Source organism: Aythya marila, assembly GCF_965140915.1.
Source record: "Aythya marila genome assembly, chromosome: 3".
In the NCBI taxonomy this organism is placed as follows: Eukaryota; Metazoa; Chordata; class Aves; order Anseriformes; family Anatidae; genus Aythya; species Aythya marila.
Window position 1 is genome coordinate 23,238,269 of NC_139044.1, and position 121,896 is coordinate 23,360,164.

The following is a 121,896-nucleotide window of genomic DNA, read 5'->3' on the forward strand; positions in this document are numbered from 1 at the left end:
TCTGAATTGAATGAATAGTGGGACAGGAGATGCTTCTATGTACTGAGGTGGACAAGCTGACAAGTCTGAAGTATTTTCTTCCCCAGACTCCACTTTGGAAAACTATGAGAATAAATGCTTTCAATCGAAAGCTTATATTTATTTTTGGGAATTGAACAAGAAACTATTCTAACACACTAAGTATGTTAAGAAGACAGATCTTTACAAATGTACTGTACAAAATTGCCTGATTTTGATGGCCCACACATTTATTTCTGCAAAGTTATGATAAAATTTCATATAGATTTCATTGTGTTCAAATGTTATGCTGGTGTATTCTTACAGTGAGGTTTATTAACCGAATACTGTAGCATGATGACTGGATCTAATAAATATTTACGTAAATGATATATTTGGGGGGGAGGGTAGAAGAATGGGTGTTTTCTGAATTGAAATGTTAAAATTGCCAATGTATACTAACACGGTCACTAGCAGATCTTAGATCTTTGTATTGATCTTGGTCATATGTCGTGTAACATTATCAGTGATGCAGTCTGTAGAACTGTTATTGGCTAAATAATTAAACTTCTCTATTTAAAACCTTAAAGTAACGCATAGATTTTTGCAGTTACCTAGCAATATTCAAGCAGATAGTTTTTCTTGTTATGCAAATACTGATATTAAATATCAGAAGCTTTTTTTCCAGTACTTGAACTATTTTATACTAGCAGGGGGAACCTTTTGCATCCTTGCCTTAGGCAAAGTATATCAGCAAGACAAATTCTAGAAACTGTTGCCTATTATGTTAATAGGAAAATGCAACCAAACACTCTCCAGAGTCGTCATTTTAGCAGCTTGCTAACTGCATTTTCAAATGTTACGTGTGGCAGATGGATGTCAGCCAACTGAAAAAAGGGATGAAAAACAGCTTAATAAATACTTAAATACTACTGACAAAAATAGATGAGTGCTCATGTGGCTTAGACTTGTTTCCCATTGTTGCCTCTGGTAGGGTGATGGAAACTTTAGCTGTCTTTTGCAAAGGCTTTTTGCTTGACAACCCAGTAGCTGAAATTGATACTTGCTTTGACTAGGCTTTGCATACCTAAAACCAGATGTTTTTTTAATGTAATTATGCTATTAAGCCATGAAATCAAAACAGAGCTGTACAAAGACTTGTCTGTGCTGGCATTTAAATATAATACAACAGCCCTCTTAAATAACTACCTGTTCTCACTTACATGAAAATAATTGAGCTACACAGAAGCGGTGGAATTCCTGTATTTTCCAAGGACTCAAACCAAAACTGAGGCCTGAATATTGCATGAGAACACCACCCATTCAGCTGATCATACAGTGCTGCATACTGTTGAAAAATTGAGTGCTGAATTGCTGGTGGTTACTCCAAATTCTAATATGTAGGCATGACTATGTATAATGTTTTTTCTTTTGGATTGTTTTTTGAAATACAGATAAATCTGGAGAGAATGCTAAGCTTTGTTCATAATTAAACGGTGATGCTGAGGATTTTAATTGGTATTCCAAATTATTGTCTTAATATATGCAATTAAATATTGCAATTAAATGTTAAGTATTTAAACAGTTGTAATTTAATAACCTAAAGCACTGTTCTACAGTATGTATGGTTGCTATACGGAAGTCACACATTAAGCTTTAAGCTGTTGACAGGTATAAAGGCTGCAGTTACATCAGTAATATTTGGCCATCTCTTACAAGTTGGTTTATCATGTAGAAGTCTGCTGTAAGCTAAGGTACAGAAAGGCTTGAGTGGTGTTTGCTTGTGCTTGTAGGATGAAACAGAAAGAGAGAACTGCAGGCAGACTTCGTGCACCAAGGGGCTGAGAGGCTTAAACAGGTTTTAGAGGGGACCACTGTTGACTAGTTATGGGGGGATTACAGTAGCAGTTTTTAAGGAAAAAATGCAAGGAAATGTCTAGTTTTCTAAATTTAGAAATTATTTCTGTAAAACCATAAAGAAATATTAATGCTACTTTCTCAAGGATGTGGGTTACTCGGCTTGTTCTCAAATATGTGCAGAAAAAATGCAGATGGTAATATGCAATTATAATGAACAAGAATATTGATAAAGCTATTGCTTAAAAACAAAAAAGCTTTTTGTAGGTTCTTTAGAAAAAGAAAGACACATGCTTCTTGACTTTATCCTGGACTTTTCATCTACTTCGGTACTGTGTAGGATACCAGAAATGCTGTGAACTCAAAGCTTTTTTTTCTCGCTTTTGCTCTTGCTGAGAGTATGGTATGCATGTGTGCATTGTACTGTAGTCACTGTTTCATAATAAAACTTTATCAATGGGCTAGCCCATCGTATTGCCAACTACTTGAAGGTGTCCATTGATGTGTGATGAAAAATCAGGTTAGTGTCTGCTGCTGCCCCCAAAGAGTGAGTGATTCTGTCTGCGTTTGAAGCACTGAATTTGGCAGCCCAGCATTACCACCAAATGCTTCTGTTTCCCAGCGGGCAATTTACACCAATTATGGGAGTGGATAGGTAACTTGTGCAGTAATATGTAACCTTTGCAGTAGAAGTGGAATGATTTAAAAAAAAAAAAAAAAAAAAAAAAGTTGGTTTCTCTTCCTCTATTGTTCTGTTGCTGCATTTTAGTCATCTTCAGCAACTGTTTCATTGTGCGAGCACAGTTTGATAAACAATATGGATATTTTCCTTTAGGGGGTTTAATTCTCAGCTTCTGAATATATAGCTTGTTCTATAAGCATATCCTGGATTGCAGGAAGATCCTTAAATTATCTGTAGAAGTGACAATTGGTCACAAAAGTTTGGGTTTAGAGATGCTTATACTTTGCTTTTTACCAAAGTCCTTAGCTAGCACTTTGAAGAGCATCGGATTTATTCTGGAAAATTAGGTGCTTTTGTGCTTGAGCCTGTGAAAATGGGAAATGGAACTGAAGTCAAACAAGTGCTTCTAAGAATGCTGTAACTTGTCAAAATAATTGTATTTTACCTAAGTTCCTTCCTGCAGCGTAAAAAAGTGGGTAGTATTACTGAATATTACTGTATATATTACTGTTTTGCTGTAATAAATGTGAAGGAACCTTGGTTTCTGCCTGACATGCTCAGAAAGACTTTGATGATTACTTATTACAATAGTTTGATTTTATAAGGGAATACATAATCTGGAAAGCATGTTAGCCCTCTTGCTATAGGCAGAACAAATCTCACTTCACTCCTATTAAGTGAGGATGATATCACAGTATTGTCCTCCAATGTATCTGTGCTTTTTTCCTTTTCCTTTCTTAGGGAACAATATAACACAGAAATAGCCATCTTTTAAATGATGCTTGATATCTAAAGTAGAACAAAGAATATATAGCAAATAGCTGACGTGTAGCTTTTATTTTCTATGTACATTATTCTCATCTAGAGACCAGATTCTGCAACAGTCCTACTTCTTCAAGAGACTGAGCATTAGTGGGGGACCCTAGGGAGTGGGATCATAGTTGAAGACAGCGTTATTCTTTGTACAATGCCCTGTGCTAGGGTACCTTTAAATGACTGAAACAAAGTTGTTTTGGTCAAGCATATCTAAGGAGCCTTCTTGTAAAGATCCTTTAAGAATCGTACCACTAACAACTTTTTTTTCCTTCTTTTTTTTTCTTTTTTATTTAAGAAATGTCTAGTCTGTGAAGGACCACGTCTACACTTTGCTTATGTTAATAGTGATTTGATTCCCAAGACATGGAGGTGTCTATTCTGAAAACTTGATACCATTTTAAAGGTGGATGCTGCATGACTCAAGGTACTGCAACTGTTTGTTTATAAAGATGTTTATCTTTTACACAGGCCTTGAAAGCTCAAAGACTGGTATTTAAATACAGGCAAGAGTTGAATTGTCTTTGTTGCTGGAGATGACATAAAAACATACCTTTCATCTGTTGCTACTTTTACAGTTAGTAGACTCCTCACACTGACTTCCAGATAAAGCTCCCTAGCTTTATATGGGGCTGAATTATCTCTTTTGAATTACCATGCATGGAAGTCAGATGGGCTTTTTAGTCTGTAGAGGTGTTTTTGAGATGAGAACGATACTATGGTGTTTTAGGAGCAGAATAGTTACTCAGCAGAATACAAAACATAGTTTCTCATTAGCCCCTGCAAATGTCTTGTAACACTAAAGGCTGTCAGGAGAATGTGGGCTTAAACTGGACCATGTAAAACGAAAGTCTTGAGGACTGACCCAATAAAAACACGGTCACAATGTGACAGCAGAGTTAATTGCCTTCATGTTAGTGCAGGCGCTATGATGATCATGGTTGAACTGGTGAATATATGTGTTTATTTCTTATGATGTGCCTAAATTAGTTACTGGTGTCTGTTCCTGGAGTCCCATAACTGAGAATATAATTATTTTTGGTCATTCTTTGGTAATTAGTGGCATGCCTGAGTGCTCATATTTGAAAAAATGGCCAGGCTTCTAGCAAAAGCCTTATGCTCAACCCACTAGTACCCCACATGAAGACAGTTCCTAGTTTTTGGACACTTTGATATTATAAAAAAAAGAGTACACTGTTTCTCTACTACTGTAATGATGGCTTTTATGAAATAGTGTTTTCTATTTAAATCAAGACCACTGTTATGGATATTTTTATTTGTTTTTGTAGCAAATTTTGATTGTATACTCACATTCGTCTGTCCCCTTTTTGTGGTGATTTAGTCGTTCTGTTAGAACTTAAACCGTTAATCATACTGAGAGGTCAGGGAGAGGTTTTTTATTTGTTTTGTTTCCTTTGAAGTTGTATTAGCACATTGGGTTCATTTTTTGTCTAGAAGTGATATCTTCATAAAAGGACTATAGATATATTTTAAGCAGGTTGCTGATGCATATATATACATGTATATCTCCATCTACAATATAGTTATTGTGTGGCTAAAAGATTAAAGGCTTGTCTCAGGGCACTGACAAATGAACACTGGCAAATTCTGAGCATGTCTTAAAGCTGCTAACTCCCAAGGACATCTGTTCCTTTAGGGAGTCAGCAGCTGAACTAATGCTTCAGACTGGTGAATGTGAAAGTCAATGTCTTTAAATTGCCATAAAAGATACCTTTTAAATTTGGAGTCAAGGGAGAAGCTGACCTTTCAGTTAGTGTCTGATTGTTGGAAGTTTGCTTTGTTTTGTAACAAATTTTCTATGGCACTGCTACCGGGTAGTTGAGGGCAGTAGCCAAAGAAATAAGAAAGATTCACCAGGGCTTACACCCATGGAAAAATCTGTGTGGTGGTCATGCAGGACCACTTAACATGACTGTTTTTAAATATGCTAATAACCAACCATGCTTTCAACGTGTTTCAGAGAGCTATTTTTCAAATAGCTTCCTAACCACTGCAGCAATATTCCATGTTCACCTAATAAATGTGCAAAGATGGGGATTCCATACCTGGCTAGGTCATAAGAACTGCTGGCTGCTGATTCCTGGCACCTCCATCACACTGGCTCTAGTGTGCCTCACAGCCTTAGCTGAACCATTTCAGTTTACCAATGCTTCAGAATATTTAATGGTCTGGAGACCTGCTGGGTTTGGCATTGTCCCTGATTTGTGTGCTGAGATGGCTTCACAGAAGGTTAGATGAGTGCTTGAGGTGGTAAAAGACAGGATGTGGGAGCTCCTTGAAGGGCTGAGAACAAAGGGAGTGAAAAGCCACCAGTTAGGATGGCTTAGAGAGCCTAAATAACTTGCATTTTGTGATTTCCTTAATTTGTTTGTAAAAACCTTATGCCTGTCCCATTAAATGCTCTATGATGTACATGCTGTGCAATATTTACCTAAAAAACTGGCTATGCCTGAATTTATTTCAGTATTCTTCTTGTTCATCTGGATGGTACTCAACAGTGTAGAACCAAAGATTGTAGATGATTTTCTCTCTCTAAAGGCTACAGCTCCCTGGTGGCCTCTCAAACAGAGTAACCAGAACTGAACACACAGTTAGGAGTATTTCACAGTTTTATAAAACTGCTGTAATTCTTGTAATGGTGGGCGGTGTTAAGAGGGATCAGCATGTTGAAAGGCATATATGACTGCAATAGCAACTGGCCAACATGCAATAGCTCCAAACCAGTAAATTCTTAAGGTGCTTGCAGAACATATTCAGATGGCCACTCATAGAAACACTTGCAAACACTGCAACACCTACTGGATATGATTTCAGTGATGGTGAAAGTGGGCCATTTTGATTTCATAATCAGAGAAACGTGTTTTCCTTCTTCATTCTTTTGACTTCTGTATTAAGCTTCCTTATTTTCTGACTCTTCATTCCTTTCTTCTTTTCCATTTATTTTAAACTTCTTTCTCTTTAGATCTTTAAGACGTATTCACCTGATTTTCTCTTTTTAGTTGACCATGGTGACTTCTCTTTGTAAGAGGAATGTTACACGTTTACTTCCTTCTGCTTGTGGATTTCATAGCAGATTTTTTCTCTCTCAGTAGAGGGAGATTCTGCATTGTCACACTTGTGAAGACTACATGTGTAGGTGTCAGACATTAATAATAAACTGCATGACCAAGCTCCTTATTCAGTAAAAGAAAATATTTTTCTGGGTATTAAATAGAGCACTTAGGCTCTAGCAAATGAGAAATTTCTTCAGCTCAAACCCTGTTCTGGCATATCTACCTAGATTATAGCAATTAATCTACTTTCCTGTAATGTAAATTGCATACTATTTTACATTATTTCATTTGGCAGATGACTGTCTCCCAGTCTGCAACTCATGGTGTTTAGATATTAGCAATTATCTGTAGTAAATTCTCATTAATGTCTTTTAAAACATAGTTCTGTATATTGTAAGATAAAAGCTGTTCTATAACCACATGCACAGTTTCCAGTTTCTCTGTGTTTATATCTTCCTTAGTCAAAGCTCTTTGCAGTTTCACTCCCACTACTGGTCCTGTAAGCTTCTACCATGGCCATACCCTTCCCCTAATTTTTGTTTGCTGTTAACAAACAGCAGCTCTTTAAAGGTGGTTATAATGCTCCTCTGCCTCAGCTGTAGTGTCTAAAGCAAAAATAATTTTAAGGAATGTTGGACCGGGGAGTTTGGTTTTAGTGATATATGCATCTCCATTTTCCTTTGATAGTCTGTGGAAGTTGTACAGATTTCACAGAAAACGGCCCAAACACTTCCAGTTAAGAGGAAAGCAGGTGAAGAGCTGGTGTAACCTTCCTCTGCCCTCTGTGTGACTGAGGGAACTTATTTGCTTGTTGCTGTTTACTACTGCTATGGCCACAGGGTCTGAGAGTCCTGCTCATCATCCAGAAGCACGGTGTGCAGAAAAGTGCAGAAAAACTAATAGTTAAGGAATTTGCGCTTGGCATCTCAAGGGAAGAAGCATGGAGCTGTTGGTGAGGATAGATGCCCTGGAAAGGGCAGAACTCGAGGCCAGCGTGTTTGGTATACATGAAGAAAACGATCCAGACAAGCCTTAACATTCAGAAGAGACCAGCCACAGACTGCTTTAAATTCCAAAAGTAACCCGCTTTAACAGCGATTACTATCGCTGTTCATGGCGAAAGAGCAGAAAAGCGCCACTAAATGCTCTCTGGGACAAGGGACGACTCCGAGCAGACCGGGATGGTTGGGCAGAAGAGGCTGAAAGCCGTGAGGGAGCGAGGCAGCCCCGCCAGGGGTCACAGGGCTGTTCCTCCTCCAGCCCCGCTGCGGCCGGGGAGGGCCCCGGCGCTGCCCGCCCCCGCGGCAGGGCTCCAGCTCCCGGCCCCGGCCGCCTCGCTCCGGGGGGAGCCTCAGGGCGAGCCCGGTGCCGGCTCCGGCCGCGGCAGGTAACGGGGCCGGGGGGGTGCGGGCAGCGGCCCCGGGCTGAGGAGAGGGGCTGAGGGAGCGGCCGGGGCTGAGGGAGCGGCCTCCCGCGGCGCCCCGAGCCCGGCCGGGAGCCTGAGGCGAGGTTCGGGTGCCCTGCCCCGGGGCTGGGTCGCGCTGGGCAGCGGGCTGCCCCCCCTAAACACCGGCGGGTGCCCTGCTGCCTACTGGTGGGACCGGCCGCGGTCATTACTGGAGGGTAAAGAACGGCAGCGGGCTGGGGGCAGGTCTCGGGGCTGGATCCGGGAAGGGGAAGTCCCTCCTGCGCTTCTCCATCAGAGTGGGAGCCACCATCCCAAGCAGCTCTGTGCCGCCAGCCCTGTTTGTCCCATTTAAGGCCCCCCATAAACTGAACTCTTTTTTTTTCTTTTTTATGTCCCAGCTTGAAACCTCTCTGACCGAGTCCCAGGCACGTAGTTCTGCTGCTGAAGAGGCGCCCGAGGGATGAGAAGACAACCTGCAAAACCCAACAGCTGCGTTTCGTTGCCCCGCTGAGCGATCTGCAGGAAAAGCAAGTGACACGCTCACAGTCCTGAGGTTTGGCTCGTCTTGTCACAATTCACTTGGAGTTTTGACTTTGCCCTGCAGATAAAACCATTCCTAATCAAGTGCGTTGCTTAACTTTCTGCTTTTCCAATCCTGTTGAAGTAGGCAGTTTCCCCTTACTTTCATAGTATGGCTATAGCTAAAATAAGAAAATTTACCTGGTTGCTGTAGATGAACCTGCAAGATAGGATTGATCCTAAAAGCCACTGTCTGAAATGTACATGTACGTCCAGAAATGTAAAGTTAATGTTTTGATTGACATTGTTCTTCTGAGATGTCACGCTTCTCATCTGAAATGGATAGTGCTCCTTTCTGAAGTAAGCTAAGACTGAGACTTGAGTGCACAAATTGCTCATGCGGTTTGAAAATCAATGGAAGAGCGGCACCAAAAGCAATTAGGCAGCTTAGAGAAAATCAATCCACGGTTGAAGTTGTCCAAAGACAAGGATTAGGTCATTGTCAGAACTGAAGTCTTTGTGGAGAAGGATCTGGCACGCTGTCAGGCTTATGACTGTTCGTTCGACATCTTTTCCCATCTGAATTCATATATAAAAAGTTGTAGGTACACATTTACATAAACTCTGCTTGTTCATTACTTCTCCTAGATTCTATTAGTTGGGTGTTCTTTTGTTTTGTTTTGTTGGTAAATGTAGGCAGTCGTGATGTTGAAATAACTCGTTCAAAATAGAGCACAGTTGGTAGTAACTTTTGTAGCTGTTTGTCTCTATGAATTGTCTAAGATAGGTTTTGGATTATCAGGTGTTTTAAAAACTTTTTTTTTAATCCTCTTGATACCCTTGATACTTCTTTCATGTAGTCATTATATATGGTAAAACCATGTTTTCAGCCTGTATGTGCAGGATTTCAGCAAAACTTTCAGACATATTCAATATTTTTAGACATAGAACCACACTGCTTTATTATGGTAAGCACTGTGAAATAAGTTCAGACTTCTTAATAGCATATGCATGGCCAAATTTGTTCTAATTAATTACAACACATGAATGAGAAGGTTTGGGATAATAACTTTTGAATGGTAATACTCCCAGAAAATCTTGTTTCTTCAGTGACAGTTTGTTAGGTAATTTGTAGGTGGAGAAGTAGCAAAGCATGATGGAAGATGAAGTATAGCTTATTGCTGTAGGCAAAATGAATTGATTATTGTGTATATTCCTGTGCTCACTTCTCGCATTATAGTTGCTGTATTCAAATTCCAGACAAGCAGAGGAACCTTTGTGGTAGTGTGCATTGCTTTGCTGAGCCTGCAAGAATACTTTGTTCACACAACACGTGATCCCAGAATAAGGGCAGTCTTCTTTAATGTGCAAGTTCCAAATGTGGCAAACAGAGCTCTAATTACTGCTTAAGTCCCTAAAGAAAAGTGACTTGGAAAATAGAGCATCTTTCTCTCTGAAGAGTTTTGGTCTGCTATGTAATTAAGGCTGAAAATACTTTTTTCCCCTTCTGAGAGCGACTACTGAAAAATTCCCAGATTCTTCCTCTGAACACATTATTTTTAATTAAAAGCATCATTGTATGTGCAAACGGAACAAAGATTTACTTCTAAAATGGCATTTGCTTTAATCTCTTGGCCACGTTCCACACATAGCAGGATGGCTAAGTAACATAAAGATATGTACTCTGGATTTTATGTTCTGTGGTTTTGTTTTTGCTTTTGTTTGTTTGCTTTTTTGGTTTTTAGAGTGGCATTATCAGCTTCTATTTATATTCGAGTACAGTATTATTGATTGAGTGCGTTCTGATTTGTAAGCCTGAGAATATTTTTGTGGGAATTGTGCTAGCCATGCTTCATTAGTTCCTGTTTTGAGTAGTGTGATGCCCTGTTCTAATATGTTCGTCAGAATGAGGAAATGAGCTGTGCTCATGTTTGTGGAGGGATCCTACTGGGGTAAAGAACAGGAGCTATGTTCTATGTTTCTTCTCTGAAAAGTGAGCTGTTCTCCAGCATTCCTCCAACATCTCAACATCTTGTTTGGTACATCTATTGGAAGTGATTAGTTGTAGCCCACTAGTAAAGGCTGAACAAACTTTTTTTTTTTTTTTACTCTCTCTCCAGCTCAAGCAGTTCTCCTTTTTCTTGCACCCAGCAGTAGATATTTTACTTTCTTTTTGTCTCTGCCTTAAAGATACTTAATTATTGCTTTATCAGTTTGTTCAGCCTCTCTGGCCACTACATCTGTACCGTGGATGTACTCCGCTGTCTAACAGATAGACAAGATCTTTCTATCAGGTGAAGTGACTAAGTATTATGAATCATAATTTGATTGAAGGACCTAGTTCTCTTGGCTGCTTCATCTTGAGTGTTAATTGCTCTAATCTGGTGGGTACAGGTAGTACGTTTCTAAATGAAGCCCTTCAATCCAAAGAGAAATTAAATATTTAGTTGTTATTAAGACAGAGAAGGAGTAGCAAGAATTGTTCTTGTTACATGTTTACACTGGCACATCCTTTTGGTGTTGCAGTATTTGACAGAAAATGATGACTACCATCTGTTCCGCTCCTCTTCTCATCATCTAAAGTCCCTTTTCTCTGTGAGAATGAAGTCTTTATAGAGAGATAAAAAGTTTCTGTCTCTTCCTGTTTGCATAATCACAGTTATTTAAGAAAAATACAATTTTTAAAAACTCTGATACACATTTTCCTTCATGCTGCACTTACTGCTTGGAGTTGTGATCTTAATTTAAACTTACTGTGTGACACCTCATCTCACTGTCTTTAGTGTTTCTGTTAGTCATTATTATATTTATATGTTTATAGTATTCATTATTACCATCTCTACACCTTATTTTAACTGAAGGATTATCATGTACTTTGTTCTTATGCATTTGGAGTACAGGACTTGATACTGTCTGCACTCTTTCCTCTGCAAGGCACCATGTACATGCCAATTCTGCGAATGTTAATAATTAAAGGTTTTAATAACAGTTTTCTAACAGTGTTAACTCAAATAGCATGTGAAGCTGCTAGCTAAGATCTCTGTGATTTCACCAAAGAATCTGAAGAGAATTAGTCTAACAGAAAATCCCCCTGTAAACATCATTGCCAAACTGCCGGCCAGGACAGGATGAATCTGAGTCTTATCTAGAGATCAGACCGAGCAAAACATTGGCAGTAATGCTGTCGCCAGGGAGGAAGGCAACATCTTACTGTTTAGTGCTAGAGAATTTGGTGAAGCTAAAAATAGAGCCTAAATTTACCTTAAGGTCTGAGGAACAATTACTTCAATCTCATTTTCTTACTTGTAATGTCAAACTTTTTTGGTTCACGTCCACATTTTTCCATTCCCCTCTGTAAAATACTGACATTGGCACAGAAAGAGGAGCTTACACTTGTTATTGCTAGAAACTGGTAGAAGACAAAATAGGAAAATGTCCAATTCATAATTTCTTTTTAGACATCAGAAATTGTTTTCAAATTCAACATTTCAAAGCAAATGTGGAAGTAAAGCTCAAGATGTTCTTTGGAGTCTATTTCATTGGACTGTGGAATTTAGTTGGCTGGATAGTGGCTGTGAACTGTTTTAAAAACTTGTTACTGGCATGTCATACTTACTTTTTTAACTGTGGCTTGTGATTTGGGAGAGTTGTCTCTAGTAGACCCAGCTTTCAGAGACATTCACCCCTAAGTTGTGTGCCAGGCTTCTGCCACTTCTTTGCAAATATTTTTTTTTCTTGTTGGAATTTGAAGATCATTAAAGAGGGTAAAGGCTTGACAGGATAAAGTCTTTGCATTAGATAACCTTAATGTTGTAGCTATCAAATGTTATTATGAAAGTTTAAACAGTTCTTTTTGCCCGTAATTATTGTAACTGAACGATGCTGATTTAAGAATCCTGTAGCAGCTTTTCAGTTTATAGAGTCCTAAACAAGAAATTATTGCAGATGCAAAGAAGCAGATCTCTTTTCCCCTAAATCATGCCCACCGTCCAGCCATTTGATCACAGTAACACGAGTCACAGAGAGCCTAGGGCAGATGCTGTCGCTGTGTCTTTATGCAGCCTGCAGGGTTTGTTTATTGTTTTTTTTTTTTGACTCTTTGAAGGAAGTGGGGGTCTGTTCAAATATCATAAAAACAAAGTAAGAAAGACTGAGATTACAAGACACGTTTTTAACCAGCATGTAACATCTTTTTTAAAGAAAGCTGGGCACGGATTTGAAAGAACAAGTAATGATGCTTAAATATGCATTCGTGTAAAGCATCTTCCTCTTAAAAATGTGGCATACAATATTTTAAATTATGATTGTGAGATGAACTTTGGCCAGCCAGGGGTTACTTAAATATGCCTTCTCTGGGTGTGGTGAATTGGTGAACTTAATCCTCTAATACTTTTCATTTATGCTAGCTAGGCTTGGGTCTCAGTTCTTACCAGATTTCAGTGTGGCACTGAAGAGAGAATATTGCTGGACTATCATAGTATTGGAGAATAGGTGGGAACGTTGTGTCAGGTACTCACATCCTCCTCCGGGAAAAGAATGCACCAGGGACTGCTGTGCCAGCTGACTGCTGATGGCGAGCAACCTAGAAAAAGATCGTAGAACAGGATAATAGCATCTCTTCCTGCGGTGTTGGAGATAGCGTAGTGTGCCACCTCCCTGTGACAATAAAAAATGTGAATGTTAAATTTCTTATCGAGACAAGTCAGAAACTCCCTTGGATTTGGGTTTCCTGTCTTTGATTTGCTTTCCTGTGTAGGATGCTGTATTTAATTCAGTGCCTACCTTTTTATTTTAATACATTGTTAATGCACCATTTTATACTCACCTGGGAGATACTATCAGTTCTATGCAAAGCAATTCCTGCATTGCTAGGCTATTTTGAAGCTTGTCACAATGTTCCATAAACTACATAAACAGGAGGCTTTTCTTATGCAAATGCCTTCACTTTGTGGTTTTCTGTTTGTTTCTGGTGTCATAAAATGACAAAAATGTGATGCCCAGAGATGGTAGGACACCAGATTGAGGGTGAAACCTCTGAACTGTGCCTTGTCTTAGCCTATTTTAGGCTGCCTGTGCTAAGGGACCCTGTTACAGCTGCTGTGGGTTTGTGAAGCCCTTCAGTGGGTTGTTCTGCCTGTCACATCTGTTGGGAAGACTCACCTGGAATTGCTGCTCTCCAGGCAGATAGATCTATCTGTAAACAACGATGCTCTGGCAGAAGGGTGCATTTTCAGTAAAAACCTAACGGGGTGGGGGATTATGTAACAGAACAAAAATAAACTGAAACATTTTTAAATTGAGTTATTTCTCTTGCAGGATAATTAACCTGTATCAGGATAATAAACCTCGTATCTGACAGCATTGGGGTATGCTGAGTGCTCTCAGATACCTTGTAATCTGCCAGTAAACCAACCTTAGCGAGAAAATGTTGTTAACATTGATCATGATAATCTCTGGCACATGTGTGAAAGCAGTGTGGTCTCTGTAGAGCTTTTGCTTCACCTGCTCTGCACTGATATGGTTTCGTATCACCACTTAGAGTTGTTCAAGCCATAGCAGCTGAGTTGCACAGTGCTTGAGTTTTTGAGTGCACGAGATTTCCAAAGGTTAAGTGGAAAGTCTTTCATTTCCTTATTTCTCCAGTAATGTATTTCCCATGGATTCTGCTGCTGAAAGGCAAAGACGAACAAGTACTCGTAGCATAAGATGGGGAATTTTACCACTGGGATATTTCATAGATGACTGCTCTAAAAAATAAATAGCACTGTTGTCTAGAACATCTGTTACTGGATCCTGATGAAGATAGGGCACGAGACAGGACATGGCTTTGATGTTAATGACTGCTCTGTTCCCGTGGAGCTATTTGGACTGCTGTTAATGTAACAGAGGGAAGTGGAGAAAAAAATAAAATAAAAAGCTGAAAAAGTGCCATCAACGTGGAGCAGTAAGATACAGTCAGTTTTGAGGTTTTCTTATGAACAGCAAGATACCTTTCTTCAAGGGTATCTGATTTTGGGATGACTTATTGGGATCCATCACATTTCAGCATTTTCCTTTTAAAACATGTTTTTAAAGTAGCAGAACAAAATCATTCTTCCTTGGGCTCTTTAGAAAAGAAAGTAGTTAAATGCTACCGAGGTATAAGGTATTTAAATGCTATCTACAAGCAATATCCACCCTGGGGAACAGCAGAGCCTTGGAGTCCAAGTTCTTGACCGTGGGTTGAAAGGAGATACTTCCTTCTAAGGTCAACATGCCACCGTGGTTGAATCATGAGATTTTAGAGAATAAATACACCAGCCCTTTGGTTACATCTCTGAAAACTGCAGGTATAAAAACTTGTACCTGTTTATCCTTCCACATTTGTGGTGCTGTATTGCTGTACCATGGAACAAGTGTAAGGGGCTGATAGCTTCCATCTCATAGCAGTTCTCAATCACGATTAGGGCAGGCAGTTCTGGTGCAGATGCCTCGCGAGGCTGCTTTATGCTGTTCAAACACCACACGGAAGTTGTAGAGAATTAGCTCAAGCAGCAAACTCGGGCTATCATGGAATGTGTTTGCTCTGAGCGGTCTCCTCAGCACAGGCTGGAGAGGCTGGTACCAGCGCGCGGTGGTACGGTAACTCACCGCTAGCAAAACAATCCCTGTGAGTGTGCTATGAAGTGGTTCAAGGTAAAATTCTGCTGATGCACTTTGCCCTTTTCTCCTCCTGCAATGTCCTGAGAAAAAAACACATCATAGTTGGAATTCTAGGCCCCTGTGTTCTTTGTAACTAGAAATTTTACAGGCATTTCCGAGTGAACTGAGAGATTGAACACAGAGAGCAACTTGGGATCTCTGTTACCAAAAGGAGTCCAACCAGCATCAGAGGTGGCTTCTTCCAAATCGAAACATCCCGTGCAAACTGATTGTCATTGACCCCAGTTCTCTGCAACAGGAGATGGAGTTGTTGTGAGACCTGAAACTGTTTTTGGCACTTACCACTGGACTGTCAGCAAACTCATCCGGCACTGCATCTGGAATTAATCACAGAAATAAGTATCTTTTCGTGCAGTGAGTTGTTTGCTTGCACATACCTGGGTGAATGCAAAATGTGCACATTTACACAGAATCCTTCCCACGTGTTCTGCTGCGAAAGATCTGATTTCCCTAGTCTCATTGAGAGCAGATGGGAAGAAATATTTTCATGGCTGGGGTACTCCAGTGACTTAGGACATAGAAGTTGCTAGCTAGAAAATGGGATGGGATTTTGTTCCTGGGCAAAGCAGTTCTGCATTAGGTGCTGCACCACTGTCATCTGTTGGTAGAAGCTATGGTGCTGATGATACCGGTGTACAGTTAACTCTGAGTGAGAGAAAATATGTGCTTTGAGGGAAGGGCAAGATGACCCAGGCCTTGGAGATGTCTGAAGGGTGATTAATTGAGGAACTGCTCGTCAGGAAGACCACCGTGTCGATGTTCTTGAGGGAAACGTTCTGACCTTGCCCTTGAATACGTCACCAATCAAATTAACGTGAGTAGTTGGCTGAGAAACAAAGAAGAGGAGTACTCTAACGTGAGCTGTGCTCATAATAGTAAAGATCACACCCCTGGGGTGGGAGACCCCAGCCCAAGAAGGGCCCCTTCCTCTCTGCAGGTGCGCAGAGTGCTTCAGTGTGCTAACTCTGTCACCAGTCAGAGGCTAGGGGGTTGTGCAAACGGGAAAGGTGTTGATAAAGGATAGTATAAAAGGGTGGTGTGGGAAATCCTTGTGTGTCCCAGCCTTGTGGGAAACTGTCTGGTACCCACACTGAAGCGATTCTGAAATAAACGGCATCTCGACCTAGCGTGTGGTTGGCTTGTTGTGCAGCAAGTAATAAAGCTGAACCTTTATCGGGCAACGCTGAAGTGGCGTGTGCCATGAGAAGGAGTCCTCTGATTTCTAGGTACCTCAGCCATCCTGCCAGAGTGGCTGGCACTGAAAGAAGCTCTCTTCTTGTGCTGTAGCTCTTTGTGGTAGGTCTTTGTAAATACACTGAAGTTGGCCAAATATTTGACTTTTTTTTTCCCCCTTCTGCGGTGTTTACATACCTATGCTGGCAAACCTTTGTAGTCTAGACATGACCAGAGTTGTGCTGTGATTTCAGGGAAATTGCTGTTCTCTGTGAAGATTTAGTAATAGAAATCCTGTCTGTTACATACTGTGATAGGTGTTATTTCTATGTAAAGTGCTTCGAGGTTTCTAAAAGTCCCTCCAGTTCTGCTCTGCAGTAAAATTTAATTGTGCTCTTTAATTCTGGGATAAGCTGGGCCTCAAGTATGGTGGAAGTGGGAAGAGATTGCTGTCTTGTACTCCAGTGAACACGATGGAGAAGTAGTGCTTTCTCAAATGACAGATATTGTGGAAGGACCACTGAAACAAATAAAAAGATCAAGTTTTTCCGGTCCCTGTCATTCCCTTTTCTCTGGTTTCTGAGGACTAAGGAATTTCAGGTCACTTTGCAGGACTAGCAATTGTACGTGTAAGCAATAAGTTCTTGTAGCTTGCTGTCCTATTTCCTCAGTGCCTGACTTTCCTACGAATGTTTTATTGGGTGCTTATTTTGATGGTTTTATCCAGCCACCTTATTTATTGCATATCAGCCTTCAGAAAATTAAACTTAAGAAGCTGACTAAAACAAGTCCGGCCACATAAAGGCACTTAAAAGACAGGTCAATTTTAATCCTGTTACAATCACGAGAACTCCTAGTAACTTTGGCTGCAGTTTTTATTTTGATCCAGGAATACATTTGGTCCCTTCTGATTGTAACAGAACAAACCCTCCCTTGGAAAAGAAGAGGTATTGTCGGTGTTTAATTGAGCATCCCTATAATCAAGTACCATTTGTATAGTACAGGACAAAAGTTATGTTTTACATTTAAGCTAGGTTCCCTTTGATCAGGAACAAAATGCTCCTTCTGGAAGAAACGAAGGTAAGGTGGCAAGAGAAAGTAGCCTTAAGTAGCCCTTAGGTGGGGTGTGACCATCTTGGATAAAAGGGGTTAGGGCACTTCTTCAGGGAAGACCACCAAGGACACCCCAACGAGAGGAAGGCATGTGCAGAAGGGCCTGGAAAGGAACCAAGAACGATGCCACACAATTACACGGCTCATGTAGATTAGAATGAATATGTATTAGATCAGTAGAATATGCATGAATTCAAGGTATAAATGTAACAAAAAAGCTGGCATTGGGTGTGCTTTATTTGCGGAAAATCCACTGGGCACCCAGGCCTGAATAAAAGCAGCATCTCTCCTGAGTGTGTGTGAGTTGGCTTATTGCACACTGGGTAAATAAAGGAGCTGCTTTTTTGGACAACGCGTTGACTCCGAACAATTTCAGAGCATCAAATTACTCTGCAGCAGCAAAACCAACAAAACCTCCCTGCTTTGGAGAAAATGTAGGCTGTTCAGTACCATGAACAATGCTTGCCGTACAGAAATTTCGAAGTACTTAATGTTTTATCAGTTTCTCGGTGTATGAGTGTTTGAAACATGGCATTCATTAAAGTTATGCCTTAAAAAGGTGACATCACTGTTTCCCAACCCTCTTTCCATACATTTTTCATACTTAAATGTGTGAGAAGGTATTGAAAACGTTACTCATTCTCTTGAGCAGAGAGAACTTCATTGCTTGGGGAGCAAGATGCAAGATGGCTGCCCTCATATTCCTCACGTCTTATTTTGTATACACATCTTGATTTTCATCCTCCAAATCTGTAATGAAAGATATGTAAGCCTTACAGAAGAGATGCTCTGTTTTGGAATTTGTGGGAAATCTAGACCTTGAGAGGGAGAGAAAGCTTTAACTTGAATTATGTCCACAGTTACCCCTTCTACTTTTGACGTTTAGCAGCAATCAATGGCCACTGTGTTAATATCCTGTTAAGTGTTAATATCCTGAGACTGACAGAACATCATGTAAACATGTAGATCAAATCCTATCATAAAAAGCAAGTAAACCCCTGTAGCCTTTACAAAGTACATCACGTGTCTCTGAACAATCTGACTGGTCTCACCAGAGTTCCGTTCTTCTCTTACAGGCATTATGCTGCTTGAGATACTCCTGATTCTGGGGACTATCATCTTCTACTTCTTACGTTCCAGGAAGAAAGAAGAGACATTATCCTTTAAGGAGGGGTGGTGGGGCAGGGGCCAAAAGCCTGACACTGAAGAAGATGCAACTATTTGGCCATTTAAGGTGGAAACTACAGCAAAAGATCTGAGTGTAAGCAAATCTCTGTACTGGGAAAAGCAGAGTAAGAAATGGCCAAATAAATGTTTACTTGTTTAGAAGTAATTATAGGACTGCTCATATTATTTGTTTGTAATGGATTTCTATTTCCTCAGCTCTGGAATTTTTAGGACTTTGTTCTCCTTAGTAATATTGGTGGACATTGATCTCCAATATGTTTTTCTCTCATACTGCATACATAAAGCTACATAACTTCTAACCTACGGATTTTTGTGAAACACAATCCTGTATTATGACAGCTATTAGTACATAATCCATCAGTAGCCAAACCTTTTTTTCTAAATAAATTCTTAAGTAAACTAGGAGATTTAAGTTATGATAGGACATAATTACAAAAACATTTTGAAAAGATGTTGAACATGGAAAAAACATGTATGTATAGATGTGTTAAAAGCTTCATTTAAAAATCCATGCTTTCTGTACAAGTTAAATGACCAAAATAAAAGTTAGTTTACATTCTGGTCTACGTATAGACAAGATATTTCTTGTCTAGATTGAGACTACCTGTTCAGTGTGAGGCAAGAGACAGTGTATACAACTAACTCATCTTAGCAAGTGAGAGTTGTCCTTATTATCACTGTACTAGAAAATGCTGTTCAAGTTTAAACCTCTTAGAGGTTTGAGCAGGGCTGGATTTGCAGACCTGTCTTTCACCCTCAACTATTCTGTGGTTCTGTTTCTAATAAGAAGGGGCTTTTGGCTCCTCTTCCCTGCTGAGTGATTTTGGACTGAATTTATAGTATTGTCAGCATTCCCCATGACCATGAAGCACAGTAGCAGGGTCACTTGAAAAGTTAGTATAGATTTGGAAACTTTTGCTCCAGTTGTTTCACCAACTTTGTGGCCCTGCGAAATCCCTCAGTGTTTCCTGGTGTGGACGCCCAGCACCTTGGTTTGGGAAGGAGAGCAAAAGATCTCAGCCAGATCCATGCATTGATCATGAGGCTGGGCTTAAAGGTAGCCCTGGGAGCAACATACCACGGAAAGGCAACAAGACTTAAATTGTGAAGTCACTTTGGTGCTTTTGGTAATCAGCTGGTGGGGAGAAAAAAGAAAAAAAAAGAGAAAGAAAAAAAAAAATAACAATGTTCTGTGGAGGTGAGTACCATAAGCAAACTTCTCCACAGCTCCCTGTTGTGCCTTGGGTGCTGTCCTCTGTGGTTATCAGCCTGGCAAATGGGTTAGCCAGTGCTGCTAAACAAAGGCAGTGGAAATACTAAGAACATCTGTAAGTGGAAGAGGAAGGAAGGGCATCTGGGGGAGAAAAAGAGTTGAAACAGCTGATGGAGCATCAGCAAATGGCACAGGTATCATTGGAGACATTATTTTCATTATTGCTCTTGTTTCAGTTGGGCGTAAGATAGCAGATGCAGTGCTTGTAATGTCTCTTCCTTTTTTTCTTTTCCCTGCAGGACTTGTATAGGAGGCTGGACGAGGCTCGATTCACTGAGCCACTGGAGGACAGTTGCTTCCATTATGGAACAAACTCAGTGTATCTCAGGAAAGTTGTCTCCTATTGGAAAAACCAGTTCAACTGGAAGAAACAAGTTGAAATTCTCAATAAGTACCCACAATTCAAAACTAAGATTCAAGGTGCGTGGCTTTTTCTCTTAGAAATAAACAGTAATACATAATCTTGTCTACAAGGCATCGCAGCCATAAGAATGCTCTTGGTCATGTTGCATGGGCCTTCCCTCCCTAGCTGGCATGACATGGATCCTTGCTACTGCTGCAGCAGTTGTGAGAAGCTGCCTCATTGCAACTGAAGCCTTTAGGACAAGGAATGACAGATATAATTCCCTTGTGCGTGGATGGGTTGTCAGTTGGTGTTAACAGGAGCCAAGCACAGGCATTCGGCAACAGATCTGGATCTTGAGATGTAGCCATGCTCCCTGCCTTGCATGCAGTCGCGCAAAAATACCCACAGATGCCTCCTCTTGATCCATGTAGTTCCCCAGCTGCTGCTGTCATGGTGATGCTGTCAGCCTGGCAGCTCTCATCAGCTGGGTGGCTGGCTGCTCAGATCATCCCTGACTGGGAGGGCCAGTGTGCTCTGCTGCACCGTTTCAAGCCCTCATAGAAGGCAGAATGCCTTTCCCTTAGGGTTGATGTGCTGCCCGGTCATCAGAGTACTATCTGAGACAAGAAAGGTAAAAAAAAGTCAACAATGCAGTGTGTTTGGATACAGGAAGAAAGATTTGAATGATAAGAATGATTACGGAAATGGGCCATGAAAAGACAAGATCGAGCATGTGGAATATCAGATTCTTAGCTTCTGTCATGGCTGGAAGGTTTTTTAAGAGAATGCAGAAATCCACAGAATTGTAAAGGATGAGGAAATCTCAGTCATTGGGAGAGTCTGGGATTGCTGATGAGGTGGAGTTGATGCAAGTAAAATGTGTTTAAATTCATCAAGAAATGGGACATTCAGGCCCCACTAAAAGCAAATTATCATTTCCTGGAAAGCAAAGCCCTGAACAGGTTTGAGGAAAAGTGGTTAACCCAGAGCTCCTAGTACAACATTGTGTGATCTCTCTTGCTAATATATTGTAAGGATCACAAAGGAAACAGGACTGCAATTTTTACCTTTCTACCTACCAATGATGAGACTGGTACAAGAACATTTTTTCTGTTTTAATTTATCAAAAATTATACTGAAAGATTTGGAAAAAGGTAGAAAAGAATCACAAAATTGAATTCTTTAGCTCTCCTCTAGCAATGTATTTCTCAAATCCTTGATTCAGCATGATTAGTTTGTCAAAAGTTAATATGTGTGACTAGTTTACAGACAGACAATACTTGCTAATGGCTTTTAAAATTCCTTTTGCTGTAACATTAGGATCAATGGCTGAAAACAGAAGCCAGATATGTTCAAATGGGAAGTCAGGCATGAGTGAAACAAGAAAATTGATTAATGCCCCCAAATAAACTGCTGCTGCTTATGGTGGGGGGCATCTCTGTCTCTTGATGCCTTAAAGTTGCAATTGTATGCCTTTCAGGAAGAAAAATCTGTGGCTGGCCGAAACCTAGGTGGTGCCACATAGGGATATTTCAGTACAATTATAAGGGCACTTGGTCTAAATGATGTAATTGTCTCTTCTGCCTTTCAGCTGTGTGAGTCACAGTGTTACTGTTTGAAGATTGCTTCACTTCTATGTCTTAATTTGCCAATTTATTTTAAAACAGAAATATACCGACCTCATTTAGGTGCTGTGATGCTTAATTGCCCATTATAAAGTTCCTGGATAAATGGATCCAAAGAAATGCAGGGTGCTTGCATGCTCACCAAAAAAAAAAAAAAAAACACAAAACAAAGAAGATGTTAAAAGATTTATTCAGAATCTGTTCTGTGATTAGTTTCAGTGTCATGGTAAGTTTGGGCATGTTAATTACTTGTTTTATTTTTTTTACAGGCATTGATATCCACTTTGTTCATGTAAAGCCTCCTTGTTTGCCTGAAGGCCAGTCTGCAAAGCCATTATTAATGGTTCATGGTTGGCCCGGTTCATTTTATGAGTTTTACAAAATTATTCCTCTCCTGACTGACCCTGCCAGCCATGGCCTCAGCGATGAACACATTTTTGAAGTCATTTGCCCTTCTATCCCTGGCTATGGTTTCTCAGAAGCTCCCCACAAAAAAGGTACGATATATGAGAAGAAACTGAGCTAACACAAGCCTAGTCTTACAATGAGGCAACCCCTACTTCTGTAACTTCTGTCTCTTGTTTTGCCAGTGTAGAAACAAAGACCCTGTGTGTCATGGGGAAAGAGAGAGTTGGATATGACTGCAAATGACATTAGTTTCAGGAGCAATGGCTAGATAATTTACAAAGGACTATGAAAAGTTATGAAGTTACAACTCCATGAATTAAAAAGTTTCTAGTTATCATTAAGATAAGGTTCTGTAGGCACAGAGACAAAATGGAAACACATTCCCTGGGCCATGCTTAGTGCCTCAGACGAGGCTCGGCTGGAGTATGACTGGTTTAGGAGGAGTCCAGCAACCCCTTAGCAGGCTAAATACATGGAGAACTAGTAGGGTCGGGAGAACACCAGGCTGTAAAGAAAGCTGGACTTCTCCTGGTTTCTGCCTGTTCTCTAAGCCTTACCTGGACAGCGTGACAAGGGCTTCTATGTAGACTGTCAGACAGGCAAGGAAAAATGGACTTGTGTTTTTTTAGGAATTGTTTTATGCCAGGGAGAATAAATGCTGCACATTCAGAAGAGCAGCTGGAATTAATGCAATAGTGTTTTTTTAAATTATTTTATTTTTTTAATGCAGGCTTTAATTCTGTAAGCGCTGCTTCGGTATTTTATGAATTGATGCTCAGACTGGGATTCAGTGAGTTCTACGCACAAGGTGGTGACTGGGGCTGGCTCATCTGCACCAATCTGGCCCAGATAGCTCCCAGGTGAGTATCCCTTTGATACAGTGCTGCATGATCGGCATGTAAAGCTGTATTATTCTTTAAATAGTTATTGCTTATGTACGTGATTGTTTCTAAGCAAGTCCTAAAAACAAGCACTGTGTAGTTTTTGTCATCAGTGCTCTATGTTAAGCAGTGATCCAGAACTGTATGCCTTGGTTTCTTCTGAAAAGATGAACAGTTGTGTGTTTTGTGATGACCCCAGGGGATTCTGTAATGGGATAAGTATTTATTTAAAAAAAAAGAGGGTCTGTATGTGTGTGCTCTGACTCCTGGCAGTTGCCACTTTGACTTGTTTTTTGTGAAAAGCCACGCTGTGAAGCACAATTAAGGTCATGAACAATAATGTAATTAGTGGATTGGAATTTAAGTATGTCTATTGTTGTACATTGTAAATATAATATAACATTTGTTAAAATAATAATATATGTAATACAGCATTTAGTATTTAAAGTGAACATTTTATAACATTTTGACACATTATAAACATAACAACTTTGAATCACGTTTTATTTTGGTAATTTGTGGGGCCTTTTTCTGTTTTTATTTTTAGCCATCTGAAAGGTCTTCATTTAAATCTAGCCTCTGTTACGAACATGGGATTCACCCACCTGCTCTCCATTCTGCTGGGCCGCTATCTTCCAGGGCTCTTCGGTTTCCAGGAAGAAGACGTTAGGCGGATGTTTCCCTTCTTGAAAAAGGGGCTCTACAGGATCTTGTCGGAATCTGGCTACGCTCACATACAGGCTACAAAGCCTGATACCGTTGGTATAGAAAACAAACAAAGCAAATAACAATTAAAAAAAATGTTTTTAGAGCTCAGAATACTTAATTTTTAGCTATAATGTCACAGAAACAAAATACGCTGCTTAAAATAGGCAGAAAATGAGTTTTTCGGGGAAATGGAAGTAAAAAGCTAGAAGAAATTGAAGTAGGAAGGTCAGAGGTTTTTAAAAGAGTCTCTTTTTCTGTATGAAGTTGTAAAAGGCAATAGATGGGTGTATAATATTAAACTCACTTTTGCATGCAAAAGGGGTGAATTATGAAAACTGAGCATTCTCTAAGTATCACTGACCACATTCTTAATTTTCATAAATAGTTTAATACTTTTCCACTTTGGCTGTCATTGGGGACTGTAATTCTATTGCAAATGCAGCTATGCTGACAACAAAAGATAGTTTCTCCATTGAGAATGGATCACGATCAAAATGATGTAAACTAAGAAGCTTTTAGCTGTTTTAGCACACAAGCTAATTTATTAATAGGCAGAAGTAATACCTGAAAAAGTCAAATTTAGTTCTTACTCACTGTTATGAATCACTTGCAGACTTTCAAGAAAATAAAATGCGTGTACCTATGAATTTTCTTTCTAGATGAGCTAATCACTCATATTGGTTAATCACTTTAAGTATCTAAGTATTAAACATTTCTGTTTTAAAAATAGTTTTTGCTACTGAATTGGAAATCTGAGTCAATAATACTGAATATATTTTGTTTTAGTGCAGCAGCAATTCACTCACTGTAGATTTTATTAAAAACAGCTATAGAAACTATTTCTTCATGTCCTTGCATACACTTAGCTACAGAAGCAGGCACATTCTTAAAGGATGTAGGCAAAATGATAGTGTTATGGATTTAAAATAATTTGGCTTGCTTTGAGTTGTGATTTCTAAAAATTGCTAGTATCCAATTCCTTTTTTTTTGCTTTAAGAAAAGATTGGAAAGCCGGTAGCTGGGAGGCTGCCAAGGTCTTCCTGAGCCTTCTGGTGGCACAGTTCTACCTTGCAAGAACAGGATTCAACACGGAGCTATCCTCAGCAATGAAGTCATTTCTGACTTTTGGTTGATCCTAATCTCTTGATTGTTTCAGAACTGGCTTTTGATCGAACCGGTTTACATGGATCTGATTTTATACTTATGAGGATATTTGCATGGAACTTGGGTTCATTTTCAGTTGATTGAAGAGGCTTGGCATTGCCTGTATTCTGTGCTGTTAGGGTTGATAGAAGTTTTTCCTACACGTAAACTGATGTACTCTTCTTTGTTCCCATCTAAGTGAAGTACGTGAGAACAGGCTATTGCTTGTCTGATTCTGCACATCTAGAAAGCATACTAGCTGTAACTTTTGGAACACTTGGCATCTGATATGTCTGTTACTTGTTTAATAACTAAAACTCAACTACATTTAAAGAGCAATTAGTGATAAAGTTTTGCTAGCTGTAGTGTCAGGCATCTTATGGGTCAGTTGGGCTGCAGGGGTGGAACTTCAAATATATTGCTGTTCCTCAGGAAAACCTTTTTCTAAGATTTTTCTGAGCAGCTGGGATAGTTCATGGTCCCTGTATTTCACAGCACTAGGATACATTAGCAAATTTCTAAGCACAGGTGTGTTTTGTTTTTTTTTTTTTTTCTATCCAAGTAAAACAACTATAAAAAGTATGTTAAGACTTGTCCCACATTAAGGCAGTTAGCTATTGCTAATATAGAAGATGGACCTTTTTATAAAGCCTTGCCCTTCTTTAATGACTTTCTAATAATCCTTAAAAAGTTTTTGCTGTTAGTTAATGGTGTAAATTCACCTGGGCATGTAGGGTTTGGCCCTGTAATGCTATTTAATACATGACAACTTCCAGATTAATAGAGGCAAACCCTACTTGGCACATAGACCTTAATCACACACAAGCCAGCAGAAATGTGATATTGCTACATCAGTTTGAAAACACACAATGTGAGCTAAGGTGGAGCTTGTTGATGTACAGATACTGTTTATGATCCAACAATAAATGGCTCTGACTTGTTCTACTAATTTCTTTACTTAAAAACACAGTTTGCTGGAACTGCTTTGTAAAGTTACTTACCCTGTATTATTGTGGGCAGCTTCTAAAGCAGTCTGAGGTCAGCAGTAGAATATCCCAATTTTAGTTAATTTTTCCTCCTCCTTTTCAGGTTGTGGCTTGAATGACTCTCCTGTAGGACTGGCTGCATACATCTTGGAGAAATTTTCTACATGGACTGATCTGGAATTCCGTAATTTGGAGGATGGAGGACTAGAGAGGTAAGTGTTTCCTTTAATGCCATTTTGGATGAGGCGACTATGCCACAAGTCATAGCTAAATAAGATTCTGTCTGCACAGATGACCTCACATCTTATAAGGAGTCTGTAGTGACCACAAGCAGTGCAGTACTACAGCATACAAATAGGCCATGAAAGCTGATATGCTCTCTTCCCCCTTGTATCTCCTTAAAAGAGATACACCCTGCATTTTTTGTGGATTAAAAACTAGTTCAGTGAAAATCTTAATGAGTTAATTGTTTTTCCTACCTTATTTTTATCTCTTACAACAAAACCAAAGTCAAGTCCCTGCTAAAGTAATGCAAAATGGTATTTAGTTCTAACTAAGCAATCTCTGGGCTCACTTATTCAGGAAGTTTAACCTGGATGATCTTCTTACCAATATCATGATCTACTGGGTGTCAGGCTGCATAGTCTCCTCAATGCGTTTCTACAAAGAAAATCTGCAGAAGGGAATAGGCACACAGAAACATGAGAAGTAAGTGTTTTTTCCTTTAAATGTTTTTGCCTTGGACTTAATTTTATGATTGCAGATAGGTTGCTTATGCCTTATGGTTGCTGCCAAGTTTAAATGCAGAGGAAAAGGAATGCTGTGTCACAGCGTTTCTCTGCAGGACAGGTCAGTTGATGTACTGTGCTCAGAAAACACAATAACTTGGTTTGAATCCCAAACCACCAGCAAGGACAGCTGACTGGAACAGTACTGCTTGAGGACCTCCCCTTCACGGTGTATCCAGCTAGGGAAGAGCGTACACAGTTACTTCCAGATTTGATTTCAGTTATTAAATTAAATTTAGTTATTAAATTAGATACCTGGATACTGAGTCAACTGGTCAGTTTTGTTTATGAAGTTCTGGTACTTTTCTGGACACGGTTTGCTTATTTCTGGAGAAAAAAAAAAAAAAAGTTCTACCTTTGGAAGTAACTTCAGTATAATGACAAATGTTGCATAATTTGGAAGTTGGTAAGACTGATGTTCCTATGTGCAGGCACTTGTGACAACAGCTTGGTTGCATATACCTCTGTCAGGTTGAGTACTGGGGAAGGTTTAAACCTGCCCAAAGGCATTCACATCTCCAGTTCACTGCTATGGCATTTATTTAGCTGTGAAATGATGCTCCCAGGAAGCTGACTCCATTTTTGAAGCTGTTGTGGCTACACCGTGGGCAGTATTCTGCTCCAGTTCTGCCTACATGAGATGAGCTAAACAAGCTTTTACGTGCCTAGAGGAAAGAGTCTCAAAAACATACATAAGAGTAAGCACCCTGTTCTAAGTTTTAAAACCTGTCACTTCTGCTAATGCAGCTTTTGTGTATGGGATATTTTAACCTAGGAAATACTGCTGTTTATAACAGGCATGGCTAGTTCCACTTTAAGATACTTTTCCCTTCAAATCCAGTTGCTTCTCTCTACTTGTTCCTATAGAAAATGTTCTGCAGAGTACATTCGTGCCACTTAAAAGTAAGAGCCTTCTTCTATGGGAAGACACTTTAGAGGACAAATACTCATGTTAAGAAATGTTTCCTTTGAGCTAGCATATATTTACTACTATTGCTCTCTTTTTCCCCATCCCTGCCTTAGAGCTAGTGGTTCAAGATAAATTCTTCCCCTGCTTACCCTCCAGTTGTCCTGACGGGCTCAACATGTTCTAGTTGTAATATTCACTGTAAATCTCTCTTCAGCCCTTGTCAAATTGTTTGCTTTCCCCTCAGTACATGACTTTTGAGCCCTGAATGTAGCTTGAGGAAACTTGCCTCTTAGGGCTGTCTTCTTAGTTTCCATTCTTCTAACTCTTATGCCCTGGATACCTAGCAACACTGCCTTATACATCAGTGTATGCAAAAAATTATAGCCATCTTCCTTTTTTTTCTTTTTTCCAGGGACTGAAGCATTGTCTAGTGCTCAAATTTAAGATTTGAAAGTCAGTTTTTAATTGCCTAACACATGCACCTATCTGTTGAGGAACATTTTCATGGGACTTTCCATGTCTTGCTGAATTACGTGTCTCAAAGATAAAATTGTTGTTCTCACTTTTCTCTCAGGCTCCCAGTACAAGTACCTACTGGCATCGCTTCCTTCCCTAATGAAGTCATGCACACACCCCAGGCTTGGGCCCAGAAGAAATACACCAACATAGTGTCTTTCCATTTGATGCCTAAAGGCGGCCACTTCGCAGCTTTAGAGGAACCTGAGCTTCTTGCTGAAGATATTCTGCAATTTGTCGGGAAAGTAGAGAAAGAGCAACTTTGGAGAAAGAAAGGAGAATAATTCCAGTTAGGAAAAGCAGGGTAATTGCTTATTGCTTACTAAGTCTACTGTAATCAGATCTTATTCTTGACCAGATATAAGAGGACAGCAAGAAAACTGCAGGATAGCTGAGACAGGATACAACCTTGGAAACCCAAGGATTTTTCTTTTTTAGCACAGCTACGCTAAGAATGTAGCATGAAGGTTGCTTGGTTATTTTCTCCCCCAGGCAGAAGCTTCTAAAGCCTGTTCTCTGATACCATTTACTCTTATTTTGAAATTGAGAAATAAACCTTACCACTACTAATACTCGGTTTAATTATTACCAACAGCTTTTCTTCTCAACAGCAGTAAAAGTTGAGTTGATGTATGTGTGAGATTCCCCACATATACAATGGGGAACAGTCAAGCAAGACCTGACTTGAATGAGTGTATCAATTAATCAGCACTGATCTACAGTGCTCATTAAACCAACCAGCTGGCTGCTGCTGGCTGCCTTTCTCTTCCAGCCTGTGCTGTTAAGCAGCTTCCTGGCTGGAAGGAAGCTCAGCTCCCCTGCACCAGGCTCCTAGGAAAACAATGTGTGAGGAGCAGCTGGAGCGTTAGCTGAGTAGCTGAAACACACAGGCTTTTGTAGCTTGGACCAGAAGGAGGGGTTGGGGGTAGGCGTAATTACAGCCCAAGTAGCCTCTGCACGGAATTTGTGCTCTTAACTAAAATCCTAGCCCTGGACAGGCTCAAGACGCCATGGCTTTGCACTGCTTCTACGGGGTACTACTGTAAACACCTCTTAAAATAAAATTAAAAAAAAAAAAGGAAAGATAAAAATAAAGGAAATTTGCATTAAAACTTTGAATAACACTTGCACATACGTATGCTTTAAACTTTTGACTAGCTGTGATTTTGTTTCTATGTTGGATTTGTTACAGAGGTCAGGTGAAAGGTAAACTGCTCAAAGAAACCTGAAAGGCAGTGTATTTTTGCCAACAGCAGTACCTAGTACGTGCAGCTGAGCTTCAAACATTTTAAAACTACAGCCAGGTGACTGATTTTAGTATGGATTTGTTCTCTAATCACTTCTGATACACTTCCCTACCTTGCAAGCATAGGGAAATATAATCCATTAATAACACTTGCATAGATTAGTGTTAATTTAAAATATGAAGTGGAATGGGAGCTGTTAAGTAGTAGTTACTGCTCCTTCCCACAGTTTGTTTGCAGAAGGCAAGTCAACACTGCTGCTGGGCACATTTGAATTTTAGTGCTCAAAACCACCTATAAGCTGGGACAGAACATCATTAGGGCAGACTGCTGGTGGACCAATTTCAGCCATTTTTCTGAGCAGAGATGAGAGCTCTCACTACCTTCACTCTGGCCTGGTGTTTCTGCACCTGGGTGCTAGCAGAGGAAAGCCCAGTAGCTCTGAGCTTTTCCTGCAAGATTTGACTGCAGTGCTGACATGGACCCTTCAACTGTACTTGAATTCTTTAGTAAAGCTGACTGCTTCCAGATTAGTATTGAGCACAAATTCTGTATTCACCTGTAACAGCTTTAATTAGTCAATATTTATGTCTGTATTTACAAAATATTTCTGGTTTAGGCTGGTCAGTTTTGAATAGATAGGCAGTAAATAGTCATTCGCCTAATCTAAAATAGGCTCTTCTCAGAAAGAAAAGGTTAGAAGGTTCAATGTTATCATAGAATATCCTGAGCTAGAAAGGACCCCCAAGGATCATCACGTCCAACTCCTGGCTTCACACAGGACCACACAAAAATCAAACCATGTCTGAGAACGTGTTGTCTAAACACTTCTTGAACTCCAGCAGGCTTGGGGCTATGACCACTTTGCTTGGGAGCCTGTTCCAGTGCCTGACAACCATTCCTCAGTGAAGAACCTTTTCCCAACAACCAGCCTGAACCTCCTCTGTCACAGCTTCATGCCTTTCCCTCAGGTCATATCACTTGTCACCAGACAGACAAGACCAGCGTCTGCCCCTTGTGAAGAAGCTCTAGGCCACGACGAGGTCTCCCCTCAATCTCCTCTTCTCTGGCCTGAACAATTCAAGTGACCTCAGCTGCTCCTTACACATCTTGCCCTCTAGACTGATCACCATTTTCATAGCCCTCTGTTGCATGCCCGCAAGTAGTTTTATGTCCTTGTACTGTGGCATCCAAAACTGCACACAGGACTTGAGGTGAGCAGGACAATTGCACCCCTGACCCAGCTGGCAGTGCTGTGCTTGGTGCACCCCAGAATATGGTTGGCCCTCTTGGTAGCCAGGGCACACGGGTGACTCACATTGCTTTACCAGGAGGAATCTGCTTACCTCTGACAGCAACAGCTGCTTGCAGGCACCACTGTGCTCCCTCTTGCACTAGTCCTTGATCTCTGGCCATTTGTTTTCGTCTTACTTCTGTCTCCTGTGTGGTCTTATATTTCAGAGCTGGAGATCATCCTCTCTCATCTTTAACACACATGCAGACATCTGCTGTGGTGCTAGGGAGCACTGCCATATACTGCTATAACTGAATACTTCCCTAGGGACTGTTCAGTCACAGTGCAGTTAAAGTAAGTGGGGAGCAAGTTTGCTATATGATGCCTGCCAAACCCATTTTCAGATGCAAGTAGAATTTTCTGTCTCCCTTCTGGAGCAGATCTCCTTGAAGTGGCCCAGCCTCAGTGAAAGGAAGCACAGCAGGGGTCTATTTAGCAATCTTATGTTACAGCAGCCCATCTAGGCTCAGTCACAAGTGGGAGCTTGACAAAAAAAAAAAAGCCAGCCACCACCAGACCTTTATTTTTAAGTATGTCTCCCAGTGCTTTGCCATTTGAGACAATGATAATGAACACAGACAGTAAGCATCAGTAAGCACATCCTTGCCCCACTCTGTGCACCAGGTAGAGTGCATTTCAGCCTACTGCAAAGGAGTGGTCCATACTGACAGCTTTATTTCATATATAAAATAGTCACAGAGAAATCAATTCCAGCATGAAAATGGGTTTGATTAGATATTGTCTGAAAGAAAAGAAAGGTGTAGACTTCAGAAGCTTAAAAATGGTAAACACCTGTTATATAGTGAAGATTTTTCGAATTCTGGTGTCACAATTCTCAAAACTTAGTCCAACAGCTACCAGCAGCTAGTGTTCATCTCCAACTATCTACACTTAGATATAGACACAGTAAAATCCTACAACAACCTACAGGAGTGCAAAATTCAGCTATGTGCCAGTCATAAATCCTGCCATCAACTCCCCTCCCCTTTTTCCTCAAAGTAATCACCTGTTTTTAGCAAAAAGCAGCCAAACCCACTGCTTGTAGTGCAAAGTTTAATGCTAACAAAGTGTTTGTGGGCTAATAATAGAATCTGCGTATCTTGCTGCAGGCAGGAACTCTCACAAGCCGGAGATTTGGATGATAACCACCCTGAGTGAGTCCAGACTCACTTCTGATACACACTCTGCTTTTGGCTAGTGGGCAAATATTTGGTACGGTACTACAGTGAGTAGTGCAAAAGTGAGTGTCAGATAATCAGAAATAGTTTTAACGTTTGTTTTAGCAAGTAGCTGCATATCAGATTATTGCAGTAGCATTAAGTAGTAAGACAGGACCCCTGCTTTGTTATACTTAAGCAAGCCAGCTGAGTACCTGCTGTTCGGTCAGTAAGTGTCCTCTAACAAGGCTAAATGCAGTGCTTGCTGTTGCTGGCTGGGCTGTTTCTTGGGAATAAGGCTATTTGACATAGTAGCTGTATCCGTCAGGAGAACCAAGAATCTGCTGATCGTTCTCAAAGCATTTTATGGCTCAAAAGCCATTTCTTGGTGAAACTTTCATTTCTGGACCAAAGTTGCCCCAGAGTCCCTGCTCACAGAAACCGCTGTGCTAAAGGCCATACCTCCTCCAGTTGCTCCAAAACATAGATCTATCCCACACTGAAAACAGAAGTAGCTCACCTAAATGCTAGTTTTTAATTAGCCAGTTACCGCCCATGAAGAATCTGGATAAAAGGTTCAAAAAACACAGCAATGCCACTGAAAAGCAGAACTTATATTCCAGCCATAACTGAAGTGCTTTGGAAAGTATCTGTTTCTGGTATGGAAACATAGTTAAAGTCACCTTGTCATATACTCCAGCAAAATTAACTCTTACTACAACCAAATTTGACTTCTGATTATTAAACTACAAATTAATTCAAGAAGTCCTTAAAATCTAAGCCACTAAATGCAGCCTTTGGAAATCTTATACAACTAAATAAGACTTTAAATAAGTAGCATCACAAGTAGACACCTAGATCCATAAGGGGCAATTATCCGTCACCACTGAGTCAGCAAGGAATAAGGATTTAACTGTTCAAGACAGTCAGTCAAATGCATGTTCTGTTTTACAAGCAGGTACAATACATAAAATGCATTAAATCAAGACATTTGTGTCTGAAAGAGGAATGGAAGCATCCCTCTGGATACCGTAGGAAGAGACGAGGAATAAATCCATATTGATTTCAGGCTAGCTTATTTGAAAACACTGAGAAATGATGCCACTTGTTTGAGTTGCTGTAGTAGCACTTTAAGGAACATAACTCACACTGAAAACATCTTGCTTAGGATTAGTTTTCTTCCGTGGAAGAAATATCCTGTGCAGTGCCAGACAGCCCTGATAGTATTGCCAATGCTGCTAGAAGAAGTAGCCCTATTTCAATCCTCAGTTGTTTTCTGGAGAGCAGAATTTATAAACCAATCTGGGCTGTGTGACAGCTCTTTCCCCTTGCTGGATGTAGCCCAAACTTCAGTCTTCAAAATACCTTCCTGAATGGATTTTAAGATGTTTAGAAGGATGCTCATGCTCCCCATGTTTGATAGTACCACCTGCAGTTTTGAGGATAGGAGGAACAATGAGATTTTCTACATAAATGACGAATTTCCATCTTCTTAAATGAAAGATAGACCCTCTTTGGTGGATTCAAAGCACCATTTCAACCTATGCAAACGGCTCAAGCCACTGCCCATCAATGTGCAAAGGGACAACAGTACAGAGAGAAGGTGAATGTGAAACATGAGAAGACAAAACCCCACACAGCCACAAAGCTCCCGAGTCAAGGATGCTAACATGACAAACTCAACTATATCTGAAGGCTGACTGGTAACTGTTTCAACAGCACAAGAGAGGAGCAAGAAGGAAGCTGACTACTTCATCTTCATTATGCTGCCTGTTCCAGCAGCTGCAAGGGGCCTGGCCTCCACCTTGCAAAAACCTCAGCACCCGAAGCTGAGCGGAGGGGCCTGGCGCTGTGTCAGGAGCCCAGCTGTCTGCCCCGCTAAGCAGCTGCAGCCTGCTTTGGGCAGGGGGAGGGCCAGGCCTGGAGGCAGGAATGGTGAAGGCAGCAGGTGAAAAGAAAAAGCAGGCCCGCAGCACTTAAATTCCTCCCAGTCCCTGATTTGCCCCCCTCTCCCTGTATCCCACTCCACATCCAATGCAAAAGTCAACTTTTGCCTGTCCTGCTTGTTACCAGAAAAAAATATTCCCACCCCTCCTTCTCAGCACAGCTCACGTAGTGCTGCTTTGTTCCTAGTTCTCCATCGCACAAGGACGTGTGGATGTGCTCCACCCAGAGGTATAAACCCAAGTCAACACAAGCACCTATACTCAAATAATCGATGCCAATTTCTTCTGCCAAGGGCCCAGCTGCCACTGCTGCCTCTTTTCTGGGTGGCAGTCCTCACTCAGTGCAATCTTACGAGCAAGCCTACATAGTTGGAGAGGTTTTGCATGGAAAATATATTTGTATCTCTTGAGTTCTAGAAATTCCCAGGCAGTCTTGAGGGAACTAAAGTCCACCTCTACATTTACACCTTTACATTTCTGGTCTCAGAGCAGAATGAATTCTCACTGTTATAGGAATAATTCTGAAGTGACAGTTGTAAAACATGAAAAAAAAAAAAATAGAAAAGCCTACTTTATTCTCAAAGATTATGTCTGCAGCCAAATTATGGTTCTTAGTAATTTTCTAAATCATTTCCCTTTCTACTTACCTCTGTGGAGATAGCTGCTGGTTTAATTTTTCTATGCCTATAGAGGAAAAAACAAAACACAGCTGATTTGCCTTATTAAAAAAAAAAAAAAAAAAAAAAAAGAATTTGAATTCAAGGTTTTGACATGGAATGCATTCATTAAAAAAAAAAAAAAAAAAAAAAGCAAACTGGTGCTTTACATTTCAGGGGAGCAGGCTGTAATAAAGGTAATTTATCTGAAACGCCAAATATAAAATAACACTAAATGCATGAAAGTTTTTCATACATAAGGAAGAAAAGCTATGTACCAAAATAAATTTTTACATTCCTTCTATTCTCAAGTCTTCCTCTGCTACATTTTTTTTTAATAAATACCTGAGAAGCATAACAAATTGATACCTCTAAAAACAGCCTCTAACTTCCATCACAAACCTTCACCCTTTTGCCTCAACTACGTAAAAATTGAAGGTTCACAATCATACAGCAGTAATGATTTGAGCCAGCAATAAATTCTGGCCCTACTTCCTGGAGTACCTGATGACACACTATACGTTAGATTTCTGGAACTCCGTTTTAAATATTGCTTTCAAGAACAGTGTCCTAACTATGAAACAAACACTGAATTAATCACTAACTCTAGAAGCAGTTGTGAAATTTTCCATCTCTCCTTGGTTATTTACAGTCCCACCCATTCCATTTGAATATCATGCATGGATCTAGTACAGAGAGTTCAGAGATACCAGATCCTGTAACCACTGTGCTGCGACTTCCCAGAAAAGCTCTTCTACTTCAAAACCTGAACATAATCTTCAGTCTACAGTCAGGAAAAGTGTTTTAACACCCTAAAATGGCCATATAACATAGATATGATAGTGTACATATCACAGTGTTTATCTAGGATGTGATAGATAAGATTGAATGAAGCTCTGGGCTGCTGAGGACCACAAACTTTACATCAGGTGATGTTGCCAATGCAATATTAAGAACAACAGCCTGACAACTAAGAATCAGGATTTGGGGTGTTTCAGACATTTCTGCAAACAAATATATGTACTGAATCTTCTGAATATCTCTCTGGTAGCAAGTTAGTTACGGTCTGAGGAGGGTTATAGCAGAATGAATGCAGTTTCCTTCTGACAAACAATACCACCTCCACCTGCTCATTTGAGGAACTAGAAAAATTTAAGGTGAAGCTTTTGTGCAAGAAGTCAAGTACAGTAGTAAAAAGTAGTGTTTTTAAAAATACAGATAACCTAACCAAATGACTCAAAGAAAACTATCATGGCTGCTCTGGACATTTCCAAACTAAAGCTTTAATAGAAAGAGAACTTCACCCAGAACTGAAGCTAGAAATAGAGTTAACTTATTAAGTTGGGGAAATCCTTACTCACACCACAGAGTATTATTTTCAGCTAGCCACAGAAGTTGGCCCTGAGGTGCCAATTTCAATTCATTCAAGCTTGTGATGATCAGATACATGTTAAACCATAACTTACTTCCTACCTTCTTAGAAAGCTGCTACAGAAGGGAATAAATCCTGCCTCAGGAAAGCAATGTTTGCTATCAACCAGGATACCAGAGTCACGATACCAGAGACTGCAGGCTCCTGGTTGGAAGAGGTCAGTAACGGAAACACATTGAACAGTGAGAAGCATCTTCATATGCCCCACCAGTTATACCATGGAACTACATTCATTGTGTCATCAACAGAATTAAAAGCTAATTATGGTGCATGCAGTAGAAAGATAGCTGATCTTGAAATACATCCTCTCCAAACAACAAATGCTTACAGATTCTGTTGACGAGTCAAGATAAACCAAGAGCTCTATATCTGAGCACAAAAAATTGTGAAGCTGCACTTGCTGCAGTGGAGATGTTGCAGTCTAACCAATAGCATGTCAGACACAAAGCAAAAGTAAGGAGGTGATCCATGAACTGAAAAATCAGAGGGAAGAATGTTCTATTATAATGACCCAATTTTCTGTGCCTTCATCTTCAGTCATTTCTTTTCTGGTTTGATCTGGCAGACAGCTGTCCTCACAGAGAAAGAACAACTTCTGTACCCCTGAAGTATCTGAAACAGGCACTTGCAGCTGTTACAGACAGGTGACAAACAGAATCCTTCAAAAAAGTCTTGTCCAGATTAGCCAGAAATTTGCAGGGCCACTTTGGGAAGCTGGGAACACGTCCTTGTAGAAAGCTATGGCTGTGGCCATCATATGGAATTAAAAGTGTACATTTGCTTGTATTGTTGCTGTTCAGAGAAAAAGCTGTCTTTTCTTTGCATTCAATGGACTTGTGTTCATGTTAGTGATGGGAAGATATGGGGAGGAGGGATCTTTTTCTGTGCCTCTCACATCACTTTTGGTAGGAGACGGGAACAAAGAACTGTGATCCTTTGTGGTTCCTTAGACAAGGAACCTCTTGGTGAGGATGGGTTGTCCTTGGGCAGGCAAACCAGATGGACTTTATGTACACCCAAACTGGCACAGAGCGAGGTAGTATCTCAACATAGTATATGTTATTGGTTTGTGGTTGTTTTTTTGTTGTTGCTGTTTTTTGAGTCACAGCATACCATACAGCATTTTCTTCACTAAAGAAATTCAGTCATTGCAGAACTGATCTGTACAAATATCCCCTGGGGTCAGTCCTTAAACTTTTCAGATATTGTGTCCTCGATTGTGTCATGCAGAGTCCCGTCACAGACCATTCCGTAGGGCTTATTTATACTGGAATGTCAGACTGCCCACGATGCTCCTTCCGCAGGAGCTCTGCTTGTGGCGGCTGCTAGAGCATAAGTAAGGACTTTGCAAGCAGGGAGGTGTGGGGCAGGGAGTCATTCCAACTGAGCAAGGCAAGGCAAGCAGCAGGCGCTGGAACTCAGCAAATTCGGCTTCTGGAAGTTACAATCGGTAACTCCAGCTGGGCCACTTGCTTAGACTTCTGCTAGAAGATTTATAAAAAGCACACTAAAGAATGTGAAATGCCTTTAAATATGCATTTCAAATTCAGTGCAGCCAACATCCACATTTGTTGAGGCTTCCATCCCTCAGCTTTTCTCTAAGGCTCTGTAAGGAATGCAAGGAGTTTCTCCTACTGATCTAATTTTATCCTCCCAGAGACGTCCACCAGCACGAAGGAATGCATTAGAGCCAGTGCAGTTTCTTTATTACTTCCAGCTCTCAGAGAGATCCAAAAGACACTAGCAAGGTAAGTGAGCACAACCCAGCAAATCTGACAGACCAGCCCATAATTTGTATGCTGCCACACAAAGAGGTGTGATAATTTACTAGCAAAGTCTTAACACTTGAATTTCTAAGCCCCACTGTACCCATTTATGTTTCCAAAGAAGCTGTATTTTTACATATAAGAAACTGGTCGGATGTGACTGTAAAGATAGAAACTCTATATAACAAGTTCTAATAACAAGTTCTTTATAACAAGTTCTAAATGTACTAGTTTATACTAGTTTATACTAGTACATTTAGTATCTTTTTTGCCTGCTCTTACATGAAGATCAAACCGCTTGAGAGCAGCATTTACCACATTGATTCTCTGGAATTTTCTATCAGTAATGAGAGGGAAGTCTATTTACTGTACAGATAGAAGAAGTAGTACAGGGTTAGGGTTAGAGAGGATATTAGAATAGAAGATGGTAGGTGTGAAAAAACACATGTATGGATGGTGAGACATTTAGAATGAGATTCTGGGCTGACACAAATCACCACAGCTCCATAGAATTCAATAGACCTACACCAAGTCCCTGAGCTCAGAATCAAACTGATGAAGGTAATCTTGCAAGAGAAAGTGAGACCCACACATGGGACTTGGTGTACACCAAGGAAGTCTGTAGCTTGCAGGATAAATATACAGCAGAGATGACAGCAGTGCTTCAGCCAGTGGAACAATTTTTTTGGGGGTGTCTCTATCTCGTTGTTGGTGTAGGGATGGTTTGTTACACATGTTATAACATCCCCGAGTTTGTCCCTAGGTAGGGTAAAAAACACTTCAGCGGTCCAGCCGCTGGATGTCTCCCTTGTTCTACTTTTACGAATGAAGACTGGTCTCATCTCAAAGATAAATGTGTCGCTGCGGAAGGCCGGCTGTCCGGTGATGCCCAGCTGACCGAAACGATGTGACAGCAGTCCTGGACTTGCCAACTCCTGACGTGATGGACTATAAGTGCAAGATATAAGCCAGAACAACAGCTGAGAAATGCATTTTTCTTCCATTACTAAAGCACTTCTTACAAGCCCCATTCTTCTCCAGCATCTAGCACAGCTGTATTAAGCAACCTGCTGCCAATAACTGAGTATTATTTGAGGAAATGAGTTAAAATCAACAGTGCAGTTCTCGAAAGTTACAATATGTAAGCAAATACGTTGTTAGGCTGCATAGTGAAATGCACCAAGTACGTCTTCTTTTTTCCTGGCAAGGCTTCTGGTTCATGTCGTTTCAGCTTGGTGGTAACTTCAGCCAGACAAGAGCCAGATTTCCTTTTTCTGGAAAAGTCTGCAGCTTCTATATATTTCTCTGTTCTGAAGCAATTAAAAGAGACACTTTCAGAGCTTCCCATGAAATCCTGGTCTGGAAAAATAAACATTAGGGGACACTTTTTTTTTTTTTTTTTTTTAACCTGTGCATGTTGAGGGTACAGGCTGAGGTCCTTGTTTTTGCTTAAGCAATGGAAGTCTTTCTGCAAGCACATTATGTTGTTTGAGCATCCTGAGGTTAAGAAATCAATGAATGCAGGAAAATGCTTAACAAATACTTTTGAGGTTAAGAACTTCAAGATCTCTGGCTTGTGTTAGTGTCGAATGGAAGTTTCATAGCACGTCAGAGCACACAGCACATAGCCTCCCTGTGCTCTGGGATGTGGGACAGAACAGAATCAAGCCTCAGGCAATGATTTCAGGATTTCAGTGATATCTAGTGCTGAGAACACAGGGTTTCAGTGATTTACCTAGGACAATACTGGAATTTGGGATTTGGGAGGAGTGTAATAGAGAGCTTTAAGTTTCAAAGTAACATGAGTTCCAAGACTGGATCCCTTTTTCCATGCTTCACACTTTTTTTTTTTCATTAGGTATTTCATCAGTATATTTTGAGATACTATCTTCCCTTATGTTAATACTATTTTTTTATTTATTTACAGTTTTTAAAAATACAATTTTTGAATGATAAAAGCCTGATGTCTTGAAGAAATCTGCTAGATTTTTTTTTTCTCTCTCTCAATATACATGAAACGATTTTATATAAATTTTTACCTTAGTGGTTGGCCAGTATTTGAGATCCTCTGGTTTATTTCTGTCAAAATATTGCTAGGAATTGGCACAGTTTTGTGGACAAGAATGTCCAAAGAATTGTAATCGAAAGGGGATTAAACTTCATTCAGGACTTAGCAGGAAAAAAGACAATAGGAAACAGCTCCTCTGGTGGCAACCCAAGCTGCTCTGTTCAGGCAACATTGCGCTCAGAAAACTCTCCATCTCTTCTTCTCTCTCTGTGTGCTCAGGATGATTCTGCAAAATGTTTCACTGACTCCCACCTGTGTCTGCATATATAACATTTCTGAGTGGGTCACTTAGACAGTTTTGTGGAAAACATGGATGTGAGCACAAAGGTCTGTACATGTGGCCCAGGTTTTTGACTGACTTTTAGCTGCTGCTTGGGGGTGACACCTATTTTTCTGCATTTTGTGTTTGTCCATGGTTAAAATTCAAAACCATTTTCCTCTTCAGGACAACAAACTGTGCTCAGTTTCACTTTTCGTTTCACTCTATTTCCTGCCACTTTTCTTTCTAGCTGCTAAAGGGTGCTTGATGAAAACAGGCAGGGAAAGTGTGCCTTCTGCTTCTTCATAAAAGTTTATTTTATGAACAGATCTACGGTTATATTTTGAAATATGCTGTGATCAGATTTTTTTGAGCTTCATTTCCTTTTAGAGCATCTAATCTACATTTGGTCTTCCAATGGATTTTGCTCTCTTGTGTCTTGTACCGTGGAATTATAAGAATATCAGAAGTATACCTAAACAGGGGATGTACTAAATGTAATGTTTTTAATGCCTAATGGAGGTAAACCTGCATTTTGCTATACTGAACATTTTAAGGTCTCTACTTCTTCCAGACTCCTGCTTTCTCCAGTCTGAGTGTGAAAGGTGTGTGCCTAGTATGTATCATGTATATAAACACAATCATCAGAAGTGACCATTTAGTGGAAGAAACAGATTGCACGGTTGTTATTTTGGGCTGTGAAACCCCTGGAAAGTTGCTTAATTTTGAAAATTAGCATGCAGTTGGATAAGGAGTTTGCACACCCATACAAAATCAAGAATAAGCATTGTCACAACGTATGGTTTCTCTTTAGAGCTTTCCACTACATTTAGCAATAGCTTCAATGTTCATTATTAATTATCCTACCCTGTATCTTGCTACAACATTTGTCCTAGTCCTAGTGCTGTCAGAACTCCTCGTAGCATGGATGCATCGTCTATTAACCCTCTGCAAAAGGAGCTGTGAGGGCAAAGGGATAATGATGTACGCAGACAAGTGTAGCAGAGTGCTGAAGTTGCAGTGTATCTTCCAGTCAGAAGCAAATGCCTGTCTAATTCAAGAATTATGGAAGAAAACTGAATCTATAATTATGTTCACAATTTGAGAGGTCTTCCTTTGGAGCTTAATCTAAATAATATAGAGTATGTAGGCCTCTGAGCACCCTAGAAGACATCAAAGCTGATAACATAGATTTTGGTGGTCTGGGGAAAGGAGGAGGTTTGGGATTCTAAAATAGTGAAAGTCAGCAGAGCTCAACTGGAGCTCTTTATTGATGTACACTAGTTGAAAATTGGTTTATGACTTCAAGTTGCGTGGAAACAAAGCAAACCAAAGAAGCTCTTATGAAAGCAACCATCTAGGAAAGCATGAGGGAAGAAAAATACAGTGAAATCAGAACTCTTCCTAAATTAAATTTACTTATTAAATTTAATAAAGTTTCCTAGTGGGGAGTTGCTGGAAAATGTAAGTTGAAATGTGAAGCAAACTTTGATTGCTCTCTTAGCTGCCTTGATGGTATACTTACAGCAGGAAGTACATTTCTTTTTTTCTATTACTTCTAAAGACTATTTCTAGAGAAAAACGTCCATACTTCACAACCACCTTAAGAAGCATTTGCTATGGTTGTTGCCAAAGGAACAGCTCAATAGTTTCATAAATACCAAAGTTAACCAGCTCCTAAAAACAAGCAAAGTTGCCTGTACGTGATTTCTGTTTATAAAGAAACAGTTACTCTCTGAACTTTCTCCCTGGGCCTGTTACCTATTAGTGCATGCTTTACTGTCCTGTTCCTACTTCCTTTAGCTGTTTTGAATCAACTGTGGGTAGAAGCAATACTTGCGTGAAATGCACTTGAGGGAAAAACCTGATCCAACAAATTATAGAAAATAAACAGCATTACGGAGAGCTTGTGACTACAATGAGATCAGAAACAGGCTAATGGGAACACGCTTCTTTTGAAGTTGCAGTGGCTCTGCCACATCGTTTTAAAGCCATGTTTATGACTGGCTTTGGAGAAAAGGTGACATCGTTCAGCCAAGTTGACAGTAGCATACCAAAAGGCTTCACGGTGTTGGCACAGAAGCTGGCACAGCTAAGGCAGCCTCAGGTGCTCAGCTCAAATCACAGAAACATTCAGAACAACAACAAGAGACTGAAACGAGGGTGAGCAGGACGGGTTCATGGGGTGGGAACAGTCTGGGGAAAGCTGCTGGTGCTCACCTGGTCGTGAAGGAGCTGGCTCCACTCAGCAGGTGCAAGTGGAAAGTGATTTAGTTCAGCCTGTCTGCATCCCCATTTGGGTGCCCGTTAGGTAGAAAGGGCCCTGCCCATACCCTCCTTCAGTGTTCCCAGGTTTGGCAAATTCATTTTATCTGTAGACAGCTGTTCATTATGTCAGGTATTTGTATTTCACATTCCTCAAGTCTCCTGAATTCTTTGTCAGTGGGGAAGAAGCATTCATAAAGTTGTTTAGATAAGAAGTTTTTGAAACTTGCCCGTGGATAAAGTTTTATGTAGGAGCTTTTATCAAAATCTTCAGTTTTGTAAGGTGATTCTAGAAGTACATGGTTACTAGTAACACCCTTTGGAGACTGTCTCCCTTTAGAAAATGTATGCCTCCTTAGAAAAGATGATGAGATGTGGTTTTGACTGACAAGTGAGTTCATAATTCCCTCAGCTGCTGTTCTTTGACACATCCATTCCTGGTGCTGCATTGCAAGGCGTAGCGTACAGTATGGAAAAACATTTCTTTCTCCTTCAGGCAGTAAGTAAGCCTCTCCTGCTCTCCTCCTTTGAACTGTGGTTAAACAAAACCCATCACAGAACCCCAGAGGGAGAAACAATGCAAGATTCTAAATTTCTTCTAATCACTGGGTAAAATATAAAATATATGTAAATCTCCAACTGTTCTCTTTTTAATATGTGTGTGCCTTCCTTCCCCGCTATGCTAGGCTGAAATAATGAAGCAGGACCCAACCAGGTAATTAGCGTGGTTCTGGTTTTCTCTTACTCTGCTGTGACTGTTGGCATCGAAATTTCTATTACCTCCCCATTGATTAATTTTGGGGATTCTTCTCTACTCCCCTCCTCCCCCGCTAACCACTGACTCCTCCTCGTGTCACTCTTTTTCTCTTCTCAAGCCTTTCAGTTTGCTCCACGCTGGCAGGATTAGACCTGCTGTGTATTTTGTACTGTCTGATACAGGAAGCTGAAACCCATCGTCCCTTGGATTTCTCCGGGTGTTGTGTAATCAAATTGTCTGGAGCGTTAATTCGCATTTGGTTATTCTGACATTCTTGATGAAAAAATATGTACATTAAAATCATAATGTAATTACAGATTTTTGCTTTTAGCATGAATATATTTCTTCACAGTGACATTGAAATTATTTAGTATTCCCAGTATTTCTATATTATTTTGACAGATAGGCAGTGGGCTATGAGTAATTTCAAGGTGACACAGTTTATTCCATACAGCTTAAGAGGAAGGATTTTTCCCCCTCCCCCTTTTCCCCATCACATTTTTTTTAAATTATTATTAATGGATAAACCTGAATTGTCAGCTTTCCCTAAGCCTTGCTATATGGGCTGGAACGAACAATGAACTGATCAAATGAATTTCATTATTTAACCACATCACTGACTAAGTAGGAGTACTGTGCACCCTCTTGTTCTTGTTTTATTTTTTCTCTAGCAGTTCTCCCTCTGTCCTTTGCTTCATCCTGATAATTTAAACAGAAGAGTTCCAAGCTGAAAGAGCCCGTAATGTGGCAAACACAGGCTTCCAGGGGTTGTGTGGGCTAGAAATAAACTTCTGATTTTGTCTGGAGGCAGGATGCTATGACTGTGCAGCTGGCAGGTTAGTGATGATGGTCATAAATATTAAATAACAGAACCAAAACAAAACTCCAGAGAGAGACTTTGCACAAATCCGACGCACCAAGACAACCAGCTCAGACAGCTGGCTCTCTGTAGACTTTCTTGACAGGAAACAGTGCTGAGGCGTATTAGGATGATTTTTATAAACCTGAAGGCCAACTTGTAATGCGTTGTTTGAAAGTTAGATGTATTAATGTTTTATAGCTTGAAGCAGAAATCTGTTTTCTGAAGTAGATAGATGACAGGTAAATGATATCTGTGCTGTTCTCACTTTTATTAGGTGCTCAAAACATTTTTAAGCTTTGCACTTGCTAAAAAGGTGTAGAGGGGGTAAGCCTTACCCTTGACATTCATACCAGTTCTCTGGTGTGCAGCGAGATTCCTGCTCCTTCCTCCACAGTTCCTCTGTTTCCTCCTTTTTCTTCGTCTCTAAGAAGACCACACCATCATAAATTACAGTTGGTTTTGTTCCTTTCTTGTTATTGTCTGAGACAGGATAGGAGCTCACGACTCACAGCCTTCCTCCTTCCAGAGGCATCGAGCTGGCTCCTGCTCCATGGAAGAGTTGCTCCAGCACAAGCAAAAATTAACATGCAAAATGTTTGGGTGGAGTTGAAGCAATACCAGCATAGGTCTGGGATGATTCCCCTAGCAGCTCTGCTATTATGTTCTGCTTCTAAGAGGATGAAAGGTTTCTAAAGGCTTCTAGAAGTGAAACATTTGCTGTGGCCCAAAGAGTCATGTTTCTATTACACTGTAAGTTGGGGTCAGGTTCTTGTCTGATAAATTTGCACATAAGTGCCTTAACTTTTATGGTTATATAAATTTATAACAACTTAATGCATGGTTCAGTGATTTTCAGACACCAAAAGGAATGAGTTGAAATAGCAAAGCGTTTTTTTTTAGGATAACTGCATGTAGGCATGATCCATTTTGTGCTGTTATTCTGAGTTTAAAAAGATAAAGTAAATCTAAACTATTTTTAGGTGCAATGAGTCACTCTAAATGAGTTGATGGAAAAAGATATAAATGAAAGGACAGTCCAGTTAGAGGAAGTTATGGAGTGTAATGCTTTTATATAAACATTCTGCAGAATTCATTTGGCTTTCCAAACACTGCCTGTAGATCTAGAAGTGCTTCACAGTGGCTCATGGAGACTTCTCTCGTCACATGGTGCTGTCTCTCTCTGGCTTCAGTTCAATTGCATTAAAAACAGAATATATATTTTAAAGTAGAATTTTAAAAGTATTTATGTAAATAATTGATGCAGTTCTTACAGTGCTGTTCTGTGACTGTGAACAGCGCACACAATCGGAGATAGAAGTGGCCAGCAGGTTCCTAGCTGTGAAGAAAAAGCATTCAGTGAGATCATTTTTCAGTTAGTGTAAGGAGAACCCCTGATTTATTTCTGTCGCTGTTAAATCAAACAGTGTCATGGAATGGGAATGATTTTTTAAGGGTAACATAAGCCAGATGCATTTAAAAGACTTAGCTAGACTAGTTTGTATTTGTGTTTTCACAGAATCATGAGGAATTTACACACATGATCTCTGACAGGGCATGCAATATGGTGAGCTACAATATTCTGGAGTAATATCATTCCCCTATGTATTGAATGTTCCCAAATATATTTACACACACACACACACACACTGCTTTGTGTAGCAGATACAGCTAATATAAATATTCAGATAAAATCTTGCTTAAGATCTCACTTTTTTTCCAAGCTTCCTTTAAGTGCTTATGGAAGTTGATATGAACTTACCTTAGTCTGCAAAGACTACAAACAGTTGTTTGGGGATTGGAGGCCCATTTCTTACTTGCAATACCCAGTCTTTGTAAAAATAAACTAGTCAATCCTAGTGGATGGAAAGTTTACCTCTAGCTTCCAGTTGCACCTTCATTTTGTGCATTTTAGGTGTATGATTACACCTCCTGGCAATGTTATGAAACACCTTCTACATGGTATCTTCAAGCATCTGAGCCAGAAATACTGTGGGGGGGGCATCACTGTTTCTACCAATATTTCAACAAATGACCAACGGACCCAAGCAAATTCAAGTGATGACAGACATGGATGAAGATGAGTAAAATGCGCTCACTCCAGCTGAAAGTGATACCTGTTTGGAAGTGATGAAATTAAAGCTGTGGCTTCAGTAAGTAGCATTGTTAGTCTTACAGCCATCTTAGGGTCCCACCAGCCAACCAACATTACCTTCTTCAAATGACTGAAAGCCCCAACAAGGATAAAAGACAAAGGGAATTCAAGGGAAACATCAGTTTGTTTAACAGATAGGAAGCCTGGCTTTACAGATCACAAAGTTGTGCTGGAGCTGAGAAGTGCAACACCTTCTCAGTGCCCCTGGTCAGCTCTTCACCAGCAAAACTCCAGCCTTTGTTCTTAAACTGGAATTGCATATCTCTTAAAGATGAAGAGAGAAGAATTGCTAAGTTTTGGGCTGAATAGTAGCAGTATAATTTGCTGTGAATCCAGGCACCTGCAAGGTATCAAAGCCACTTGCATCAGTATTTTTGGGAAATGCGACCGAGGATGTCAAACAAGGAGCCAGCAGTCACAGACTGTTTAATTCACGCTGATTTTCCCAGAACTGTATCCGAGGAGGATGTCGCACTTTTCCGTTCTCAAGTTCAACCTCTCCTCTGAGTGCATCAGCAGGTTTCACCTCTTCTGCAAGTGCACTCTCCTGTGAGTTATTTATAATCTCCCGCTGCTTTCCATAAGTAGAATTTCACTCACCTTCCTTCTGTCTGCTGCAGATTGTTATATTCCACCCATGTACTGTTGCTTTGCATATAAACTTTTCAACAGGCTGTTTTCTTCCAGCTCCAGGAGACCAATCAGAAAACTGGGAAGGAAGTACTTATCCTTGGCAGCAGCAATTTGGGGACGTATGTAAAATTCAATGTACAGAATCATAAAGGCTCAGCACATACTCCTAAAGCATCTCTACATGCACAAGAATGCATTTTTAAAAGTAGATCTAAGATGCACAGCTGCACAGTTCTGCAGTTCAAAATGAGCATGTTATATTTATTGGAGCAATATGTATTCTTTTCAATGAGACTGCTTTTAGGAGCTTATTTCAAACATAAAAATTAATCTGTGATCATTATTGAAACAGCATTGGAATTAAAAATAAAGGGCATGTAACCAGAGCCTCCAACTAGAAGTGTAGACCCCTAGGATATTCTTGATCTGCCACAGCTACTTTGGACCAGTTGTATGTTTAATCTATAAAGTTTTCCTTCAAGCAGTTAATTGCTTGGTAACTAAACTCTGCATATCCAACACAACTGAATTTAGTATCTCTGCAAGAGAGCACAGAACTAGGCAGAGGGAAACTTCCACTTTAATCATCATCTAATTCTGTCAGCTGGGGTACCAGAAAAGAAAAATGCCTTTTCCTTTACTGACTGAAGGAAATGTTACCTGTAAGTCTTTTTCATTCAAAGACTCTGTTGTCCACAACAGAAGGGTACAAAGCTGTACATTCAGCTCTACCTTCAAACATCCCTACAAGCTTAGGCCTGCTTGGATTCTGTATGTGTTTATCCGATCTGTTTCACTGTAATCTCCTAAAGCCCGAGTAGTTATGCCAAGAAGTGGACCCAAATGTCACAAAGTGAGGGTTACACAAAAGTCTCTGCTGCCTTTGCACAATGTGAGAAAGCTTTCAGCAAAATCTGGAAAGTAAAACACGGACACTGGGACATTGATTTATTAGCTTTCCAGAGAGGTTTCTTTCAGCTGGGAGAAAACAATGTCATGCTCCCATTTTCTTGTGGGTGGCTTATCTCCAAGATGGCTTGCACCTAGATTTTTCTAAACTTTTTACTTCTCAAAAGGATAATGTCTCACGTCAGAAGGATAAAGGATAACTTCATGTCAAGAAGTACTGCAGAGCAGAGTCATCTGAAACAGTCATTACAGTGCAGAATTTCTGATTGCAACAACTGCAAATAACCTAAGGGAAACAGTAATAGGAACTGTTTATTCATGAGTACATCCTGTGGCTCTGCAGTGCATCCAGGTGCACAAGCTCTGTTTTTCACAGAACTTTAGCTATTGCGAATTTCTTCTCAACAGATAACCCTAGCCAAGAAGACCTGAGCACAAGCTTTGTACACAAGTAGATTAGGACTTGCACCTTCTACTGAACAGGAAGAAAAAAAGCCAAAACAAAAGAAGTTATGTAAAGACCAACAGCTAGGGAAAGGGTGTAAGCTTACGTTGTTGTCATTGACCATATTTAACAGAAATAAAAATAGGAAGTGCTGTTTGTTATCAGACTTGCACATATTCCTTTGCCAAATCTACCTTACCAGTATGAATTGCCCAAACGCCACCCTAAGATACATTCTTATTTCCCACCTATTCTTTTCTCTGGGTTAGTTTTGTTGTTTGTTTTTGTTGCACCAAGATTAAAATCGTGCCTATGTTGTTAGAGTACTTCTAGCAGTAATGCTCACCTATCACATGCTTCCTTGAGACTTTGAGTGAAGAAAATTTGTGTTTGGACATAGTTGATTTTTCTGTCAAAGTAGTCAGATACATTATGTGTTGTAACTATCTGAATCAGCATTCACAGATAGGGCTCTGAGTCAAATACTTTAAAAAGCCCCTTAACTTTCAGATTTGTTTTGTTTTAAGTTAAAGCATTCACAAACAAGGACTGAAGGTCTTTGAAACTAGTAATTCTGTAGACGACATAAGTAGTTTTCAAGTTACAAGTTCATAACTGTTTTATTTAATCTGAATATTCCTCATGGTGCATGGATTTGTCATAAATTGCTTGGCTTGTATACTGTTTCCTGACTGGACAGAAAAACTTTAAGCTAAAGTTTAAGTGGGTGATGGATAACAGCGTGCAATTGTCACCACCTATGTCAGCTCTAAGGATTTCAGGAGATAGTCTCTAAGAATATCCGGTATTCATCTGACAATACGCAAATACTAATCACCGTGACTTAGCACATCTTACTGATGGTGCAGCTGAATCCTACTGAATGGTAGCTTTTTCACTCACAGAAGTACTCATAAGTTTTTTCAATTTCTCTTCTGTTTAACCAGATCAGCTGAAAAATCTGTGTTGAATTTTCTCTATGAAACTTGCGCATCTCTTCCATTTTCTCTTGAACAGATGCAAATTACATCAAACACATTTCAGATAGACTAGTTTTTTCTTTCTTTTTTTTTTTTTTTTCCTCTTTCACTCTGAAGTTCTACACGTTCTTGGGAGTTCTGCAAGGGAAAGACTGCAGCAATTAAAGACCTTTCCAACCTATCATTTGTAGACTATGGAGACTGATGGTGGTTTTGAAACAACGGTTAAAGACAGTGGTTTACAAACCACATGTAGAGGCTTCCCAGTCGGAAGCGCTGTACATAAATAGTCAAGCATCCTCTTTTAATTTTTACTGAAATGTGGAAGTCTGGCAGGTCTGACAAGTACAGGCTGAAATATGATCCTACACTGATTCCTACATAATACCAGATATGAATTCAGAATAATCAGACCACAAATATCAGCCTAGGCTGAAGTTTTTGAAGAAACAGGAGACCTTTCCTGCTTAAGAAAACCATTACAAAAACTAACCAATTAAATCAATGAAATGCTCACATTTTTCATAGAAACAGTGTCTACGTGCACACAACAGTTAGGAAAGAAGTAACTTGGTCTAATACCAAAGACATGGACTTCTTGGAAAAATCCCAGCTGCTCAGGATTTGGAGTCCCGGCATTCTGACAGGTAGTGGTCTTTTGATTAGGATGCAATAATAACGCTGTAATTAACCTCTGCTAATACATCTTGCATGCTTTTAGTATGTTTTAATTTAACTGCAGCCTCTACAACTGCAAAAATAAAGATAATACTTTGATCTGAAGTTCATAACCCCTTTACTGAATTTTGCTTGCTTATATTGTTAGTCGTATTGCTCCAGTTGTTATTCAGAGGAGTCTAGATTAAGGATAATAGAATCTTTCCTGTCATAAAAATTAGTCAAATGTGTCAGGACAAAGTGAGGAACTATCAGAAAAAAGTATCAGGTGGTAAACAGCAGCTGAGGTTATGCCCATCTGATATTTCTTAACATTCTGAAGAGAGAACTATCATTAGATATTTTCAGCACAGCAATGCATTAAAAGCTTGGACCATTAAAAAAAAAAAAAAAAAAAAAGGAAGTTAGTGAAAACATTTCTCTCTGTTTACAGACACAAGTGAGAGCAGGTTGGATCCACAAGGATCTCATGCTAAAAGGGCGAGGTTTATATAACCATTTCCTGCTGCATCAGCAAGTTTTTTCACTGAAATGCACCTGAATTTTAGTACAAACAGGAGGTGTGTTACCCTCTTTGAGATCAGCAAAGGGAAACGCAGGAAGCAAACAGTAACATGAAGCCACTCAGTGGTACTGGGTTACAATCCAGCTACAAAATTATGCATGTAAAATTTTTGAAACGGTGGTGGACGTGCTGATCCTGGCTCAGCCAAGACTATGACGCTAATCACAGCAGCACAACTGCTGCAGCTGCCCCATAAGTAACCGTGCAAGGAAAGGAAGGGAAGAGAAGGGGGAAAAACAGTAGAAATAGGGAAATGATTTGTGAACTCCTGGCAAAAGAACTGCCACCATTATCACCAAACCCATATGCATTCTTGTAAAGATGGCAGGTATCTTATCAAGGAGCTAACTCCCAGCTGTTGTTGGCATCTAATCAAAAGGTCAGCAGTTATAATAACAGCAGTAAAACAAAAATAATTACCTGAAGCAGTACTTTTTCTTAAATGACAAGTTACTTATTTCACCTGAGAGCACTATCAAATAGCAAGGGGCTCATGGAACCCATCTGACAAATTAAGCGGTCTAATAAAATACAAAACAAGTTTAGAGTAAAATCAGTAGCACTGAGAAAGAAAGAATAAATGCAAAGAAAGTTTTTCCGTTTTTTTTCACCGACAGGTAACTGTCCCTTTCTCCCAGCATAATATGCAAACCAGAAAGTGGAGAATAATCTAAATATATTTCCTTCAAAAATGCCACAACACTAATGAAATACAAAACATCTTTGATGAATTAGGAGCAGCTGCTCAGTTCTTCCATGACAATTCAACCTAGCGGGTAAATCCACATATGTGTCAATTTACATTCTGTTTAAATTCCTAGAAGTCAGTGGTTAGCAGCAATTTATATAGCACATGCTTTTACTGTCCTCTGGTTGCTGAAAGACTGCCAGACACCTGATGAAAGGGGGGTGCTTTCACCCTAGAGGATCTGGAGTTTTATATTAGATTAAAAGGAAGAGCAACACGTGAATGCTTATCTCCTTGCAACAACGATGAGGTTAGATTAAAAACACAGAAAAAATTAATAGAAATTAAAAATGAGATTAGAAATCGTCCACATAATATGCTAGAAATATCCACAGGATTCTGAACTACTATAATAAACTTGGGCTGTAAGAGTAAATAGTAAACAGTGGGTTATCTTTTTTTTTTTTGTCAGAGAAAAGTGGAAGAAGCTAGAAGGAAATCATCATAATCTGATATAGACGACATCTCTGATTATTTTTTCAAAAAATGAAAATAAAGTGTCATTTTTTCAAAACTAACACAATAAGTCTTACTTGAAATGTTACAGTAGTTCTCAAGAGGAAAAAAAGACTTTTTTGTTTTATATCTGCAGGCTTGCATAAGTACTGTAGCTATGTTTTGAGATCAAGTGTTTTATATCCATTATTCTCAAACCTCTCAAATATTAAACCCACAATGCCTTTTAAAGTATAAGCATCTGTTATACCTGTTTATACACGAGACCTATACTCACTTGAAGTACAGAGAATTGATGTTAGCTTGTCCAGATAATGCATTTGCTTCTCCAAGGAATGGGAAACAACTTGGGATTTACAAAAAGACCACTCATGCTTCAACTATTAAAAACTTCCTTTTCTGTTAAGGAATGTAATTTTACATTATATACTTGTAGACAAAGAAACACAGACAGAAAGAACTTGATTATATAAAAAGTTCCTGTAATTCAGCATAAACAGCCTGAATGTATGCCACTAATACAGATCTGTTTGATTTCCTATTTTCAGGAATTCATTACAACCAGCTATCATCAGTCAGTCTTTTGTTTAGAAAATATATGAGTGTGTACACACGCAGTTTACATAAAGTGGTTTGCCTTTCAGGAAACCTAGCACACCCCTCCCCAGGCATTCTCTGGGTACAAAAATGTTTATCAAAACTCATCTCTGATGTTGAAATGTGGCTGATCTTCAGGTTTAAAGTCTAGGTTGGGGCTGCCATCTTCATTCAGGATTCTTCGAGAAGTATAGCCAACAATTGGATACTTAGCCTTGTAAACATTATTGAAGATATCATCCAGTGACTTTAGCTCCTCTTCGGTGAGTCCTGTCTAAATGAAACAGGGTCAAAAATTAAAAAAAAAAAAAAAAAGTAGATAATTACATTCATTTTTCTTTTCTGTTGATTACTCTGAATCAGACGGTTTGTCTCCCTTCATTTTCTTGCCTAAGTAAATCACACCTAAAATAAGCAACCCACTGTCACAGTTAGCATCCAGTGCCACGTCAGTGACACAGAATAAACTAAACCAATTGACAAAGAAAGTAATTTACTTTCTTTGGCAGCGTCTTTTTAACCAGCGGGCAATTTCCCCTTTACATGCTTGGTTATATAAGTTGTTTTGGCTCCACAGATTAAAAACTTCCCTCTCCAAGGCTGTTAGTATGGCAGCTTTCATAAGCAGTTAAGTATGTGTCCATTTTATGTATTGAAAATACATTTAATGTATTGAAATCTATATATATATTGAAATATATATGAAAATAAAATTAATATTAATGCATTTTGATTTAAAATTAAAAGATGTAAATGTACTTAAAGGATAAATAAAGTATAAATATAAATTTATATAATATAAAGTATATATATAAAAGTTAATGAAGTTAATAAAAGATAATAAAGTTAATGAAGTTAATAGAGTTAATAATGGCAAGGCAGTTGGACTCGATTTTTGTAAGTCCCTTCTAATTGAACTATTCTATTCTAATATAAATTAATTGAATATTATAATTCATCATCTTTCTGAGCTTTTCATGTGCATTAACTAGCAGCACACAAAGCAAAAGAGTAAAGCTCTGCAAAGTGCAATTAAGATAATAGTCCACTTCTTACTATGTCATGAGTAAGATCTGCTGGATCCAGAGACATCTTTGCAACTCCTCTTGTTGAGTCTTTCCCAACCAAAGCATTGTATGGGGCTCCTTTTCCATAAAATTCTGTCAGAGGTAAATAAAACAAAGCAAAATAAGACAACAAAGTGATGGTCTGACAATGTACAGGATAGGTTCAGCCTCTAATTTTCACCAGCCTATTTGACTTGCTGAAACCAACAACTTGAGTCTAAGACCCTTCCTTCCAAAACTGACTTTTGATTTGCTGCTTTTTTATAATATATGCGAGTCCTTAAACAAAAATGAACAAACAAAAACAAACAAAAAAAAAACAATCAAACAAAACAAACAAACAAACAAAACATAGAGTGCAGTTGTGTAACACAACTGTTGAACTCCTATACTGCAGTCTTAAAATTTTAGGGAGCTATGCTCTATATTCTCATGAATAGTTTGTAGACTCCAGAATTTGCAGCAGCAAGCCTTGTCTAACTCAGGATTTGAAGATCATCAGATATATACGTCCAGACAAGGTGTATTGACAAGCTTAGTACAAGTAAAGCAGCAAGCCATGAGGGTGCCTGTTATGACATTAGGGCAAGTGGCCAGGCCTCCTTGGTGCTTTCAAACATTTTATGAATGTTTCCTGTTTTCCATAAAAAGAACAGAAAAAAAACACCAACCAACCAAAAAAAAAAAAAAAAAGAAAGAAAGAAAGAGAGAGAAGAAAGAACCAGAGTTCAAATTAAAACATCTCTATTTCCTAGGGAAGGCACAAACAGCAAATACATGTAGAGCACTAAGCCAAGTGTATATGATGAGACAGGAAGCCTCATGAAGTAACAAAATTTTACAGGAGAAAAAGTTACGTGGGTATCCCCATCCAAAATCATAGCCAACTCTTCCAACAGTTTTGAGCACACCACTGGACACCCCTTCAACATGGGAGGAGGCCCGGAGCTGAGGGAACGCTGCTACTACGTGGTGAGGACTCGGGGACCCAGGCAGCTGTCATCAGCCTGCAAGCTTACTTGCATTACACTGGGTTGTCTGTCTATGTGTGTGCTGTAAGCTCAAAGAGGAGTAAATTCTAGACAAACCCTTAGCATGGGAGGTGCCGGTGGAAGGTATTTTTTAAAAGGAAAAAGTGTATTATTTTTGCTGCAACTGAGCTGCAGATTTTTAATAGTTTGGGGACATTTAAGAACAAATGACTGAATAACACCACAAAACCAAAGCAGACAGCAGAAGCGATGCAAACTTGCCTTTTCCAGAGGTGACATCAAACACTACTCCTTTCACTGCTAGGTAGATGGGCTGTCCTTCCTGGAAAGAAAGTGGTCAATACATCCTCAATTCTTAAGGGTAGGCAAAAGACAACTACTTTTAGCTATGAAATCCATACTTACAAGAGAATGAAATGCTCTTTTCTATATTCTCAAGGAGCTTACAATCCAATGCACAATAAATATATAGCCTGGCAATTTTATTTGACCCCATAATCAGCAGCCTGGTAAAAATGATATGTCTGTGTGCATCTGGGTAACACAGTACGGGGCATTTCTATACCTGGCTGATCTGAAGTCTCTCCTCTGTCACCTATCCATGCATCCTTGTGTCAGCTGTTGTCATCACGAAAGAAAATTCTTGTCATCAAATTCTTGTCATCAGCAGAAAGAAAAATGAAAACAGCACTGGGGACTATAAAGGAGATAAAAAAAGGATGTGCACTCCCACATCACAAGCTGCTCCCTGCAAAAAAAATCTGAGTGTCCCCTGGAAAACTAGCGGCAACATCGTATTTCTAAGCCTCTCCAGTCTGAATAGGGAGAGTAGAGAAATAGCCATGGGTTAAAACTCAGTTTATTTTGTGGAAATCTGCCTCTCATTTGTGTGTACACAAACATACCTCTTCTCTCTCTTGAAATTTCTTGCTTGTGCTTTAAATTGTCCCAGAGATCTTTTGAGGATTTATTTAAGCATATGGGGTAAGAAAATCTGTTTAATCTCCATGATGCAGAACGTGTCCCTCGTGCAAGTCACCCCATGACACTTGTCTGCTGGAAGACGATAAACTACAGCTTTCTGCTCGTCGTGCTGTCCAAGACAGAAAGGTGTGCGGCACGCAGCATTCCTTATTTGATTAAGGGAGTGCGAGGTAAACACACAAACACGCAGAGCTGACCTGCTGACATCTGCTTTACTTAACCAGCCCCAGCCTCTCCGCTGGCTGCTGCACATCAGGTGTATTTTTAGTCAGGAGCTGGTTAGTTTCTTGGAAGGATGCAGGCCCGTGCACTGCTGCAGCGGGCCCACAGGGGGCCAAGCCGAGCTCCGCACGACCCAAACCGGCTCCCCCCGAGCCCCCGGGGCACAACCCACGTCCTGCGGCGGCTCCCTGGCCCCGTGCCGCCCCGCCGGCCTCCCCTACCTGCTGCCCGTCGTATCTGGCCAGCTCGGGCTCGGTGAAAAGCCGCACGGGGGCCTCACCCGGCGGCGGCGGCTTGAAGCGCAGCTCCTGCTCGGCCGCCGCCAGCAGCGCCACCAGCAGCAGCCGCCACGCCATGCCCGGCCCCGGCCCCGGCCCCGGCCCCGGCCGCGGCCCCGGCCCCGGCCCCGGCCCCGGCCCGCCTCCGCCTCCGCCTCCCGGCCTCAGCCAGCCCCGGGCTTGCCCGGCCCCGGGGCCGGCGGCGGGGAGCGGGGGGCTCGGGGCGGGTGAAATGGCACGGGGAGGGTTGAGGAGGTTTCGCTTCTCGTCACGTAACCTGTGGCAGTTGGTTTGGGTTTTGTTCAGCCGAAGGATGGAGGGAATAAATAGTGGTTTTTTTGTTTGTTTGTTTGTTTGTTTTTTACTTATTTCAAATGACGCGCTGTCCCCGTGTTGTAAATATAGCGTGGGGGAACGTTCTGGCAAAAGAATGATCGGTTTCATGTTTGTAATTCTGTCAAGAATTAAGGAAATTGGAAACTTTTAAACATTCCTGTGTTCGTGTGGCACCCCTCAGCCCGCAAGGGAGGAACCGAGGATTCAGGAGCAGGTCACTGAGAGGCACCTGGCAGTGAGAGCTCTGTTGGTCAGAGGCAGTTCAGCAGGGAGAGAGAAGCAGGTCTGAACTTTAAGGGTTGTTTATAAACCCTTCTTGCCTGAAATCCATGAGCCCACCTCAGGAGGACACCCCTTGCTTGAGGGTCAGCCCTTCTTCCCCAGGCAGGTGGGTGCATTGCTGTAAGCAGAGGTGTGGCAGCAAACCCAAACCAGCATCTCCATAGATCTCTTCTGGTCAACAAAAGCATCACCAGACCAGAAGCCCAGCAGAGCAGGGCCATGGGGGTGACAACCACAAGACATGTCCCTGTGCCCAGGAGTTGGCCTGATCCTGCAGAGCCAGGGCAGGGAGAAGCAGGAGGCTAAGGCCACCTGGGATCTTGCTGCTGTGGATTGCTCTCTGGCATGGCAAGCTGAGTATCACTGCTGTTACAGTGATGGCTTAAAAATTGTTTCTGTGACTCTCCTCAGGCAGTGAAGTTTGCCTATTCTGCCCCAGAAATAGCTGGGCTTCCCACCCTGTCTGTGCATCACTTCCATCTGCTGCCTCCACACGCCACAAGACAGACAGGAAATGTCAAGCAGAAAAGAGACCTTTATTAAGGGCTGGGACAGAACAGCTCCTGAGCGCTCCTGTTATGCACAAGCAAGACACTGGAAAGAGCTCTGGCATTTGCCTGGTTACTCGGCCTGCAAACATCCTGCATGGCTTCCAGCAGAGAGCCATGCTGCTGGAAATATGCAGAAGACTAATTTGTCAGTTTGGTTCAAGTCACATTATACACTTACCTATTATTCTGAAATAATTAGTTATTAGTGTCTCCCTGGGGAGGGCAGCAAGCACTGAATAGCAGCCAACATCTGTCAGAAGTGTTAGGGATTTGGGGGTGAGCTAGAGCCTGCCTTTGAGCCACAGCCACGTGCAAAATGAGTAACGAGACCTAAAGTATCATTTCAGAAAGGAGAGACCATGCATTAGGAATGCTGTCGTCAAGGGACTTCAGTTCTTGGTTATTAATGTACTGGTTTCGGGTCCTAGGCACGGGGAAATGGTCAGCAGCAACTTACTGCAGTGTTACGTCTCAGTGCAAGAAATGTTTTGCGTGCTTTTTCTTGATTATGAAATGTCACCAATTACACGCTGGGGGAGAAAAATAGGTAATTGTGTACAGATGGCTCATGAGTCAGGTCTAATGAGGTTATTTGATGGTGTGTTTTTTGTTTTTTGTTTTTTGGTTTTTGGTTTTTGGTTTTTTTTTGGTCTTTTATCTTCCTGGAGCACCCCATCGTCGGTGCTGCTGTGCCAGGCTGGGCCCTTGCTTCGGTGCATGGCTAGCAGCCCCAAGGGAGCAAATGTCTCTCAGGGGGAGTGGGCAAAACTGTTTTAAGTTGGGTTGTCCTTGTCTCGGACAGCTTGTGTTGTGAGGTGTCTGAGGTAATAAAGTAAAATAAGGTAAAATAAGGTAAGGTAAAATAAGGTAAAGTAAGGTAAAATAAGGTAAAATAAAATAAAATAAGGTAAAATAAAATAAGGTAAAATAAAATAAGGTAAAATAAAATAAGGTAAAATAAAATAAGGTAAAATAAAATAAGGTAAAATAAAATAAAATAAAATAAAATAAAATAAAATAAAATAAAATAAAATAAAATAAAATAAAATAAAATAAAATAAACAGTTGCTCCATCACTAAGGAGCACACTGATGCAATTACCCCGGAGGGAAATGTCCTTACAACCCTCACAAAGAACCGCTTATGCGTGTGAGGGGAACCCCCACGCCACACGGGCCAACGTCACGTTACTCAGAGCCCGAGAATGGGGCCGAGATTCCCAAACCCGGCCCCACAGGCAGTGCAGGTACTGGTCCAGCTCCCCTCAGCCGGGCGCCCCGGACTACAGCTCCCGGCAGCCCGCGGCGGGGCGGGCAGCGGCCGGCGGGGGGGGACCCGGCGCCTGCGTGTCCCTGCCGGGCCGGGCTGGGCCGGGCCGTGCCGGGGCGATGCCGAGGGCGGAGGTGGCCGGGTCCTACCAGGAGGTAGGGAATGGGTTCGGGGTGCTGGCTGCTGGGGGGGGCTCTGCGTGGGGTTTTGGCGGCGGGGTGGGGGCGGCGGACCGGCCATAGAGTTGCAGAGAGGAGCTCTCCTCCTGGCTGAGGGCTGTGCCCGCTGGGGAGGCTTTACCCCGTGGTTCTCGGGATGAAATTGGCTGGTGTGAAAAAGCCTGTGTGAGAAAGGGGAGCGCTGCCTGGGGAGCCCTGAGGCTCGCCGAGCGAGGTTGTTCCGTGCCCTTCCTGCTCTCGCTGTCCTGCCCTATCTCCGTGTCCTCCGGCAGCCTCAGCCGCCCTGCGCGTCCCTGTTCCTTCGCGTTATCACCGCGCTTCGCCTCCTTATCGAAAGCACGTGGGCAGAGCTGGCCTGTGGGTGTGAGCGTGTGGCAGCTTCCCTGCTGCTGGGTGCTGTGCTCTGGGGATTGTGGCTGGTTTCTGGAGGAGCCAGGATCAGCTGGCACAGCGGTGCGGTGTCGGCGTGATGCCCTGATGCACCGTGAGCAGCGCGGGCTCGCAGTGGCCTCGGTGGGTGCGCTCGCCTGCCTTCACGTCTTGTCAGGGCAGGTGCTTGGGATTTGCAGTGAAATTACTGTTTTTTGGGGGCTTGGTCTCGTGGCTCAGCTCAGCACAGCCGAGGCAACGTGAGCGCTCCCTGCTTTTGACCATCTGTCCTTTGGTATGTGTGAAGGGCGCGTGGGGCTGCCTGCCTGGTAGAGATAAGATGTGGTCATGTATTGTTTTCCTGTTTGTTTCTTAGGAATGCTAAGAGATTACGTTTTTCTGACTTTTTCTTTTCCTATGTGTTAGAAGCACTGTAGAGCCCCTTGAGAAGACAATAAGTGTTGCAAATTGCGTTCTCGTTTAAACTCATGTCGATACCTTCTTGCTGCCAAAAATAGAGTTCACCTACCCTCTGCACCACCTCAGCCGAGGAGGTGTCTGTACCTGGGAGCCCAACCAGGAGGTGTGGGGGTCAGCTGCGAAACTGCAGCGCCCCAGCAGCTTGTGGCAGCTGTTTGGGTCAGCCCCGCTGTGAGGAATTGGCACGAGTGTGATTGGAACTGGCTTTTTAGCTGATTTAGCAAAACTGGTGCAAAAGGCCCAGTGAATATTCTTCCTGTGTCCGAATAGCTTGTTTGGGGTTCAGGTAAACAAACAGAACTGATGTGGCCCTACAGAAGTTAAATTAAGGCCATCCTAAATTTCGTTTATTTTATGAAGGAAATTGAAACAAGTATCTTCAGTTGTACCCCCATAAGTCTCCAGCAAATGAGCCGAGCGTGTAGCCTGTTATTTACCTGTGTGCTCCTTGCCTCACACCATGGGAAATCATACTTTATTTATGTGCAGAGCATTCAAAAACAACCGGGTTACTGCTTTCAACTTGCTGTGGATGGTGGGAACGAATACAGAAGTACGTCAGGAGGTGATGGAGGCTTTACGTCAGTCTTCCGAGATGTGAAATGAGTGGACTCTTTCCTAATAAATGCTAATGATGATTTGTGTAATGATGATAATTTTGATGCCTAATTAGAGTTGCTTGAAAGGAAAATACTTCATTATGGATGCATGCGTGTTACTGTTAAGTAAGTTGGGGGAGTAAAGTTTAACAGTATTCAACGTGGCTACTGCATGAACCGTGCACCCGATTCCCTTAAAATAGGACCAAAGCTCCTCTCCCTTACCTAATTAGCTATTTGATACCGAGTGTTCAGCTCGGACAGTTCCCATGCAACACATGATAGGCTGCAAGCTTAGGCCCCAGCTCACCGTGCTGAAATTTGTGTGTTGTTCCCTGGCATAAAAGAAGCTTGGGAGACATACAGTAGATATGTTTAACACACGGGGGAGGAAAAATAGTCCAGTGGTTCGTGATCTCATGTGATGCCTATCTGATGTGACAAGCTTCTGACTTTGGTGGAGGTGTCCTGGCAGTTTGGGCCCAGAGCTCTGAACAGCAAAACAAGAAAACATCTGGTCACTGCTGCTGATTTAGAAACACTGGGAGGCTAATTAGTTGCATAACCACTAATACCGAGTAATATTTATAGTGAGCTCAAGTAAGTACCAGAAATGTTGGGGGTGCTTGTAGCGCTTTAATGACCCACCTACCTACGTGGCTGGGACTGCGTTTGAGTTATTTGCCCTAGTACCTGTCCAAATGCAATTTACTTTTTACGCACGTTTATTAAGAAGTGGTAATGGTCTGTTTGCTGGTTTGTGTTGTGGTTTGTTTATACCTGAAGATATGTTCTTGAGTGACAGAACAGAGTTCCTGCTTATTTCAGAAGGCATTGCCCTAATTGGGGGTTTGGTGTGAGCTGAAGCTGCTGGGGGAACAATTACTTGGATCTTGAAAGAAGTGATGCTATTCTTTAAGGAGCAGGCTAGAAGTAGGTTACATGTAATATGCCATCTTTCTCTTTTGCAGTGTGCAAGTCATGTAATTTTCAGGTATAGGGCTGTGCAAATGTGACTCTTGAATTGTGCAAAGCGGCACGGGTTCTGGGTGCTCTTGGACTGGGGGCATGTTTTTGTGTGCCTGGTTAGTTGGAGCCTCTCTTATTTGTACCATAGAAATTCCAGCAATTGCGAGTTGAGAGCATGTTTGGAAATTGAACCACTGTTTTAACTACACAGCTGAGTGAAGATGTGGAGCGAGTATCTGAAAACCCAGCAGAGGAGAGAGGAGGAGAGATGGGAGTTCACGAAGATGCCAGCTCGGTTATTTTACCAGGTGAGAACTATTGACCGAAAACCTACCAATTTAAAGTGACTGATAAGCTGCTTTTGTGTGAGCTTCTTTTTAATTGCACTTTGAGAGCAAACAAAGCACTAGGTGACTTACTTTGAGGAATAAGTATAGCTGGAAAGCTAAGGAGCTTTTCTGGGGATTGGGATGAGAATATTTCTTTGTCATGAAATGTGCTCAGTCAAGGAAGATTTGTCACACCTGCTGCTGAGATAGCTCAGTATGTCATCTGCTGTTTGTGCTGGCTGTATCTTTCCTGAGTTGCAGTGTTTGTGATGGCAGTGGATTGCAAACAAAGTCTGTGCCAGATTTACGTGAGCAAGATGCAGAACCAAGCACAGGCTTCAAAACAGATTTTAGTTAGACTGTTTGGACCTGCTTTTTGAGAGTGTGGAGCAGTGTTAAATGGGCTTATTGCAGCCCAGATTTGGGTGGTAAGCTAAGCCAACAAGAACTGAGTATCCCCTAAATATTTTGCAGCTGTTTAAGATAGCTTTTTTTGTTGTTGTTATGTTAGTAGTGCAATTTTATGCATATCAGTGTCTTAATTTTCTTGGCTGACATCTCCTGGCAATGAACTTCAGGACACGTGCGTGGCCACGGACATTTATATGAGGTTATGTGCTCAGCAGGAGCTACAATAAGGCTAGTGTTTGCTGTGGTAAGGACCAAATACCAAACCGTGCTATTATAATTGAAGGGCAGTGTGGCATAGCCTGAGAGGGCCTGACTCATTAAATTACACACCACAGAAAAGTCAGTATAAAATATGCCTATTTATCTCCAATATGTTGGGTTTTAATGCTTGTTTTATGTGTTAAGCCATATATTGCTGCAATCTAAATGTGACATGTAACTCGAGTGCCTAAACCTTTACCTTGCACTCTCCATTTCTTCTGACAATACTTGTAAGGAGTATTGGGGAGAAAAAACATTTGTGTAGTTCTGTGTGCACAGGTGAGACTAGTGTGAGGATCTTTAGAGGCAAGGAGGAAGGGATCAGGTCTGCCTTTTTCTAGATATAGTTGGAAGAAGCCTTCTTTTGTGAAACTTTCTGCAGTATGCACAAGGAGTTATAAATTAGACCCCAGATATGAGAGGGTAACAAATGCACAATCACTGCTATTATGGTGGAGACATAATGCTCTTACGCAGCTATTTGCATTATTAGAATATTAAAATCTCTCTGCTGACACACACGTTAAACGTGGTCAGAGTCAGCTCAGATTGGAAGGTGGAGGGGAATAAGTTGTATTTTCCAGGAGAAAAGACTGGCCGTTAATTGTTTCTTATGAACTTCGAACTTTATTTCTGGATTGGCATTCTTGAAAATAAACTTTGTTTCCTGCCATGTCCTTAAGTGAATGCCAAATTCAATGCGTGGAGAAAAAAAAAGGCACAATCATCCAAAGACTGTGCCTCATGCAGGAGAAGGAAGCAGCTGTCTTATTGATCATTAAAAACAGCAATAGTTGTGTTTTTTAAATCAAGATGATTTTCTTTTACTTTCCTCTCAAGTGGTTGATCTTTAAATCAACACTACATAAATTCAGCCCCCAAATCTGTGTTTTAAAGTCCTAATTCATATTCTGTTTGGTTCCAGATAGTGAACTGGGTACCAGTGCCCCTTCCTTGCGTTTCAGCAAGACCTGCCTAAAGAATGTTTTTTCAGTAATTCTCCTGTTTATTTATCTGCTACTCATGGCTGTAGCTGTATTCCTTGTCTACCAAACCATCAGTGACTTCAGGGAGAAGCTCAAGCACCCCGTGATGTCTGTCTCTTACAAAGAAGTGTCCTTGTACGATGCACCTGGTAAGTCTGGTAACAAACTGAAGGGGTAGAGTTGTTGTTCACATTGATCTTGCACTGTTCTGTGTTTTCAGTGTCGATTCTCCAGGGCCCGGAGTTCATATAATGCTTTGACCCAGATCTTTTACTTGCCTTTTTTTTTTTTTTTTTTAATTATTCTGTGTTGTGTTGACTTTGCATGGAATTATGAACATTATAGGACAGATCTGTGGGGGTTCCTGCCAGTAACATGAATGACAGCAGCTGTGGAGTGTGCTGCAACATTTGAAAGACAGGAAACGTTTGCACACTCTAGAATGAGCCCTCTTTTGAGGAACAAAGATAATTCCTCATGAAATGCTCCCAAAACAGTATCATTCAAGCAGGGTAGCACATAGGAGTGAGATCATGGTACAGATCCTGCACTGGACAGTGAAGTGCTGTTGACACTTGAGAAGGTGGATTCTCCAGACAAACCACAAAAAAAACTCACAGTGCCACTTCCTACTGCTGTACACTATGTACAGTGCCATATTACATCACAAGGCAACGACAATGTGATGTGGCTGCGGAGAAATGGTGGCATAGAAATGTGATATGGCACCAGAAAACTGTATTGCAGTTTGCAGGAGGGATTACTGTGCAGAAACCTTTTTTGAATAGTGAATTATTAAATAGAATTATTATTTTTGTTAAATTATCCAGTAACCATTCATACATAGAGCTGTGGCAGCAAGTGCCGCTCAAACAGCATTGGAAGCTCCATGTATGTCACTTTCCTATTTAAAAATAACACGTCTGCTTTAATGTCTTGCCACATTTTGCAAATCACTGTTCCAGTACTTGTGGTTGAAAGGTGAGTGTTTCATGTTGCTGTATTCCTGTATTTTTTTTTTTTCTGTATGGTTAGTTAGGCTCAGCTGTGTTAGTAGGTCTCTGAATTTGATCTGTATAGCTCTGACAGTAAATTAAGCAGGTGTTTTTTCTTTCTTGTTTTTCCCTTTTCTCTCATCTGCATGTGAGCTTTTTATTCAGCAACAGAAAGAAAATGTTGTTGAAAGAAACAGAGCAACATACTTATAAATCCAGAAGTACTGGCAGGGGATTCCTGCCAGGTCAGAGAACATAAATTAATGTAGCCCTTTGCTTCGTTGCTCTGTTAAGGTTAGATGAGATGTCAAGTTCCAAGCATGGAGCACTGAAGAAAGAAAGAGAGCAGTTTTAGACTGATGTATTCTGACTACTTTGACGTCTTGCATTTTGGTGGACAGGCCATCTCAGCTGTGTGAGTTAATCGCATCTAATAAATTACACTTTTTTGGTAGTTCGTCTAGATTATCTTCAGGCAAGTTTGTTTCCAATACTAAATGTGGCATAATAGGATTTTTGGTTTTGGGTCTTATATTTTGCTAGCTTTCTACAGCTGAGGTGACTGAGATTTTTTAATGCTTGCTCTTGCTGTGAAACCACAGACTTATGGTATATACATGTGAATGAATTTCCATAAAGGTGAAGAAGTAGCCTGCCTACCTAGCAATAAAAATAACAAGCGATTGCTACAGTTAGTACTTGTTTTATGGCTTTGATTTTTATCATGACATATTTTGTGAACAGAAAATGCTAGATGTTCTGAAGAGCATCTTTTTGCTTTTATGAGATCAGACAGTGACCTTTAATCTCTCATGTATAGTACATGTGCTTTTTCCAGTGAAAATACGACGTGTTAAATGACAGCATCTGGAAACACGTACATGTTGAAGCACTTTGTGTCCCATTTGACTTCAGTGGTCTCCTAGCTTACTTTACACATTCTTCTTATTTGGGGCCAGAGGAACTCATTCATTAGCTGCCGGCTTGTGGGAGGACTAAGGAAACTTAGTCACTTCTGTGAACTTTTAGTTGTGGTTACTGAACTGGAACTTGGATTTTCTGCAACACATTGCAGGGCTTCTGTCCTGATGTGGCTGGCACTGTTGTCCTGCTACAGGAAAATAGTCGAGCACATGGTTTAATTTGATTGTTTTGCTGGATCTTGGCAAGATAGCTCAGTATCCTGGGGGATTAAATCCCAGAATGAAAATCTATGAACATAAGAAAGAAGTCAACTCTTCTCAATGTTTTTTTGTTTTTTTCTCCCGAAACAGGTATTGCCTTCTACCCAGGCAAGGCTCAGCTGCTTAGCTGCAAGCATCATTACTATGATCACATTCCACCTCTGGTAAATCCAGGTCAGCAAGGAAAAATTGAGTGCTCCACTTGGAGAATCAACTACACAGATCCTTTTACTAATCAAACGATGGTAATAATATCATAGAGTAAAACTTACTCAGTGGGGGTTTTCTGTTCATAATGGTATTTGAAAGTAAAAATATTTCTGGAGTGCTGCAAAATATACTTCTTCAGGGGAAGGGTTGGCTTGTTTGTTTTTCTGTTTTTTTTTTTTTTTTTTTTTTTTTCCAAGCCACCTATCCTGTTGTTTTCAGAAATGTAAAAGACCCCAGTCAGTGTGTATATATGTTAGGAATGATCAGTTGTCATGTGGCTGTGTGCAACATGAAAGCCTGAATGGAACAGGAGTCTTTTCACAATGAAACTCCCCCTTAATTCCTCTCCTGAATGAATTGGCAAGCAAACTTGATAACGTGAATCTAAGATTGATTGAAAGCAATAGCAGTTATGTCATTTGAAGCAGGATAACTTCTGTCTTTTTGTGTGTTTGCTAGGAGTTAAATACTATTTTTGTCACACTTGGAAAATTCTTGATTGGGCACCAAAGCATTTCATTGTATTGAAGTGCTGCGTGCCAATAAGATATGTTGATACATCTGTCTTAAATTCCTCTTAAAAACGCAGGGAATCTGGCCTCTGTACAGGTAAATGTTCAGAAAATAAACCATTAAATATGATCATTTGTATCTCATCTAAAGTTATTGCTCAGGCCCTTTCTAAGGAAACTAAACACGAACAAACAATTTAGTTACCTCTTTGGTCAGCTTATTTTTCCCCTATCTATCTTCATGTCTTGCGTTTTTCCAGTCACCATTTTCTTCTGGGAAGCAGCTCCTTAGTATATCTGAAAACAGTCCTTTAAGTCTTAATATTTAATTTCTGCCAGTATCACGTTATTTTTGCATGTTTTAACAAACTAAGAACCTGCCTTTTATGTTGTGTGGTAGGTTCGTTTAGGAGCTTGTAGATCCCAAAGGCTCTAGTCCTATGACTGAATGCAGAGGCACTGAGGCAGACCTCTGAACCACATAGAGCCATGTTCAAATGGGTGGAGTCATTTTGCAAGCAACAGCTTGCTGTCCAGCGTAATTCTTGCACTATTTAAGTTGTATTCTGCCTGGCAGCTAGCTTTTTTTTTAAATTTTTTTCTTCCCCTCATTCCTCCTCAGCAGCTTGCTTAAGGTGCTTGGGGCTATGAAACTGTTCCTTTCTCAAGGACAGGCCTGATGTTCTCCACATCAGAATCCAAATTAACTTGTTTCATGTCAAGAGCTGAAGGTTCCTGGACTGTAATGCCTAAAACTCTTTTGATTGTCTGCAGAATGCAGGCTGCAGAGCCTTGACTGGTAATTCCACATGAACCCAAACGATTGGGATGGAACTAGAGCAGATTTCTTAGCAAAACACTAAATCTTGGTTTAGAGACTTCATTTTTACAACCAAAAAGAGGAATTTGTTAATACCAAGGCAGACATTAATTGGGGGTATTTTAATAGGTGTGCACTTATTAGAGGCCAGGAAAATCTCGATGTGTATTAGATTTATGTAAAGTATTAGTGACAGACAGCAAATTCAAGAATGGGAAACGAGGATTCCTCTCCTACTCACTGTCTCTCTGTCTGCTTATAGAAGTATGCTTTGGTTGTTCAAGGCCCTCGTGATGTGAAGAAAAAGGAACTGGTATTTTTGCAGTTTCATTTAAATGAAACGGACCAAGATTTTAGTGCCATTGACTACCTTCTGTTTTCTTCTTTCCAAGAGTTCATCAACAGGTATGTAAAGGGATGATGAACCTGTAACAGCAGTGAACTTGCATCCACAGCAATACTACTGCAAGGAAGGTATTTTGGGTGGAAAGTTAGAGAGGCTTTTATGACGATTCTTTTTATTAAAAGGAAAAAAGAAAAAAAAAAAAGAATTTTGGACTATTTCTGTTGGACTTTCATGTCTTAGATTACTAATCTCACCTTTTAGAAAATGAATTGAGGATACACGCAGTGACAGGAAGTGCCCTTCAGCTGTGCTTCAGCCATTTCCTGCTGCACTTTCTAGACATTTTGAAGTTTTCACTGTCTTGCTGCTGTCCTCTGTTGTGGGTGATCAGGAGGTGGGTTGTACTTGGCAGTGTGATAATGAAGGGCATTAAGAACACAAATGTTTCTGTACCTCCTTTTTTTTTTTCTAAGCAGTTACTAGAAAGATCAGATTCCTAGAACGATTTATTTCGTTGATTTCATTGTAAGGTTAACCATAAGTGTTTGTACTGCTAGTTTTATTTAAGATTCTAAAGGATGATGTAATTTAGTAGATGGGGGTTTTAAAAGTACTTTGTTTTGATTTGATAGCAATGCCACTAGAGTGGCTGATCAACCTTTCGCTAATTTTAACAGGAATGGATTTAATCCTGTCTTGAACTTTCTTGAAAGACCCATTTTTTTTCCTTGCTTGTAAGAATAAACTCCATACTTAAATTGCTTAATTTTTGCTTTTAATTTAAATTCAAGTTCTGTTCTTCTCTCTGTGATCCAGATTAAAAGCTAGTCAAGAGGCATTAGTCACAGTGAGACCTAATAGAAAGCCTTACTTTGGTAATGGCTGGATGCAAAGTGAAAAAGGGAGAGTGGATAAAGGGCATGTGCAGAGTGAATTAAGGTGGAGGGGAAGAGAAGTAACACTTTATTGCAGCAAAGCATTTTTGGAGGCTTGGGCATGATCATGCTGGTGTTTTTCAGATGGAGCAGACTGAAAGTGTTCAGTCACAGTATCTGTGGGTGGCCAAAGACCAGTTGTCTGAATTCGCTTTTTACAAAGTGTTTACTTCAGTGAAGGAGACAGGCATTAAGCTTAGGTTATCAAGTACTTCCTGTAACTGTACAAAGGCACCTCAGACACCCCTAGCGTTCTGGGTATTTTATATTTCAGTATGAGAAAACACCAACGGAGAGCAGTGATAGAGAAGGTGCTGTTTGTTCCTTGTGCATTGGATTTTTCTCAGTTGTTGTGGCTCATGCCGCAGTTAGCGGTAGCTACAGTGCGACCGAATCCACTGAAGTGCACAGCTGGGTCTGTGCCTCAAAACATGAGCTGTCTGAGAGCATCCCCAGTGGAGGAGAGATCAGAAGGTGTGGTTGCATTGCATCTGGTCGCTGTCTTTTTGCACAATGAGCAAACTTACCAAGACGCAAATTGGCCTACCTTTGCTCGAGTCTTGGAAGCACAATTTCTCTGCTAATTGTACCAATTTGCTGGTAAGCCATTTTGAAGAGCTGTTTGCTTCCAAACTAAAACATGCGTGTCCCATTGAGGCTGGCAGTATGTAAAGTCTCTCCCTGCATGGAGGTCTGCATGCTGCTGTCTGAAATGCTTCTGCCACGCGTTGTGCAAAGGTACGTTGGGTGTGCAAAACAACAGTAAGCAATATTGCCAAGGTTCTAGCTGGAAGGCTGTGTTTGTGCCACGGTAGGTGAATAATTAAGAATCATCTGTAAGCTGCCTGGAGAAGCTGGGGTTGCAAGCTCCTGCCTCCAGGTTTCCCAGGTCAGACAGGTTAGATGGCAGATTCAGTCCCTGAAGAGAGGGGGAACTGACATGCTGTTCCTAAAGAAGCTGCTTTGTCCCTGTTGGAAGGCAGCAGAACCGAGGCTGGGGCATGAAGGCTGAGGCTGGGGCATGCTTGGAGCAATGCAAAAGGCAGGAAATGTTGTCTGGTTGGGGATATGCATCCTTTGTGCCTGTTTGTGGCAGACAGGAACGTGAGGTGAGGCTGGTTTGGAAGTAATGCAAGTAATGGGAAAATTGGCAAAGATCTATAAATGTGGTGGGACATGATCTGCATGTCTGGGTAAAGTACAGAGAACCAGTGTGTGCACGATGCTTTGGTACTGCCTCTTTTGCAGCATCCTCCAAAGCTCAGCACAAACTGCATGCCTTATCTCATTTGGGATTGTGCAGTGCTCTCCTGGCATCCCAGGGCACCAACCAGACTGGCTTGGGGCAGGCTGAAAACCTGCGTTTTCTCCTGAGCACGTGAAATGCCATGCATGTGTGGGGTGTGTTTGGATGTGGCATTGTTCTGTCCGGCTTCCAGCAGGAGAGGAAGCAGAAATGGCTTCCGGCTTGTCAGCTGCTGCTGAATTTAGCTGCTGGAAGGTCTCGACTGATATCCTTAGAAACTGTTGTGCATCGACAGTGTAATTTTGTCCTTCCATATAGCCTCTAAGGGCTTCAAACGCTCACTGCTGGTAACTACTTTTCCTGACAAAGTGTCTCACTTAGGGGTTACAAGAGCGTGCTCTTAGCACCGTGCCCAGCAACTCATGTAAAGTGCTGTTAAAGATCCTGAGCTATGTGCTAAAACTCATCAGCTATCACGATTACCTTTACAGTTTTATTTGCAATGGCTGCAAAGAGCTTAGGACGGAATGGATAGGCAGACTGCTGTAAGGTATGTCTGTAGGTATTCCATCATCTTAAATCAGTCTGAACGCCTTTGAAATTGGTGAGGGTGGTCCAGCTGTATCGACGGCACAGCTTCTTTGCAGGCACAATTCTGTGCAGCTCGCTTTTGCTTTAAATAACAATAATCGCATCAGTGAACAGTAATCATATCATAAGCAATAATAAAAATGGCATCTGGGTTCTTGTATCTCTAAGGATTTTCCTGAGGCATAGCAAGTGGTAAGGACTCAGGGTCCAGTTGTCTCTGTCAAGGGTTTTATTCTCTGCAGCTCTCGTGTTAAAGTTGGATCAACAGACCGCATGAAGCTGGCAGTGCTTGCTGGTTTTGTTCTGGCCCTCGCAGAGCACTGCTGCACTATATGCTATTGTTGGACTGAGCTGGAAGGGTACTGCCACTGTGTTTTTTCTTTTGTATTTTTCTTCTTTTTTTTTTTTGTTTTCCTAAGACAGTGGCAGTTGCTGTGCCATATTAATTGGAGGGAAGGAAATAATGAAACCCTTGCAAATTACCCAAAAAGTGTAGCTAAAAATACAAGTTCCTTTCCTCAACTATCATTAGTGTAATACATGGGTTTAAGAAGAAAATCCTCTGAACATATAGTCAATAGTCAAAACTATTGTTAGCTTAGCATGTAAAATAACTTCTGGTCATGTGAGATGATGAATACCAGTCTGAACAGGTCAGAGATTATTTCTGTGTCCAAACAGAGCTTCATCTTTACTTCTTTGGTCTGGATTGCTGCGTGCAGAGAAATAAATAACAACACAGAAGGGTCGAGACTTTCGGTACCGCATCTGACCCTTTATTACATCCCATGGCTGTCAGAGAGTTTCCAGTTCCCTGAGCACAGGGGAACTCGCAGACATTGCTTGCCCTCTGCTATTATTTGTGCAAAGCTTCCGTGTCTCTGCTCTGTCCTTTCCCTCCCCTTTTTTTTTGTTCTCCCCCCCCATCTCTTTGGCAGTGGCCTGGGTTATGGGCGCACGCAAGGAGATGCCGTCTCAGATTGCTCCTCCTAAGAGTCTAATGTTTCTTTTTCAAGCCCACAATTACTGTCACAGGCAAAATACTGTACTGCTGCCTGCTTACCGAGCGCGTTGTGGCTGTAGTGCTCAGCTCCATGTCATAGATTCCTGCTTCAATTTTCCATGTTGGTTTGGAAAGCTGCGCTGGGATGCTGCGTTGAGTCATGCATGAGGCGTGTGACTGGCTGGCAGGGTGCTAATTATGTTCCTCCGTGTGGCAAAGCACCGTGTTCTTCCTGACTGTCCCATCGGCTGCTGCTGTACCCGTACACCAAAAGGGGAAGAAATAATTGCCAGGGTAGGTCTCCCTACGTCAGTGGTTCGTATGGCAAGGAGCAGTCAGGCGTTGGACTTTGCTGTGATGCTTTGCCCAAATCTTCCCAGTGGGGGCTGGAGAAGTGTGCTGCCATCCTGTTGGGACAACTGAGCAAACAGCTAATGGTACAGATAGATGAAGATACCACAGAATCACAGAATGGCTTGGGTTGGAAGGGACCTTAAAGACCATCCAGTTCCAACCCACTGGATGCCACCCGCTAGATCAAGTTGTCCAGGGCCCCTCCAGCCTGACTGAACGCCTCCAGGCATGGGGCATCCACAGCTTCTCGGGGCAACCTCTTCCAGTGCCTCACCAGCCTCTGAGTGAAGAATTTCCTCCTAACATCTCATCTGAATCTCCCCTTTTAGTTAAACTAGAAAAGGAGCCCTAATTCTGAAGACTAAGGAAAAAGGCAAATTGCAAATCCAGCCAGTGCTGGTGTAGGGCCAGTCTTCCCAATTGGCCTGTTCTTCAGCTCTCCTTGTCTTCTTTACTTCTTTGCATCTTTCTCCTGGAAGACCAAAAAGGCTTCATCTCCCAGCAGGCCCAGCCACTCACTCCCTCTGCCATGTGAACGAAAGTATGCTCTTTGCCTTCACCTAGGAAGATTTGTTTGTTCGGAGGGAAAAACCCTTTCCTTCTCCCTTGCCTTAAGGACCAGCATACCCTGGCATGGCTTTGTAACATGAAATCTATCTTTAGTAAAAATCAGCAGTCTGCGCTTCACTGCTTCGTGACTCATCGCAGTGGTTCACCCGCTCGTTTCAAGCGAAACCTTGTTGAAAGGCAGCTGCAGGGACAGGCTTATTTCGTGGAGGTGACGTGAATGTGGCTAAAATCACAGTGCTGAGGAGCTCAAAGTTAACGGAGAGGTGAATTCACCATGTCCTGTGCGTTTAGCAGACACCAGACAGGCACTGGAGTTACCTCTTTATTACTTGCTGTGTGAGGGGCATGGGGAGGCTTAAAATGGCTGCAAGTCACAGCATTAAGTCACAGCTCCCCTAAAGCAGCAGATCTGCACGGGGAGGCAGTACTGGGACAGCAGGGCACCAGGTGGGTCTTCTGCAGTTAAGAACAAGAGTGCAAGTGCTAAAACATTACTACTAGCAATGTTTTAGATAGGCTTGATTTTAGCCTATCTAAATATAAAGGGCATTTTGAACGTGCTTTGAAGTGTAGGCCTGACGTTTCACTGCCTTCAGTGCCCAGACACTGCTCAGAGTTTGGTCAGTAAAGTAATGGTCTTTTTTCCTTTAGCCCAGAAAAAGCAGAATTCATGAAGGACTGTGAAAGTTCGTACTCCAGCTGGAAGTTTTCCGGAGGCTTTCGAACTTGGGTCAAGATGTCCTTGGTGAAAACAAAGGAAGAAGATGGTAGTGAGACTGTTGAATTCAAACAAGAGGTAAAGATAATATTAACTTCCCAAAGATATGATTTTATTTTTTTTAGGACCTGTTAGTTGCTTTAAAGGTTGGGGGCTGTCAAAACGTTGCATGTTTTTAATGATAATTGGCTAACAAAACTACCTCTTGGAGCACTTAGCAATGTGAGCTGGAGGAAGGGGTTGTCTGTTTTGAAGTGAAGCATCAGGAGGCTGGCTTTTGCTTAATGGCATTCGTTACACCACTTGCCACTGGGTGGTTTTGGAAGCTGAACTGGCTGTGCAGTTACTTGTGTTCCTTCTCAACGTGGAGAGGCTCTGTCAAAGCGTTAATGTTGTGGTGTGCTCTGCTACTGATATGGTGACACTGCAGGAAAAACATCTCTTAGCAGAGAGGTGAGAAACTCCAGGCCCTGCCTGTGTCATTGGTGACACCTGTAGTTTGAGGTATGGGTCTGAAGAGACTGATACGGAAAAACTAACAGAGCTGCCTTAGTTCGAGGTAGGGATTTTCAAAGGAATTATCTAAGTAACAGTAATGGAAAGAGGTACTGCTTAGATTACCACAGGGTCTGATAGTAGGATGAAGAGGTAACATAAGCTAAGTACCTTTATAGCACTCTCACATCTGCTTTTTGTTTGAATTTGGTATTTTTATCTGTTGAGTATCCTTAGAAATGTGGAGTATCTCAACTTCTTCCATCATTTAAAGCTAGAAAATATACAAGTGGAAGGTGCAAATTTAGCTAGAGATGAAGTAAGTTTGACTTTCATTTCTGCTCTGTTACCGCTTACAGACAGGAGAATAACTGTGTCCTGAGCCTGTTAGGTTGCTCCCGGTGTTGGTGGGAGAGGAAGAAGCTCATTGGTGATGAGAAAAGAGAATTTTCAGAGCAGTCCTTTTAAGATAGTGCATCTTCCAGGCACACTACTACGCTTTCCCTTAGTCTGTGGTCCACTTGAAAAGAGCGCTTATGTGGCAAAGGGTTGGGGGAAGAGCAGAGGTGTGACTGAGAGCTGGGTACCCTCTGGTTCCACTGGGGGAGGGCAGCAGAAGAATCCCCCAGTCATGCAGTGAAGGCCTGGGCTTGAAGGAAGGGATGCAGCGGTCGGCTGATGTCATGTAAGCACTGGCAGCAGCGGGCTGTCTGTCCTTCATCACCTACAGCTCTGTTTCATTTGCCCTTTGGTACTTACCTAGAGAAGACCATTACCTGGTCTTTTCTGCTCTTCCCACTGCTTGTAGGCAGCTGTGTGAGCTGGTTGTTTCCTGTTGTGCAGTTTTCTTGAGTGAGTATGGCTGGGGTGGTCGCACGCTGCAATAATTACACGGGCTGTAGAAGTGTAAGGTAACGAGAGGTGGTAAAGCTCCCATATGCTCAGAACGGACACGTACGGTGCTGCTGTGTGTTCACAGCCTAAAATCTGGCCAGGCACAGGGTGCCTTCATGGGAGGGAGGAGTCTGGCAGAAATCTGAAGGTATGCGTAAAGAAAGTAAGCCGTGGTAGAGAGGTGGGAGGTTTTTGTGGTAGGTCATTCCCCATGCAGTGTCCGCTGAATCAGTTTTCATCTCTACCGTTCCTGTTACACTCCTGGACTGAAGTAACATTCAAAGAGGGAGACATGTGCCAGTCAGTGATGGTTTCAAGTGGTAACTCAGTTAAAGGGCAGCACTGGAGGTATGGTTTTAGTCATTAATACGTAGGCTTTTTTTTTCCCCATCCATTTTCATTCTGCAACTGCTGGTATCTAGCTTGTGCTACAACTGATCCTCCAAAAAAGATTATTCCTGCCACCATTGTGTAGTTCTCTGGCAAATAACAGTAACGTAACCTTCATTCATGGGAACTTTCCAAAGGCCATATTACCCCAAGTAAATGAATTTTGTAAATGAGCTCCCCACACCTGGAAGGGGAAATTCTTTGCTTTTGAAGAGTGATGTATAATGGCATTTCCAAAGCTCAGCTGCAGTTATCTTGAGACTGGATAGGCTGTCTTTAATGGGACTGTTCTTGATCCTGGAACAAAGTGCTTTCAGTAAGCTGCTTGGGCAGCAACGCTCTAGATGAAGGCTTTGATCTGGCATCTCTTGCTCTTCCTTGAATTACACCAAACCTCCTATTGCCTTCCTGCAACTGGAACAAATCTGGCTTGTCCTTGCCTGGGTATATGAAGTTAACTGTGCATCTGTTTAATCATTTTGATTTTTAAAGAGAATATGGGCTGTGAGCATGTGGGGACAGAAAGGAGTACCTGTAAGGTATGTGTGAAGAAAGACTTTGTTTTCACCTTCTAGCCTTTTCTGTTGCACAGAAGACTGGATTACACTACTACAGAAAGTAACCTGCACCTTTTTCACCTTTTTTTCCCCCCTCTCCCAGACTAGTGTGGTTAACTATATTGACCAGAGGACTAAACCGAGAAGTGACCAGCTGTTTTTTGTCGTCTTTGAATGGAAAGATCCTTTTATACAGACTGTGCAGGATGTAAGTAACCTTCTAGCACCTTCTTGAATTGTCAGGCTGTATGTGCTCATGGTGTGTGTGTGTGTGTGTATATGTATGCCTCTGAGTTTCTACTTGGAGTGAGGTACCAGAGGAAGAGCAGAGTTACTCTTTAAATTTCAGTCTGGGGTGTTTGTTTGTTTATTTTATTTTAAATCAGCAATAATTATTAAGTGGGGCTCAAGACTGTCTGCAGCCTTGCCTTGTCTTAGTGACACTCAGCATTATTCTTGCAGCTAAAGGTGCACGTAGCTAAGAAACCTGGCCCCTGCAAATTGTAGCTTCAGGTCAAGTCTGAACATTTTGCTTAAATAAGTAAGTGTGCCTGGGTAAATTGATTTAATGACTCTTCCTATTAATCGACACACAAGAAGACTAGACATAAATCAGACTAATAAAACCAAAATTTATAATAATAATAAAAACCAAAGTGGTCTAATTTTTGGCCCTTATCTGAACAGAACTTGGTACTGCATTTAAAAAAACAAAACAAAACCTCAAAATTCAGCTCAGTGTACTGCAGCCAGAGGTGTGCCATGTGCCAGACAAGATCACTGTCAGTCACTGGAGTGCTTAGAAGGTGTGTGGATCCCTGCAGGTATATGTGCTTAAGCATGTGAGATGGATCTGGTGCTCCAGGGGAGCACAGGGGAAAAAGATTTATTTGCCTTCCCTAGAAAAATACGGAACAGCAAAATGTGCGAAGTCAATCTGTTTAAAATTTGGCATTTAAAATGGCCCAGCTTGACAACCTGGTCTGTCATGAACAAAATCTCTCAAATTCCTCTTTTCTTGCCCAAAGCCACTGTGATTTACAAGTAGGGGAAGCCTGTTTTAGGGCCCTCTGGCTTGGCTGGTGACCTAGTGACACCGCACTTGTGCTGACCGTCACCAGTGCTGCAGACCCCATGGCGGATCTGAAAGCTGTTACTTTATTGCTGCCTCAGCCTAGATCCCCTCACTTCATCTCGAGATCCTAGAAGCCATCATTGTGCCTAGGGGCGCAAGGAGAATTGCAAACTATAAATAAGCTTAACTACTTTTGAACCAAATATAGTTAAAAATAGAAACATAAAATACTTGCTGCAATTCTACAGAAACGCTTGCCGCTGTCAAAACCTAGTTTGGCTTTACAACACTGTCTTCTTAAAGCTTTCCAGCAGTTGCTTCTTTTAGCTTTATCTTTTGGAAGATTGTCTTTCATGGGACTGTTTGTTTTTGTAAATCTTTAAATAACGTAGTAAATGTAATCCTTATGGTTAAATTAGCAGTTTAATAATTATCTCCTACATTTTAAACAATTTACCATACTGAAATAGTCTAAAAGGAATTTAGCAGCTAGTACAGGCATCTCCTGGGATCTGTGCGTTTCCTTCCTCACAGAAGGAATTGGAAAAATCGTAGAGCAAGGCAGATGTGTGGCAAAGGCGCTAAGTCCAGGCCTGCTGTGCAGCGTGAAGGCATGGGCCACAAAACGCTGCTGTTAGAAGAAGAAAATTGTTTGTTAATGCATAGGTATAATATACATGTATATCAAGGCAGAGGAGGGGAATAATATTTTTAATCTGTTTCAGATAATCACAGCAAATCCTTGGAACATGATTGCTCTTCTCTGTGGCATCTTTTTGGCTCTGTTTAAGGCAGCAGACTTTGCTAAGTTAAGTGTTAAGTGGATGATCAAAATCCGAAAGAGACATCTGAAGAGGAGAAGTCAAGCAATGAACCACATAAGCTGAGACCAAGACTGCCTTTTAACTATTCACAGCAGAAGGGACAGAAAATAACTGGAATGAACTTCATTCAGCGAGACAGCAGTTAAAGATGTAAACCAGGTATGTTTTCTTCAGGAAAAACACAGCTGCTGGAGTAACAGCCTAGCGAACTGACGTTTGAACTTCAGAACAGAGCTAACTCTAGACAGGGCTAACAAACTCATGCTTTCCTATTCCAAATTTAACAAGCTTACCTCAATGTATGAGGGGAGTGGGGAGAGAGGAGAAAATTCACTAATATGCTGTAGCAGTTAAATTCTTTATATTAAAAAAAAAAGACAGTTTTGAATGCTTCTCAGAACAGGAAGCTATTTAACTTCTGCATGAGCTGTGACCTGCATCTGCTACCAGAATGCAGTTACTTCTTTGACTGTTAAGTGGAAGGGAAAGACCATGCAAAAAAAACGGTCTGGCCTCCCCTCTCCAAAGTGTGTCTTAAAATACACTGGAATTCTATTACATGTCACTTTTGATTTAAAGTGTATTGACTTTAATATTAAAACAGACCAACACGTTCAATTAAGCTGTTGTGTACCTTCTCTTGAAACTGCCAGCTCTCAGCTTGCAGCTAGAGTTTCACAGGAGCTAATCTAAATGGGAGTATTAAGGCAAAACGTGTAAGTAAAAAACAAAAATTTATCAGTCTAACTCGAAGTAAACTTGAGCATAGCTGGGCATCTGAGCTGATGACAAATTTCAAAATCTAATTCTCAAGACTATTTCCCTTCCTTATTTCCTGAGGAATTAAAAAAGTCTTTCATCAGCTTGGCATTTAAATGAGATTCTCTATTATACAGAGAATGTGCACTAACTAACTGTGCTGTGTGGTGTGTAGTCTTTTTCTTCCTTATAAGTAAGTCCCTTACAAGTCCAGATGCCTCACTAAGAATTGTGCAGTCTACAAGGCAGCAGTGCACTACTGCGTGTTTGCTCGGAAGGGTTTGCTGCGAGGAAGGGAGCATGCCGAGTTAACTTCTGCTTCTTCCATCCTCCACTAACAGAGAGTGCTAATAAAGCAGTAAGTATGGCAAGAGCACCCCCCAGTTCTTTGTACTTGAGATTTTAAGGAAGTGTTTTGGGACAAAATGTACTACTTCCAGGTGATTTCTAGAGCAAAATCAAGAAATTTAGAAAAGCAGCAGTACTGGCTGCATGCAGTGTACAGGTTCTCCTCTGTCCAGCCAGGTGAGGGGAGGAGGGAGGCACTTGCAGTTCCTGCTCTCGCATCTTCTTCAGGCCCCATGGGCTTAACAGAGCAGACCAAACCCCTCTGCCCTACTCACTAAAGTTAGAAGCAGGGGTCACTGGGGTTTAACAGTTTTGTCTAAATAACTCGTGGCTTTTCATTAAGTGACAAGTGTAGTGCAGTTCAAGTGAAATTATTTGTGAAAGCCGTTCTAATTCTCCTGGTCTTTATAAGCACAAAGATGTGATTACAGCACTAAATACAAACATAAAGACTTTATTGAATGCTGCTCAATTCCCCAAAGATCTTTCATTACAAAAGTTTTCCACACAACTGCAATTTAAGAGATTGGAATGGTACTCTGATAAAAGATGTGAAAAATACTTGATCAAGTAAAACAGACAAGACTTCTATAGTTAACTTTCCACCTTTAAAAAGCAGACTGCATTTTCTTTAAATAAAACAAGGAACTAGTTACTGACAGCCTTCCTGCTGCACTAAAAAAAAATAAATCTCAATTTTGGTCTCACTCTTCAGTCCACAAGGTGCTAAAACTAATGCAGAGGTGTCCGAGATAGTCTCTAGAATGACACGACTCTGCAGGGAGTCCTTGGGCTGACCAGGAGCATCATTGATGGGCTCTCTAAAGGAAGCTCCATCCTCAGCTATAGCAGGAGGAAATCTTAGAGTAGGCCCAGGACCACCAGGCAGTGAGAAGGGGGTAGAGGCACTCACCAAGTGGCAGGCAGATGCACGAACCATCCTGACCTGATCAAGCTGACTTTTTTTCTTTTCCTACTTTGCCTCATGCTAATGTGAACTTGCACGTAAATCTAAATCTGAATTCAATCACAAATTCAAGAACAGCACCACGTGAGTTCCTTTCAAGGCTGTAAGGGGCACATACTGCGTTTTTCACGTTACTGGTAACGTACCTTGGTTTTATTTGAGAAAATACAGCACAACTAGAAGCCTTTTCTATATTCTTAACCAAAGTATGCAGCGATGTGAAAAGCACATATAAAACAAGGAAAAAAATGTACATAGCAAACTATACCACCTATGTGCAACACAATCAAAAATTCAAGTCATAATTCTCACCACTCCCGTAATTATTTCACTCATTAAGGATGATAATTCAGGTCTATGAAACGCTGGAAGTGACAGTATATCAATAATTAGACAAATTTACAATATGCTGTGGTAATGACATCACGTAACTGCTGTATTTAAATTCAAATCTTTTCATTTACACTGCGCCAGAGAAAAAGCTGGCTGTTTATATACTGATGAGGTTTATTTTGCAAATTCTTAGATATTTCAAAAGGGTACAAAAAGTATATCTGCCGAGAAGAGGTTGTCATTTCTTTTATTTGGCACTTGTACTGTGTGTGTTTAGCACATTGTGAGTGCTGTTCTGCTTTTCTGCCATAGCCTTCTTAAGCTTTAACTCCTCTAGCTTTCTCCACAACTCTTCACGTTCCAATTCTTTCTTTTTCTCTCTGTAGGAAAGAGCGAAGTATCAATTTCAGATGTGTTTTAAGTGCAATGTGGAGATGCAGGTACCTAAAGCAACCGTGTTCTTCTACATCTAGTAATTTGTATTGTAAGTTCTACCCCAAAGCTATTTTGAGGCAAAATAGGTTTGCTCTATTAAAAAGTGAACGTACAAATTAGTAAAGGTTAGTGGTAAAACAGTAACTTTGCTCCAACTCAGACAACTGCTGTAGGATGGTTTTACACAGATGACTACAGTTCTAAGTTCTTTATCGTGTGCAAAGAAGCAAGGAACAGAGCGTTTTGGGGTGGTGGAAGCACAACTGTTGAATGGAGCCTTAGCATGTGCTTTCAGCCAGCCTAGGACCACGTCCACCCTGCTCCAACAGTACACGTTAGTAGGTTAGTAGGATAGGGCAGGCTTTGGCTGAGCTATGAAGCATTTATCCAGCAGCGTTTTCTCCAGACAGCGCAGCCCCCTGCAGAAGCAGCTGAGCCCGGTTCCCCCACCCGAGACGGAGCACTCCCTGCCAGGCAGGAGTGACGCCAGGGGCATTCCTGTGCCGAGCACCCTGGGGCTTCAGCACCGGCCATGGTGCTACCACACACCTGCACGGTGGGTGCTTCTTAATCAAGTGACAGCCAGGAGCAATATTCAGCCAGCACTTCCACTACAGCACCCCACAGCCGCCACTACCGTTAAGTTCTGCTTGTCAGCTGGTACACGTTAGGTATGTATTCATAACACACATTTGGACAAAATAATCAGTACCTTTGCCTTTCTGCTTTGTATGAGTTCGTAAGATCATCAAAAAGCTTGCCATTCATTTCCATCAGGGTTTTCAGCACGTTATATACCAGTGCCACAATAGTTCTGGAACGGAAGAAGTACAACCATTAGAATTACTCAACACAAAATAAGCTTCAGTAAAACAGCGTTCAGTTTCCTTTTTGGACTCTGAACTTTGTATTTAAGATGCTACTGTAAGGTTGATCAGTTTTTGAAACAAAATTACTATAATTTCCTCTGTAAATTAACCAAATGCATATCCAAATTCTTTTTTTTGAAATGCTATTTAACTTTAAATTCTCAACTCGTATAATCATAGAAGCTATAATTATTGGTACAGTGGCTATACTATAAAGCCATGGAGTTATGTTATGTGTTTAACAAACTGAATTCTAACAACAGTTTTGTAATACTTAAGTAATAAAATATGAGAGTCTAGAAAAATGAAACTCCTGCCTAATAGGTTTAAGTTTGGGCAAAAGAATGCAGGGGAGGAACCACAGCTGCACAGTCTAATACAGCAGCTAGAAGCTGTACCAGAACACTTAAGGGCAGCAGACAGCTCTGCTGCATAGAAGTGTCATAAGAAGATCACATCGTTGTTTCAGATACCATGGCATCTTCAAGAAACTGAACAGCTTGAACAATACTGGCTGTGTCTTATGTGGCTGTCAGTATTTCCACTTTAGCTATCGTTCTTTCTTCTGCCTCTTTTTGTGAAGGTATTCTTATTTCAATAATTTATCTTAGGTAAGTGTAATGTTCATCTCCTTTAAGCCTACTCTTAATAATTATGCACAGCAATGCAGAAATTGCAATGAAATTGAACATTAAGAAGGTGCCTATCTTCAAACTTAACACTTAAAAAAAACACATAAGCTGTCTTCCCCCTCTTTCCCCTCCCTAGCAGTTCACCTTCACACAGCAGTATTGATTTTAAGGCTGTAGAGCAGGGGTGCCATGCAGTCATCACTTTGAAAAACGAGTGAAAGAAAAATCTAAGGAAGTAACCAAAGGACCAGGTTTGCCTTTTCAGTACACTCTGTCCATTGTGGCACTAGGAAGCCTCTCTACTATTCATCAGAGGCGCTATGCTCATTCAAAATGCACAATACATTTACTCTGTCTACGCACTTTTTTGAACATTGGCATTCACGTGGTTTAAAGACAAAAGCTTATTTAGATCATTTGTTTTCTGAGAGGAAAAGCTTGATTTTAAGTGAGTAGTTAAGGCCATGGTGGACAGCTGATAGATAAAAGTATGTTTCTTTACACTCTGAAGCCAATTAAGAGTTATACTTTCTACCCCAAACATCCTGGTCCTCAAGGGATAGTTATCTGGTGTCTTTCAGGTCCTTCCTGAAGTAAAGAGCAACTTCTGGCCATGGCTAGGGAAAGAACACTCTTCAGATTAGAGGCCTGAAGTATTATTAGTGCTCCAAGAATTAGTTCTCCAAAGTTTATATTCAGTCTCAGCTGAAACATTTGCAACGAGACATGCCATCTAGATAAATTCAGAATAACTTCACAGTCTCTGAGGACATAAAATAGGGTATCTGATTTGCTTCAAAGTTACAGAAGGCTCCTGCCTACCTTGCCTTTTGCCTGTACAGGCTTTACATTCTGCAAATTTGACTCAGCTCAGTTTAGGTTGCTGGACACAGCCAAACTTTGCATTTTAGTATTTCAGTGTCATTCAGTTTCTTTTTAACAGGAAATAGAAATACTAGCAACTTGTGGAATTAAATGTAAAACGAAGCAGTAACTTATTGCTACCATCCTTTACAGTGGCCGGCACTGCTTTTCTATGATAGAATCTTTGCCCTTTCTTATCTTGTCTGGCAGCAAAAATTACTGACACAGTCACTGACAGAATTTATCTGAAGTAGTAAAGGACAGCACAGTACAACTGTAGAAGACATCACTTGGCAAGTGGTTTTAGTCTAAGTAATATTAATTTGCTTTTCAACCAACACATAAGATCAAGTGTAATTAGAATATGAAGACCATTGTCCAGTTGCCTCCTGTGCTTTCAGTAAATTCCAATTCTGCATCGTAGCAGTGCAGAGCAGTGAAAGTGTAATATTGCTGAAAAGGGTGTCCATTTTAGCACCCATAATCTCATTGATTTCATCTGATTTAAGTCAAAATGCAGACATATTTACAAGCTTATGATCTAAACTTGAAACAATAGACTAAAAAAAAATATTTACAGTACTATAGGAAGTTAAAGATTACATACGGATTCCAGTGTTCTTTGGAGATCTTGTATAAACTGCCAAACATAATTGGTAGAATTTTATCAATGTTCTCCTCAATCAGACTGAGAATATATTCGTTATTCCAGAAGTACAAAGCTCTTTCTGCAACCTGAAATAGAAGGGTTAGGGGTCAAAAACCACAAAATAGATTGCTACAAGTTATTTTTGATGCCTTTTTTTTTTTTTTTTTTTTTACCTGGAAGTGTGAACTTGACACACACTTGGATATTTGCTTAAATAAAGGCTCTTCTATTTTTTTGAATTGCGTCGGTTCTATTACGTCTAAGATTTCTTCAATTTCACCTAAAAACATCACCTGTTGGTATAAAAGAAATACATCAAGAAGCATGAGAATGTTTTACATCGCCAGTGCAAACAAACAACATGCAGCTCAGACATTAGTCATGAATCCTGCAAAGAACAATGTACGTGATTGCAATTGCATTAGACATCCACTTTTTTTTTTTTTTTTTTTTTGCTGTGTGAAAGAAGTCAATCAGCAGGTTTGGCTACCTGGTTACAGCTCCCATTGTGGAATTATTCTTTTGTGTAATTGCTCTGAACACTTAACAGAGCTGCTTTTGCAGAATATTTTTTCTTTACAGTTAAAAAGATGCTAGAATAATTTATTTCTTCACTAATTGCCAGAGAGGTTACATTTACCTGAGATCTCCAGAGTAGCTTCTGTAGTGGTAAATAGTTAATATCTGATTTAAATTACAACCTGCAGAACACTAGGCAGGGGGCATAAAAAATTCAATACCACTCAAACAGGGGCAACAGAGTTAAAGAGCCCCACTTGTCAAGAGCTGTTGGGGTGAGATCTGGTGCCATGAGTCAAATTCCTGATTGTACCCATTTTAATTACATAGAAGAAAGACAACCAATAAAAAAAAATAAAATTCCCAAGACCATTTAAAGTTATTTTCATACTATGGAGAAAGAACTGAGCAACTGAGATACCAAGTAGAAGTCTATGTCTGGGTCATGTTGCAGATGACAACCCCCAGCCTACCAGTGTAACTAGTAACACACTTCTCACCCATCAAATCTCTTTCTCTATACAGTATCTCGATAAGAATGCAAATTTTAACACAGTTTTTAACGTAGTAGCACTATAGTAAGAACTGACATTAAAAAATGGCAGAGCTGTCCAGCAAAGATGAGCACTCTTCAGTTTCAAGAACTGCACGTTTTCAGCAAGATCTCTTGAAAAGCACAGCAGAGGTAAGATGTATGAACCTGACATGCTATGTTTTACGTAACAGCAGACAAGAAGCTTGTACAAGACAAAACCAACCTCTTTCTGACTGCAAGTTTTTGGCCAAAATTTGAGCAGTCCTCTGATTACCTATATGAAAAATACAAACAAGTTAAAACCAGAACAAGTTTCTATTACATATCTGATATAATTTAAAAATAAACAACTAAATAAAATGACTTTGCTTTTCCCTGTCCAGAGGTTCAATAAAAACTGAATACAGGTAAAAGTAATTCCACTGAAAATACATACTTTGTTGCCTTATTTAAACATTTATCTTGCTTTGGTTATCAGAACAATTTAAACCTTAACAGAAGTCTTTGATTATCCATTCCCACTCCACTCCCACCTCACATTAATCGATATCATGTTGATAACATCAAAGCATCACAAAATGAAATTAAATCTCCTGTAGCTAGACAGCCCAGCATATTTTTCTCCTGATCCATGTGTTGAGGAGCACCTGTCTTGGTTTTGAAGCTCAAGAGCAAGCAGCATACACTGACTGCAGAAACAGGGTTATACAGAGGAGCCCTGTCCTCCACCACGTCCTTTTTTCTTCTTTAATTTGAAGTGTGACAGAGTGGAAACTCGAAATGATATGAACTTACAGAGAAAATAGTTTCCAGTATCTACACTGGAAACTATCACATGTAAGACTAGAAAAAAAACCTTCAGGAAACGTAATTAGAAAGCACAGCTCCTAAGAGGGGCAAGGTGGAGGAGGAGGGAAACAGGGAAACAACAACAAACAAAAAGACTGGAGGCCTGTTTCCTAGAAACAAACATCTGACATGGCATCTAAATTACAAAAGTAATGCTGGCTAAAAAAAGCCGTAACTGCATGTTTTGGAAGCAGAAACATTCCCCAAGCACTATAAACTTTCATTCGGAGCAAAGGACCTCTGCTTTTATGATATAACAGCACCTAATGGATCATACGCAACCATAAAGCTTACTCAACTACACGAATACTTTCCATATTTGATTTTTCCCATGTTGATTTTTTCTACTTTTAACCTTCCCAGCTGGCTTTTTTGTTGACAACGATGTGTACTTCCAAAAGTGACTTTCTGACAATAATAGGATTTTAAGTGCTCACCAGTTTCGATCCTAGGATACACAAACATTCTGCTTCTACAAAACTGAGTGTCACTTCAGATGAAACCTGGCAAGTGAAACCCCAGGCAGCTCAAAAACTTATCCTCAAATCCAGAAAAACAGCAAGTTACACGGGAAGAACGGCAGATCCCTCACAGAGCCTCAGCCATGCAGTTGTACCTAGCTGGTGACGTGCCCCAGCCAGCCAGACTCCCAATGCCACCATCCCATACCTGATGGGGCCATTTTGCAGCCTGGCCACAGAGGCAGAGCTCGCTCCCTGCCCCGCTCCTCCGCTGCTGGCCTGGCCTCCTTGCTGCTGGCTTCACGAACACGGTGTGGTGACATGGGGAGGGGAAACCCTGAGCTCCATTTCTCTACATGACCTGATCTGGCAGTCCTCTCATCACCTGCTTCTCCTCCCTCAAGGAGCCAGGCTGGCATAAATTGATTACACTTCTTTGTCTAGGTTCACAATTTAAATACACTTTAATTCTAGGGCCACTTTTTCTCATTAATTAGCTCGTAACTGAATGGCTGTTACACACTACTGAGATTTTGTATTTCTAAAGAACAAACTGGAACATTGACAGGTGCAATAGCTCATTCTGTCAACACCTTCCCTGCTCCCCAAAACAATGCAAGAAAGCCAAAAAATGTCAGATGGCTGCATTTGCCAAAGGAAAGCTGTGAGAACCTACCATACACCTCTTAACTGGAGCATGAATTTCCTGGTGTTGGAAGCACAAAACTGGGTTAGCTACAGCAGCCCAGTTTCCAGCACTCAGCAATGAGTGCCAAATGTGCTTCACTACATAGACTCACATTCTCAACTTCTTAACTTGACAAAGAAATAACATGTTCTTAGCAGAGAAGTGCAGACCTCAACAACATACCTAATCCTCGCTTTTTAGAGGATCAGTTTCCAGCCTGACCATGCTTTCCCATTAAAAAAGCTGATACATGCACATTTAAGTTCAAAGATCTTATTCCAAGAAATACACGAATGCAGATCCGAAATCTTACCGCTCTTTCTACACAAAACGCACACAATTAATATTCTTCCCCAGGCTACAAAGTTCCTATAAAGTTGACTTACAGCAGCAGACACCCGCTAGACAGCTTATGCACCAGGGCTGCACGTTCAGCCTGGTTCTCATGATATGAAATCTCTCCGATGTAAAGGCTGTGGCACTTAGCAGGGTTAGGTAATGAGCTCCTCTTGTCAGTTCTGCAAACATCAGGACTGACCTAAGGCAGACTACCGCAGTTACAAGAGCTTGGACTGAATGTCCTCTAAATTGACCCTGAGTGACAATTCCTGCCAGAATAATAACAGTGCGGTACTCATGAAGATAGCCTTCCGATGGAGTGCTTAAAATACTACTTGACCTAAAGCCAAATAAAAAAAATACAGTGCTATTTCATCAGTTGCCCCATCAAATTTCAACACTTACATTTCAAGCATTTCAAAAAGTTTCTTAAAGCTTCACTTATAAACACTCTTCTTTTATAAAACCAGTTTTACATTATGTTCAAATTAATGACCAAGGCAAGCACAGGTCTTGTGTCTTCTCCATTCTGAATTCATCTTTACTGTTGATGAGGTGACCAGAATTGTAAGCTATGACCCAGGTGAAGTCTCAGAGTCGTACTGTGGCACTCCTACGTCAGTAAGACCTGCCTTCCCCCTGCAGAGCTTGGGCTTGGAGCCTGTATCACAGTTCTGTAAATTCACATCAGGACTTTGCCATGTTGTCACTTCATTCAGCCTTGCAGGCTTTTATGTAATGTTACACACTTGCTGCTCATGTGTCAACTGTAACTGTACAAGTACCTGGATTGCTTTATCCCTTGGCTTAAGGAACTGAGCTTACACAATTCCTTTCTCCTCACCCTATTCAACAAAATCAGCTTATTGACCAGCTAAGCTGGCAACGCTGCAGTGCAGTGGGGAGGAAGGCTCTTCAAGCAGACAGGACAAATTTATACACGGTCAGGCCTACTTCCACCACCTACAAAATAACTTCTTTCCTGATGACGAACACCAACACTAAGTGACCCTGCAGAAAACAAGCTTCCACTGAAAGGTTGGTGAAGATTAGCATTGTTTAAGAAAAAACAAATCACATAAGCTCTTCACTTTTCTGTCACAAAAAGTGATGAAGCGTTTAAATTCCAACATACCCCTAACAGAATGACATCAGATTGTCAAACTAAGTTTCTCTTTGAGCTGGTCTGATGTTAGTCTGTCTCCCCACGAGCTGCTGTGCTGCCCTGCCTGCATTCTTCTTTATGGGCATTGCCAAACTACTTGCACAAAGCACTGCAATCCCCTTTCTGGCTGAACTGCCGATGCATGGCGTGGGAGATTCAGCCTGGGAAAAGCCTCTGATGCCTGAAGCACCTGTACTGTAACTGCCAAGAGGCACCCCAGTAACTGAGAGGACAGAACAGGAACATCACATGGGGAACATCAGGGTCCTTCTGTCTAAATAAAGTGCTGTTACTCTTTCTCACTTTTATTTTCTGACTGTGTTTTCCCTGAAAATTAATGCTAGGCATAAGCCATCAGCACCAAAAACATTGAAATTTTAGTTGTTACCAGGAGGGAGTACAGTTGTTACATAAGTTCTTATATAAGGTGATTCACATGATCTCAGTGGTTCAAATTTTTATTTAAATTTGTGCTCCATCTTGGTTATAGACTAAGAGAGACCTGCATTTTGAAACCCAGGACTTTCTTAACAACCATCCTAGATTTAATTATTATTCCCCCTCCCTCCCCCCCAATGACTATGGATCATTAATCAAGATATCACAGATAGCACTGCTGTGCATTTCCAATGAGCTGCAGTGAGATACTACATTGAAATTAAAAATAGAAAAACATTCAACTGAAAAAACACTTACAGGCTCTGTTAAAGTTGTATCTTTTTCCAGGAACTGTACAACACAATAGGCGAGCTAGAATGTAATTCATATGATTATTTAGTTTAAACAGACACTGTTTAGACATTGCAGCAAAACTAAATATCCCGACTTATAATGGAAGCACTTCAGATGAGGAAGAAGGTACAAAAAACCCCAACCCAAACACCCCTAGAACAGCCATTTAAAGTTCTTCCAAACTAAACAAAATAGCAATTAAAACAGCAAGATATACAAGCTAGCTGTATCTTACAAAAACTTCCTGCATACCAAAAATCTTCAATTTTATCATCCTGGAAGACAATCACTTTTAAATTTGACAGTACTTCCTTAACTCAGATCCATTATCTAGACAGGTTTTCCTCACCTTCAGTTCCTGTATTAACATTACACTGTGAATAAGCTAGGATTTTCAAACATCTATTTTTGGGGAAAAAGTTGGTACTTTCATTCAAAAGAAAAGCTTTAAAGAACAACTTTGACTGACCACACATTACTCAAATAATAGGTGTCAAAATTCAGCGGTAAGATTACATGTGAAAGGATGTTTGCCCATAGAGCTCAGATCTAGCTGAGGATCCCGTCCCCAGCAGTGGCCAGTAACAGACACGGGTGGAAGAGTGCAGAGAGTGAGGGAAGCATAAGGAGACCAAGTCACAAGCACGCTCTCCTGGCCCTCAGTGATTTCTGCCCAGGCCAAAATGTGATATTGTATGTTCCATAATTCCTTACATTTACCTATTGTTTAGTTACTCAGCATGCAGTTAAGTAACAAAACAACCACAGCTGTGCCATGCACAGAACCATACACTAACCCTATTGCTGAAGCAGTTGAAACCCTAGATTCCATAAAGACTGAATTGGGGAAATCACAGTATGCTTCATCTCACAACATGATCAGAGACAAAATTATTTATGGGCACTGCATACATATTTCCATACTTAAGTAGTCTGCAATCAAGCATTACCTTTCTATTTTTTTTTGAAATCTGTTATCCCAAAAGAGGCAATTACAATACTGTAATTACAACAAACCTAACTTACTGCTCCTACCCTCAGGATAAGGATGTGTATGCATGGATCCCAAAAGTAACACAGCACACATCAATCTCAAAATCCCATTAAAGTGTTCCTGTGCAATATATCTATTGTTCAAAGACACAAAGGCTCAATCTTAAGCCAGCTTTAAGACTTTAAGAGCAGGCTAAATTGTGCTGTAGCAACAAAGCAATGGGCCACTCCTGACTGTGCAGTACGCTCAGTGCTGGTTTCCAGATAACACAAAGCCAGAAACATACAGTGACAAAACTGCTCCTTCATTTCCAAGTGGTATTTTGGTACATGGCACTAATGGTTTACCAAGGGATAGGTGAATAGCCTGGCCAACAAGCCAAACACTACTTTAAAGCACCCAGTACAGCTGAGTTTATAGCACCCTTTCAGGTACCAGTGGCCCAGATTAAACATATTACAGAAAAAAGGCTAGCTTGCTGTACTGATCTATCAGTGAGAATACCTTTGGCATATGACAGGTCCCTTTCATATCACTGACTCATTCCATGGAGCAGCCTATTGCACAGTAATAAACCACAAAGACAAGTGATTTAGTTAAATTAATTCCTAGCTCTCATATAAAGTTTTAACTGAGCTCTTGTCTTGATCCTGTTTGTAGGCTGTATAGTCATAATGATTTCACCTTAATTAGAAACTCATTTCCTTGTATCTTTTGTCTATAAAGGAGCTATATTAGCAAGCTGACTAAGTTAACAAAGCAAATTTTTAATTAGCCACAGCAGAATTACTTGTGACTTTTCATCAAATACACTCAATACTCAAGTGCCATATGTCTGGAAAGGATATATATTATTCCTCCAATAAGACGATGAACGTCTGTGCTAAGTATAAGAATGGAAGTCAAATGAATAACTGCAACATTTTGACAGCATGTCATGGATCTACATAATTTCTGGCTGATCTGGAGAGCTATAATGCATTTCTGCCATTTATATCCAACACCCTTCCCCTCTCTTCAGCCACTGGAATTTTAGAAATAAAAAAGCACTTCTGAAATAAGCACCTGGCCATACCCCAGGTGCCTTTATACACAGCATTTCAGTTACATAAACAAAGTAGCAATGGAACAAGGTCCTAGGACTAAAGTGTGACTGAGTAGCAAACTACACAAACTTCCGTTGATGTGACTTCGAATTGCTGTTACATTCTAGCATTTTTAAGATATGCTAAATATCTCAAAATTAAGACAAGATATGTAAGATCTTAAAAATAAATAAGTATCTGAGATTGCATTTGCAAATACCTCGGAATATTGACATTATAACACATACTGCTTTACATTTTCATTAGTTTCAAATGCAAATACAGGGAAAACCACAACTCTTAAAAATAGGCAAAAGCTTACCTGTGCATGAAACAAAGCTAATCCCTTTGCAGTATGCATGGGAATCAGAACTTTCATAAGGAACTGCTTGTGTTCTGCTTTCAGTGGCAGTGCAAAACCATTGATAATACTGAAAACATGAAGAAGTAGGATTTAATTTTATTTAAAAAAAAAAAGTTTTTTTAAAAAAGTATTTTTATCACAACCTCCATTAGGCAAAATAATCTATGGTAAAGCTTACACACATCAGGAAGCTGATTCATTTTGCACAGAATCACTTAAGACAACTTGCCTTGCAGGAGAAAAAAATAGATGGTATATAACGTTTATGCTATTTTAACATTGCAGTTTGAACGCTTATTTTGAACAACTTTTCTGTACAAAAATGAAGTGAAAAAGTTGTCACTAACTCAATTTTATTTTAAAAGACAGTAGTAGAACAGCAGTCCTTCAGGCATGTTTTTTTTTCCCTAGATTTTAGATTAATTTGAGAAAACGGTATCCCTTTCACTTGATTTTCATTACGATTTTTTCCATGATACTTGCACAGTCTTTGGATTTTCAGTAAGGCAGTAATATTTATACATTTTTCTACTGTGAATATATCAGTGACAGTTTTAGAAAACTAGTAAAATGCTACCACAAAAAAACTTAAGTAAAAATGAAATTAGTGAATTAATGGCAAAAATGGTAACTAAAGCACTTACAAAGCTTTCCTGAATATCATTTAAACAAAACCAGCCTGCTGAAGATTAAAGCATTTTATTCAATGTGAGGTGAAAAGTAAACATTCATTGTCTGAGTCAAAGAACATGTCCTTTATTGGATATATTCCTCACAAGCAAGGACTCTTGAGAAATATTTTGCCTGTCATCTTTAAAACTTGTACTGAAAAAGAACAATTTATACTCAATATCCTAATTTTATATTCACATGGTAACTAAGACAGTATTAGATTATATCAGTGACTGCACTTTATCACTCATTACTATACTCCTCCCTTTCCCAGTTCCAAAGCAAGAAAGCTGAAGCAAACACCCACAATAACACTTCATACTTTTTCTGTCAGGTCAAACTTACCTTCCTAATATCTCAAGAAGTTCAGCAACACCATTGAAGTGCTCTGTTTCATATATAAACCTGTTATGAAAAGAGACAAAAATTGAGAGAGAGATTCAAAAAAGAAAAAATCTTTAATAAATTTTAGATATTTGAAAGCCATATCACAGATCAAAACCAGGTCTTTTCATTCAAGAACAAATCACTGCAGTCACAGACCATGAAGGTAATATAAAATATTGCCTTACATACAGACATACAGCCAGACAGGGCATACCTGAGGAAAATGTTGTTGATCTGTTTCCTGATGAATGCTCGTAAACCAAGGAATTTTCCATAAATTCGATGAAGAACTGTCTTTAGGAAATCACGTTCTCGTGGGTCTTCACTATCAAAGAGCTCCAATAACTTTAAAAATTAAATTGAAATGTATTACTTTTAGAAGACTTAAATTTTGTCATGCTACTAACCAATCTGAGCTTTATCTTGAACTTACAGTTTGCATTAGAGAAAATACAATCAGTTTGACCTAAAATTTTGTTTGGATGTCCAATGTTACTTTCAAAATTAGATTTTTAGTAAAGCTGTTTTTTTTTTTTTTTAATTATTTTTTTTTATAAGCAAACCTAGCAGCTTCATTTCAGTCATATCAAAACATATGTATCCAACAGACATGAACAAAGCCATTCCAACAATTACACTATCAAAATAAAAATGAAACTTTAAGAATGAGATTACCAAATTTTAGGTAAGTGGTTTAGGTAAGTGGTCTTTAAGATATAAGAATGAATCAATTTTATGTCATATATTTACAATTTCTTAATTAAAATCCTGTAATACTGCTTTCAATAAGCTACTCATGTCTTCAAGGTTAAGCAAACCCATAATTCTCTGCAGAATCATTTTGTAAGACAAGTCTATGATAAGAATAATGCACATTTCCCCAGGGGAAGAAGAGGGATACATACGTTTAACAGAATGATAATGCATTAAAAATGGGCTGGGGGCGGGGGTGGGAAATCACAAGTAGAAGTTGGTTCATTTCTGTCTGAATCTACTATCAGTGTCTCCTTTTATCTAAACACCTCCACACCCCCCCTACCCCGCACACCCCATTTTCTTCTTATTGATTTTGGGTAATGGTCATGTTTGGTATTGTTCCTATACAAGAATGTTAGACATTCAAGATTTAATTAAAAAAATTACAAAAATCTAAATTCATAAGAATCATAAAGTAATTAAATTAACTGATTCTCTAAAACAGACTAAATGTCCCAATAAGCTAAGCTAGCAAGACTTTCCACACATTTTTGCTTTTGGAAGGTTTTCCAAGGATACAGAAAAGACTGCACTCTTGAAGACATCAAAAGGTATTCCAATCCCATTACAGGCCACTACTTTAGTGTTGTTGTTTTTTTTTTTTTTTTTCCTCCTGTTTGTCCAAGTAAGAGCATATTTAGAAATACTAACCGTGCTCAGTAAGTCAGTAACTTAGCTCAAGTAATCACTACAGCCTCCTGCTCAGTCCAGGTCTATGAGCTTAGGTATGTCTACACCAAGCAGCAACAGACACTGGAAACAGCTGTTCAAGAAGTTTGCTCGGGCTCATTTCATTTTTACATTTAGAAGGAATTTCTCAGGGTCACTATCCCACTTTTTCTCCCATTTATAGCTGTCTGTGCACTGCACTGTCTTTCTTGTACTCTAAAGATCACATGAAAACATCAGGAACTGAAGTTCTGCAATGTGGCTCCTAAGAACCACGGTCCAATTAGTGAATTGGATTTGCATGGCCAGTAGGTCAGCAGCAGCTTCAGCCTTGAATTTTGTGTGTAAGTTGAACAAAACAGAGAAGGGAACACCTATAAACAAGAACAGTAAAACCAAACAAACGGAAATATAAACAGTCACTGAAGGTGGGAAGGGGGAGTGTTCATCTATGTTGTTATTTTTCATTGCTGTACTCTTATGGCTTGCCAGCACTCACTCAAGTTTTTCCTTGAAAAAAATGAGTATTTTGACATGGTAAAAATCCCCTCTGAGGTAATATGGGACAAAAATTGTTACTGTATCATACAGCCTTGACAAGTTATATTTAACGTCTCACTTAATTTTCTTGCTCATAGTTACTTTGCATGGTGAAACATAATTTTCCATGATTTTCCTATGTACATTCTTACTTGATTTTCCCTCCGTGCTTAACACATGATAGTATGAGAATGACACTATCCAGTAACAACAAGCAGGTGCTGGAACACACTTCATATACAGTAAGTTAGTTATTCACAGGAAAAACAATTCTGCTCTACATTTTCCCATTATAAACCTCTATGAAAAGCACACAAAATAGCACTACAAAGCACTAAAACAGTTTAATTGGCCCACTGTTGATTTGACTGGAAATAAGTTACAAATCATTAAAAGTACAACTCATATTCACAAAATACAAAATACAAAAATCTTGTATTGCAAAACACTGAGGATACCACCTGAAAACAGTGTTTCTGAAGTTGCTAATTACATATAGCCTGTGCGATATGAAGTGCTGTTCATTTAGTGTTTGGCAGAAATCATTGCTGGAACAACTAAGGTTTAACCCAGTGTCAAAACAAAAGCTTTGCTTTCTCCTCAGCATACAATCGGCAGTTAAGTCTGAGATGAGGTCTTTGAATCTGAGATAGAAAACCTCTCTACTCACCTGCTGTACAAATCTCTGGTCAATGTATCTTTTTGCAATGCTAGGCTGAAAATCCGGGCTCTCCAAAAATCTTAGGAAAAATTCATACACCAACTACAAACATGAAAATGAAAATTCTGAACAAGTTAATAAGCACACCATAATACGGATTTTATTTATGTTATTTACATACATAAAAGGTATAAAAGGAAACTGAGGTCTAACACATCACTGCTTAATCATGGCCTCTAGTGGAATTACTGTAAGAATTACTGTAAGTATCAAGAACATTTTAATTCTCAGAAGAGTCAAGGCTTAATAAATAATTTACTGAAGATATCACTGTAACACAAAAATCAAGTGAAAGATCTAAGTATTACTCAAATTCACACTTCCTACTATATTAAGAACATATTATGTAGAAATAAGTTATCAAACACTTATCAGCACTGAGGGTAAAGTTAAGTGCTCTAACATTATGTAATTCTGTAAAAACAGATTAAAGAAAGTTTGCTAAATGCTTCTGAAGCCAGGTTTCAGCTGCAAGCTCCAAAAATGAAAGGTCATTAAAAAGCTGAATGAATATGTAGAAGCCTAACAATTGGGCTTAACGTTACATTTCTATATCCTGGGCATTCAATTCAAACAAAAGGACCTTCAGCAGATTTACCTTCAATATCCTTTATATTTTGTAGTACTTATTTCTATTGAGTTCAAGTCCCCATTCGCTATGATCCTGCCCACAGATGGCCCACAGATGGAAAGACAGACAGCGAGGGCCTGAGGTAGCAGAGAAAGGCATGAAGAAGCCAGAGCACAAGTCCCATATTTTTGGATTCATCAGAAGTCCAAGACAAATTACTGTTTCCATAACAATGGCAGGTGGGGGAGGATGCACGCTCTCCCAATTTATAAAATACACATCAGGCATCTCTTAAGACAGAATTGAGAAGAAAAATGTCTTCAGTTTAGATGCATTCAGGGCCTCTTATGGTCTCAATGCCTAGTCTTAACCCCACAGTAGTTAAACAATTAGCAATAATACTAAAATGCAGCTTAGATGTATGCAGACATCACTGGCTGGACTCCTGAATAAAACCCCCACTGAGGTCATACACACAGGCATGTATTTCAGCGATTACCACTACAAGTACCTATAAAACCCCCAAAAGCCAGCATCTGAGTAATGCATAATTAAAAAGTTCACTTGAGAAATACACTCAGCAATCAGCAATTTTATCTAGAACGTTTGAGCTCACAGTTATTACGCACAGCCTCAAGTGGGGTATGCTGTATCTGCAGAGCAGAAGCTCAAAAACACAAGTTCCCCTTCACTCTTTCCTCCCCTCTGACAGAGACCATAACAATAGCTTTTCAAATCAACAGTCCAAATACACAAATGTCGTATAAACAGAATTGTATAAAACCCAAGCTTCTCTGCACAGCCTTAATTTGTCTTCTTGCACATAAACACTGCAGACAATAGCAGTTGCAGAACAATAGAGGACAATTTTTTAGAAGTCTGGTAATAGCCAATCCAATAGCGTAATCAGACGTATTTCCACACTCCATCCTCTGTCTTAGGGATTGACCATGGCTACTGATCTTTTTCAAGCTAGAAATTAGATAAATTTGTTAGTGGTTTGTATTGAAATGGGAAGCATATGACTGGAGGGAAGTCATTAACAGTTTTATAGGATTTAATTTTGGAATTAAATTTCATTAACTATTCATACATTATTTCATATATTAAACATTACTATCAGTGACCACAACAAATAATAGTCATAGGATAACTGCCGGGGTGATGCTGCATGCAATATTGGAAGCTATCACCAGAGGGGGGGGGGGGGAAACAATATCAGGGTATCAGTAAGAAAGGGACAAGAAAATTCTGAAGGCCTCAGGTAATAATAGACAGATACAGGACAGAACTCAGTGATTGCAAAGACAGTTAAAAAGACAAGAAAAACCTCTGCTAAGCAACAAGAAAATATTAAACTGAGAAATGAAGGGATGGATACTGGTCCTAAATGCTAGTAAACCATGGGTAACAAAGATCCAGCCACACAATGAAGCCATGTCAGCAACAAATGAAAACCAGACATATTCCAGGAAGATACTGATGTACGATACAGTACAGAGATGCACAGTCCTATGTATGCTGCAGAAAATCTATTAAAACCTGAACGGATGCAGAGGAGCCCCTAGAATCCTGTTGGGCCCCAGTGCCCCTTATGAGTGAAGACTGAACGGGGATGTTTTGTTTCCCCTAAAGCAAGGTGGGGCAGAGAGGACAATTATGGCTTCTTTCCATAAATAGATATGGGAACAGGGATGAACAGCCAGCAGAAGAACTAGGCTAAAGCATAATGCTCTAACAGCATCTTTGTACAAACTGCCCAAGATTAACTTTAGGGTATCAATCAGAACCAAACCCAAGGTTTTGGAATAGGTGTGCTCGACTACAAAGTAGAACACATCAATACTAATGCAAGATTCTCAATATGTGACGGCAAAACTAATTAGTAGCATGCCTCGTTTCTACAACAGAGAAAAGATGCATTAGTCACTGTTTGAATGCTTTGTATAATCCTGGCTATTGCAGAACCTCAATTGTTGCTATTGTTCTTAAAGAGAGGAGCTTTCAGAAAAACAAATATTTAGGGCTCAAAAATCCCTGAACAGCTAGCTACCCAATCCATGCTCAAAAGTGAGTTGTAGAGCTGGTAAAAGTGTCAAGTGACTCTGGAGTTCCTTGGGAAATCCATGAAGCTCTATCCAAGGTGTTTCAGGAAGCAAACTGTAATGGCCATTTCTGGACAGGCACCCTTCTTCTGTAAGCTAAGGCTTGCAAACTCAGAAGCACAACCCTAAGCATCAACAAGGAGAGTAAGGGTGGATTCTACCTGCAACAGACACTGGCTGGTCCTACCTTAAAACAAACAAACAAAAACCAGACAGCTATGCTCAACTTTCCTGAGTGTAAGTGAAGGGTTACCGTTAGTAATACTACTAAATCATGGGAGAACTGTTGGCTTTGGTAGTTCCAGTTCTCAAAAACTGGTCTGTGTGGGTAAAAGAGCAAATAATTCCTATTACATTTTGGTGATTCTGTGTTCCTTCTTGCAGGGACCACTAGAATGTTATTGCTTTAAGCTAACAACTCTACCATCCACAGGTCCCTAAATAGAAACACAGGGTGACTAACGCTAGCCTCTGTACCCTAGTTTAGTTGCTACAACTGTCTGGAGCATTGCTTTAAAGTTGTGTCTTTCATGTCACACCAGTTTCAATGTAGGTCTATAGTCTTTTGTAGAGGCTATGCATGCTGCTGGTAAGTTACTAAGCCATTATATATGATGTTTTTGTATAGAGAAACGTCAACAGATTAAACAGAACAAAGAACAGTAGAGATTCAGATTTTCTCTTCTTCTCCCTCCCAGAAAACTGGCTATGTGACAGATCAGAATTTTGAATTCTACCATCCAGTTGTGGGCACATGAAATGTAAAAGAAAGGAGAGGAAAACACAAACTTGTCACTGTGCTGCAGTGAGCAAATCCATTCCAAGGACAGGATGAATAACTGACACAGGAGAAGGAAATCCACGATCAATAATCAAGCAGCCTGGCCAAAACTCATTTAGAAAAAGGCAAAGGAAAACACTGAAAATAAAATTTCAGATAATAACACACAATACTCTTTCAATTTCTCTTAGTCAAGCATAAAGCACAAAGTGAAACGGTCACAGAAACCACAAGTCTTTTTCTATAAGAAGAACTATAGTTTACTTGTGTCCTAAAGTGAACTGAGAAAACATTTACAAGTTTTACTCCTGAGAGACAGGCATTTTGAAGTCAGATGATGATGTTTCTACCGACCATAAGAGACATTTGCATAGCCCTTTTGCAAACCTCCCCCTGTCCAACCAAGCAATCCCCCTTTATTTGAGGCATAGCCATTACTCCTACAAATTAGACGCAGACATCCACAAACTAATTATTATCACAGCCTTTTTTTTTTTTGGTGATATCTTGTTTCTTACTTGGTTTAAGTCTGAAATACTATCCTGAACATGGAAGTTTAAATATCCAGTATTAAAAGTCCAGGCCTTAATAACAGCATTTCTTGATTATACTATATCATTGATACAAAGGAACATATATGTCCATGTGGTATTATGAGGACAGAGTACCATCCCAACTCCTCTGTGAGAGGGGAGCAGATGGTATACAGATATGCAGCAGCAATTACTCTTCTACCCACTATTAGGAGTTGCTACACAGCAGATTTTATTTAATAGATACTACTTTTACAAATTCAACAACAAATAACCTGAGATATGAATGTGGATGATTACAAGTGACTTGGAATTCCTCAACTTTTAACAGTTTATTGAGAAAAATTCATCAGTACTGCAAGTCAATCACGTGATTGATACAGCAACGCTATAATAATCACGAGATTGGTACAGGAGCGCAACAATAGAATAACTAACCAACTGTTACCAAACAACAACGCCTATATTGTAAAGTTTTTGCACAGAGGGAGGGAAGAGGGTGGGAAGAATGAGGAGATATCTATTTCTTGCTGAAAAGACAAATAAAGGCTATTGCTCCATTTTTGTTATTGTCACAAGAAACTGAATTGCTAACATCTGCTTATATTTCACTGAAATCATACAAAAATTGCTCAAGTACAGAAAACAATCTCTTAAATAAAGAACATAATTACCCAAAATACCCACACAATTTTAAGACATATATATACATACCACATTTCAATAACACAATCACTCAATTTAAAACAAAACAAAACAAAAAGAGCATTTAAGCAATTTGGAATGCTTACATTCTGCTGTATTTATACATGCAAGGAAAACAACCACTTTTTCCCTTATGAGCATAGAAACACACTTATACTCGTAAAGCTCAATTCTAAAGTTCATATCAAAGGCAAAAAACTACTCAAGTATGCATTCCTGGTTCTTGCCTTACAAGATGATTTGAAAATAAAGGAATCACACACCTGTATGTGGGGCCATGAGGCTTCAAGAGTTGGCTCATCTTCTTCTGGATCAAAATCTGGATTATCGCTAGGTGGAAGTGTTCTGAAAATATTAGAACTAATCTGTAACAAAAAAAATGAAGTTTAATTGTATCACTTTTTATTCTTCCACAGAGCACACCGAACAAGGTATTGCTTTTATCCTAAAAGTACATGAAGTGACACCAGCTAAAAAAAACAACACCTTTTTCTTTACATTTTTTAAAAGCCCTGAATTCAAACTGAGGAAAGCATGAGGCAGGCTAATGAAAACACCAAGAAATTAATTTTTGGCTTCATTGTTTTACAGATTTGCAGTTAGATATTGTCATATCTTTTTTTTTTTTTTTTCTCTAGAGCCATTAAAGTTAAAAGAACATTTTGTTTCCTCCATAATAAAACTTTTTTTTTTTTTTTTAAACTATGTGACATCAAGAGCTGAAGTTTTATATAAGACATCAAACACAGCATGACTAACCAATTGTGATTTAAACAGATCTCTTCACATGTAAGACAGACAATCCCAAAATATATCTAATTTTAGAGTTCTTCACTTAACTTCATTTCAAGGTGTTCTTTACTTGTAAGAAAGAGCTGAAGAACTGTTTACAGTTTTTCATCTTCCGTCATTTCAAGATATTTCAAGGTTTGGGGAAGTCAAACTTATGTAACAATTGCAACCTTTTGATCTAACCACAGAGTAACTTAGAGAAAAACAAAACAAAACAAAACAAAAAACAGAAAAATGGTAATCAAAGTAACTCAGTAGCAAAATAGTCATATCAAATCAATTTCAAAAGAGCAAATTTAAAGGGGATTTTTCAAGTATATGCAAGTCTGGATAGAAAACCCATCTTTCGCATGTCAGAAGAAAAATAAATGCCATGTCATCTGCCAGATGCAACACACTGGATTTTAAATCTCTTTAACACGAACAATAGAGAACATGAAGTTAACTTCATTTCTGCATTTTCTACTGTTCTCTCAGGAACAGGTTTAACCCAATTTTTCCAATTAACTTTCAAGCACATTAGCCTTTTCGATCAAACCTGTTTCAAATAGCTGCTAACCACCCAACCCTGCTAAGCACAAAAGAAAGACTGTTTGACAGTTCGCAGCAAATGCTACTGCACAGCTTCCATGGAGTCTCCAAGGTGTTGGAAGGATCCTGCAAGAGGGCTTGAAAATATCCTGAAGTCACCAGCTGGCTCTGCATAGCTGAATCAGCTGCTTCATTAAACAAGGCTTAAAGCTACTGCATGAACTGACTTTTCAGTTCCTCCATTCTATGCCCCATCCCTGTGGCCTGCTGGACACGTTAAATCTGCAGGTACTGCTGCTCTACACTAGAAGGGCAATGATGTTCTGTGGATATGTGGATATGGCCATTAGAGCACGATCTCCCAGTTTTCTGAACAGCAGAAGCTGTATTGAAGTTGTTTGATGTTGCAAACATAACAGGACACAAGTAAAAGTGTCTGGGGGAAGGAGGGGAAAAACAGGAGTTTGAGAGAATTTGCATTTTAATCAAAGCCAAGGACCAAATCTTGGTTCTGTTACTTGATAATGTCTACTCGTATTAGGCATGCAAGAAAAGATCCACGAAAAACACACAAATCAGTCCCCTACTGAGGCTACACCTCTGGTAACAGTTCTTCTGGTAACATCTCTTGACAATACATCCTATTACTTCTAGATGCATCCTGCTGAACTGACCCAGTCAAAGTCTCTAGTCCAAAACAAAGGTATTAACTACCAAACACATTGCTGTAGCAGAGAAATGGCAGTTCTCTCTGCCAGATGTTTCAAAAACTAATTTTATGATTTCCAGAGTATTCCATACATCTAACTAGCACTATCAGTCTCCATAGAAAATCTTAGAACAAGCTGTATACAGTTTTTATACTAACCAGTCTCCCCTAAAGAACTGCTTCAATGACTTCATTATATTTGAAATAGTTTTGCTTCCAGTTTCACCTGCTTCTTCTACTAACGTCTTGCTTCCAAACATGGTACAGGCTATAGCTTTCGAGGTTCCCAGGAGGTTTTAAAACTTTTAAAAGACTTGTAATGCCAACCCCTAATTTGCTGTTAGCTTCGAAGTACTTTCAATAGACAATTTCCAGACCGAGGAACTGCTAATTTTGGATGACCTAGAAAGGAGGTGCACAGCCCTTTGTGCTCCCCCTTCAAAACTATTCGTAAGCAAAACTTTTCCTCAGTTCTTAACACAAAGACTTTGGCAATGGAATTACAGAAAAATCAGGTTGCCTGGTACACCAAAAAATAATCCTGCACATCTAAACAAAGATATTTTTATAATCTTATCCCATCCTTGAGGGCCTGAAAATGTATTAGTGTCATTTCAACTAGTGCTGCCTACCTCGGGATCCAAGCAGAGGAGGGACAGTTGCAGGAGGCACGACTGTGTGCTTTTGGCTCAGCAGCTATCACAGTATCAGAGACCATGCGAAGGCAAGGAAAGCAAAGAGACCTCCTCACCTGCACACACCTTGCCTATGAGCTGCTCAGCAACAACAATATTTTTCCTCTTGATATCTGTAAGGGATTGTTGACTTTGCCTCCCCAAGACAAAGGCAATTCCAATGAAACTGTGCTGCTTCCTCTGCAAGCTGCAGGAAAAGGGTCCCAGGTCTAGGGAAAGACGAGGTGCTTTGGAAAGAAATTAGCTCTGTTTCTGCCACCAAGGCCACTATGGCTTTTTCTAAGGGGATTGCTGTGGTCCGTCCATCCTTTACTACCAGCCACAGTAGTTGGGATTCACTAAGGCTGATTTCTACTTTTTTTTTGCCTCAAAACCACTATCCTTCAAACTCCGGGGGAAAAAATAAAATCAAATGCCTTTTCTTTTAATGCACTAACACTGAAGAGAAAAAAAAGTCTGAAAAAATAAATTAAAAAAAGTTCTACAACTCATAGAAGCTACAATGAAAGGCCTCAAACCTGATACACGTGTTGTTTGAAGGGAGAGACCCATTCCAGAGCTCCTTCTGAAAGCTGGTACTTAGTCCTAATTCATAGCAAAGACCTTTGCTGCTGCCAGTTGCCAGGGAGACTAAAAATACTGTTCAGGCTTGGAGTGATCTTTTGTCTCAAGCTCTGGAAAAGCTCTCATTGAGCATTTAAGGCCTTCTTCGTTTTCTGTCATTTTAAGGGAGAAAAGGAGATGGAAGGTTGTTGGAAAGAAAAATAAGCATCCACAGAGCCCAATCATTTGCACAACAACAACAACAACAACATCCTCAAAAGAACAGCTTAACACCATATCTCCAAGAAAAGGAAGCAGCTCCAACATAAAAGAAAATCTCTTCACCCTTCAACAAGTATGGTAGGCTAGTTAGTATACTCCTTCTTTGAACAGCAGGCTACAGAGGACACACACAGTAAGAAAATACTAGAAGGATTCAGGCTTGTTGCCACCAGCAGTGGGGGAAAAAAAGCTGAGGAATAGGTGGACAGACTCTGTCCTTTATGGTGTTGGGTAAAAAAAAACAAAACAAAACAAAACAAAACAAACAAAAAAAAAAACAGGAAACACATCTCCTTTAAAGTAAATAAATAAATAAACAACAGAAGTGTCCTAGATCTTTTGTGACGATTAAGAAGCATCTGGTGAAACAGACAAAATTATTAGAAGTGTTTCAATATATCTTAGCTCTTCAGTATAACAGTATAATTTCTACGCTTGTTTATATTAATGTTCTTAGAAAGAAAAAATATAACAAACAAACAAAAACAACACTGAAGGAAAAAAAAGATTTCAGTGTATAGAAAACCATAAAAAGTTGCAGGCCATATTCTTAAGTCTGCTTACTCACCCGATAGCTACTTTCAAAGTTAGCATTGTGCATATGTAAATTTACCCAAAGTTTAGACAACCGTTAGCCTAAATGCAAGGGGACTAAACACGTTATTTTTACATTTCAAATATCTAGAGAAATCAGTTTTGAAAGCATTCTGAAGTATTTTAATAGTCCTTCAGTTATGTTCCCTGCACGTGAAGTAGTAGTTATATGTAAAACAGCTCTTCTGTAGCATTTGAAAATGCACATTAAAATCTGGGAAAGTCAGCAGATACGGCCACATATTTTGTTGTTTATTCAACAAGCCGTTTGTAGAAATTGCACGGTACAAGTCATTCTGTGGTTTACGACTGAGAAAACCACTTAGACCAATCCAGCACAGCTCTCTCAGGCCCAAACAGTAACAAACAACCACACCAAGTATTTACAAAGCACAGTCGTTTTCTTACACTGATAAACTTTTCTGTTGACACTAGCACCCACAAGAATCTTTACCAGAAGACCTTATGCTGTCATTCCACTGCCGTTCTTAAAGAAACAAAGACAGGTAGCACTGAAATATTTCCATTTTCTGAATGAGAATGACTTCAAAGCTTATCCAGAATGCAAGCATCTGCATTACACCAGTTCTTTCATTTTAATTACCCTGAAAGCATCATATTTCAACTAATAATTAGAACACACAAGTAGTGTGGTTTTCTTTTCTTTGCGAGCCTGTAAGCCAAGATATCATTAACAAATGATATTATATTTTATAAGCAGAAAAAAAACAACAGCAATTCTGAGTTAGGTGCCGTTACAATTGTAAACTGATTCATTTAGGATATTTTATTCAAATTTAATATATCACATGAACATTCCATTCCAGATTCTACTTACCATTTTCACTATGTCAGCATAAGCTGATTCAACAATCACTCCACGATTTGTTGAAACATATTCAACCAGTTCATTCAGTGTTGCTCTCTTAATTTCCTTGCTTTTCAGGTCTGAAACAGAGTCCATGAAGTCAAAGAGTATACAACACTGCTGCAACTTCTGACAAAAGAGATCTTGCTGTTCATTGGAGGTGGCATCTGTAAAAGGAAAGAAAAAAAAAAAAAAAAAAAAAAAACAACAACACCTAAGTCCATAGAAGCAAACTCAGGATTACTAAATCTGTTCTGTTGACTAAAATTCCCATCATGTGTCAGACCTGTAACTGAGGAATGGTATGATGCAGGACCAGCAAATTAATAGACAATACTGTAAAAACTGAATGATAGTGAATGGATCTGCTTAAGTATGCTAGAATGAAAAATTCACTATTTAAAACTTGTATTTCATAGAAATAATGAATATAGTTGTAGATGTATATATGGAAAATAGGTGAATTAATTTTATTTGAGGTACACAGACATTAGTAAGTACCAACTCGCCTTCACTAAAAGTCACATACACAAGCAATGCATCATACTAACCTTTCATTCATCCGATTTGTCTCATTCTGTTCCCTAATCCTTTATTACATAACCTGCTTAAAAGCTGTAAAATCTGCTTTGAAGGAACCTTGTCTTTTTTTTTCTTTTTTTGTAAACCACGATGCAACGTACCTTGCATACTTTTGATACCATGTGATGAACGTTTCTCTTAAGAATCAACTCCAATATTTCAAAAGGATTAATCCTGAATGTTCATGCTTTGGTTTAAATAATTTATCATGATCTTAGTCATGTCAGGCTTTCCATCTTTTTTGGCCCGTTACGACAATGTGTGACTCTGCATCATCATTTCATGGTGCAGTTTCTCCAGTAGTAGATAAACAGAATTACTCCATTAGTATTTCACACTAGCTCTATGGCAGATGGATTATTGAGTACTGGATACTTCGAAAACTTAATACATCCTGAGAATATTATAACCAAAATTTGCAGGATCACAGCAAAAGCAGCTGTAGTTTTAACTGAGAAATCGGATGACTGTCATACTGCCTAGACACACACTGAGAACCCAAATGCCCTTTGTTTGCTTTTTTGCTTTGCTCGTTGGGGTTCCTAGTCACTCCAGCAATAGTATCAGCTCTTCTATCAGTCACTTGGGATTTCACCTGTTCTGCTGAAAAATTTTTATTCCCAGTTTTATCTGGGACTAAGGAATGCTTTCCCCCTGTAAAACTTTGAAGACCTGTCTATAGACAGACTACCTAATCCCTTAGCTTCATCCATTCCCTGCAGTATCTACATGAACGCTGCTGCTTCCTCAGAAGGAAATTAGCACAACAAGGAAAGGAACCCAGCCTTGTAACACTGAATGTTGGAAATCTTATCTCTCACTTTAAAGGTTGAACAAAACACAGAAAGGTCTCACACTTCTCTTTATTGTTTTAGGAGTATTCTAAATAAGCAAACTTTAAGTTTGTAAGTTTAACAACTCAGACACTCTTTGACGAGGCCAGTTGCTCAAGTTTCTTACCAAGCACCTCCCACTTAGCGGCCAGAACAACAACCGGGGTTTTAGCATTCAGTCATTATCTGACAGAATTCTTGCATTTCTGTACAAGCAAAAAAGTAATTGCTAAAATGGCCTGAAATGCCTCCACTGTAATCCCAACTGCTCGCCGTGCCCTGGAAGTCCAAACACCAGAATATTGTATTGCACTGCATTCCCGCTTGCCATCTGACAGTTAAGATCTTATTAACTGAGCATAACAACTTCAGCGGGCTTTTCAGAAAGCCGGAGGTTATTATTCCCTCATAAAGAGCGATCTGTACTACTGAATGCTAATTCTGCAATTTTAACCATTTTCCTTTTGAATGCGGATGTCGTAAGATGCTAATTTTTGCTCGGCTATCTACAAATCGCACGATACCAAAGACGTGAATCGTTACACCCTGCAAAATAATCAACGTCAGCTGTAAAAACATTTGTAAGTTACATAACGTTTCAGCTCAGATCGTCTAATATTCGGCAGCGGGTTGCATGAGTAAGACCTGCGCCATAGCAACAGAGCAATAACAGTGACACGCTGCGGGTAACATCCCCAAAGCCTCGCTCGCGGAACTGCCCCAGGACACACAGCTTCCCCTGAGCCTAACCTCGTGCTGCCAGCCGTCCGCACACAGGGCTCAGATCTGCTCTTACTTCTGCCCACTAAAAACCTGACTATGCTCCACGTTAGCAAAGGCCAGTAGTGAGGTGCAGCAAATACAGCATCTTTGGGTGATGTTCAGTTAAATCAAGTTTCATTAACCAAAATTTAATGTTTTAAAAACCAGCTGACATTGTCTGAATACTCCTCATAGTGGTTAAAACAAACTTGTTAAAACAAAGTTGAAATCAAGCAAGCAGAATTCAGAAGAAATCATCAAATCCCTTATTACCTTCCCTAGAACATCAAAGAAATCCTGGTGTTAGCCACTTGTATTTCAACATCAGAGTAACAGAGATCATATCTCTGCGGCCACGCATCACCAGTCCCTTTCATTAGCGATCTGATCTATCTCAATTAGACATCTTCCTAAATGAAAAGCCTGCCCATAAATCAGTGTTGTTACTTGCACCATTTAAAGCCAAGCCATACAAAGTATTTTCTTCTACGCATGCATCCATTACTCACAATGACAAGGGGAAATGGTGAAATAATGACACGTGCAAGAGATGAAAACTGTAAGGAAGGTAACACAAGGACTAGTCCTGCGGCATCTCATGTGCTTAGCCCTTGCCTCACACATGGCACCTGCATCCCAGGAATGCTGGGGACAGGTGCCATGGAAACCACTGCCTGCTTTGGGGATATTCATGTCAGCATTCCTGGCTTTTTTAAGCCTTGTCTTTAACTACACCTAATTTTCCCAGCACAGCAAAAGCTAGACAACCCTACGTTGCAGTAAAATCATATTGCAATAGTTTATTCCAGCTCTATGAATAAAATAAACTCTGCCAACATTATTGCATCAACACCAGAGCTTTGAGCTTTAGTAGTTTAACCTGTGGCACGATTTTTAAATAAGTTTTAATTTAACTTCTATCAAGATTTATTCCACGCATATGAAGTTCACAAAAACTGCTTACCCTAAATACCAGGAGGACCGCAGAAGGTAACACAGGTTCAAAGTAGGCAGTGGATGCTTCAAGAAAATAACCCTAGGGACGGGTTGTACTTTCAAGTGGAAAACAAAACAAAACACCAAAGACTGAATTCTATTAACCACCTGTCCTTACATTGCTGTATGCTGTTGGAAAAGTCACTTTAAAAAAATAATAGAAAATGGTCTGTATGTTGTCTGCTCCAGGTGATCAAAATCCAATTTGCTCAACTTTGTTTTCCAGAGGCTGCTCAACAGAGGCACGTCTTAGGAAACTCTTTAAATCCACTGTTACATCCGTATGAGGGCTGTTTGTCGGTTGACCTGAGGTCCTTGGGAAGGTCCTAATGACACTTTAGGCAACCACAGAGAGACAGTTCCTAATCAGATATGACAGTAGAAAATCCTAACAACAAAAAGTTGTGTCCAATACAAAAAAAAAAAAATTATCGTAAATTACGATCCATTTTAACCATCACTCTTTCTGAGGATTGTCATTGCCTCTGGTCATTTGCAGGATAGATGGTAAAATATGTTTGCAACTGATGAAAATAGTTCATTTGATCCTTGCACTTCATGGTACTGAAATTCTCAACAGACTACTACTACTGTTTACAAAAGCCTCATCATTACATACAATAGCCACAATATCAAAGGATAAAAAATTACAAACAAGTCGACTCACAAGTTCCTCCGGAGCAGAAGTTACTAAACATCAGAGCTGCATGACTGTACAGATTGGTCTCAAAATCAAATGCTTTAATACTTTCCAGGTTATCAGTCCATGTCTGAGCATGGAGCACTGAGTTAAAATATGATTTTTTTCTCCAGGGAGGACCCAACCAAAATAAAGATAAAGAAATTTTACAGTCTGAGCTACCTCATGAGCATATAACTCGAGAGACAGACACCGCCATAGCACTAACCAGGGGACTACAATGACGTCTTCCCACAGTGTATTTATCTCGCATGTTTACAGGCATTTCTCCTGGAAGGAAAAAGAAAGATGCTTCTCCTTTCTCAACAGAACTGTTTATCCAGGACCTCCTGTGCAAAGCCAGGGAACAAAACACTATCCTCGCTTCAGCAGAAAGCAGAATCCAAGTCCCCAGAACTCCCCTCTCAACTGGAAAGTCAAAAAATCGGAACTCCCTTCACAAACTGGAAATTCAGAAAACCTTACTTTCCCTGCCAATGCAAAACAAACCCTCTCAAACACTTGTAACAGGTTTCCAATATTTACTGTGCTACGTGCAGCTGCACTCGACGGCAGTGGGATCTGCTAGCACAGAATGAAGCCCTAACAGTGACACAGAGAGAAGCACAGGTACCATGAGACATCATACTTGTGTTTTTTTTTCTTCACATTATTTGAATATCAACGCTGTTGAATCTCTGGCCTAGCCCACGCAAGTCAAGCATAAGGAAACCTGCCTAACCTCATTTTAAATCTTATTTTTGTTCTGTGCAGTTCTTGTGTACACTGTCATCGCAATCTCCTGAAGCACCCGAAAGTGTCGGTGTTTGTGCTACAGAGCTGGTAAGGAGGAGGCACTGTTAAAAAATGGAGTTTTGATGCAATGGATGTTATGGGAGGAGACAAAGTATCTTTCCAAGTTCTCCGAAGTCTGTGTCTGCAGCTTGGCAGGCAGCACAATGGTTGGCTGACAATGAGGAAAGAGGTCCCTTGCCCTTCTACTCCCTTGTCATTTATTCCTCCCTTCCCCTCCCCTGCTCCCAGTCACATCCATCCCTCAACACCGGCTCTGCAACTTGTCAGCCCCTTCTGCGAGCTGCTTTAACTCAATAACATGGCCATATTAGTGAGGTTAGATGGCTTCTGGAGGGGCCTGACGATCATCAGGTCTGGCACAAGGTTAGCGGTGGGAGCAGAAACTCCTCTTTCAGCTGCAGCAAGTTGTTTAGTTAGTTCATTAGCTCATCTGTAACCATATCCTCCAGCTTCACAGGTATGAGGTAACTGAAAAATCCTAATTACACATTAACTAGTTGGTTTCTTTTTTTTTTTTTTTTTTTTTAATTTTCTTCTGGAAAGCAACTTTAAGCTCCTTTCTAAAGGAAGATGCAGCCCCTGTATAAAGTCTCATGCTATACTGATGGTCTAAAACCTTCCTGCAGTAACTCCTTACATCTGTAAGAGAAGTTTCCCCATTTTGGTAGCTCAGCAGCCCAGCTGAAACTGGTGAGGCCGCTCAGACTAGTAATTATGCAGCACGTTAGGTATCCATGGAATCTCATCACTAGTATTTTCTTTTTTTTTTCCCCCCATACAGAAAAAAAAATAAATTGCTGCCTAAGGAGTAAGTGCCATTTCTTAACAGACTTACGGGGGTTTGTTTGATTATTTGCCTTTTTTTTTTTTTTCCCCTATTCAGAGTTGAACAGCATATATATTTGAATTACCTGTAGTCCTGAAGCCTGCATCTCTTGCTGGATTTCTGGAAGGGGCTGAGTAAGTTTCTCTGCATGTTTTCACTAAACAGAGCCCAGACTTTGCAAGGCAGATAAGGGAGTCAGACAGAACATCATGCATCTTAGAAATTAACCAGCTCCCTATAGAGGAGGTTTATTCTTTAGGAGGAGGTTTGGAAGACAACAAAGCAGAACACCATTCTCAAACATGATGTTACAAAGAAGTCCATACCACATATGGGAGATGGCCAAAATAAAGACTTGGCACAGAGCTAAAGGTACAGAAGGCACATTGGTCAATTCTGTCTGGGATCTGCATGCTCATACAGATGGACACAACCTCCCTATTTCAGAAATCCAAAGGCCTGCAAAGGAGCAATCACAGCAATGAGCTGAACTTCTCCTTCCACTGAAACTCTCCTGCTGATGCTCATCAGGCAGGACTTACACTAGTGATCCACCTGAGCAGTACTTTAAAAATACACTGCAACACGCTGCTTGCTCAACTGCCCCCACAGCAAGCGTTTTATCCAATTTAATGCACACCTTCCTCCAACCAGTTGTGCAAAATCAAATTAAAATTGCAAAAAAGCAACCAAACTGCTAAAAAAAAAAAAAAAAAAAATCACACCACCATCCAAGTAAATCTCCATTTTCTTTTGAAATAGCTAAGAAATCACAAGTTTTGCTCATTAGAATATTGTGAATTTAAGATTAACTCCTTGATACATGCCAGGGCAAAAAAAGAATTTAAAGAGTCTCACACAAGAAGTGAAACTAAATAAGGACACAATCTATGATGATTTTTATTCACATACTCTATTGTGGTTTACAGAGATAGCTACATATTCTAGGCTATAGAGAATTTTAAAGTTGTTTACTAAAAGCACTTCTCGAAAGCTACGTCCTGTCCAATACCAGATATTGTTTGTTCAGTAAGGCTCGTCTGCCAGTCCATGTGGCCAGCAGTTGACCTTAACAAATCAGTCCAGAAAATCTGAAAAGCCTATGCTGATCCAACAACATCTGTCACAAATTTTCTCTGACATGACTCCTTGGACTGATAGTAAACTGAAAGTGTCTTTCTTATCTAAATTGTTTCTGTCATCTTCCAAGCATTCTTATAATCTCGTATGGCTAAGAGCTCCTACCACATTAAATCCCTCAATTTTAATGAGAATTTGACTCAACCAAAACACTTCAGACAATAAGAAAGTACCCAGCTGAAGTGCTTTCCTATTTAATAGCCTTATTTCCTACTGGTTAATTACAGAAGACAACATGAAGACAGATGCAAAACATAATGCAAATTACTCTCTTAGTCCTCAAAAAGTTCATGAACAGCAAGACTCTAGTGACCAGACCTGACAACATCCACCTTATTTCTCCCACAACTTTCTCAAAAAGGAGAATTAAAGCCCTACTCATTTCTTAAACAAAAGAGAAAAACTACAAAATCAAACACCATGCCAACGAGTCGAATGCGAACGTTAAACATCCTGCAGACATCTTTGACAAAATGTGCATCACGAACCCTACAAACATTTCCTCAAGAGCATCACTGACAGTTCAGAACTGAAACTCAGTTACATGCAACAAATAATTCTGAGGAGAAAAAAAAATAATAATTAAAAAAAATATATATATATATATATGTATGTTGTCTGATGACAGGACATGGTTATGCTGCTTTTAACAGAAAGCATCAAGATGCTGAGCTTTGCATATGGTTACCTGTAGGCAAGCTCTGCTCAGAATGATATAATGAATTTATTATACAAGAAATTCTAAAAGAAATCTTACTATAAAAGAAATTTCAGTTTGTGCAGTTGTAGTGTGCATTTTCAAAGAACAATTATGCTACTCCTCTTGAATTCAAAAAAGCTTTCTTCCACCAGTAAGCCAACTATTATGCTCCCCAGTGCATTCACTTATGTTTTTGGCATACGCAGCTACTACATTTGCTGTCTTCATTTAAAAACCATCAAGCAGTGGTGACGACTGATCATACGCCAGGACAGGCCCATCTCGAATGTAACCAGAGGCTCTGGGAATTTAGCATTCTCTCCTGCATGCAAGCCCAAAGAACGGTTTCACTGGCTTCATGAAGGTGGAACATTATGTAATTTTATATTTATATTATGTAATATCGATCTTATATTAATTTAAAATAAGAAGCCTGCTTCTTTAAGGAAGATAGGGATAAATCTCATCACAGAGTTAATGCACGCAGCCAGATCATTAAGCTGGGGTAGAAGGGTAAGTAATTGACTTTTGGAATGGGAAATTGTTGTTCTGGAGATACAAAGATGGGACAGATGGCAACCTTTAACTTTAAATCACAAAGGCTTGGTAATGCAAACTGCTTTCCCAAAGAGAAAGCAAGAATAAATAGCTTTTGTTACATAGAAATGTAACAAAGGCTTTTGTTATGGTAAAACATATGCGCTTTCAAAAAGTCCTCTTAACAACAAGAGGAGGGCAAATAAAGATCAAGGTAAAGCCCTGGGTATATAAACAAGTCCTCTCCTAAAAGCCTACTAACTCACAATTACTTTCTATTTGCCACAAGCCAAAAGCACCCACAGATAGGCTCCTGGTAGCTCACTGCACGCCAACATGTGGGAAAACCAACCACCAGCAGGACCCTACAGAAAGGGAACGGGACCAGGGACCAAGCCTCTCGGACTGTGGAATCAGATTGCAAGGAACCACCTCCGTGGTGCTGCTGGTCCCCGAAACATACACTGCATCCAAATTACAGAGCTGTTGTCCACTTCCGACCAGATGTTAACTCTACCTGTCCCCAAACACCCATGTTTGCTTTTAAGTAAATGCTGTTTCTTGAAATCTAAGTGTTGGATAGAATTTCCGATTTCCCCACCTCATCTTGAAGACACAAAACAAACCCTTCGGGTTGTGAAGAGGCTGACTCAAGGAACTGCTTCACACCTTCCCAGCTCAGCGTTAACCAAGTAACGTGAGCGGCTCTGTTTGCTGCTGCTCCCTCCTCAAACAGCCACAGCACTCCACTCAGATGGGAACCAGGGGATAAGGACGGCTGAAAAGCAAGTGACAAAGCTGTGTGCCACACAGACACAAACTCCAGTTCAACAACCATCCTATGGTACACTATTAAAATCATCCTCAAACGCCTAAACCTAAACACCTTGCTAGACCAGAGCCTGAAACAAATTCATTTGCACCTTTTAAGCTTGTAAGGATAGAAATTGTGTTCACTATCTGAATAAGCTCCCTTTTTATTAATTTGAATGCAAGACCTCTGACTGAAACTGTGGTATTTTATAAACAGTGACTGCTGATAATGAAATAGGCCATAAATGGCTCCATCGCAGGATTTTTATTTTTATTTAAAGTCTATTAGCTTATATTGTTCCCTAGTTATTTTAAGATCCCACCTGATCTAACAACTTAATTTTGAATTAAATGCTCAAGTTGCTCCAGTTTGGCATCACACTAGAAAACACAAGTCAGCATTACAAATCACATTCATTTTTATTGTCCAAAAACTGCAGAAATGCTCTTTGAATTTTCACATGGCAAAATCAGTGTAGAGTGCCATACAAAAATATCTTTCATTGGAAACCAAGGGCTAACTGTTAAACATTACTTCACAGAAGTACAGAATCTCATTTTGCAGTTAATTTAGCACTTAGGCTATTTTAAACGTGTGAAGGGGATGTATAGGGGAGTAAGTTAATAGGAAATCTGTGCCAGAGGAAACATGTGATCTAGGTCTTCAAAAGCCAAGGTACAATTTCATCCCTTCAATCCCTGCATAAATTGGGGTGGAAGTTACAGGTATTGGAGTAATTCCTTGGATAAATATACACTTCAATATTTGTCTGAAGTCATATTTCTTGGTTTTTAAAGTTTTCTCAGACAAATAAAATAACAAGATACTTAATCATGTCTTAAGCAGGAAGAACTAAGATTAAATCAGATGGGGAATACAGGTGCAATCCTGGTTTTGCTGCATTCAGTGACTTACCTGCCACTGACCTCAATGGGAACAGACTGTTGTCCAGAGCAGACAAATATTCAAGCACTTGCAAGATCTCCTTATCCATCTCACTTGAACTAAGCATCTAGTTGCATACATAAAAGGTCAAAAAACTTTTATTTTTCATTTTTAGCCATCAACAGTTATTTTCTTTCTAACAAAAATTGTAAACATCAAGTGTTCAGTAATGAAGGAGTGATCCTACACTTAAGTATATTCCCATTTGGCAAAATCTTGTAGTTATTTTAAAACTCTATTTACACCATTCTGATGTAGTGAGTTTATTTTGCTCCTGCTTCCTTCTCCTAAGGGAAAGTACTCACAAATGTAAATTATCAAACCTTGTCCTTCCCGACTGTACTGTGGGACCCAGACCATTGCTCTCTAGGGGACTCTGACATTTGCTTCTAAATTTTTTTCCTCAAAAGTATAATAAATGTTTGTTTTCCTCAGAAACCAACAATGCTGAAATGCACAATTTCATTTTACATATGCAATTCAAAACCTACATGTAGTTCTCAACTCTTCTTCCTGTTACATACAGATGGGACCAAAATTTATGCTGCTTAACAGGACTTCAGTCCTACTGCAAAAAGTTTACACCTACGCCATATTTTAAATAAGCATAGATTATTTTTTTTTGTTAGAAACATCATCTAGTTTTCAAAAAACCTTACCCAACTAGGCTGCATTGGAACTTAAAAAAAAAAAAAAAAAAAAAAAAATCCCCATTTCCCCCCACACTTTCCCATAAAATTTTACTTGGGAAGAAATGAATACAACAAAAGCATATCTTAGGGATATGGTTTAGTGGGGACTGCTAGCGTTAGGTCAGAGGTTGGACTCGATGATCTTGAGGTCTCTTCCAACCTAGAAATTCTGTGTGATTCTGTAATTTATTATTATTATTTTTTTTTAACTTCCGAAGTTTCACTTGCTTATGCAACGATGCACCCTGCCAGCTCACAAGTACAGCAACAGCAGACAAAAAGCTGTTTCCCCTTCACAGTCAGACAAATGGCTCTAACGTTTTATTCCTGCTTTTCTTCAGATCTGCCTTTCCTGGCCCACACTATATCGCCCTCCTCGCTTGCCCCTCCTCGTTTTCCAATTCTTCTGAGAAAATCCCCTGTGCCACTTCCACCCCTTTTATCCAGGGCTTCTCAACTCTTCAAGTGTGTGATGGGCTCAGGTGTACTGATTACTTTTGACCAGCAATTTGAAAAAGTGAACTTGTATAACATAACTAAAGTATCCCTGCTATGGCAGGGAGCAGCTTTAATGCTATTAATTCTTGAGAGTTTACAAACCACTGACCAGAATTAGGAAATCTTCCTTTTGCAGCACAGTTCTGGGTTGTATATGCACATACACTTTTTGTCATTACTTGCACCTTGACCTCCCAGCTCCACTGCAAAATTCACATTACTCTGGGATGGGAAGCTGACAAAAACTATCCCTTGGGAAACAACAGCCAAGAGAGGGAACCTGAGACAAGGAACAAGGTAGAAAACCTTTCCTAATGGCAGCCAAGGCAACACAACAGCACAGTCTGTTTCTGAAATCCCTATACCATATCCACAGCAGCAATATGAGCTACTCCTGTAGCAGGCTACAGGCCACCTGGTCAGCTCAGATGCTGTCCCTCTCTACACCCCAGCAGTGCTACGAACTGGCGTTCTGCATCGACGTCCAGAGAAGCCCTCCTTGCCCCAAACACACTGCAGCCAGTGACTGCCAGCAGGTTCCATCCTCTGATCATGGCAGCTGCAGGTATGTTCTTCTAATCTTTACCTTCTCGAGTTAAGACTCTTATTTGATGAACCAACTCATCTTCAATCAATTCCTGATATAGCAAACAAAAACCCTAAGCACATGAAATTTCAATTCCGGTTTACCTTTGGAGTCAGGTAAAGTCTCAAAAAACGTGGTCACAATGAAAAGCTGTGAAGAAACTCACACTGGATATGGTAAGAAACATTTCCAGCACATTTCACAGCCAGCCTTTGACATTCAGGACTTGCTGCAGCTACAGGTGAGGAGCTGGCTCCAGCCGCACACCCTCCTGCCCTCTTTTCCCACCTGCATCTCCTGTCAGCCCACCGCTTCTTACCATCCTGCCACCTGTAGCACACTTCTGGGCTCCAGCTTTCAGAAAAACATATTGTAAGCTTTCTATACACTTAATTATAGTGCAGGAAAACCAAAGAAAAGCCGTGCACAGCAGCCTCAAAGAGGTGGTTCCTTGCAGAGCAGCACAGGAGGTACTGAATCATCATCAGTCTTGCTACCGAGCTACAAAAGCTGCTGAGCACATCTGAGAATTTGGACCACATTAGATTAATTTTCATCCAGAGCTATATGCTAAGCTACAAAGTACAGCAAACATCAGAGCTCAAGACCATTATTATTATTTTAATATCAACAACATATAACGCATTTTTACTCTAGTCTTAGGAACGGTTTGAACTGGTTTTGCTGAAACTCAGAAAATTAGCCTGAGGAACAGTTCCAAATAAAACTGTCCATACTTGGCATGGAAACTTCAGTCCAAACTGTTTAGCAATGCTGTAAGCAGCTGAGAATAAGGTCTTGTGAAGGAAAATTGTAGGCGACCTTAACTAAGAGGAGTCCTGCCTCGAAGTCAAACGTATGCCACTGAGACTGACCACGAGCTCAGCAAAACTTAACAGAAACTAGCTCAGTGACTCTCTGATAAAAATCAATGATTCAGGTGTTAAAATAAGCTGTCGCTGTTGGTCCAGTTTCCAGAAGAGCATTTTGCCAAGGGAGTTTTATACAACAGACTTTATTTACTACCTACTGGTCTCGTTAGCCTGTGGTTCCAACCTTCGGAGTTCACACACTGTGATGAGCCTATACGTATAATCTTAGCCTGCTGGATTAAAACAGGAGTCAGGACGACAATAGCACAAACTGAATGTTAAACCCTTCCACAGGGAAATGTCTTTCTTCATAATAACACTACACATAGCCCTTCTATGCTTAAAGACAACTTTACTCTGTCCCGAGCTGTTGGTACGGTGCCTTCTCAACGGCACCAAATAATTTTAAGATAGGTGGATATTAAAAAGAACTCTGCAGATTGATATAATCTTCTTTCGATCAGACAGCCAGAGCAGTAAGTAATTCCACTTGTATTTCCTACAGCAACTACCATTAAAATTGGCACCTGCAAAACTAATATCTGACTAAACTAGAAAGCAACGAATATGGAAAAAGAAATCTGATCCTAAGCTGGCACACAGAAGATGTGAAAGATTTAAATAGAAAAGTTCATGTGAAGACTGTCAATAGGCTCTATATTTAGGAGTTGCTCTTGATGGAAGTATATTCTAAGACCAAAAATTCAAGTCTAAGGATAAAAAAAGGTCAATTTGTTAAGAATTAAAGACCAAATGTTCCACTCCATAAACTAGGAACAGTTCCTTAATATAGGAGAAAATTAAGCAGTACATTTTTCATGGAACTACATTAGAATATTAAAATTAAAAGTTCTTAAGTCTTCTTTAGCTATTGTAGGTTCTCTATTTTTCAAGATTGTAACTTGACTAAACACAAGTTTTGACTACTTTGTTGAGTGCCCTGTTGAGACTATGCGTAAGAGTTAAATGGAAATTCCTTAGAGAACATCCTCATCTTCATCTGAAAACTAAAGATCGTCTTTGTTAAGGAAAAAATCAGCCGGGAAGGTCACAGATGCAAGTGAGGTTGAATACAAAAGGTATAGGATGGGGGACTACGGAAGAGGAAATAACAATGAATCATCAGGGATTTAACAAAAACAAAACAAAACAGTGCAAATCTGAGCAACAGAAAACTGTCATTTAACTTACAAATATTTATGAAGGCTGTAGTAAAAGTAAACCATTCTAAAATTTTTGAAGGCTATTTTCCTTTCTGGAGCAAAGGCAACTTAATGTTAGCATGAATAAAATTCCTCTCAGCTGTTTTTAACTCTGCTTATTTTTGTCACTCTGAAATACACACTGTATGATTCAAAGCATCTGAACTGACCCTGCTGGATGTAATAAGGTTAAAATTTTAGCAATAAGCAAGCTTACTAGGCCTTCCTATAATGCTGTCATGAAAGCTTAGCTTGAACACAGCACCTGGTTCTCAGTCAAATCCAAGCTGTCCCTTGATGGTTTAAATAAAGCAAATACTTTTGATAACACCCGTTTTGAACCCCATATTTGGATGCTGAAACTGCATACTGGAAGGTCTTTTAAAAATGTCTTATTCCAGTATACTTCACCACTGTAACTCGCAGTCCCACTGAGATTCTTACAACCATCTCTAGCCTACGGCTGACAGATTTTTGGACCAGTTTCCAGCTGTTCTGCTGTAAGAGCCAGAGTTTTCTCGATGGGGAGAGTTTCATTTGGAAACGAACACTAAGAATTTCTTGTAATATTTTTGTGCTTGGTGCATGTTATAGGAAATAAGCCTGCAGTGACAAGCATCTTCCCAAAAGGATGCTCAGTACTGAGAAGATCACAGAGAGACATCAGAAAATGTTTATTCACTCCAGCTGGACTTGACATCTCTGGTAACAGAAAAAAGGTACATTCTCTTTACAACCTGACAGCCCACATTAACTGTGCTAAATAAAAGCAACAAGCTGTTTTGAATAAGATTTTTTTTTTCATCCTATCTGGTCACCATTTTTCACCTGTATTTTCACATGCTTCTTCAACCAAAAAAAAAAAAATCACAGAAACGTGTATGTGTAGTTTCAGTGCGATTAGTCAGACTGGCTCCCAAGGTCAAGCTGATTGTCTTTTTCCAGAAATGAAGGTAACTGCATGGGCTATTACAGTGTTTAAAAAGGACTCGGTATTGAGACAAAATGACCACTTCTTAAGAATTTAAAAATAACAATCCCTTCATCAGATTTCTTTAAACTCAACACTCCCAGGACTGTTCACTAAGCGATAAAATCCTGCTGTTAACCAGCATGTTACTTTGGCTACAAATTTTCAGAGGATTTGTATTAAGTAAACTGCAAAGTAACAAAATGAAAAGGAGATGGGAGGGGGAACAGCTTCAACTTGACACAGGTCTAACACTCTTCCCTCCCCTCCCCCTTTTTCTTTTTTTTTTTTTCTTTTTTTTTTATTATTCTGGTCTTCAGTACTGCTTATGAAGCACTACAGTGAAGCATACACTCTCCTGAATAACAGAGGAAATGTAATTCCTCATTTATTTTATGTATCCTGTCATCAGTAAGGTTTTGCTAAGCTTTTATCTAAGGATGATACATAATATCTGATGTAAAAATAACGTGAAATGTGAATGACCAACACACAATCCCACTATACCCCCTCAACTTCTCCCTGTCCCCCCAAAACCCAAACCCCTAAAGCTAAGACCATGTACTATCTGGGACTCTCACCTGCTAGTGACAGAAACTCGGCTTCTCCTAGCAGTGACAGAATATGCAGCTAAATCCAGAAATTTTGGTAATCCCAGCAGCAGCACAATTAGCTCCAGAAATATGTAAATAAGTATGTTACCTTTCTACAGGCTTTCAAGCAATACCACTTACACCCCTATGACAGGGTGTTACACTATCTGATCTGGCCCTATTAGTAGCAAACAAAAAAAATAAATAGTCCCTAGATAAAAGGGGAAAAAATCTACCCAGGAAGATGTTTGATAAAGTGAGTGGTTAGTTTTTATTTTTTCTTCTGGAACATCCTTCCTTCCAATAAAGTAGAATACAAGTATTTCAGGCCAGCCTGACAAACCTATTTGGGAGTTTCAGAATATTTGTTATTGTCCTGAAAGTGATCAAACAGGACAGGAACTATAAATCAAATTAAGTATTTTTACTGCAGTATATCACCAAACTGCTTCTTCATCTACAAACTGTTGATCTCCCAATACAGGCTTCACACGCCCTACATTTAGCCCCTTACTGTAAGATACCTGGAAAAGCAAAACTTCTTAATCTAATTTCCTAAGTGCATGCTGAGGGCCCTTAGGCACCAGCATAATGACTGTACTTTCCTTTTTCCGCCCCTCCCTGGGAACGCTGGCTGCCAGGCTGGAGATGACACTACGCTGGCAGCATCACAGCTATTGCTGAATTCCACATTGGCTTTAAAGAATAAAGCAGAGCTTCATCTTCCCGAGATGTACGTGATTACAACAAGAAGTTTCACAAAACCATACATTTATGGAGAGCAAACTCTTTCTATCAGCTCTTTTGGTTTGGGAGGCAGGGGAGGGTCAAGAGAGGAAAGGAGAAAAGCGGAAGGGGAGAAAGCATCAGATATTCACAACAAATCAAAATTCCCCATATATCCAAACATTGCAAACCCATGGGAGAAAACATGCAGAAGAGTGCTGCCCAGCTTTCTGATAACTGGCTACCTGGGATACTGTTACTCATAAAAGCATGCTTTGCCCACAGTTTCTGTTCTGAAACAGATCTGGAGGGCAAGACTTTCAATGTAAACCATAAGCATGAAGACAGATGCGATTTTCCTTTAAGAATTTCAGGCAATTCGAGCTACTATAAAACTCTGCTTAACTGAACAGATTCCTCTGATAGTTTATGGCCTCAAATTTCCAAACATTCGAGCTGCTGATGCCACACAAACTTTCCCCGTACAATAAGCAAAAAGCTGTAAAACTGCACTCACAAAACGAGAAGACTTAATCATACAAAGTTAAAAATCTAACATTAAAGTCCCAGTTCAGCAAAGAATGTAAACTTGGACATTTTGCTGATTTAAGCTGGAATTGCTCCCTGCATAAAGTACGTACGCTTAACTGTTTGCTGGATCAGGACCCAAACTTTCTGAAGTCTGCCACCTATGTGCGATATTTGCCAAGTGCTTTTACAAGGTCTCAAGAATGGTTTTATAAAAAAATTATCTTTGAGGAAAATAAACTGTCTGTACAGCATGGGAATTAGCTTTTCATTATTATTAAAACTTGGCAGAAGTTTAGTCATACCAATAGCAGAAACTGAAGCTTGATTTCAAAGAAATCATCTTGGTTATAAATCCTGTAAATCCAGCTAAAGGGAGGACAAAACTTCACAAAGAAAACCCAAAACAAGCACCGTGAAGAACACCTCTTCTGTTTTTAAGAGCAACGTGCTCAGCCACTGCAACAAAGATGCTAAAGAAAAAAATAATTCCCATGTTACCTTCCTGCCCAAGCTTATTTGCATTTAATAACATTTCTGCTAATAGCCAGTTTCATGATTCATGAACATCTGCCGTTCAGGAGCAGCAAGAAACTGCCTTGAAATACTACAGCTGTGACTGTATAATCCACAAAAATCAAACAGGAAAAAAAATATTTAGCTTTTAGGACTATTTTTAAGTCGGCCACACTGCACTCTGATTTGGGGCATTTACTGCAGATCATTAAGAGTTATTTTTTCCCTCCATCGTACGATGAAGCTTCAAAAACTTCACCACGAGTGACAGCACAATTGCTATGGGGTAATGGTAAGGTAATGTTTGCCCCTTGTTGCTCAGGTTCTTGTTAAATACGTTAACAAGGAGTTCGTATTCCCCGCTGAATAATTACTTTTGTAATTTTTAAGAGAGGGAAAACTTTGGTGGGAAGGCGGGGGGGGAAGGCTGCACTGAACTTCTGGTTCATTTTTGCAAACTGCTAGCAATCAGCCTGCCCGGATTTGAGTTTCAGGACGAAGGATAAAGGCTGCGGTGCCGGTTTCCATGCCAGGGCGTCCTTTTTTTTCACCCAGGCTTTTGAGATACCGCCTCGTTCCCCCCAAACCCCGGCGGGGCAAACACCAACCCAAAAAAAAAGCGCTGGGGAGGCCCGAGGCAAGCCCGGGACACGATGCCAGGGGCACCGGGCTCCTCTTTGCAAACCCCCCTGAAGGGAGGAGCCACCGCGGGAGAGAGGGGACGGAGGAGGGGGGGACACGGGGACAGAGGGGACAGAGGGACGGGACAGAGGGACGGGGGGACGAGGCAGGGCCCCGCGGAGGGTTTCGCCGAGGTACCTTTGAGCTGGGGCAGCGGCGAGAGCTCCACCTGGCTGCCGTGGCCGCGGAACTGCGAGGAGCCCTGCGAGCGCCGCTGCCGCTGCGCCTTGCGCACGGATTTCCGCGTGAAGCCGTCCACTTTCTCCGCGGCGGAGATGGCCGCCGACATGGCTGGGCGGCGAGGCGGCGCGGGGGGGACGCGCTCGCCGCGGGCATATATCAAAGCGGGCGGGAAGGAAGGGAAAAAAAAAAATAAAATAAAATAAAAATAAAATGAAAATGGGATAATAATTAAAAATTATTATCGACCCAGCCTCCTCGCCGTTCCCTCCCCAGCCGTGGAGCGGCCCCGCGGAGGGGGGGGGGCGCTCGGCAAACTTCGCAGCGGGCCGGGCCCGCTGTCATCCGCCGGGCTGGCCGGGGGGGCGGCTCCCCAGCGCCCGGCTTCCGCACGCCCCTTCCCCGCCTTCAGGCGCCGCCGCCCGCAGCCCCCCCCTGCTTCGCCGCCATCCCGCCCGCCCTCTGCCCCGCCCGCCGCCAACGGCGAGGGAAGGGGTGGGGGGGACGGGGGGCGGGGCCGTGGCGGGGTGAGTGACAGCGCGGGGCGCCCAATGAGAGGAGAGGGTGGGGAGAGGGGGGAGAGATTGGCGGGTAGATGCTCCAATGGGAAGGAAGGAAATGGAGTGGGTGGGGCTTCCCGCTACGAGGTCGGGGGGCGGTGGCGGAGCGCGGCCGTTGGGCGCGAGGCGCGGCGGCCGTTAGCTCGTGGCGCTGCCGCTGAGGCTGCTCAGGCAGGAGGAGGGTGGGGGCTGCCCCCTCAGCCGCCCCTCGCTGTGGTACCGGGCCGTGTGCGCCTCGCGGCGGAGCTCCGGCAGCGCCTGGCTGCCTTTTGGGATGGGTTTCTAACTCCTCTGTTGAGTTAGGATGAGAACAGTGAGAATCATGTAGGTTTGGGGTAGCAAGTGTTGGTGTCTGAGCC

At 40.5% G+C, this 121,896-nt stretch overlaps 5 protein-coding genes across 8 annotated transcripts in view; 3 read left to right on the forward strand and 2 right to left on the reverse strand.

Annotated features, from left to right (window-relative positions):
* Positions 1-2,318, forward strand: part of SRP9 (signal recognition particle 9) — a 6,706-nt gene extending 4,388 nt beyond the window's left edge. The window contains exon 3 of the mRNA XM_082756278.1: positions 1-2,318. This exon is cut by the window's left edge and continues 173 nt beyond it. The gene's annotated coding sequence lies outside the window, so the exon portion shown is untranslated.
* Positions 2,319-7,680: 5,362 nt separating this feature from the next.
* On the forward strand, positions 7,681-28,680 carry EPHX1 (epoxide hydrolase 1). Of its 3 annotated transcripts, none has more exons than XM_082756275.1 (10): positions 7,681-7,810; positions 8,230-8,455; positions 18,415-18,599; positions 20,039-20,219; positions 22,040-22,267; positions 22,909-23,038; positions 23,607-23,821; positions 26,000-26,108; positions 26,479-26,604; positions 28,169-28,680. In XM_082756275.1, the coding sequence occupies exons 3-10, from the start codon at positions 18,420-18,422 to the stop codon at positions 28,392-28,394; spliced, it is 1,395 nt and encodes a 464-aa protein (XP_082612401.1). In that variant the 5' UTR covers positions 7,681-7,810; positions 8,230-8,455; positions 18,415-18,419; the 3' UTR covers positions 28,395-28,680. The 3 variants fall into 3 exon arrangements, with proteins under 3 accessions (XP_082612401.1, XP_082612402.1, XP_082612403.1); XM_082756276.1 differs by having other exon boundaries at positions 8,230-8,384; XM_082756277.1 differs by lacking the exon at positions 7,681-7,810 and adding an exon at positions 7,935-8,046.
* A 21,453-nt stretch (positions 28,681-50,133) lies between these two features.
* Positions 50,134-55,981, reverse strand: NENF (neudesin neurotrophic factor). The gene is made up of 4 exons (XM_082758314.1): positions 55,466-55,981; positions 54,300-54,360; positions 53,036-53,139; positions 50,134-52,253 (listed from the first exon to the last, which is right to left on the reverse strand). Exons 1-4 carry the CDS (start codon positions 55,964-55,966, stop codon positions 52,077-52,079), a joined length of 843 nt encoding a protein of 280 aa, XP_082614440.1. The 5' UTR covers positions 55,967-55,981; the 3' UTR covers positions 50,134-52,076.
* Positions 55,982-58,025: 2,044 nt separating this feature from the next.
* On the forward strand, positions 58,026-77,675 carry PACC1 (proton activated chloride channel 1). 2 transcript variants are annotated; one of them, XM_082756755.1, is made up of 8 exons: positions 58,026-58,115; positions 60,768-60,864; positions 62,483-62,692; positions 64,813-64,967; positions 66,527-66,669; positions 71,961-72,105; positions 74,467-74,571; positions 76,164-77,675. In XM_082756755.1, the coding sequence occupies exons 1-8, from the start codon at positions 58,080-58,082 to the stop codon at positions 76,323-76,325; spliced, it is 1,053 nt and encodes a 350-aa protein (XP_082612881.1). In that variant the 5' UTR covers positions 58,026-58,079; the 3' UTR covers positions 76,326-77,675. The 2 variants fall into 2 exon arrangements, with proteins under 2 accessions (XP_082612881.1, XP_082612882.1); XM_082756756.1 differs by having other exon boundaries at positions 58,034-58,115; positions 60,705-60,864.
* Positions 77,676-77,807: 132 nt separating this feature from the next.
* Positions 77,808-121,410, reverse strand: PPP2R5A (protein phosphatase 2 regulatory subunit B'alpha). Its single transcript, XM_082756753.1, has 13 exons — positions 120,936-121,410; positions 103,274-103,470; positions 98,553-98,654; positions 93,544-93,636; positions 91,123-91,253; positions 90,867-90,926; positions 89,808-89,916; positions 87,371-87,424; positions 83,396-83,446; positions 82,292-82,411; positions 82,077-82,204; positions 79,817-79,918; positions 77,808-79,049 (listed from the first exon to the last, which is right to left on the reverse strand). The coding sequence occupies exons 1-13, from the start codon at positions 121,084-121,086 to the stop codon at positions 78,917-78,919; spliced, it is 1,431 nt and encodes a 476-aa protein (XP_082612879.1). The 5' UTR covers positions 121,087-121,410; the 3' UTR covers positions 77,808-78,916.
* Between the last annotated feature and the right edge of the window lie 486 nt (positions 121,411-121,896).

Bases quoted from the DNA above. Each gene is read 5' to 3' on its own strand.
- EPHX1 (XM_082756275.1), top strand. From the start codon at position 18,420: ATGCTGCTTGAGATACTCCTGATTCTGGGGACTATCATCTTCTACTTC. The intron at 18,600-20,038 runs GTAAGCAAATCT...TTTTCCCTGCAG, and splicing joins CTACAGCAAAAGATCTGAGT to GACTTGTATAGGAGGCTGGA. The intron at 23,039-23,606 runs GTGAGTATCCCT...TTTTATTTTTAG, and splicing joins CTGGCCCAGATAGCTCCCAG to CCATCTGAAAGGTCTTCATT.
- NENF (XM_082758314.1), bottom strand. From the start codon at position 55,966: ATGAAACCGATCATTCTTTTGCCAGAACGTTCCCCCACGCTATATTTA. The intron at 54,361-55,465 runs GTAGGGGAGGCC...CTTTCTTTCCAG, and splicing joins CCAGATACGACGGGCAGCAG to GAAGGACAGCCCATCTACCT. The intron at 53,140-54,299 runs GCAAGTTTGCAT...TACCTCTGACAG, and splicing joins TGATGTCACCTCTGGAAAAG to AATTTTATGGAAAAGGAGCC.
- PACC1 (XM_082756755.1), top strand. From the start codon at position 58,080: ATGCCGAGGGCGGAGGTGGCCGGGTCCTACCAGGAG. The intron at 58,116-60,767 runs GTAGGGAATGGG...TTAACTACACAG, and splicing joins TGGCCGGGTCCTACCAGGAG to CTGAGTGAAGATGTGGAGCG. The intron at 60,865-62,482 runs GTGAGAACTATT...GTTTGGTTCCAG, and splicing joins CAGCTCGGTTATTTTACCAG to ATAGTGAACTGGGTACCAGT.
- PPP2R5A (XM_082756753.1), bottom strand. From the start codon at position 121,086: ATGTCGGCGGCCATCTCCGCCGCGGAGAAAGTGGACGGCTTCACGCGG. The intron at 98,655-103,273 runs GTAAGTAGAATC...TTTTTGTTACAG, and splicing joins ATGCTGACATAGTGAAAATG to ATTAGTTCTAATATTTTCAG. The intron at 82,412-83,395 runs GTTGGTTTTGTC...TTATACCAACAG, and splicing joins AAACTTGCAGTCAGAAAGAG to GTGATGTTTTTAGGTGAAAT.